General features: G+C 44.9%; 3 protein-coding genes across 4 annotated transcripts; 2 read left to right on the forward strand and 1 right to left on the reverse strand.

Annotated features, from left to right (window-relative positions):
• Positions 1 to 19,971: 19,971 nt before the first annotated feature.
• Positions 19,972 to 69,359, forward strand: ATXN2L (ataxin 2 like). Its single transcript, XM_082261062.1, has 24 exons — positions 19,972 to 20,370; positions 37,300 to 37,333; positions 38,391 to 38,447; positions 42,262 to 42,333; positions 43,608 to 43,758; positions 43,857 to 43,981; positions 44,244 to 44,335; positions 44,447 to 44,647; positions 45,094 to 45,272; positions 46,336 to 46,437; positions 46,547 to 46,711; positions 49,870 to 49,956; positions 50,050 to 50,114; positions 50,386 to 50,645; positions 50,858 to 50,924; positions 53,391 to 53,525; positions 56,411 to 56,480; positions 56,591 to 56,766; positions 57,029 to 57,158; positions 57,756 to 57,865; positions 63,874 to 63,975; positions 64,056 to 64,265; positions 64,369 to 64,564; positions 68,681 to 69,359. Exons 1-24 carry the CDS (start codon positions 20,237 to 20,239, stop codon positions 68,728 to 68,730), a joined length of 2,970 nt encoding a protein of 989 aa, XP_082117188.1. The 5' UTR covers positions 19,972 to 20,236; the 3' UTR covers positions 68,731 to 69,359.
• A 13,639-nt stretch (positions 69,360 to 82,998) lies between these two features.
• On the forward strand, positions 82,999 to 106,733 carry TUFM (Tu translation elongation factor, mitochondrial). 2 transcript variants are annotated; one of them, XM_082260178.1, is made up of 11 exons: positions 82,999 to 83,090; positions 85,715 to 85,752; positions 88,211 to 88,370; positions 91,056 to 91,222; positions 91,764 to 91,868; positions 94,848 to 95,012; positions 96,399 to 96,531; positions 100,672 to 100,776; positions 101,153 to 101,304; positions 101,405 to 101,524; positions 106,225 to 106,733. In XM_082260178.1, the coding sequence occupies exons 1-11, from the start codon at positions 83,051 to 83,053 to the stop codon at positions 106,390 to 106,392; spliced, it is 1,353 nt and encodes a 450-aa protein (XP_082116304.1). In that variant the 5' UTR covers positions 82,999 to 83,050; the 3' UTR covers positions 106,393 to 106,733. The 2 variants fall into 2 exon arrangements, with proteins under 2 accessions (XP_082116304.1, XP_082116303.1); XM_082260177.1 differs by having other exon boundaries at positions 88,208 to 88,370; positions 106,225 to 106,732.
• A 4,867-nt stretch (positions 106,734 to 111,600) lies between these two features.
• Positions 111,601 to 141,320, reverse strand: LOC309557788 (cyclin-dependent kinase-like 4). Its single transcript, XM_082260552.1, has 10 exons — positions 141,113 to 141,320; positions 131,884 to 132,075; positions 130,328 to 130,449; positions 128,321 to 128,393; positions 126,874 to 126,964; positions 123,664 to 123,864; positions 121,466 to 121,554; positions 118,131 to 118,187; positions 115,507 to 115,629; positions 111,601 to 112,383 (listed from the first exon to the last, which is right to left on the reverse strand). Exons 2-10 carry the CDS (start codon positions 132,049 to 132,051, stop codon positions 112,282 to 112,284), a joined length of 1,026 nt encoding a protein of 341 aa, XP_082116678.1. The 5' UTR covers positions 132,052 to 132,075; positions 141,113 to 141,320; the 3' UTR covers positions 111,601 to 112,281.
• Between the last annotated feature and the right edge of the window lie 2,859 nt (positions 141,321 to 144,179).

The raw sequence follows: 144,179 nt of genomic DNA on the forward strand, positions 1-144,179 counted from the left end.
TTTTGCACAGTATAGGATTGGATTCACCTCCACCACAACTAAGTACTGATGCAGAAGGCTTCCTCTATTACAACGACAAAGTCTACATACCCCCTACTATGCGCACCAAGATCTTGGAGTTATCACATGATGTGCCCATGGCAGGACATATGGGTATGACAAAAACCCTTAATTTGCTTACCAGGCAGTTTTGGTGGCCTGATATGAAGACGTCTGTACAAAAATTTGTTTCTTCATGTAACATCTGTGCAAGGTCCAAAATTGACACTACAAAATCATCTGGTCTACTCTGCAGTCTACCAATACCCCAGGTTCCATGGGAAGTTGTGTCCTTAGACTTTATAGTAGAACTACCACCATCTAAAGGATTTAATACCATTCTAGTGTCAGTGGACCACCTGACAAAGATGGCACATTTCATCGCTATCCGTAGACTACCTTCATCTAAACAAACAGCGGAACTACTGATGAAACATGTGTTCAAGTTACATGGAATTCCAAAGACTCTCTCATCCGACCGTGGTTCACAGTTCATCTCCAAATTTTGGCAAGCTCTTTGTCAAATATTACGGATTGAGCGAAAGCTCACTTCACCCTACCACCCTCAGACCAACGGACAGACTGAAAGAGTCAACCAGTGTATAGAACAATATCTGCGTTGCTACACATCATACCTACAGGATGATTGGGTGGACCTTCTCCCTCTGGCGGAATTTGCTTATAACAACGCAACCCACAGTACTACTAAGCAAAGTCCGTTCTACTTGAACTATGGGTTTCATCCCACACTTCTTCCACCACGCATCCTACCATCAAGTAACCCAGTAGCCTTGGACTATCTTACCCAAATAAAAGACTCTCTGGGTTTACTTAATACCACTATCTCACATGCTCATAGTCAACAAAAAAGATACTACGATCTTCGTAGAAGACCTTCTCCTCAGTATGCTATTGGGGACCTCGTTTGGCTATCGACAAAAAATTTAAGGTTAAAGATCCCTAACAAAAAGCTTGGACCTTTATTTCTGGGACCCTTCCCAATTAAGAAACTTATTGGAAAAGCTGCAGTACAGCTCACCTTACCGGCAGATCTCAAGATCCATCCCATCTTCCATGTGTCGCTACTGAAACCCCATGTTCCTAACCAAGGAATAAGGCCTACCATCTTGCCTCCACCTCCGAAACAAGTTGAAGGCGGAGAAGAATATGAGATTAAGGAGATTTTGGATTCTCGTATCCACAGAGGAAGACTCCAGTATCTCATAAGATGGAAGAACTATGGACCCCAAGACGACACCTGGTTGGATACCTCTGATGTTCACGCACCTAGGCTTATATGAAGGTTTCACTCTAAATACCCGGAGAAACCAGTGCTATAGGCCTTCCGGAGCCGGCCTTAAGGGGGGGGTACTGTAAGATTCTGGTACCTCTGGTACCCTTAATTTCCATTTCCTTTCAATATGCGTCCCACCTTTCTAATTAGGTGGTACGCATACACCTTTAAGACGGATGAAGTCATCGCCGAGCGCCGCTCTGAGCGGCTATTTCAACCGCCGGCGTTCTCTCTCACGTTGTTCATTCAATGTGCCTGTGCTTATGTGCCTGTGTGTCTACATGCTTACAAGCTTGTCTCGCTGCCGGAACCTCCAGCTATTTGCTTTTACCTGGAACAGACCGGAACCTCGCTACTGATCCCTGTATCTCGCTACCGGATCACTCCCTCACTACTGGACCCCTCTACTACTAACCTTACTAGTGATAAGTACCCCACAGGGGAATCCTCCATAACCTAACTTACACTACCTACCTCTGCACATTAAGGACTGTTACTATCTATGCATACTAATTCTATCATCTGCACTGTTACATAGATTGCTAGCTCTTGAGTCTACTACCATCTATCCTTGCACCGGGTTAGCCTATCCTGTATTTGTCATCTGCTGTCCTTACCACCTGTTACCATACTCGATTACTAACCTATCTGCATTCTACCTAAATACCATCTAATACTCTCCTGAACATTTCTATCAAGTGCTTACCATCTCTGTCACTGTTCACACCTGTCCCTTCAGCACATCACCTTCATACTATCATATACATCCTATCACTCCAGGAACATCTTATTGAGTGTGTGTATATCTGTATGCTGAAGCTGACGGGCCCACAGTGATGAGTCTGGAGAGTTGGATCTGGTTATTCAACACATCTCTACATGACTACTGAGTGGAGATTCTGCAGCTGCAAATCCAGCCTACTACAAAAACGCAGGAGCGTTACAATGAAATGACACGAGAAATAGCAGCTAGAACACTGGACTTATAGAAATCCCAATCAAATGTACATCAAATAGTGCAGCGCCAAGAACATCTAATATTAAATCATGTATTCAAAAGCAATGGTGCAGTGTGGTTAGCAACTAGACCAAACAGAAGTATACATAAAAACATGAGTCCATTAAATCTAAAACAAACGGATCCAACATGCAGGGATGGTAGAAAGTCCAAATCAGGGAAGAGATCCCAAGATACGGTGATCAGAAATGGAAAACACCCGTGCAGATGAATAAGGTGGCTGCTTACCACAAATAATGGGCCTCCAAATTAATGGACAGGCCACTCAAGCATGAGGTAATAACCCTTTTGAGATGGACTCTCTCCTCCACTTCAGTAAAGCTGGATCACCTCCATATATTCCTATATCTCCCAGGATATCTCGCTCAGTCACAAATAGATGGATGACTCCAGTGTAAGTGGCGGTATGCAGGGAATAAAGGAAATCATAGCGTAATCCAGTAGTGGCAAATTCATCAAGTTTATTCAAAGTTCTACTTACATATTTGTAGAAACAAGCATGCAGACAGTTTAAAATTTGCGGCGTCCCGCAATGGTAAAAACGAGCCGGCGTCTGGGGGGCGTGACAAGCGTGATGTCCGGAACCTCCCGACCGGTTTCGCCAGAATGACGTCGTCAGGGGCGTGGTCCCTGACCCCTGACAGGTCTTTTGCAGACTCCATCAGGTTTTCTTCCAGAATGGTCCTGTATTTGGCTCCATCCATCTTCCCATCAATTTTAACCATCTTCCCTGTCCCTGCTGAAGAAAAGCAGAGCAAAACCATGATGCTGCCACCACCATGTTTGACAGTGGGGATGGTGTGTTCAGGGTGATGAGCTGTGTTGCTTTTACCCCAAACATAACGTTTTGCATTGTTGCCAAAAAGTCAGATTTTGGTTTCATCTGACCAGAGCACCTTCTTCCACATGTTTGGTGTGTCTCCCAGGTGGCTTGTGGCGAACTTTATACGACACTTTTTATGGATATCTTTAAGAAATGGCTTTCTTCTTGCCACTCTTCCATAAAGGCCAGATTTGTGCAGTATACGACTGATTGTTGTCCTATGGACAGAGTCTCCCACCTCAGCTGTAGATCTCTGCAGTTCATCCAGAGTGATCATTGGCCTCTTGGCTGCATCTCTGAGTCTTCTCCTTGTATGAGCTGAAAGTTTAGAGGGACGGCCAGGTCTTCGTAGATTTGCAGTGGTCTGATACTCCTTCCATTTCAATATTATCGCTTGCACAGTGCTCCTTGGGATGTTTAAAGCTTGGGAAATCTTTTTGTATCCAAATCCAGCTTTAAACTTCTCCACAACAGTATCTCGGACCTGCCTGGTGTGTTCCTTGTTCTTCATGATGCTCTCTGCGCTTTAAACGGACCTCTGAGACTATCACAGTGCAGGTGCATTTATACGGAAACTTGATTACACAAAGGTGGATCCTATTTATCATCATTAGTCATTTAGGTCAACATTGGATGATTCAGAGATCCTCACTGAACTTCTGGAGAGAGTTTGCTGCACTGAAAGTAAAGGGGCTGAATAATTTTGCACGCCCAATTTTTCAGTTTTTTATTTGTTAACAAAGTTTGAAATATCCAATACATTTTGTTCCACTTCATGATTGTGTCCCACTTGTTGTTGATTCTTCACAAAAAATTACAGTTTTATATCTTTATGTTTGAAGCCTGAAATGTGGCAAAAGGTTGCAAAGTTCAAGGGGGCCGAATACTTTCGCAAGGCACTGTATGTAATGGTCTGACTGTATATAGATGCCAATATTTGTATGACTTCTATGCCCACAAATGCAAACCCCACCCCCCCAAAAAAAGGGAGGATTGCCTCTGTACTGTGACTGTATTATATTGTATTGTTACATTAAGGGTTTTAAACAATAAAACATTTTCCTGATTTAAAAAAAAAAAGTGAAATGAAAAGAAAATCCCATATTTTGGGTTGTCCCCAGAAAGGTAATAGAGGAGAAATCTTCCAATGGGGACAATAGTTCTGGTGACCTGGGGGGCCACAAGAGATTCCCTTAATTTGCAGATATTTCCTCTCACTTCATTTTTGGCAATTCAACAGGAAGTGAAGGGAAATCTTCCCAATGGGACACAGATTGCAAAAAAGGGGGTTCTAACCCTCCATTTGAAGCCTGAAATGTGGCAAAAGGTTGCAAAGTTCAAGGGGGCTGAATACTTTCGCAAGGCACTGTGTATATATATATATATATATATATATATATATATATATATATATATATATATATATGAAATTATACTATTGTAGTTCAACCCAACCAATAATCCACAAGAAGCATTTCACTTTAAATGATATTGGTAAACAGGACAAATAGAGAGGCCGAATCTCCACAATGGGGACAGACAGTAATAAAATCCTAATATGTGTTCTAAAAGCCAGTTCACACCACATGCAGTCCACTGCATTTATTAAAATTTTTTTTTTTTTTTTTGCATCAAAAACGCATGGATAGTAAGTTATACGGTTTTCAATGGCATAGTTCACACCAGTTGGTCAGTTCCAGTGCTTTCCAGTTTCAGATAAAAAGTAGAACATGCTGCATTTTTTCTGAACTGGACTGTACTGGAATGCAGTAAAATGCATCAAAAAAGCACCGAAACATTCATGTCTTTATTTAAAGTTAAGAAAAAACAGGGGGGGGGGGGGATGCACTTGAATGCATCAAATTAAGTGTCAAAAACACGCATGCAGAAAAGCATCTGGACTGTGTTTCTATGTTTTGAGCTTGCCCTTATACCTCTAGTTATACTTTAACCTCCTGCCGTCCGCGCTACAGCCTATATACGGCTGCAGCGCGGACTCAAATTTTCGGGAGGCCGTTTTTAAACGGCCTCCCATTGACACGCCCCCCGCGCGCTCCCGCGAGCGCGCATCGGGGGGAATCTGTGTCGGCCATGTCCCTTGGACACAGCTGATCACAGATCGTGGTGAATGGCCAATCACAGCGGCCATTCACCACGTGATCAAGCCGTCCAATGAGAGATGATCTCATATGTAAACATATGAGATCATCTCTCATCGCCGGCGCTCCTTCCTCACACAGAGCCTGCGTGTGAGGAAGGAGGGAGAGCTGCACAGCGCCGGGGACACAGAAAAAAGTAATCAGGGCACCGATCACCAGTGCCCTGATTACCAGAGGTACACCAAACACACCTTCAATGCCCACAGTGCCCACCATCAGTGCCCCCCATCAGTGCACACAATTAGTGCCCATAGTGCTGCCAGTCAGTGCCCATCAGTGCCTGCTCATCTAGGCACTGATGAGCACTGACTGGCAGCACTATGGGCACTGAGTGTGGGCACTGATGGTGCTGCTCATCAGTGCCGCCCATCAGTGCTCATCAGTGCCACCCGCCAGTGCCCATCAGTGCCACCCGCCAGTGCCCATCAGTGCTGCCCGCCAGTGCCCATCAGTGCCGCCCGCCAGTGCCCATCAGTGCCGCCCGCCAGTGCCCATCAGTGCTGCCCATCAGTGCCACCTCTCAGTGCCCAGCAGTGCCACCTCTCAGTGCCCAGCAGTGCCGCCTATCAGTGCTCATCAGTGCCGCCTATCAGTGCTCATCAGTGCGGCATATTAGTACCTCCTCATCAGTGCCACCTCATCAGTGCCCATAAGTGCCACCTCAGCAGTGCCCATCAGTGCAGCCTATCAGTGCCCATCAGTGCCGCCTCATCAGCGCACATCAGTGAAGGAGAAAAATTTATTTATTTTCAAAATTTACTCGCAAAAAATAAGAAAAACTTTTTTTTTTTCAAAATTTTCTGTCTTTTTTCTTTTTTTTTTATAAAAAATAAAAAACCCAGAGATGATTAAATACCACCAAAAGAAAGCTCTATTTGTGTGAAAAAAATGATAAAAATTTCATATGGGTACAGTGTAGCATGACCGCGCAATTGTCATTCAAAGCGTGCGAGCACTGAAAGCTAAAAATTGGTCTGGATGGGAAGGGTGTTTAAGTGCACAGAAGGCAAGTGGTTAAAGGAGTTGTAAAGTCTGAATGGACACAGGGAGCTTCAGCTCCGACTCCGGTGCCCCCATAGCAAGCTGCTTGCTGCGGGGTCTCTCGACAGGAGGGAGGGGCCAGGAGCAGTGAAGAGGGACCCTGAGAAGAGAAGGAGCCAGGCTGCTCTGTGCAAAACCAACTGCACAGAGGAGGGAAGTAGAACATGTTTGTTATTAAAAAAAAAAAAACACAAGAGGCTTTGTAATCACTTTACGTAAATACAAAGTATCTTTCTAAAAGTCAAATACTAAAAGAAAAATTGTATCAAAGACGACAAACATACAGTATATAAATACCCTTCTTCCACCAATAAAAAAGACAACATTGTAGAAGAAGGGTATTTATATTTGTGTGTGATTTTTGATACAATTTTTTTCAATATTTTTTATTTAGTTAATGTAAGTTAGTTGTTTTTAACCACTTTACCCCCAGCCCTATTTCGGACACTTTTTGTTCACAAGTTAAAACCAGTATTTTTTCCTAGAAAACTACTTAGAACCCCCAAACATTATATATATATATATATATATATATATATATATATATTTTTTTTAGCAAAGACTCTGGAGAATAAAATGTCGGTCATTGCAAATTTTTTTGTCACCCGGTATTTGCGCAGCGGTCTTTAAAACGCCATTTTTTTGGAAAAAAATTGAAAAATCACATTTCACTGCATTTAAAAAATACTAAACAGTAAAGTTAGCCCATTTTTTTTGTATATTGTGAAAGATGATGTCACGCCGAGTAAATAGATACCAAACATGTTACGGTTTAAAATTGCGCCCCCCCCCCCCCCGTGGGATGGCGACAAACTACGGTCAATAGAGATCTCAATCTGCGACGCTTTAAATTTATTTAACGGTTACCAGTTTAGAGTTAGAGTGTAGCTCTTTTTTTAAATTATTGCCCACGCTCTGGCGATCGTGGCGATACCTCACATGTGTGGTTTGAACAGCGATTTCATTTGCGGCTCGACTTGCGTATACGTTTTTTGCGAGAGCTAACGGTGACGGGGGCGGCTAAATTTTTTTTTTTCCTATTTATTTTTTCTTTTTTTTTAACTTTATTACAGGTTTTTAAAAAAAAAAAAAAATCTGATCACTTTTATTGCTGTCACAAGCAATGTAAACATCCCTTGTGACACCAATATGTAGTGACAGGTACACTTTATGGAGGGATCGAGGGTCTAAAAGACCCTAGACCCCTCCACTACACTTCCCTGTATGCAAAATGCCAAAAACGGCATTTTTGCATACAGCCGTTTTTCAAATTTGCCGCCTTTTGCAGCAGAGTAACCCGGATGTGACGTCATGGACGCCGCCTCCGGGTTACGTCATCGGAGACCCGATCTATGCCGTTTCCGACATTCATCGGGACTCCATCCAGCCGGCGGACGCCGGTGGGACGGGAGCCCCGAGCAAAGCCGCGGAAGGCGGCGGGAGGGGGGGGACGTCCCCTCCCGCCCCCCCGGGTAACGATCGAGCGGCTCCCGAGCCGCATCGATCGTTACCGACGGAAAGCCGACCGTCGGCTTCAAACAACGGTACCGGGATGATGCCTCTAGCTAGAGGCATCATCCCGGTATAACCACTCAAAGTCAGCCGACGTAGATCTACGTGGCTGGTCGTTAAGTGGTTAAAATGCCACGTGTGTCCTGTAAAAGCAGCTTCCTTTTTTCTTTTGTATTTTGGCCTTTTGCACATTGCAACTTGAAAAAGCTCAGCTTTTTTTTAATAATTTTTTGGAGACAGATAGAGCTTTCTTTTGGTGGTATCTAATCACCACTGGGTTTTTATTTTTTGCTAAACAAACAAAAAAAAATCGAAACATTTTGAAAAAAAACATTTTTTTTCTAAGTTTCTGTTCTAAAATGTTGTAAATATTTTTCTCCTTCACTGATGTGCACTGTTGAGGCTGCACTGACGGATGGCACTGATAGGCTGCACTGACGGATGGTACTGATAGGCTGCACTGATGAGGAGGCACTAAGATGCAGCACTGATAGGTGGCACTGATATGCAGCACTGATAAGCGGCACTCATAGGTGGCAATGACAGGGGGCATTGATAGGCTGCACTGATGGGCACTGATAGGCAGCACTTGTAGGCACTTATTGGCGACACTGATATGCAGCACTAATGGGAGGCACTGATGGGCACTGACAGGCATCACTGATGAGCACTGAAAGGCATCACTGATGGGCACTGACAGGCATTACTGATGGGCATGGACACGCATCACTGACAGGCAGCACTGATGGGGCTGCACTGATATTCAGGGCACTGATTATCAGTACAGATGTCCCCACTTAGGAATGCCACTTATCGGCTCTCCTCTCCTCACGCGCTGTCAGCGTAAGAAGAAGAATGGCCATAACTGGCATTTCCTTTTTACACTGTGATTGGACACAGATGATCACATGGTAAGGTGCCTATGGCTTTTTTTTTTTTTTTCTGCATCAAAAACGCATGAATAGTAGGTTATGTGGGTTTCAATGGCATAGTTCACACCAGTTGGTCAGTTCCAGTACATACCAGTTTCAGAAAAAAAAAGTAGAATATGCTGCATTTTTTCTGAACGGGACTGTACTGGAACGCAGCAAAATGCATAAAAAAGGCACTGGAGTGCACCTAAACGCACTGGAACATACATGACTTAATTAAAAAGTTAAGAAAAAAGAGGGGGGGGGGGATGCACTGGAATACATCAAAAATGCGTCAAGAACATGCATACAGACAGACAGGCATCACTGATGGGCACTGAAGGGCATCACTGATGGACACGGAAGGGCATCACTGATGGGCATTACTGATGGGCATCACTGATGAGCACTGAAGGGCATCACTGATGGGCACTGAAGGGCATCACTGATGGGCACTGAAGGGCATTACTGATAAGGGCATCACTGATGAGCACCGAAGGGCATCACTGATGGGCACTGAAGGGCATTACTGATAAGGGCATCACTGATGAGCACCGAAGGGCATCACTGATGGGCACTGAAGGGCATTACTGATAAGCACTGAAGGGCATCACTGATGGGCACTAAAGGGCATTACTGATGGGAACTGACAGGCATTACTGATGAGCGTGGACACGCATCACTGATGGGCAGCACTGATGGGGCTATGGCTTTTTACAATGGCTCTCTGAGGGCCACAGCGAACCACCAATCGCCGCGCTGCGTGCTCCCACACCGCCCGGCCATCAATCTGCTATAGGCCAGGTGGGTAGGGGTTAAACCATTTTACCTTTTTATTAGCAATAAAAACTGGCAAGGGTTCTAATTCTTCTCCACTGGATATTACATGAGATAAAACGCTGCATGGTTTCCTGAGATAAATGCTGCATATTTCGATGAAATACCACATGCAGTATATTAGAAGAGTTTTTTGAGGAATGCCAATTTTTTTTTTTTTTTTTGGAAAAACAGTGAGAGGAATTTTACTGCATTTTTTAAGTAGATCCCGCTTCGTGAATAGAGCCCGATATCATCAAATAAAAGTTGTTTTTGTCCTAAAAAATAACCATATACACCCCCCGGCCCCTTTATTAGGTACACCTTGCTAGTACCGGCTTGGACCCCCTTTTGCCTTCAGAACTGCCTTCATTCTTGGTGGCATAGATAGAACAAGGTGTTGGAAACATTGGATTTTGGTCCATAGTGACATGATAGCATCACACAGTTGCTGCAGATTTGCCTGCTGCACATCCATGATGCGAATCTCCTGTTCCACCACATCCCAATAGTGTTCTACTGGATTGAGATCTGGTTAGTGTGGAGGCCATTGGAGTACAGTGACCTCATTGTCATCCCCCCCACCATTACACCACCAGCCTGAACCGGTGATACAAGGCAGGATGGATCCATGCTTTCATGTTGTTTACTCCAAATTCTGACCCTACCATCTGAATGTCGCAGCTGAAATCGAGACTCATCAGACCAGGCAAAGTTTTTCCTTTCTATTGTCCAATTTTGTCGAGCCTGTGCAAATTATAGCCTCAGTTTCCTGTTCTTAGCTGACAGGAGTGGCACCTGGTGAGGTCTTCTGCTGCTGTAGTCGATCTGCTTCAAGGTTACGTGCTGTGAATTTAGAGATGCTATTCTGCATACCTTGGTTGTAACCAGTGGTTATTTGAGTTACTGTTGCTTTTCTGTCATCTGAAACCAGTCTGCCCATTCTCCTCTGACCTCAAGGCATTTTTCGTCCACACAACTGCCGCTAACTGGATATTTTCTCTTTTTTGGACCATTCTCTGTAAACCCGAGAGATGGTTGTGAGTGAAAATCCCAGTAGATCAGCAGTTTTTAAAACACTCATACCAGCCTGTCTGGCACCAACAACCATGCCACGTTCAAAGTCACCTAAAGCAGAGCTCCACCCAAAAGGGGAAGTTCCACTTTAAGCACTCCCCCCCCCCCCAAATATGCCACATTTGGCATGTCATTTTTTGGGGGTTGGACACAGGTACCTAGTTTTGACAAGTACCTGCTCCCATTTCCACGGAAGTTCTCCTCTCCCCCCTTGCAATCTTCCGGGACATGTCACAGGTCCTAGAAGATTGCCCAACCAATAGGGAGACGCTGCGCGGTTTGCACATGCCCAATGCGCACCCGGCAGTGAAGCCTCAAGCTGTCACTGCCGGGTGCCCACACCTGCAATGCCGGCACCACAGAGAGCAGAGGGAGAGAAGTGAGGCTTCAGGAAGCCACATCGCTGGATCCTGGGACACAGGGGCTGACCGGCAAGCTTCGGCCCAGGGGGCAAGTACAGACCAGAAGCCCATGGTGCAGCGAATCAGCCCCCCTCCCATTCTCCCTCTTCCCAGGACAGGGGCCGGCCGGAGGGGGAGAGTCTCCAGTAGGGTATGGAACCGGCCTCTGCTCCGACACAGCTTACACCATCCATGCTGGGGGGGGGGGTCTGCGCTCTGTCCTTGTCTTCATCCCGCACTCAGTAGGTCAGCGGCAGAGACTTTTTACTTATTTTCACCAGGAATCCTTTAGGCATGTCTGTGGCAGAAGCGGTGCAGCCTTTTACGGGGAATCAGAGTGGCCCGGGGGCATATGCCCCCCTGCCCCCTGGCCCAGTCCTCCCCTGCTGGGACAGGTGAGTGCATGTTTATTTAAAGTCAGCAGGTACATTTTTTGTAGCTGCTGACTTTTAACCACGTAAGGACCAAGCCTATTTCTGACACATGCTGTTTACAAATTAAAATCAGTATTTTTTTGCTAGAAAATTATTTAGAAGCCCCAAACGATAGATAGATAGATAGATAGATAGATAGATAGATAGATAGATAGATAGATAGACAGACAGACAGACAGACAGACAGACAGACAGACAGACAGACAGACAGACAGACAGACAGACAGACAGACAGACAGATAGATAGATAGATAGATAGATAGATAGATAGATAGATAGATAGATAGATAGATAGATAGATAGATAGATAGAAAGGTAGATAGATAGAAAGGTAGATAGATAGAAAGGTAGATAGATAGATAGATAGATAGATAGATAGATAGATAGATAGATAGATAGATAGATAGATAGATAGACAGACAGACAGACAGACAGACAGACAGACAGACAGACAGACAGATGATAGATCGATAGATAGATAGATAGATAGATAGATAGATAGATAGATAGATAGATAGATAGATAGATAGATAGATAGATAGATAGATAGATAGATAGATAGATAGAAAGGTAGATAGATAGATAGATAGATAGATAGATAGATAGATAGATAGATAGATAGATAGATATTTTTTTTTCTTTTTTAGCAAAAAACTCTGAAGAATAAAATGGCGGTCGTTGCAATATTTTATGTAACGCAGTATTTGCCCAGTGGTCTTTGAAACACAATTATTTTGGGAAAAATACACTTCACTGAATTTAAAAAAAAAACTAAACATTAAAGTTAGCCCAATTATTTTATATTGTGAAAGATGATGTCATGCTGAATAAATAGATACCTAACATGTTACGGTTTAAAATTGAGCACACTTGTGGAATGGCGACAAACTACTGTACTTACAGATCTCCATAGGCGACGCTTTAAATTTTTTTAACAGTTACCAGTGTAGAGTTACAGAGGACGTCTTTTGCTAGAATTATTGCTCTTGCGATTGCGGCGATACCTGACCTCATGTGTGATTTGAACACCGTTTACATTTGGAGGTGCGACTTACATGTGCATTTACTTTGGTGCACGCTTTAAATTTATTTTTAACCTATTTATTTTATTTGTTTCACTGTTGCTTTGTAAAAAGAAAAAAAAAATTTACTGATGTCACAAGGAATGTAAACGTCCCTTGTGACAGTAATAGGCAGTGACAGGTACTCTTTATGGAGGGATCGGGGGTCTTTTCCATCCTTTGCACTTAAAAAGTATTCAAAAAGCCCAAATCTGCATTTTTGAATACCGTCACTTTTTTTTTAAATCGGTGCTGTTGGCAACTGTTGCATGAGATGTCAATGCATTCTTTTGGCCAGAATATTCATTTATTCTGGCCATTGGTATTTATTAACACACATAAACGCGTCTGGCGTTAACGTTTATGCACGTTTGCTCCCCTATTGAATGTGCAAGTATTATTATTTTTTTTTTCTGCCTCCAAACACCTAAAGTATGTGGGCATGGACATATCTAAGGGTTGATTTACTAAAGGCAAATAGGCGGCGCACTTTGTAAGTGCAGTTGCTCCAGAGCTTAGTAAATGAGGTAAAGCATCACTTTGCAAAGAACACCCAATCACATGCAAGGAATATAAAAAAACAGCAGTTTTGCTTGCACATGATTGGATGATGGCAGTCAGCAGAGATCCCCCCCCCCCCCCATGTACTAAGTTCTGGAGTAACTGCACTTGCAGAGTGCACAGTCTATTTGCCTTTAGTAAATCCACCTTATAGGCTAACATGAAGGGGTGTTTAGAGGCAGAAAAAAAAAAAATAGTCAAACGCCTGTAAACCAAGCATTGTCTTAAAGCGGAGTTCTGCCCCCCTCCAAAAATTAAAAGCCAGAAGCTACACATACCACATACTGTAGCTGCTGACTTTTAATATTAGGACACTTACCTGTCCTGGAGTCCAGCGATGTCGGCACCGCAGTCGATGCCGCCGCCATTGCTGGTAAGGGAACCCGGCAGGAAAAGCCTCGCAGCTTCATGGGCGGGTCCCTGCTGCGCATACGCGAAGCGCGCTGCGCATTAGGATTGGCTTGGCGGCGGGGGAGGAGGAGGGGGGCAAACTTCCGAGGGACGGCACCGCGGCGCCGTATCCTGGAAGTAGGGATGGGGTACCTGTCAAAAACAGGTACCTGTTCCCCCCTCCCCCCTGAAAGGTGCCAAATGTGGCACCGGAGGGGGGGGGGGAAGCAAATTAGCGGAAGTTCCACTTTTGGGTGGAACTCCGCTTTAGACTTGCCATACACTAGTAGAATATCCTTTAAAGTTTTATTATAAAAGAACATTCATCTGATTTTCTAATCATTAGTGGGTCAAATCAGTGTTCATTTTTCACAGCAGTGATGAGAAAATTCAAAGAAACAGGATGGAATATTTTTTTGAACAAGTAAATTTCTAACATTGATTGTGGTTTCCGTTCAGGAAATGACATTGTTTCCAAAATTGAATGTTTAATAGCAAAGGAAACTTTGAAGTACTTTCAATTGACATTCGTCCAATCACTGAGCAGTTTACTATAAACGTTTCTTCAAGAATCTACTGTGTGTCACCAGCTTTAGGTTCACACCTTTGTGTCAGCATTTCCGTGAGATTTTAGTGCGCTGACATTGAAGTCTCTGGCCAGCTTCTGTATCATGTCTGCAGTCTCTGACCATCTCTTGTATCATGTCTGCAGTCTCTGACCATCTCCTGTATCATGTCTGCAGTCTCTGACCATCTCCTGTATCATGTCTGCAGTCTCTGACCATCTCCTGTATCATGTCTGCAGTCTCTGACCATCTCCTGTATCATGTCTGCAGTCTCTGACCATCTCTTGTATCATGTCTGCAGTCTCTGACCATCTCCTGTATCATGTCTGCAGTCTCTGACCATCTCCTGTATCATGTCTGCAGTCTCTGACCATCTCCTGTATCATGTCTGCAGTCTCTGACCATCTCTTGTATCATGTCTGCAGTCTCTGACCATCTCCTGTATCATGTCTGCAGTCTCTGACCATCTCCTGTATCATGTCTGCAGTCTCTGACCATCTCTGGTATCATGTCGCAGTCTCTGACCATCTGATGTATCATGTCTGCAGTCTCTGACCATCTCCTGTATCATGTCTGCAGTCTCTGACCATCTCTTGTATCATGTCTGCAGTCTCTGACCATCTCCTGTATCATGTCTGCAGTCTCTGACCATCTCCTGTATCATGTCTGCAGTCTCTGACCATCTCTTGTATCATGTCGCAGTCTCTGACCATCTCCTGTATCATGTCTGCAGTCTCTGACCATCTCCTGTATCATGTCTGCAGTTTATGACCGTGTCTTGTATCTTTTTTGCAGTCTCAGACAGTCTTTTGTATCATGTCTGCAGTCTCTGACCATCTCTTGTTTCATGTCTGCAGTCTCTGACCTTCTCTTGTATCATGTCTGCAGTCTCTGACCTTCTCTTGTATCATGTCTGCAGTTTCTGACTGTCTCTTGTATCATGTCTGCAGTCTCTGACCATCTACTGTATCATGTCTGCAGTCTCTGACCATCTCCTGTATCATGCCTGTAGTATTTGAGTATATCCTGTTGTGTGCCTTCTATCTCCGACACTAAACTTTCACTGCAATTTAATTGTGCTGCCCTTTAATGATGTCGAGGGACGCACTAGGGGACCCCCCCCCATATCCAGAAAGCTGTCCACTACAAATCTAAATGAATGACAGAGTGCTCTGGGAGGCATACAGGCTGTTTATACTTTCCAATGACTTCTCCTGCACGCCAGTATGAGCAAGAATGAGACCTAATGTGAAAAATATATATATATTTTTTTTCAAAATTGTCGTTCTTTTTTTGTTTATAGCGCAAAAAATAAAAATCGCACAGGTGATCAAATACCACCAAAAAGAAAGCTCTATTTGTGAGAAAAAAAAGACATAAATTTCATTTGGGTACAGCGCCACACGACCGCGCAATTGCCCGTTAAAGTAATGCAGTGCCGAATCGCAAAATAGGGCCTGGTCAGGAAGGGGGCAAATCCTTTCCGGTCTTAAAGTGGTTAATGGGGCGCAACTTGTCATGTGACTTTGAACTCTTAAGTCACATGACAAGTCCCGGCAGTGTGTACCAGGGTTAACGCAGATCTTACCACAATATGCAATGCCTGAAAAGCTGTGAGTGGGCCCCAGGGGCCTGAAACACCCTTTCCTGCTGCAGCGTGTTATGACAAGGTGCGTGTTACCTGAACATGCTTGCATTAACATGCTGCGGTATCATTTCTATTTGAATGTATCCCAATGCACAGAGTCTCCTTCACACTTGTGTGATGTAACGCAGGACGACACGTGCCAAAAGAAATTCCATGTAATTGTACAAGGTCTGTGGGCTGCGCTGTCGGGCGTCAGAGAAGTTAGTACAGGCGCTTTTTTGGTGCCACAAAACATGTCGGCGATGATAGTGCACAAAAAGCGCAGACACGGAGGTGTGAACCTAGCCTAAGGCAACAGAACGCCAATGCACAAGCATTGCTGCTCACCACAGAAGTGCGGCAACTTATTTCCATGCGTTGTGGGTGCATCACCACAAAGATTTTTTTAAAAGCCCGTGGTGTGTGAACACGCTCGAACTAACACCAGGTGCATAGAAAAGTGCACATACGCAAACGTGGAAAAGGACGGACCCTGACCTTGATCCACCGGGGCGTAAGACTCCTGACAGGGACTAGGGTACTCACTATGGCCTGCCCAGCCGAAACCAGGCAGACCCCATTCTCTTGTAGGACTGCCAAAACAGCCCACCCCAAGTACTAGGTGGGGCTCCCCCGAAGGGAGACCCCATGAGAGAGGGCAAACTAAGCCAGAAGGCCATATCCACCCCCTCCCAAGACTTTCAAGATGGGCCCAAGGTTCCACATCCTACTCATCGTGAAAAAAAGTGAGAAAGAAAGAGGTGACAAACCACAAATAAAAAAACACTCAAACACAAAGTGGGGGAAAGGGAAGTGGAGAAGTGCTGGAGTGTCGTGTGTCAAGTGCAAGACCCTGACAGGTCCTTCGGTCAGGAATAAAAAATTCCTCTGGTCCTGGCCAAAAGGCCCGTCCCTAGAGCCAGGTGCGAAAAAAGTGTGTGTGGTGCAGTGACCAAAGTGCCAAAAACTCAAGGTGAGCTCCCCCACCAGTGAGAATTATGGCACCCCTTGGCTGCCACCCCAGGGGCACATACACTATGGGCTTCTTTAGGTCCCGGCCTTCGGCCAGACCAGTGCAGCCTATCCCTACCAGGAGGCATCAGAACTTAGAAAGCTTAGGGAGAGCCTGCCTTCAACTGGGGACGAACTCAATCCAGGAGGAAAAGCCCTCCCACCACCATCACCATTCCTTACCAATTACAACCAGGAGCAGTACTAGCCGGCCCAGGACATACCGGCTTTCTCGATCCCTTCAAACTGATAGGGGCAGATCCCATTCAAATCAGGAGGCAATGGACCCTTCCAGCTTTCTCTGACAGGACTTACTCCCAGCCCCAAGCAACGCCCAGGTGCTCCGGCTCCTTCAGTCCCTGCCGATACTAGCCTTCCAGATCCATACCAACTGATAAGAACAGATACTACACTTGATCTTAGCCAAAAGGCCGAGAAGCATCGCCACAAAGGACTTATTCACACAAGCACTGTTTCACGTACAATGTAAATGGGTCTTTTTACCCCCAGTTACGCCCCGGCGCTCCGATTCCTTCAGTCCCTGCCGATACTAACCTTCCAGGTCCATACCAACTGATAAGAACAGATACTACACTTGATCTTAGCCAAAAGGCCGAGAAGCATCACCACAAAGGCCTTATTCACACAAGCACTGCGACACGTACAATGTAAATGGGTCTTTTTTTTGGAGGTAGGACATGAGTCCAGACCGCCTATGTTACACTATGGAGACACAGCGGCTCGTCCTGGTTTGAAAAATGTGCAGGGGTGGGTGAGTGGCCCCAATCGCAAACGGTCTGTGTCTGCTGACCCCCACCCCTGCACTCCTGTCACAATAGGACATGTGATGAAACCATCACACCACGTTGTCTACAGAAGGCTCATGGCTGCTCATTCTGCTACAATATGAGGTGTCACAACATCGCAACCGCTATAGCTGGATAGTGAACTGGTGTCACCATAGCAACCGCTATGACTGGAGAGTGAACTGGGGCCACCCATAGCAATCGCTATGGCTGGAAAGCAGGGGCACGACTACAGGGGTTGCAATTGCAACCGGGCCCCATGCTTCAGGGGGCCCTGTACACCTGGATAGGAGGGGCAGCATGTAGAAAAATCGCTGTCAAAGGAAAATGGAGGAGATTGGTTCCTCTGTATGCTGCCCCCGCCACTCCTATCCAGTTCACATGTGTTCTGCTATCTCTGGGCCCCTGTGTGCTCCCCTGGTCCCCCCCCCCCCACTGTGCTACCAGCTTCCTCCATCCCCTCTCCTGCCAGCTGCTGCAGGGGATGTGTCACAATAGAGAACCAGGAAGGGGTCAGTAAATATGTAATTTACCAGCTCCTTCCTTTTCTGAATGGACAGAGTCATAGTCAGTGACATTGTATAAAAAGTAAAATAAAATGATAAAAAATAATACAATTAAAATACCAAAAAATAAAAACTACTGACACCAGTGGGGGAACTTCCAGGATTACAAAGGTCACACTTGCGACTGGGCCCTGGCATTCCACCACCGTTGGGAGGCCCCAAGATGGCAGGAAGGGGGCGCACTGCAGAACTTGTGAAAGGGTCCAACTGCGGGACCGTAATAAAGAGCCTCGCAACGAGAGTAAAAGGCCCCGGGATCAGTGGGAAGAGCCCCAGGCTTGAAGGAAAGGGCCCCGGCCAGGGGTCCCTCATGGTTTCTTGCAACGGGGCCCTGAAGACTCTAGTTACGCCTCTGCTGGAAAGTGAACTGGGGTCACCCAAAGCAACCATTAAGACTGGAAAGTGAACTGGGGTCATCCATAGCAACCGTATGACTGGCAAGTGAACTGGCGTCATCTATAGCAAGTGTATAACTGGCAAGTGAACTGGGGTGACCCGTAGCAACCGCTATGGCTGGAAAGTCAACTGGTGTCACCATATAAATGCTATGGCTGGAAGGTGAACTGGGGGCACCGTAGCAATCGTATGACTGGAAAGCGAACTGGTGTCACCTATAGCAACTGTATGACTGGAAAATAAACTGGGGTCACCCATAGCAAATGCTATGACTGGAAAGTGAACTAGTGTCACCATAGCAACCGCTATGACTGGAAAGTGAACTGGGATTACCAGTAGCAGCCGCTATGGCTGGAAAATAATCTGGGGTCACCCATAGCAACCGTATGACTGGCAAGTGAACTGGGGTTACCCGTAGCAGCCGCTATGGCTGGAAAGTGAACTGGTGTTACCATGGCAAATGCTATGGCTGGAAGGTGAACTGGGGTCGCTGGTATCATTCGTATGACTGGAAAGTGAACTGGCGTCACCTATAGCAACCGTATGACTGGAAAATAAACTGGGGTCACCCATAGCAAATGCTATGACTGGAAAGTGAACTAGTGTCACCATAGCAACCGCTATGACTGGAAAGTGAACCAGGGTCACCCATAGAAACCGTATGACTGGCAAGTGAACTGGGGTTACCCGTAGCAGCCTCTATGGCTGGAAAGTGAACTGGTGTTACCATAGCAAATGCTATGGCTGGAAGGTGAACTGAGGTCACTGGTAGCAATCGTATGACTGGAAAGTGAACTGGCGTCACATATAGCAACCGTATGACTGGAAAGTAATCTGGGGTCACCCATAGCAAATGCTATGACTGGAAAGTGAATTAGTGTCACCGTAGCAACCGATATGATTAGAAACTGAACTGGGGGTCACCCATAGCAACCGCTATGACTGGAAAGTGAACTGAGGTCACCCATATCACTGGAAAGTGGACAGTTTTCCTATGACAATGTTTATTACTTTCCATATCGCAGCTAGACTCATTCCTACATGACGTAAAAGAGGCTGTGGTGATGCAATGAGAATAAACATGGCGTCTCCAAAGGAGAGAAATGCCCGTATGAGCCCTCAGACAGGGTCCAGGGACGGTATACAGAGGGGGTAGGAGGCAGTAACGTGCCCCCAGTCACGTAAAAGGGTCATTTTTTTAAACTTAGGCCACGGGCAACGTGACGTCACGAAGGGAGAGGAAGCAGCCGCCATTTTTGTGCCCGCCCCTTCCCTATCGTGCACGAGCCCGGATCCCTCCCGCCTACTCGCCCCCCCCCCTTTTTCTATCAGAACAGCCAGGTAGGCAAGCCTTAGCTCCGCCTTCCAGGCGCAATTGGTCGGCCTTATATGCGACCCTCCCTCCCGGCGCTTTCGTATTGGTTCGCTCACTCAGGCCAGACCCTTCCCCGCCAGCTTGCCGCGCGCGCCGAAGGTGCACTAATCGCAAAGCGAAGGGTCAGCAGCCACTCGCGAGCTTCTTCCTGGCGACGGATTGGTTGGTGGACGTCCCGCCTCCCCCCGGCGGGTTCTGCTATTGGACGGCTGGGTAGTTCCGTGCCCCGAGCGGCTCTCTGCCTGTCCACGCGCAGTGTGGCGGCGGTCGAGGTGAGGCGCGCCGCTGTCGGATTCATTCTCTATATCGCCGCAGTCGTTATCACCGGAGCTTCTCTGTCCTCCTTCGGAAGATGATCAAGCAGCCGCCGCCGGCCACAGCGAACCGCAAACCCGCCTCGTCGGCCATGGCTGTCTCCTCCCCCGGGAGCCCCAACGGAAACCCCCTTCCCCCGGCGCGGAGCCAGGAGCGGGCAGGCACCGGCAGGTAAGATTGCATGAGGAGCGGCGGGATCGGAGGGCGGGCGTTGTACGGTAACCTGTTTACCGGCAACGGGGGGGGGGAGGGAGACAATCTTCCCGCTGAGTGACGGGCCGAGCGGCCAATAGAGCGGGCGATGCGGAGGGAGGGGGCGTGTCCTGACAGGTCACATGGCCCTAGTACTGCTCGCGCTACCCTCCTCCCATCTTGGCTGCACCGTTACCGGCTCTGCGCATGCTCCGTGCACCGGCCATAGGCCGCGACCAATCAGCCTCAGGCCTACCCAGCAATCTGTACCCGGGGCACCATTGTCAGCGCAAGGCCTACCCACTGTGCCCTGTGTGTCAATATCTGCCCTGACCACTGAGCAATGGAGGTGTGTGTGTGTGTTCACTGAGCAATGCAGGCCTGTGTGTGCCCTGACCACTGAGCAATGCAGGCCTGTGTGTGCGCCCTGACCACTGAGCAATGCAGGCCTGTGTGTGTGTGTGTGTCCTGACCACTGAGCAATGGAGGCCTGTGTGTGTGCCCTGACCACTGAGCAATGGAGGCCTGTGTGTGTGCCCTGACCACTGAGCAATGCAGGCCTGTGTGTGCGCCCTGACCACTGAGCAATGCAGGCCTGTGTGTGTGTGTGTGTCCTGACCACTGAGCAATGGAGGCCTGTGTGTGTGCCCTGACCACTGAGCAATGGAGGCCTGTGTGTGTGCACTGAGCAATGGAGGCCTGTGTGTGTGTGTGCGTGCCCTGACCACTGAGCAATGCAGGCCTGTGTGTGTGTCCTGAGCAATGGAGGCCTGTGTGTGTGTCCTGATCACTGAGCAATGCAATGCAGGCCTATGTGTGTGTGTGTGCCCTGACCACTGAGCAATGCAGGCCTGTGTGTGTGTGCCCTGACCACTGAGCAATGCAGGCCTGTGTGTGTGTGCCCTGACCACTGAGCAATGCAATGCAGGCCTATGTGTGTGTGTGCCCTGACCACTGAGCAATGCAGGCCTGTGTGTGTGTGCCCTGACCACTGAGCAATGCAGGCCTGTGTGTGTGTGCCCTGACCACTGAGCAATGCAATGGAGGTCTGTGTGTGTGTGTCCTGACCACTGAGCAATGGAGGCCTGTGTGTGTGTGTGTGTGTGTGTGTGTGTGTGTGCGCGCGCCCTGACCACTGAGCAATGCGGGCCTGTGTGTGTGTGTCCTGACCACTGAGCAATGGAGGCCTGTGTGTGTGTGTGTGTCCTGACCACTGAGCAATGGAGGCCTGTGTGTGTCCTGAGCAATGGAGGCCTGTGTGTGTGTGTCCTGACCACTGAGCAATGGAGGCCTGTGTGTGTGTGTGTGCGTGCCCTGACCACTGAGCAATGCAGGCCTGTGTGTGTGTCCTGAGCAATGGAGGCCTGTGTGTGTGCCCTGACCACTGAGCAATGTAGGCCTGTGTGTGTGCCCTGACCACTGAGCAATGGAGGCCTGTGTGTGTGCACTGAGCAATGGAGGCCTGTGTGTGTGTGTGCGTGCCCTGACCACTGAGCAATGCAGGCCTGTGTGTGTGTCCTGAGCAATGGAGGCCTGTGTGTGTGTGTCCTGATCACTGAGCAATGCAGGCGTGTGTGTGTGTGTGTGCCCTGACCACTGAGCAATGCAATGCAGGCCTGTGTGTGTGTGCCCTGACCACTGAGCAATGCAGGCCTGTGTGTGTGTGCCCTGACCACTGAGCAATGCAGGCCTGTGTGTGTGTGCCCTGACCACTGAGCAATGCAATGCAGGCCTATGTGTGTGTGTGCCCTGACCACTGAGCAATGCAGGCCTGTGTGGTGTGTGTGCCCTGACCACTGAGCAATGCAGGCCTGTGTGTGTGTGCCCTGACCACTGAGCAATGGAGGCCTGTGTGTGTGTGTGTGTGTGTGTCCTGACCACTGAGCAATGCAGGCGTGTGTGTCCTGACCACTGAGCAATGCAGGCGTGTGTGTCCTGACCACTGAGCAATGGAGGCCTGTGTGTGTGTCCTGACCACTGAGCAATGCAGGCCTGTGTGTGTGTGTCCTGATCACTGAGCAATGCAGGCCTGTGTGTGTGGCCTGACCACTGAGCAATGCAGGCCTGTGTGTGTGTGCCCTGACCACTGAGCAATGCAATGGAGGTCTGTGTGTGTGTGTCCTGACCACTGAGCAATGGAGGCCTGTGTGTGTGTGTGTGTGTGTGTGTGTGCGCGCCCTGACCACTGAGCAATGCGGGCCTGTGTGTGTGTGTCCTGACCACTGAGCAATGGAGGCCTGTGTGTGTGTGTGTGTCCTGACCACTGAGCAATGCGGGCCTGTGTGTGTGTGCCCTGACCACTGAGCAATGCAGGCCTGTGTGTGTGTGCCCTGACCACTGAGCAATGCGGGCCAGCGTATATTCTGTGATGCCCAGCATGCATCTGTACTGACCTCTGAGCAATACAAGGTCATATTTGTGCTCTGAACACTCAGCCACACAGGATAATATCTATGCTGAGTGGGATGTTCAGTGATCAGTATATTACCCTGCATTGTACTGCACACATATATGACCCTTTAATGATCAGTACAGATATAGTATGGTCCTCAGATGCCAAACTGACATCTTTCTTAGTATATATGACCACTGAGCAAGGCAGGGCGGTGTGTTTACTGACCACTGAGCAAGACAGATTAATATCTATGTTGAGCAGAGGCAAAAAAATCTCTATTCTGACCTTTTGAGCAATGCCAGGTCATATCTTTCTGATTACTCAGCAATACATTGTAATATCTTTACTGATCAATATTCTCTGGGTACTTGTCACTGAGCAATAATGAACAATACAGGGTGACACCTGTACTGACCACTGGGCAGTGTAGGGTGTTGATGACCACTTGGGGCGTATATACTAGGGACCGACCGATTATCGGCAACACCAATCTATGGGGGGGGGGGGGCAAATACGCACTTTCCCCGATATATCGGAATCTGCCTCTGAGGTTACCGATATTGCCAATAAAAGTAGCGGTATAATATAAAGTATAAATGTGCCCATTCATAGACCCCCATGCAATAAAGATGGAAAGGATGGCACTAGATGCCTAACTACTGCACAATATAGTGCAATATGGATACGAATTGCTGAGTCTATAATAGTCATTCTCAGTCAATATTCTTAGATTTGTGGGTGACTGATGCACTTCATGGGTAAATAAGTCTTGGGACACCTATGTTTTGCCAGTCTGGGGCCATCTGGGACTGGCCCCCATATATATTTGTCTATCTGGGGGGGGGGGTGGTCGAAGGTAGTTATCGATTATTGGCTAAGCCAATATATCGAGGGCCGATCTACACTTTCCCCGATATATCCGAATCAGTCCCGGAGGTTACCGATATTTCGGGAAAGTGCTTTTACCGGAGTGATGCCTGCGGCTAGAGTTATCAAACCGGTACCGGCGTCCATAGCCGACGGTCGGCTGTCTTGTAATGAGAACCTATGCGGCGAGAAGCCGCTCAGCTGTCATTACAAGGGGAGGGGATGCGCCCCCTTTTGCTGCCTTCTGCGGCTCGTCCGGGTCTTCTGTCCCACTGGGAGACCCGGGTATCCTACCTGCACGGCCCCCGAAGAGAAGACCCGATCAAAGCCCCCATACGGGTCTCCATGTAACCAAGTCATGACATCACTTCCAGGTACTGTCTGGCGCCAAACTAAAAAAAAATCGTTCAAAATAGCCAAACTTGGCGTTTTGAATACTTTTAAGTGCAGAGGAGGGGTTTTGGGGTCTTTTAGACCCCCCAGATCCCTCCAACGGTACCTGTGGAAAAAAAAATGTAAATGTCCGAAAATATAGGCCGATATACGATGGCCAAAATATCGGTATCAGCAGTAAAATAACGATATCGGTCGATCACTAATATATACTTGTTGGGGGGAAGGGGGGGTCTTATTGGAAGCAGTGTCAGGCTACTGGTTCCCACACCTAATCAGGACCACTTATGACACTTTTCCACTGCAAGTACAGGCTCAGCACTGCTTGGCCCAGCTTGGCTCAGTTTGCTTTTCCACTGCGTGGGACGAGTCAGCGCTGCGTGGGACGAGTCAGCGCTGCGTGGGACGAGTCAGCGCTGTATAGGCTCTATTCGGCTCGGTTTGCTTTTCCACTAAAGTAGTAAGTGGGTGGGATTACGATTCTCTGACCATCAGTGGCTAGTAGTGACAATCAATGCTGCATGCAAAGGATTGTGGGATATGGTATAGGTACCCCAACCGAGGTGGTACTGTTTAAGCAAGCCGTACCATGTAGTGGAAAAGCGCCTTTACATATGTGGCTTTTCCATTGCATGGTACGGAATCGGTTTGGCTTGCTTTGGCGCTCTTCCATTCCACTGCATGGTACCGCCTGGTACGTGTTAGAACGGTTCGGTACGGCGTGGCTTTTCCACTATATGGTACGGCTTGCTTAAACAGTACCACCGTGGTTGGGGTTCCAAGCGGGCCGTACCGATACCATATCCCACAATCGTTTGCATGCAGCCTTGATTGCTTGTCACTACTAGTCAGAGAATCGTTGTAATCCCACCCACTTACTACTTTAGTGGAAAAGCAAACTGACTTGAGTAGAACCTATACAGTGCCGAAAGTTGCCGACTCGTACCACGAGTGGAAGAGCAAACCAAGCAGTGCCGAGTGGAGCCGAGCCAGGACTCGCAGTGGAAAAGTGCCAATAGATTCTCATGCAGTCCACGGGGTGTCCAGTGTGATCATGAGCGGTTTTTTATTTTTTTTTGTTGGAGGGATGCATTTATATATTGCCCAAAGTGATAGTGTCATGTCTGTTTACTGATCTGAGCAACACGTCTGTATCCTGACTACTTAGTGAGCAATACAGCCTATTAGTGCCCCAGTGACAGCACAGATCAGGTTGTAGTCAGCACCCCTCCTCCACACTGTATGTGAACCAGGAGCAGCACCTATCATACGTTCCCAGAGTTTAATCTGGATATTAGAGGAGATGGCCAACTCACTCCAGGGGCCAGAGTTCCTTCATCAGAGTACAGGAGACAGAGCGGGGGAGGGGTGCATGTGGAATAGTCATATAACATACATTATAATCAAGTAAATATATGGTAAAATATGTCAATATGAGATGTTTAAAAAAAATTAGCTATTATAAAAGAGTTTTTTTTTTTTTTTTTTTTTGGTGGTCATCTTACTGCACCCACCCCCCGATTCAGTATTACTATTACACATACAAAGGTCTCCCACCCTACCCCCACTCTCCTATTTTCAGGTCTCCTCTTTATTTACTCAGTCTGGCTCTCTATTGATATCCACTCAGGGTGGGTGAGGTGTGAACCGAGTTGCAGACCTGTTTACCGCCCTCCATTCATTCATCAGAAATTGGGTTTTGTTTACGTCTTGCAGGTGTGTGGCGTGCCCTGCTGGACTTGTAAATGGACTTCACATAGAAATGTTAATGCTGCATTTGATTTGATTATCACCATTGTGTTCTCTTGGAATCCTGACCATTCCTGGAGTCGCTTTCCTTTTTCATGGCCATTGACATTTAGATTATTCACCGGTGACTTAATTGACAACAGCCCTGATGGCAAGACCTCAGAAGAGGGGGTGGGGTGGAACAACTGCAAACTTTGCATGACTTGAAGGGTATTGGAATGGAATGTATAGCATTCACACACAGCTTTGTGAATGACGCATCTGTGGGCAAAGCCCTGTATAGCTGTGCTGATTTTAGGTGACAACTAGTATGGGGAACTTCTCCCTGTACTGCTGTTAGAGGTTGGGGAGATCTGCAGCATTGGGAACATATGACATGTTCCACTCAAACAAACGGGTGTTGCGTCACTCAAACAAACGGGTGTTGCGTCACTCAAACAAACGGGTGTTGCGTGTTCCCAAAGGTGAACTTATCCTTTAAAGTTGTACTCTAGGTAGAAATAAAAATGACTTACAGATTTACGTACTCCTACACTTACCACGGCATGTTCTATGCCTGTGGGGTCCTTCTAGAAGCTGGAAATGACTGTATATACTGCTATTCCAGTGATCTGCACTTGCGTCCTGGCCCTGTTCCAAGCTGCTATCTTGGTGCATTTTCACACAGGGGGTCACTCTTGGCATTGGTGGCCTTAAAGGGAACACTGCATTTTCTCAGTGAATGCAATGCCTTCTGTGACTGGGTAAGCCAGGGTGCTGATATTCTGGTCTTAAGACTGCAGATGCTTTGCTTTCATTGAGAAAAATGACATTCTGTGAATGACACTAAGCCATCCCCTGTGATTACTGGGTCTGCAACTGGTTGGATCCTTTTCAGGGATGCCAAGTGCGCACTGAATCGGACAATGCCACACCCATGGCTAGGGATGCACCGAATGTTCGGCAACCGAATACTATTCGGCCGAAAATAGAAAAAATTGCACTTTCGGTGTTCGGCCGAATAAGTAAAAAGGCCGAATAAATTTGTGCCGAACAATGTCAGCGGCGGTCACTAAATGGCGGCCCGTGCGATGCTTCCGCCCGGACCGTGAGCCCGCTACCTAGGAGTCCTTCAGTCCCCTTCCTCATTGCGGCTCCCTGCTCACACGCCGCCGGTGTCCTGTCCGGCCGCGAGTAGGGGGTGTGACTTCATGCGCGTGTCCCGCCCCCTGCTCCTGACTGCGGCTCCTTCACACTCGATCCAGCGAGCGTGACACTATGTGCACGCCCCGCCCCCTGTTCGCGGCTTTTGGCTCCAACCTGGCTGCAGTTCAGGTATGTGGAGCACATTTGGGGGAGAATACGGTAGCTGCACAAGCATTAGTGTGCAGACTGGCATATTTTGCCATATGTTGCCACTTGCCATGCTCATTAGAGTGCCCCTTAAAAAAAAAAAAAAGAAGAAAAATGTGCCCAACAGAGTGCTCCCTTGACATAAAATGTGGCCATCAGCGTGCCCCTTATTTTATGCTAAGGGACATGCTGATGAGCATATTTTATTTTAAGGGGCACGCTAATGGGCATATTTTATGTTAAGAGCAACGCTGATTTAAATGTTTTGTTTTGCCCATCAGAGTGCCCCTTAACATAAAATGTGCCCATCAGCGTGCCCCCCTAAAAATTGGCAAAATAAATGGAAAAAATGTGAAACACCGCGTTCGGTATTCGGCCTTCGGCCAAGCATTTCATTATTCGGCTTCGGGCAAGAAATTTATTTCTGTGCATCCCTACCCATGGCTTTTTTCAATTCTTCAGGGGGGGGGGGGGGCACAAGAAGTGTCCTGGCGGCTCTGGAGGCAGCCAGAATTCCAAGGTGGGCAGAACGGTTCTTTCCAGCCCTCTCCACATACACATTCCTGGGGTGAAAAACTGGCCAGTGGATTACGTTAGCCGGCAGGCCTGGACCAAGGGGAGTGGTCCCTCTATCCAGAGATGTTTAAAGAGGTTGTAAACCCCCAAAAAATTTTTTTTTCGTTTTGCAACCTGAATGAGAAACGCATAATGAGCTAGTATGCACCGTGGAGTAGCTCATTATGAAATATTTACCTTAGAACGAGCCCCCGCCGTGCCGCCCGCTTGCCTGTATGACGGGCGACATGTCCAGTCGCCCGTCTTCTGGGATCGCGGCATCCGGCCATCTGATTGGCCGTAGCCGCGGTGACGTCACTCCCGCGTGGGAGCCGACGGTCACGGCACAGGGCTCTGAAGGAGCGGCACCAGCGGCCGTTCCTTCAGAGCGCATGCGCCAGTGACGTCACTGGCTGCATGTAAGGTAAATATCTCCTAAACGGTGCATGGTTAGGAGATATTTACAGTACCTATAGGTAAGACTTATCATATGCTCACCTATAGGAAAAAGTTGCAGAGGAGGGTTTACTTCCTCTTAAATCAGTTGTCTCTGGTGGGGCATCCCCGAGGTGGATATGTTGGTGTCTCTGCTCAACAGAAAGGTGCAGAGGTTTGTGGCTTTGTGGGGTCCATATCGTCTGATTTATGCCTTCCCTCAAGCTTCTGCCAAGACTTCTATGCAGGATCGGGGCAGAAGGGATGCCGGTTATCTTGGTGGCTCTGGACTGGGCTTGGTGCGCTGATCTGGTGCGGCTGGTTGCTGACGTTCCTTCGAAGCTTCCTCTCAGGGAGGATCTGCTGTTCTACAGACCAATCTTACATCCATCCTTTACAGTTGCTGGCTTTGATGGCTTGGCTGTTGGAACGACGGGTGCTGATGGATAGAGATTTATTTGAGTCAGTGATTATAGTAATCTACTTCTAGGAATATCTTCCATTGTACATGGAAGATGTACATTGCGTGGTTTGAGTTTCTCGAGGTTCATCCTCGCTCCGTCTGTGGACATATCTAGCCTGTGATGGCCTTCATCAGTCTATAATGCATAACATTTCTTAAGTGTCATACCTTACACTACAACCTTGGTGTGTTCTGCATTGACATATCAGTCCATTACTTAAGGCTATGAATCATGCAAATGGTTTTTCTAAATCATGGAATGGTTCTTCCTGCATTGATTTGTAAAGGATGAGCATGGCTCTACACACAGCTGGCTCCTCTATTCACACAGATCGTTTAATAGGTTGACTATAAATCCCATCTGCCACGGCTGCAGAGGGACTTGCAGATAGCTGGCACAGCCCCGTGTGGTGACATCACTGCGCTCCTAGTCCATGGTGTACTTAATGTTTGTACCCTGGGCTGGGGGACGAGTGTACTGGATCCATGAATTGCACCTGCAATAGATTACAGGCGGTTCCCGGGTTACAAACATCCGACTTACAAATTACTCCTACTTCCAAATGGTGACTGACCAGGAAGAGGAGAAATCTCCCCCTAGGAAGGGAAATTCTCTCCTGGAAGAGTTCTCAAGGGAAAAAGTTCCACTGAAGCTTTATCCCCAATCCTGGTTTCCACAACAAACCAAAATTTTCAAAATCTAGTTGTCATAGGGACAATGTGAGGTGAAATCTTCAGAACAGGGGTACAGACAGCAAAATAAATGCTACAGAGGTGTTAACACTTCCCTGTGCTATCCAAAAAACTTATTTTGGATGGAGCTAAAAATTAAAAAATATATACCAAAGAACAAACTTAGTCCCTATCTTGTTTGTAACCCGGGGACCGCCTCTAAATGCATCTGCAATATCATGGAAGATTGAATGAAAAAAATATTGGGTGCACTTTTTTTTATGAATGTGGGTGAATTTATTCAGGCTTTAGCAAAAAGTGGACTGTCTTGACACTTAGCCCCCGTTCACACTAAGGCTACCTGTGAGGCGACCTGGTCGCCGTAGGTCGCCTCCCATAGGGAAGCTGCGGACCCGTTCTAATAGGAGCGACACAAGTCGCTCCGACTTAGAAAAAGGGTCCAGAGCTTCTTTGGGGCGACCAGGAGGCGACCGCCATAGACTTCAATGTTATGAAGTCCGTGGCGGCCGCTCCAAGGTCGCGGTGCGAAGTAGCGTCGCTTGCATGTGAACGGGGGCTTAAAGTTCTGTCTGAAAGACACCACAACGTTGATGTTGTGTAACAAGCCTTTTCTGTTTTTATAGGCTACATACTTCAGTTATGGTTGTTTTCTCTAAACACTATTGGCAGTAAACGGTTTCACTTTCTCATGACGCCTCATAGTTTCCTAGTTGGGTGCCTCCATCTTGCCTGTCTTAAGTGCACTTCTTGTCCCCAATGTATCACTTGCTCTCTGGTCATTTGTAATTGGTCTGTTGGGAGATGGAGAATTTGGACACGAAGTTGATTTACCAAGTGTACCTTTTTATATATTGAAGATTGCTTTCTAGTTTGTGTTAATGTCTCGCTTTACTGGCACATTAAAGCGGTAGTATCCCGCTTTTTGACACTTTTACCTACAGGTAAGCCTATAATAAGGCTTACCTGTAGGTACAAATAATATCTCCTAAACCGGCACGGTTTAGGAGATATTTACAGTGCACGCAGCCGCTCACGCGAGTGGCGCATGCGCTCTGAAGGTCCGGGGGGACCTTCAATTAAGTTGCCGGGAGCTTGCCGGAAAAATCACTCCCGCGCGCATGCGTGGGAGTGACGTCATCGCGGCTCCGGCCAATCATCGCGCCAGAGCCGTCTCTTCCGGCCAATCAGCACGCCGGAGCCGCCGAACCCAGAAGAGACGACAAGGGATCATGGCAGCGCCCGCAGCGATGTCCGGGGGTCCGTGTCGGGGCTTCGTTTTAAGGTAAGTTACACATAATGGGCTAGTATGCGATGCATACTAGCTCATTATGCCTTTGTCTTGCAGGTTTTTTTTTATAGGGTTTACAACCGCTTTAAATGGTTGGATTTGGCCAAGCTGCTCAATTTTCTACATGAAGATGTGCATCTGCGTGTACTGTATACCTTGTATGTAGCCGCCGCTATATCCGGTATACATTTCTGTTCCAGGTGTGAGACAAGACCTTCATATCCCACACCTGGAACAAAATAGTCGTGCTGAGAGATTCTCAGCCCTTCATAGGCAGCTTTGTATTCTGTTAGTGAACACAAAGCTTTGTCTTGCCAAGACTGATTGTGATCTCATCTCACCTTAGTGAATCAGAGGTAGCTTTATGTTGATGGAATACAAAGCTACCTTTGACTGAGCACTGCTTGGCCCACTATTTTCTGGGAGTGAGATGGGAAAGTGTTGTCAAACCCGCAACACATTACTATATATAGCTGAGGCTCCATCATACTGCATACCCAGCAGGTGCACGTCTTTGTGTAGGAAATAGTTCTTTTGGGCCATGTCAAACCTCTTTTTTTTTTTTTTTTTTTTTTTTTTTTCCCTTGACCTTCAGAGGTAGAGGTGAGGGGTCATCTGAGGTCTAACAGCTGCTGGGCTGTCCATTGCCAGACATAATGCGAACACGTACTGTCTCCTGAGGGGTGGTGTGGGGGGGTCCTGTCTCCTGAGGGGTGCTGTGGGGGGGTCCTGTCTCCTGAGGGGTGCTGTGGGGGGTCCTGTCTCCTGAGGGGTGCTGTGGGGGGTCCTGTCTCCTGAGGGGGGCTGTGGGGGGGTCCTGTCACTGGGCTTTTGCTTGCCATAGCACTGCTTCTCTTCCATTCATATCTATGGGAGCGCAGCTTAGGAGTTTACATCACACCGATGCCCGAAGCCTGTCAACCCTGGAAATAACAATGTTACAGAAGTGCTTTTAGTTAAATTTTAACTAAAGGGCCTTGTTTTTTATTTTTGGTAGTTTGAAGAGGGATTAGTGTAGGGTTTTTTTTTTGTCTTATCTTTGCCCCCGTTAAGGAGATTCATCCTCTGTTTGTCCTATTTGCTATTACCAAATGTAAAATGAAATGCCAATGGGACACTACTAGTTCTGGTGACTAGCAGCAATTGCCTCACTTTGAAGGGATCTCTTGTTGGTATGGGACAGGTAGTGAAGGGAAATTTTTCCAATGGGACAAGGATGACAAACATAAAAATCCATGACAGGTTATAACCTTCCCTTTACGCCAGGGATTCTCAAACTACGGCCCTCCAACTGTGGAACTACACATCCCATGAGGCATTGTAAAACTCTGACATTCACAGCCATGACTACATGATGGGAATTGTAGTTCCTGAACAACTAGAGGGCCATAGTTTGAAGACCCTTGCTTTGTGCTATACAAAATGGGGGGGGGGGGGTTGACTTTATCCTATAGTTATTTCAGAATATATATGGAGATCGGGATCATTTCTTAACGAACGCCTGTGTTTATAATCTACTACCAGCCACTTTATTAGCAATAAAAACTGGCAAGGGTTCTAATTCTTTTCCACCGGATATTGCATGAGATAAAACACTGCATGGCTTCATGAGATAAATACCGCATTATTGTAGAAGGATTTTTTTGCCAATGGCAATTTTTTTTTTTTTCTTGAAACCATGAGTTTGAGCCGGTTCACACTACTCCGACTCTGACAAGTAGCGCTCCATGCTATGCAATGGAACCGTTCTAATCAGAGCGACTTGCATTGACTTGTATTATGAGAAGTCGTTTGCAAGCCACGATGAAGTCGTGCTGCACAGGCGACTTCAAAGTCGCCCAAAGTTGGGCTGAATGAGTTGTAGTGTGAACCGGCTCTTACTGCAAGCGGTAGACACTGCTTTAAGACTCCCAATATCACCAAATGAAAGTTGTTTGTTCTTAACCACTTGCAGACTGCCCTTCGCAGTTTTACTGTGGCAGGCTGGCTCAGCTGCGCCAACCATTGTAGTACTCCGTTGGTCCTGCGTGTGGTGTTGGGGGGCAAGCGCGCACCGCCTGCAGTGCAGTCCCACTAGGCAGCGGGGATACCAATGCACGGGGCTGACAGCACTGATTGCTGCCAGCCATCTGAGATCGCTCCCTGTTGAGAGGAGGGTCAGCTGTTGTAAACACAGCTGACTGTCCTTCTCTCAGAAATGATCAGAGCTCCTGTGATCCTATATAGCAGGGGTCTTCAAACAATGGCCCTCCAGTTGTTCAGGAACTACAATTCCCATCATGCCTAGTCATGTCTGTGATGTCAGTTTTACAATGCCTCATGGGATGTGTAGTTCTGCAACAGCTGGAGGGCCGTAGTTTGAGGATCCCTGCTATATAGGAACACGGGTCTCTGTGGTAATTTCACAAGCCCAACCCCCACAGTTAGTAATAACTCCCCCACAGAAGTGTCCAAAAGGTCAGTTAGGGGTCCGATCTGTCCGTCACAGTTATGCTAAAAAAATCAGATTGCCGCCATTACTAGTAAAAAAAAAAAAAAATGACAAATCTTTCCCCTAGTTTGTAGACGGGATAACCAATCAAAATGCGCTTATTGCGTGTTATTTTTTGGGGGGGGGCGAAGGAATGTGTAGAAAAATACAAATTGGCCTTAGAGCCAGTTCACATTAGCGCGACTTGTCAGCCTGACAAGTCGCGGTCCATTGACCGCTACAGGACCGGTTCTAATAGGAGCGACACAAGTCGTTCCGACTTAGAAAAAGGGTCCTGTACTATTTTGGGGCGACTTGCATAGACTTCCATTATGTGAAGTCCCTGCAAGTCGCTCTGAAGTCGTGGTGCATGGTAATGCACAAGTCGCCCCCGAAGTAGTAAGGAGTCGTGTCGCCTCAGTGTGAACCGACTCTAAAAGGATGAGAATTTTTTTTCACTGTTTATAGCGCACAAAATCAGAGGAGATCAAATAACAAAGTTCTATTTGTAAGAAAAAAGGACATTAATTGTATATAGGTACATTGTTGCACGACTGCGCAATTAAAGTAACGACGTGCTGCATCGCAATAAATGGCCTGGTCATTAAGGGGGTAATACTTTCCAGTCCAGAAGTGGTTAAGGCACACTTGGAGTGTGGATAATAGGAAAGGAATGCATGAGATACCTGATCTTAGTCTGTGAAGACATGCCCAGCATTCTAATGTGTGAACTTTCTATAAGACTTGAAAGATGACTAAAATGTAGCATCACCCACTTGTCCTTGTGATCGCCGTCTACATCATCTGCACCGTTTTCTAGCTGATTGTAGAGCAAAGCGCCTACTACTCCCAGGTCACTTCTGCAGAACTCCTCTTTCCTGGTGTGATTCATCCGTCTGTGATCTTCCGCTCTTATATTTTTAATTTTTTTTACTTGATGGCCGTTTGGAGACGGTTATCTGACTCATTTCTATGCTTAGACATCCTTTGGTTAGTGGTGGGGGATGTTCCAGTTCTACTGTGCCTGGTTTTAATCAGCTACAGTTAATTGTAGCACAAGTCTGATCTACTTTTTTTGGCCAAAAAATATCTGGATGGATGAAGTAGAAACCATCATTTTTATAGATTCTCGAAACTGCATTCTGTGGGCTGAATGCAGCCCTTTGCTTGTCTTTTTATTAGGCCTGTGGTGGGGGGCGCAATTCCTTTTGCGGAAGCCTGTGGTGGGGGGCGCAATTCCTCTTGCGGAAGCCTGTGGTGGGGGCGCAATTCCTCTTGCGGAAGCCTGTGGTGGGGGGCGCAATTCCTCTTGCGGAAGCCTGTGGTGGGGGGCGCAATTCCTTTTGCGGAAGCCTGTGGTGGGGGGGCGCAATTCCTTTTGCGGAAGCCTGTGGTGGGGGGGCGCAATTCCTTTTGCGGAAGCCTGTGGTGGGGGGCGCAATTCCTTTTGCGGTAGCCTGTGGTGGGGGGCGCAATTCCTCCCACAGGCTACCAGGCCTGAGATCACTGATGCTTTCTACTCCCAGTGGCCATAGTCTGGGTGCTGTGAAGGACCGTAAAATGGCCCTTTGTTTAGAAAGTTTGGAGACCCCGTTCTAGAAGATCAGGCTTTTCTTAGCGTAAAGTTGCATTGGTGCCAAGATTTGAATTAAGAGACCAGAGGTGCATTGTTGATCATGAGGGACATCAGATGGCACAAAACGAATGGCTTCTTTGCTTCTGGGTGATGCATGCAGTGCACATTATAATGGCCCAATAACACCATACTGTGCATTACCATGATACCCCAATCTAAATCATCCCTAATCTAAGAACATTTGGGGAAGATAACTGATAGAACTGAAACCGGATCCCCGGGTTCCTGAACTGTAACTTCCTCCTTGTCTCTGGTCATATTGCAGTTTCCTTCTGACAAACCTCAGGAGCCATGTTGTCTACGTTTAAAAATAGATGGCAGGAATACCCCAGACATTTGTTAGCCGATAATTATCTTCCTTCCAGAGTTCTGCTGTCAGATTTGGCTGTTGAGTATTCTATATGTCATTGCTGGGTAGATGGCTAGAGCTTAGAGCTGAAGGTTTGGTTTCTACATGCGTTGCCCAGTGAAAAGGAATCAACGGTCTTTGCAGTGTTTTTAATGCACGTGTAATAGATCAGTTATGATAAACTGTGATTCTATGTCATTTTATTTCTGCAATGATGATCCAATTCTTTCATCACATGTGCAATCTCTATTTGTATTACTTTTCAGTGGTGTGCAATGGTTGTGCTTTACTGCTGCTATTCACAATGTGGGTCTGTGTAGGCAGACTCCATGAAAACAATGCACCCACTGAGTGGCAGACATGTTGTTGAAAATGTTAGCTAGAGATCACCCGTTTACATCCATGATTCCTTAGAGATGCATTGATGTCGTCCATCGCCCCACCAGTTGACCGATGAAAAGAGGACAAACAGTCCCCATGTGTGTAGGGTAGGGATCGACCAATTATCGGCAATGCCGATGTATTGGAATTAGCTCCCCCACAAGCTTGTACCAGCCAGCCCTTAACCACACAGTTTGCCTGCCACCCACCCACCAAAGGGTGCCAGCCACCCACATTAACATGTTCAGTAACAAATTTGTTGAAAATAAGTTTTGCAAAATAGAACACAAATGTTCAAAATATCGGCTGATGATGATATGCAATGGCAAAAATATCGGCAACGAAAAACCGATATCGGTCGATCACTAGTGTGGAGGGCTTTAGTGAACAGGCTCACCATAGGGCAAAGTGTCACTGGCAGGATCACTAGGCGAAAGTAAGGTGTAAAAACTAATTGCAGCCACAAAGGACTGAAATAAGTCATTTTAGATTTTAACCACTTTCCCCCTGGGATGACGTCGTAGACTTGAAAGGGGTGATATCTGATGCCTGCTATCCACCCCGCCCTCCCGTGGTTCTCTTGGCCTGCCCGTGCCATCGGGGAGCTGGAGAATAAAGGTGGCGGTTTGCTATACAGCTGTCTGTGGACCAGATGGTCCCCAGTCATCTCTAACACTTGGAGGCCTAAAACTGTCATGACATCACTTTTGGTCATGCCCTTTTCTTATTACATTGAATGTTTACATTCCTTGTAATAGGAAGAAGTGACCACAAAAATTAAAGGGAGTGTAAAAATACAAAATCTTTTTAAAGAGCCTTGTGCTCGCATGCTGAAGTGAATGTATCCATTGGTCGTGCCCACAAATGTAAAGCAGACATGGGATGTATCGCTGCCATTTTTAGAGCGAGAGCATGATCTCTATCATTGGACCTCCTCTGTAATTCTTAAACTGGTAACCTGTAAAAAAAAAACTTTGTAGCCCATGCAGATTTAGAAGTACTGACGTTTTGGTGCCATTCCATAAGTTAAAGCGTGACGTGTTGGGTGTCTCTTTACTCGGTGTAACATTCCTTCATATGATACAAAAGTTGCTGCGCAAATACCATCATTTAAAAATTTGCAATGACTGCCTTTTATTTCCTAGGGTCTCTGCTAAAAAATAGATTGGGGGTTTTCCGAGTAATTTTCTAGCAAAAATGCACCTTTTTTTTTTTCCCTTTTTTTTTTTTTCCTTCCTTTTTTCTCCCTTTTCCTTCCCTTTTTTTTTTTCTCCCTTTTCCTTCCCTTTTTTTTTTTTCTCCCTTTTCCTTCCCTTTTTTTTTTCTCCTTCCCTTTTTTTTTTTTTCCTTCCCTTATCCTTCCCTTTTTTTTTTTTCCTTCCCTTTTTTTTTTTTTCCTTTTTTTTTCATGTAGCGGAGAAGGGTCAGATTTGGCTTGGTGGCTTAGAACTGCACTATGAGCGCAGTAATGGGCTATTACTGAATCAGATGATGGCCTAGATTTCAGTCTAGATTTTTTAAGTTGGTGTTTTTCCCAAAGCTAGGATTTGTTGGTATGCTATATTCCAAAAAACCGGGCACACTGACCAAATGTTACCAGTGTAACATTTATTTTTTAGTTTCTGTTCTAAAATGTAAGTAGTAGTCTACTTACAAACGCATGGTCACATAAGGATGCAGACAAAACAACCTCCGGATCCCCAGTATGTAGCCGGTGGTACGAGAAGCTCTTGTAGTGCCCAAAGGCTTGCGTGTTTGGAGGACTAAGGTTTTTTTGGCTCGGTATGGTAAATTGGCGGCTTTCACTTGTATGTGAGCTCTTTGTAGGTGTGCCTATGCTGTGCTATGCTTTTCCCCATGGCATCTGACTGTATTATTCATACAATGTTCTTTCTTTTACAGGGGCAGGAGCATTGTGAAAGGACTTCAGCCACCGGTAAGTCAAAGTGAATGTGACGGCCTGAGTTCTGACCACTTTTTATAACCAAATCTTCATCCATAAAGTGTTATAAATATGCAGGCTTACAAAAGATGCATATGTGCCCCATTATTTAGTGTAAAGAACTAAACCTTCCCATTGTATTGCTGTCACATGATGTGCAGACAGTAATAAATATTGGATCTTTCTTTTGGGTTAGCAGTGCGCTGGAGAGTCAGACCCATGACCAATAGATGTAGCGGGCTGACATTTTTTTGTCCTGCACACTGCACCAACCAACGGCGCCAGCGCTCCCTGAGCTCTCGTGCATTTTTGCAGTTTAGATCTATGCAAATGAAAGGTCCACTTTCCTTCCAGCCTCCCCACTGCCCAAGCATGTATGTTGTAAAAAATCCATTTAAAATAAAATTTCTCAAGAAACATTTAGCAGTCAGCACAGAGTTGCACCACTGTGAAATTCAGTTTAAGGAATGTAGTGTCATATCACAAGAAATGCCCTGGTCATGAAAGGGGGGGGGGGGTTATTCTTCTGTAGGTTAGAGGTTGTAAACTCAGTGTTTTTTTTTTTTTTTAACATGCTGAAAGAGAAACGCATAATAAGCTAGTATGCATCGCATACTAGCTCATTATGAAATACCTTAGAACGTGCCGTCCGCTCACCTCTATGACGGGCGACATGTTCAGTCGCCCGTCTTCCGGGATCGTGGCATCCGGCCATCTGATTGGCCGGAGCCGCGGTGACGTCACTCCCGTGCGCGGGAGCCGATAGTCACGGCACGGGGCTCTAATGAAACGGTACCAGCGGCCGTTCCTTCAGAGCGCATGCGCCAGTGATTTCACTGGCTGCATGTAAGGTAAATATCTGCTAAACGGTGCATGTTTAGGAGATACTTGCAGTACCTATAGGTGATCCTATGATGAGGCTTACCTATAGGTACAAGTGTCAGGAGGGTTTACTTCCTCTTTAAGTGAATAATTTTCTATGATTGTGTTAATGGTGTCAGTGTAGCGTTGAACCTCATAAGTGACCTCCTTTTTCCCCTTGTCATTTTAGGTATTTGAAGGCGTGTATAACAATTCACGAATGCTGCATTTTTTAACTGCTGTAGTGGTGAGTATTCAGGTTTTCTTACAGCTGACCTCCGCGACCCTTCTGCAACTCTAATTTGTAATAGTTTGATTACACCTAATGCTTCTTGATGTCAAATCTTCCTCACTACCGAGAAACCTTTTCAAGTTAACCAGTTTTCCTTGTATGGGAAAACACCAATTTGTAGTAATAGGAAATCCTGCATGGTAGGAATCCAAAAGAAGGAAGCTTCACTTGAGTAGGTCATAAATGATTGGTTGTTTCCATCTATAGAACGTGGTTTTTTTTTTTTATATATATATATATATATATATACACACGAGGAAGGGATTTTCTTGGTACAGTACCTGGACAGATAATCGGACCTAATAAGTAAAGATTGATATCTGTGTGTGTGTATTATTTATTAATTTTTATCTTATTACATACAAGATAAACATTTAAAGAAAAGAATATTCATCAAATACATCAAAAATAAATATAAAATAAGGGACTTTAAAAAAACCAACATGTCATGTGCAACCCGGAGGGCAGTTATTCCTCTGGATTCCTCTGGATTCCTCCAGGTATGGACAGATAGATGACACTTAATTCCCGACATGATTTGCAGGTAACCGCTTTCTCAGGGGAATAGGGAAAAGGACTAAAGGCTCTTTCACACGGGCGGTCCGATCAGATCTGCCTGTCAGTTATTTAGGTGGATCGGATCCTCCATGCAGCTCTATGGGGCAGCGGAGACCTCTCCGCTGCCATCCGTATCCTATCCGTGAAATCCGGACGTATGGAAACCCTATTTTTCCATCCGTTCAGGGATCGGATGAGAGCGGACAGGCGGTCCGCTCTCATCCGATCCCCCCCATAGCGAGCAGTGGGAGCTGTGACACCTCCCTCACCGCACTGCAAGCTGAGACGGAGCTGTCATCTGCCGGCTCATCGGGGATCGGCGGGTCGATCCTCGCTGAGCAGCACGGATCCACCTACGGAGGCGGACCGTGTGAAAGAGCCCTTAGTGTAAAAAAAAAAAAGATATATATTTTTTGCAATATCAAATAAGTAGTGTGTGTGTATATAATGTATATGAATACATTTCCATTAACGAAGCTGAAACCACAACAATATGTCCCTAAAGGACCAAAACATAACCTAAATTTAGACGGTAGTGAACAGCAGTGTTACCTTGCACACTAAGGAGCGCTCACCCAGCCAGTAGAGACAGACAAGAAGGCAACTGTACTATAGAAGGGTGAACTTGTCACTTTAGTTATTTTGGACGTTGGAGGAGGAATAGTGGGGGTGGGGAAACTGATTTGTGAAGGTGAAGCTTAAGGGCCATACACACGAAGATTTTCTGAAGACTTTTTCCTTTAGATTTACCAAAACCAGATAATATGAGGTCAAACCTGAACACTTTCAATTTGTATGCAATCAGGCAGGCCCTTGCACTACATAGAAAAGGTAAATCTGAAGGAAATCTAACCACAAAAGTTGGATAGTGTGTATCCAGCTTTATTCTATTAAGTAGTTGGTAGCCAATGTGTTTTACCGTTTATAAAATCCCACTTTTAGGGCAATGAGGGGATATCCCTTTTAGGGCAATGAGATGATGGAGCAGCTGCGGGAGTATAGAAATTGTCAAATTTTCAAGAGGATGGTTTTGCACAAAGCAACTGCGATCCTTCTTTTTGGGTCCCCCCCCCCCCCCCCTGCTGGTGTTCCTGGCTAAGATCCAAACACATCGCATTGCAATGGGTCCACGTGTGTCCTTTCCTAAGGCACATACTGCTTGGCCCCTTTCCCTTACTGGCTGTGCTTGACCGCAGCGGTAGCCTTTGACTCTTGCTGCTGTGTCTGAGCCAGTGAGGGAGAAAGCAGAGAGTGCCTCTGCTCTCATGCACAGCACTGTATTGACATTAGGCTCAGGTAAGTATGCAGGGGGGAGGGGGGTGTAGCGGCATGCAGAAGATGATTTTTACATTGGTGTATAAAATGCATCATGGTAAAAGCAACTTAATAGCTCCTCTGTGCCTTTTGTAAAACTGGTATTAATATACCAGCCCTAACTTTTTTCCATCTGCCATCTCCCTGCCCAATGAGTGCTTAGGTTTGGATATTAAACTTCCTGTCCTGGAGACGCAGCAGGTAGCCAAATGCCTTACTTGTCACCAGAATAAGTGTCCCCTTCCAAGGCTGCATGCATAGAAGATTGCTCACACACCAGACAGAAAATGCAACCTTCAAAACACTTGAACACTCTTCTCTGCTTCCTGCACATTAACAGGCCTTTCTCTCCCCACTCCTTTTTTTTGTGTAGCCAGTGTGTGATGCACCCCCATCCTTGGTAATAGTCATGCTGGGGCTAGGGGAGCGCTGCATTACTGAGGCTGGTGGTAAGTCAGATAATTCCTTGTAGGAGCCCTCCCATATTGACTTAAAAGAAGCGGCCTCCCAGTGAGATTTTGGGGTAACTCCTAACACCTCCCTCCACTAGGAAAGCCAGACCTTGCTTGACATTGAGCTTTGGCACTTACTCCTGGAAGTGCCCCCCCCCCCCTTTGTTACCTCTGACATCACAAGTAGTACAGCCAGTGACACCAACCTAAAGGAAGCTTGAAACCACATGACCTCATTCTGCTGGTGAGGGGTTAGAACGAGTATTCTTTTTGTTTTTATATATTGCTGTCTATGTGATGGGTTTTAATCCCTCACCACTCAATAAGAGCACTGGTAAGATAGAGGTATGGCAGTTAGTCTTAAAGTCTTGGCCTATGAAATGAAGGGAATGTGGCCAGGAACCCCTAAGCACCTCTGTTTAAAAGGCATCTTGTCTGATCTTCCATGGGACCTAAAATTTTTGTCACTTTAAGTAAAGGTGCTTGTGACCTTTTGAAACATTTATAAGTTTTGGAATTCCACCTATCCCCTAGACCAGTGTTTCTCAACTCCGGTCCTCAGGGCACACGAACAGGCCAGGTTTGCAAGAAAACTGAAATACATCACAGGTGATATCATTTGCTGCTCAGTGATTGCAGTACTCTAGTCTGCATATAAATACTTAAAATAATACTTAAAATCTGGCCTGTTAGTGTGCCCTGAGGACCGAAGTTGAGAAACACTGCCCTAGACGGCAGCACCTGAAGCTCATCAAACATGGCTTCTTCTCTACACCACACATGAGAAATACTTCTTTGTAGCTTGTCAAGCTGGCTAGACCATAGGATAGGATAGGCACATGACTGAACCTATACAGCTATAGCGTATGTAACTGAAATTAAGCATTATGACTGACAGTTCAATCCTGATAGTGGCCACACGCAGTATGTTTTGGATTTATTTTTTAATCTGATGTGCGATTTCTAACCAGTTAAGTTTGCAAAAAATCAACCTTAAATTTTCCTCTAGCTTGATTTAAATTGGATCTGATCGAATTGTCCAGGGCTGAAAATTATCAATCATTTTGCATCAATCAGTAGCACTGATTTGTTCGTCAATCGATTTGTATGTCACACAATCATGTTTTGAGATTACATGGTGGAAACAGATGTGAGTGGTGACTTTTGTATCGTAACTATCTATATCTGCTTCTCCATGTTTGGCCTATTGGTCAAAATGGGTTGTCTACTATAGATCATTTATTCCAATGGAAAGAGATCAGTCCTAAAAGAAAATGATCATTTATCAAAGTAAGTGTGTATGGCCCCAATCAGATGCTTTATATCTGGAGTTTTTTTTTTTTTAGTAGTCTACTTACTAGATCACCTGGGCAGTTTATGGTTCAATTTACTACCAGTTTATCTGTTAATCATATGATAAAACCTTGTTTTTGCTTTTTATATAGGGCTCCACGTGTGATGTTAAGGTGAAAAATGGGACCACATACCAAGGAGTCTTCAAAACCCTGAGCTCCAAGGTAAGCCGTGCCAGATGAAGGGTGTCCATGTACTAGTTTATTTGGCTGACCTCACCGGTTTAAGGCCTCATGCACATTGTCAATTTTTGCAGCTGCTCCCAGGGGCCGGTATTCCTATTGTTTTTTTAAACTCCCCTGCATGTTAGCCGATGTGCCCATTCACACAGGTTTGGAGGCAGGAAAACCTTCGGGTAGTGCATCCAGGAGCTGCAGAGTTAAAGCAGAAAATGCTTGAGACTTGTAAAAGGCGCAGTTAGCGCTGAAAAGTTTATTCTGGCCATTAAAATTATCTATTCTAGCCAAAGAAATGAGTTGACACCTGTTATCGGGCCTAAACACTTGTAAGACATCAGACTTTTTCACAAGCGTTGGGTGTTTTTTTTTCTGCATAAAATGCTGCTGGTCTCTAGGAGAGTAAAAAAAAAAGCTGTGAGGCCTAAGTGCAGGTTCACACTTGGGCGATGTGGGAAGGCTGCGAATTCGCAGCCTGTTATCGCATCACATCCGCACAAGAGGCAGTTCACACTGCCATATGCGATACGCATGGGGTGTCAATTAAATGTTAACGACACCCCCAGTTTGATCGCATATCGCAGTGCGATCTGACAGTTCGCACAGGATCGGATCGCACAAGTGTGAACCACTGTGCAATCCGATCCTGATGCGGCTGGAAAAAAGGGTCCTTTGCGTCTTTTGTGCGGGTGCAGTGCGAATTCAGCCATACAAAGTGTATGGCTGAATGCGCACCGCACATCCGATCGCATGTAATGAAGGAGCAGTGCGCTCCGAATTGCATGCGATCAGCGCACCCGCAGTAGTGTGAACGGCACTTAAAGGCTAAGTCTAATTTTTACATAATAGGATGTAACCTGACATCTAGCCATAATTACCCCCCCCCCCCCCAACTCAAACTTAACCCCCTGCTTGATTGCCTGTTGCTTACAGCACAGTGTATAATTTGAATTTTAGGGTGGCACAGCTACATCAGGTCCTGGATCAATCCCTGAAAATTACAAGTCCTGTGTTTTGATGCTGCAGCAGAGCATGCTGAAGATTCCTCTTCAAGCTGTAGTTAAACTGTACTATCTTTAGCCCCATAAGAGCAGGGGGTCTGTACCATTTTGCAGGAACTATGCATTGCGCCTGAAACGTACTGATGCAGTGCAATGTTCTGCAGGCTCATTGCAAATGCGCATCGGTTGTGAGGTTGATGTTGCTGCAATGTACTATTTGCAAAGGTTGGACTAAGCCGTTAAGTCTTCCTTTTCCTGCAGTTTGAGCTGGCTGTTGATGCTGTGCACAAGAAGACGAGCGATCAAGCCTTGGGTCCAAAGCGTGAGGACATTGTGGACACTATGATATTCAAACACTCCGATGTTGTGCTTGTGCATTTCCATAATGTAGATTTCAATTATGCTACAAAAGGTAGGCAGTATAATGTCAATTCTTCCAGTATTTCCTTTTTCTTAAATTGGTATTTCCCTCTATAACACACTGTTGTGTGCGTGTGTTTTTGTGTGCAGATAAGTTTACAGATTCAGCCATTGCCACGAATTCTAAGGTGAACGGGGAACACAAGGATAAGGTTCTAATGCGCTGGGATGGAGGAGAGACTAACACTGATGAGTATGACCTGGAGTCAGACGTGGTGAGTGTGGAATATATGGGTGGCCATGACGAAGTTATACAAAAATCAGGTGTAAATGTTTCATTGGCGGAAGTGACTCCATGTTTTTCAAGCTTACTTGGTAATTAACAAATAAGACGATTAGTTGTCAGTCAGGGAGTGTAAATCTTTTATTGCCCCAGTGTGTCTGGGAGAGTAAATCTTTTATTGCCCCAGTGTCAAGTCTATTACTGCATCAGTTTTTAGTCCTCTTCGGTTTTTCTCACAATCCATTTCTTGGCAGTCTAATGGATGGGATGCCAACGAGATGTTTAAATTTAATGAAGACAACTATGGAGTGAAGACCACTTATGACAGCAGCCTGTCCTCTTACACGTAAGTGACCCCTATGTGTGGTGTGGGTCCCCCCCCCCTCCTAATGTAATAAAGTTGGATGTGGTGTAATAAAGTTGGATGTGGTGTGGCTATGTCCTGTTTTTGTTTCAGGGTGCCTCTAGAAAAAGATAACTCAGAGGAGTTCAGGCAGCGGGAGGCCAGGGCTACCCAGCTTGCCCGCGAGATTGAATCAAGCCCACAGTACAGAGCACGGATCGCCATAGAAAACGATGATGGCAGGACAGAGGAGGAGAAGCACAGCGGTGTTCAGCGTCCTACCACTGACCGTGACAGCCCGAGCTTTGGCTCTCGGTAAGAGAAATTTGTCCTGTGTTGAAAAGCAGAATTTAGCTTATAACATGGCTGTAGATGGAGGATGTGAAATGTAGTTATGGAAGCATAGAGATCTACAGGAACTGAAGTACACAGAATCTGGTGCAGCATAGCCAATCGGCTTCTAACTTCACCTTGTTCAATTAAGCTTTGATAATAAAACCTGGATGCTGGTTTTTATGCAGAGCTGCATGATCTTTTAAACTACAGATTTAGTTATACAATAAAAGCTCAACACTGTTGTGGATATTTGAAAAGGCAGCTAGGTTTGTCATTTTTTTTTTTTGGAAATTTTTATTTTCATTTTTTTATTTTTAACTGGGTTTATCTGTTAACTCTGGTTTTGCAGAGAATTTGACTTTTTTAAATCCATTTGACTTAAAGAAAAGGAGTAAAATGTATGTGTTTCGCTGCCTTTTTCTCAGGGATGCAAAGTACGTTCCTCTGCCTCAGCGTGTGCGGGACGGATCACGTGGAGGACTCCGAACAAACTCTTCTAGGGGTGGAAGATCAGGAATGGGCTCTTTACCTTCTCGTAGTACTCCGCAGCATTATCCCGAAACCAGTTCCAGTCCTGTGTCTGAACAAAGAGGCATCAATGGAGGTATTCGGGCCTTTATCATACTAATGCAAACATGAACCCATACACAGGAGCATCACTCTGACAGGTGCCCCCACCCCCTATTGTGCGTAATGACGTTCATCTACAGCGCACACTTGCTGTCAGAGGCAAGCACTTTCAGTCTTCAGAAAATGTCTCCTGAGTAATATGGTAGGACAGTACAATGTCAGGCTTGCTAGCTGAGCAACCACTGATCAGAACAGGACCGTGTGTCACGCACTTGGTCTGCTGAGGGATTTCATGATTTAGAAGGACATTAAGAGTCGGTTCACACTATGGCGACACGACTCTGTACTACTTCGGGGGCAACTTCTGAAGTCCCGTGCACCGCGACTTCGGCGCGACTTGCACGGACTTCATGTAATTGAAGTTTATGCAAGTCGCTCCGAGGTCGCCCCGAAGTAGTACAGGACCCTTTTTCTAAGTCGGAGCGACTTGTGTCGCTCCTATTAGAACGGGTCCTGTAGCAGTCAATGGACCGCGACTTGTCAGGCTGACAAGTCGCGGCATTGATATCAAGTCTTAAAGTCCTTTTTTTAGCTACACAAAGTTGCCATGCCATTCAAGCTACTAGCTTTTTTAATTTTTTTTTTTTTTGGGGACCGCCTGCTATGTACTGTGAACATGCAGAGCCTGTATGTCGCTGCCTGCTTCCTAGTTTAAAAAAAATAGCGCTGGATCTTTATAATTTTTATTTACTTTTTTTCCCCATAGTTTTGTAGGGGCTACACCTTTCACACAAAATGGCATGTTGACCTAAATTAAGGGGTGTGTGGTGGTTTTTTTTTTTTTTTTTTGTTTTTGTTTCCTTGTAGAAAGTAGTCGTCAAATGCCACCAAGAGAGCTCTGTTTGGGTATAGTGTCGCATGGCCGCTCAATTACCAGTTAAGAGTAGCCTAGTGCTAAATGGCCTGGTCATGAAGGGGCTAAAACCTTCTGGAGCTGAAGTGGTTAAAGGGGTCTTATTTTACCCTAACTATATTTTTTTTATAATCTTGATATAAATATCTTCTCGGTGTGCTTGTTTTTTTTTTTTTTTTTTTAGGGCCTTCAAGGATGTCTCCCAAAGCACAGCGCCCAATGAGGGGTAGTAAGACCATGTCTTCACCATCCAGCCGTCCTATAGAAGTGTCCACTTCCCCTTCAGGTTAGTTTGCTTAACAGCTGATTGAGTATATAAATCTTCATTCACATGACTTGGTGACTGAACTGTTCTTCTTCCCCCCCCCCCCCCTCTCTCTCTCTCTCTCTCTTAGCTGCCTCCCGTGTTTACACACCTCTGTCTCCTAAATCGGTCTCATCTGCTAGTTCTATGGACTCCTCTTCTCAAGCCTCTACCCCAGACTCCCGACCGGCAGCAGAAACCAATGTCGTCAAACCCAGTTCTCCAAAGGCTGCTGCTCCTGCCACGATTGGGGAAGGTGAGAAGATGTCCCATAGGCCTCTCTGACCATAGGTCTGGCTGGTACTGCACACCGTTCTGTGATTAAACTTTTTTGGCGGTAGAGATTTTTGGCAAAGCGGAATTTTTTTTTTTTTAGTCTTATGTTTTTATAACCTACAGCATACCCTACTGTTCTGTGCACAGCTGGTATATAATAGAACTGACAAATGTATAGATATTCTGATACTTAGTACAGCCTCCACAGGTCCTGAATTGCCACATTGATATAGGAGACTGTATGTAAATTAGTATGGTTGAGACTGAATTTGCTGAATTGATATTTTAACACTGACCACCAATAAGGATTTAAGGTTTATATTAGTAGAATTTTTATTGAGGTTTAATATATTGCGGCATGCAGATTTCAGTGTGCTGCCAAGCATGTAAAGAGGACCAGTCATGATACGGCCTAGTAAAATATGAAATCTTTATTTTCCAGGTTTCTCATTAGAAAATGCTTTTACTTTTGCTGTAGTTGCTTTGCCTGAGAGGCCCCTGAAATCTAACCGTTCCCTTCTTGTGCAACGAATAACTGCATCTTGTAGTCTCGTTGTTTTGTAAACCTAAAATATGCCTGGCTTTAATCCTTCCCTTTCAGCCTAAATACCTTAACAATTTAAATCCCCCCCACAAGCATGCATGCACACGATGCCTTAACATTTAAATTTGCCCTTAACCTAGCCCCTTAAATTTAATCTTTGCCTCCCCGTCCCACACACTGATCCCTGATCCTTACACTGACCACCCCCTAAACTACACCCCTTGTTTGATAAGTTCTCCTTGCTCTGGTTGCTGCCATGCTGAATCCTCACACTGCTGGCTATTTTGCTCAAGGGATGCTAAGCGATCAGCACCATGAACTAATGCGCGATCCATTATGTATAACGGAACCATTGAACAGAACCTTGGAACGATTGAATCTTTTTTTACATAGTTGGCTTAGCTGCTTGACCGATGTAAAGTTACCACAGTGCCTGCCAGCCCCAAATAGCAAAGACCTTGCATGATTTTACCTCTGACCATGAAGCTTGAGAATCACTGTCAAAGTAAACCGGCACATTTTTTGTCCACTTACTTTTTTTAAGCCCAGTCGTGACTGGTCCTCTTCATAGTGACAAGATTGGGCATTGATTTAGATTAGCCATTACTTAAGTTTGGTGTGGAATAATACGTTCACTGTCTTTTTGTAACTTTTTGCTTCCAAGAGCCCTTGTCTTAATGATCAGTTTATGAATAAATATTTTATATGCATGCTGTATTGTGGCTGGGTAAGCTAGCTGTTGGGGGATTTTATTTTTGTTTTATAGTGCTGGTGCTTTTTCAGCACTTGGTCCTATTCACGCTTGGGTTTGGATTAGCCACGATTCTACCTGCGATTCTAAGTTGTGTGGCAATCGGCACAACGCATGTTTGGGTGGCATTTTTTTTTTTAATTTTTTTTTAATGGCACCCCAAATGTGGTGCCATTTGCAGTGATTGTCGTCAGAATGTGACTTTAAAAAACGCCTGATGCTTGTTGCTCAAAGGAGCAGGATCTTGGGCGACAGCTTGCATAGGACAGCCCATTGAAGTGAATGTATGACGCGCAGAATCATGTGAAAATCGGCCACACAATCATGAAAGAAGAAGCAAACCCTCCTTTGTAACTTGTACCTATAGGTAAGCCTATGATGAGGCTTACCTATAGGGGCTGTAAATATCTCCTACTAAACATGCACCGTTTAGGAGATATTTACCTTACATGCAGCCAGTGACGTCACTGGCGCATGCGCTCTAAAGGAACGGCCGCTCGTGCCCTTCCTTCAGAGCCCTGTGCTGTGAACGTCTGCGTGGGATTGATGTCGTCACGGCTCCAGCCAATCTGGAAGAAGGGCGACCAAACATGTCACCCATGAGAGGTGAGCGGACGGCACTGCGGGGCTTCGTTCTAAGGTAAGGTAAGGTATTTTTATAATGAGCTAGCACACGATGCATACTAGCTCATTATGCGTTTTTAAAAAAAAAAAAAAAAATTGAGGTTTACAATTTCTTGAATGGGAACCCCAAGTTCCCCCACGCAGATGGCCTTGAACCATTTACATCCATTGTTTTGGTTTCATTTGATTACTTTAAAATCCAGCTTCTCCAAGGTTGTTGGTGAGGCTTTTTTTTTTTTTTTTTTCCCCTGGTGGGCAGGAGGCTAGGGTGTAAAAATAAATAAAAAAAATAGAAAAAAAAAAATTAAAGTGCCCTGTCCCCGTTAGCTCACGCGCAGAAGCGAATGCATACGGAAACCCCGCCCACATATGTAAACGGTGTTCAAACCACACATGAGGTATCGCCGCGAACGATGGAGGAGCAATAATTTTGAACCCTAGGCCTCCTCTGAAACCTGTAGAAACTTTTAAAGTGTCGCCTATGGGGATTTTTAAGTACCAAAGTTTGTCGCCATTCCGTAAGCGTGCACAATTTTGAAACATATGTTTGGGTATCTATTTATTCGGCGTAACATTATCTTTTCACATTATGGGAAAAAAAATTGGGCTAACTTTACTGGTTTCTTTAATTCAAAAAAGTAATTTTTTTTTTTTTTTCCAAAATTGCGTTTGGAAGACCGCTGTGCAAATACGGTGTGATAAAAAATATTGCAATCTCAAATTGTATTCTCTATGGTCAGCTAAAAAAAAAAAAAAAAGGGTTGGGGGGTTCTAAGTAGTTTTCTAGCAAACAACTGATTTTAGCAAAACACTACTATTTTAGCAAAACACTGTTTTAGCAAAAAACACTACTGTTTAGCTAAAATCAGTTGTTTGCTAAAACAGTGTTTTTTGCTAAAACGCCAAATGTCCAAAAAAGGCCTAGTAGGGAAGTGGTTAAATGACTCAAAGTAGCCTGAGGGACTGCATATGACCACCATGCACGGGGGTTTAACAGTGGGAGCCTCCCTATTTCCTGCACTACATATGCTCTTCTGACCGTGCCTTTCGTGTTGGATAACCTCAGAAGGAGCGTTGTCAGTTTATAGGCTCCTGCATTAACAGGGGCACCTGTCATTTTTTTATTTTTTTGCTCTAGGGCAGCTTTAATGATAGAATTTTTTGGGGGGTTTTTTTTTCTCCCCTCCAAGGTATCAATTTTTTTTTTTTGTTTGTTTAGGCAAAGAGATTCAAGTCTCTGTTGTGAAAGAGCCAAGCCGGACATTGGAGCAGACTGCACCTTCTGATGTCAAGCCTCCGCCTAAAGGTTTGTCTTTATGTTCCTAGTCTGGCAGGGAAGAAATGTTATAGCAGGATCCTTCTTTTTCCTATTAAGACAATTTAAATTTTTTATTTTCAGTAATGCAAACGGAGCAGAAGAGGAATCAGCTGGATGAACTTCGCAAGTTTGGAGCTGAGTTTCGGGTAAGCGTTTTTTTTTTTTTTTTTCCACACTTATTAGTGACAAAATCTTAAGCTTTTTGTGAAGCGTTGTACTATAATTGTCTAGAATATTACTTGTCAGTTATTACATTGGTTAATTGAGGTTGCAGCGTGTCATGCCTTTGGTAGAGCAGATGCTTAAACAATTGGTTCCCATTTTGTGTCTGTTGGAAGGGATCAATGGCTGTGTTGAACGCTGAAATTGATGGAAGTTTTTTAGTAAAATAACCCCAACGCCTTTATTCTGTTTTAGCTTCAGCCTAGCGCCTGTCCCGAACCCAATCTGGAATCTTTCCCGTCAAGACAAAAAGAGCCAATGGAAACAAAGATCATAAAACAAGAGGGGACGTCCAGTGTTGGTACAGAACCACAAGATTTGGGGCATAAGGTTCCGGAGCCGGTTGAAGAGGTCAAAGAGGATATTGTGTGTGAGATTAGTGAACCCCAGGAAGAGGCAGGCAGTCCAGCCAGCAAAGCTGAAGTAGAGGAGAAAGAGGAGCCAGTCGTTTACGAGTATGTGATGATAGATATTTGGTACTCTTAGTTGCTGCAATGTGTTTGCACTTATGATTTGAACATGTGTCATTTTGAATGTGTTTATATATAAAAATATTATTGATGTGTGCACTGACCCATTTTTATATTTTTTTGGTATATTAATATTCAGTAGCGCATCAGTTATTTTGTTTCATTTTTGAATTGTGTGCATTTTTATTTTTTCATAGCCAAGTAAAGAAATCTACCTTGAATCCCAATGCAAAGGAGTTTAATCCCAAGTCCCTTCTGGCTGTGGTGAGTATTTTAATAGAAGTGCTACTGAAATTTGGGGTAGTCTTTCTACTAATATTGGTTTCAGAGTGGATTTCCCACTAGGATCTTTAACCGCTTCTGGACCGCCCGCCGCAGTTTTACGTTAGTACTTTGACGTTAAATACCGGTGTTATGGCAGCAGATAGCTGCCATAACCCCAGTATTTTCTTACACTGCCAGCGCTCCTTTCACATAAGTGGTCCCAGGGACAGTGTAAAAATGGTTAAATAAGAAAAAAAATTTTAGTGTCCCATCCCTATGAGCTAGCGCATAGGCAAGTCGAGCCCACATATGTAAACTGCGATCAAACCACAGGTGAGATATCGCTGCCATCGCTCGAGCGAGAGCAATAATTCTAGCCCTAGACCTCTTCTGTACCTCTAAACTGGTAACCTGTAGTAATGTTTAAAGCTGCGCCTATGGAGAAAGTGCCAATATCTGTCGCCATTCAATGAGCGCAATTTTGAAGAATGACATGTTGGGTCTCTACTCAGCGTAACATTATCTTTCACGTTCTAGAAAAAATTTGGGTTTACTTTACTGTTTTTAATTCAGAAAAGTGTGTTTTTTTTCCCCAAAATAAAAAATACAGTATTGCAACGCTCTCTCCATTTTATTCTCTAAGGTCTCGGCTAAAAAAATGTTTGGGAGTTCGAAGTAATTTTCAAGCAAAATGCTGATTTTAACTTGTAAACAGCATGTCAGAAATAGGCCTGGTCCTTAAGTGGTTAACACTAGTGTAGATGCAATTTAGCTCTAAGGATTTTGGTTGGTTGATATGTGGGGGAGCGCCTGTACTTTAGTCTTGGCAGTTGCTTAATGCAAAATCCCAATAAATTTTGATTTTTTTTTTTGCACAAAAGTATTGCATCTACAAGCTATGGGATTTTTTTTTTTTTGTACTAGTAATGGCGATGATCAGCGACCTAAAGGGGCACTGCAATATTGTGGCCGAGAAATCGAACACCTAATTGACTTTTTTTTTTTTTTTTTTTTTTTTTTTTTTTTTGTGGACTAGTGACTAATACAATGATCAGTGCTAAAAATATGCACAGTCCTACTAATGACACTGGCTGGGAAGAGGTTATCAGGGACCATCGATGTGTTAACTGCATAGCTGGTGATTCAGTGTAGTGGGGGGTGAGGCTTTTTCTGGTGGAAGGCATGGCTTGATTTAACTTTACAGAAACACAGGATCTATGTCTTTGTACTAACAGAATGCCAACGGCCTTGTTTACCTAACCAGACTGGTATTCTGTCAGTGTACTGAACGATCAGTGCGTGTGCCGGCGGACATCAGGTAAAATCAGTGGGATCGATCCATCTAAAACCCGAAGTGCAGAATCACATGTATGTGTATATACGTGGTTGCGCCGCGGCTTCCCTGTAGCCGTAAATCTGCTATAGGGCGGTCGGCAAGTGGTTAAATTGTACATGCTGTACATCAGGACTGGGCAGTCTGCAATGGTTGAACTCCACTGACAAAATTATTAGTGTACTTATTGCCACTGAATAAGCATTTGCTCGCCACAAGACCTAAATTGGATGCCAATACCTGCCCAGTGGCCTAAGTAGTAAGATGGGTGAAGGGGTGGAACTTTTATGGCAAGTGAGTCTTAGTATCAGATATAAATCATAAAATATTAAGTTTATGATTTATATCTGATACTAAGACTCACTTGCCATAAAAGTCCCACCTCCCTGTGGCCCGAGGTACCAACAAATACGCACAAATTTTTACTGAGATCCTAAAACAAATCCCGTAAGATGGGTGACTGCCTTGTGTGTGAGGGGGATATAGGAGTACTTCAGTGATAATTACTTTCATGTAAATTAAACGGCCACTCTGCCAGGAACATTATCTTGGTTATAGTTACAATAGTCATACGCTGCTTACCTATGCTTTAGGGTAGTGGTTCTCAACTCTGATCCTCAGGACCCACTAACAGGCCAGATTTTAAGTATCGCCTTGGGGAGATGCAGACTAGAATACTGAAATCGCCGAGCAGTAAAATATATCACCTGTGATGTATTTCAGTTATCTTGCAAACCTGGCCTGTTAGTGAGTCCCGAGGCCCGGAGTTGAGAACCACTGCTTTGGGGGGGATGCTGCCAGATCGGTTTTCCATAGTTTCTGCTTTTCTTGTCCTGCCCTCTAGTACTGAATGGAGGAATAATGCCCCATCATTGGGGTCAGTGGTAGGAATTCTGCCCTGCTGTGGGTGTCAGTGGGAGAAATGGTGCCCAAAGGGCCAGATAAAGAGCCGCATCTGGCTCTCATGCCACAGTTTGGAGGTCACTGGTATAGCATGTAAAAGAAAAATAAAGTAGAGGTTTGGGGTGCACTTTTTATATCTTATCAACTTAAGTACGCTGACCAGCGGAATCCCTCAAAATTAAAAGGCTAAACTGTATACTTTTTTTTTTTTTTTCCCCTCCCTGTAATAGAACAAAGCAACAAGCACGCCCACGTCTCCAGGACCAAGGAACCATTCCTCCACCACCACTATCCCAATGCAGAGTGGGGTGTACAGCCCTTATCTTCCATATATTCATCAGATTCATATGAGCCCCGCTGTTCAGGTATGTTTTTTTTTCTCATTACTATGGATTATGTAAACCCATCTTGATAAACCATAAACCAGAGTTGAATTTACCAGTACTTGTTTTCACAGCTTCTAAAGCATTGGGGTAGGTTCTGCTGTATTTGTCCCCCTGAGTGTACAGTAGGTTTGGTTCAGGTGTGACTTGTGTACCAAGGAATAATTGAAGATGGCTGTTTACAAAAACTTCCTCTGACCCCCCCCCCCCCAAAAATCCCATTGATAAGAATACTGATCCTAATACTAAAAGAACACCTACGAAGCTTCCATTGGTGACTATACCTTTCAGCACCCCCCTAGCCACGCACTCTAGTTCGTATCTTCATTCTGGGGGTTCGACATGTGGCTCCACCTGTACAGTCTCTTTTGCCACCATAGGATTTAAATTTAGCGTTCGGTTCTCCAGAATCCTCTTTTTGAGAATATTCGGGAGGTTCCCTTGCCTGTTATACCAGAAGGTGGCTTTTTTGGTGGCTATTACCTCGGCCTGCCAGGGTATCTGAATTGGTGGCATTATCCTGTCGCTGTCCCTATTTAGTGGTCCATAGGGATAAAGTGGTTCTTCATCCCTGCCCAAAGTTGTCTGACTTCCAATTTGCCTTGTATACCTTGGATGTGGTTCGTGCGATTCGGGTGTATCGAGTCCTTTCAGAGGTTAGACGTGCTTTTTGTGGTTAAGGACGGACCAAGAAAAGGGCTGGCCGCTTCTTCGGCTACCATCTCCAGATGAATCAGACAGACGGTGACTGAGGCCTATTCTATTAAAGGTCGGGTTCCTCCCCTCCTTATCATGGCACCTTCCACTTGGGTGAGTGCTTCTTGGGCCTTCTGTCATCCGGCATTAATATTGCAAGTTTTCTAGGTGGCTACTTGGTCATCGGTGCATACCTTCACATAATTCTATAGGGGAGATACTTTGGCATCTGCAGATGCTTCTTTTGGATGCAAAGTTTTGCAGGCTGCTGTTTAAGAGGGGCTGTTACTTCTTAAGGGGTGTTTTTCTTTAAACTTTTTCAGACTGGGTTCCTGTGGCCCGGTTAGGGCTCTTATGTTTAGCATTCGGTTATTTCCCCACCCCTAATTTTTCTTTTGGCACTGCTCTTGGATGTCGCACCCACTAGTTAGGAATTATGGATCGCTGTGTCTGTGGAATGAAAGGGAAAATTGGATTTTTGTAATTACTGCAAGATCCATTTCTCTGAGTTCGATGAACACAGCACCCACCCATCTATGGAGTTCTGGTACTTCTAATACTGCTTGCTACTGAACAGATTACCTAGAGCAGAGAGGGTGTTGTATATCAAGCTGAGGATGGCCAATGGGCGTAGCCGGGGGTTCTGCCTAGTCCTGCTCCTGGAGGAGGCAATATAACGTTAGGAGGGGAACCCCTGGGAGAATCAAAAATGGAGAAGGATCTGGGAGTATTGGTGGATGATAGACTAGGCAACAGCATGCAATGTCAAGCGGCAGCTGCCAAAGCCAGCAGAATATTAGCATGCATAAAGAAAGGGATGTATTCCAGAGATAAGACTATAATCCTTCCACTTTATAAAACACTGGTCTGACCGCATCTGGAGTATTCTGTCCAGTTCTGGTCGCCAGTCCTCAGAAGGGATGTGTTGGAGCTGGAGAGAGTCCAGAGAAGGGCAACTAAACTAATTAGGGGATTGGAGGACCTTGATTATGAGGAGCGTCTGCAATCGCTTGATTTATTCTCCCTGGAGAAGAGACGCTTGAGGGGGGACATGATAGCAATTTTTAAATATCTCAATGGGGATCTAGGCTTAGAAGAAAAGCTGTTCAGTAGCAGGGATTGCATGAGGACTCGGGGGGCATACAATGCGATTAGAGGAGAAGCGTTTTAACCTCAGCTAACTTGGGGGTTCTTTACTGTTAGGGCTACAAAATTGTGGAATTCTCTACCACAAGAGGTGGTTTCTGCAGGTAATATGGTGGCTTTCAAAAGACTTCTAGACGTACATCTCAAGGATCAGAACATTCAGGGGTATGCGAGATGATTACAGCCACACACACCTACACAGGTTGAACTGGATGGACTATTGTCTTTATTCAACCTCACCTACTATGTAACCCAGTGGTTATGATTTATGGAGCTCTGTGTCCATCTAAGAGAAATGTATTTTACGGTAAGTACAAAAATCCAGTTTATCAGCTGGAGATTCCCTGCACTGTAAGAACAATCATAACGGCAATTCAGCTGCTTGATTATTTTTACAGGGGGTGCGAGGGCATGGTTACTTTTTTTGTAATGGGATTAAGTGATCAAAAATGTATTTAAAAAAAATAGTGTAAAAATCATACAAAATGTAAGCGTCCCCCCGCATGTTGGCACACAGAAGCGAACATATACATATGTCGCACCCACACATGTACATGGCGTTCAAACCACATGTAAGGCTGCGCACGTTAGAGCGAGAACAATTCTAGCTCAAGACCTCCTCTAACTCTAAACTGGTAACCTGTAAAAATTTTTAAAGCCTTGCCTATGGAGTTTTTAGGTACCGAAACAGCACCCTTCAGCGAGCGTGTGAAATTTTAAAGCGTAACATCTTTCACCGTATATAAAACAACAAATTGGACTGTTAAGTGTCTCCCTGCCCCCCCCCCCCCCCCCCCAAAAAAAAAATTTGAAAAATTGCTGCACAAATACTGTGACAAGTTGCATGGACTGCCATTTTATTCCATAGGGTTTCTGCTAAAAAAACATGTTTGGCGAACTAAATTTCTAGCAAAAGCTTTTTACATGTATGAGAGGAGTGCCAGAATAGACCCAGTATGGAAGTTGTTAAACATAGCAGGTAGTGTCTAATCTCTTCATATGGATATTTTTTTTTTTTCCCCCAGGCTCCTCAGATGTACCAGTACCCAGTTTCCAACTCTGTGCCAGGTCAGCAGGGCAAATACAGAGCAAAAGGTAAAACCTCAACCCCTACAGATTCTGCTTCACTTTATGTGCATAGATATGGGAACACTAGAGTGGTAATTGTATGACATTTTCTAAATGAACCATTCCCTGCCTCGTAGGCCCTACTCAACGAGCTGAGCAGCAAAATACAGCACCGCCCATCATGCAGGCCGCAGCGGCTGCTGGCCCCCCCCTGGTAGCAGCAACACCATACTCCTCCTACATCTCGTACAGCCCTCAACAGTTCCCAGGGCAGCCAACAATGATGCAGCCCATGGCTCATTATGCATCACAGGTGGGTATAGGAAGTAAGAATGGCTAAGCGGTAGAAATGTTAAACAAAAAAAAACTCATCCTTATAATAGCTTTTACCATCCTCGCCATTGTAGTGGATTTTATGTAACTTCTTTGTGGGCGACCAGTGCTATTTCTATCCACCCCAGTCCTCCATGATGGAATCTTCTCCGTCTGCCACTTGGGCTCTTGTTTTGCATGTTAAGTATTAGTTTTGCTTTGTTTCCAGTACTTTACCTTGTGACTGCTTATTTTGCTTTCAGCCTGTGTTTGCACAGATGCTTCAAGGTAACCCACGTATGCTGACATCTGGAAACCACCCCTCGGCCTTAGTCTCCTCTTCTAACCCACAATACCAACCCACAGAGCAGCCAACCCCCCAAACCCTCTATGGTAAGTCTTGTCCACTTGTGGAAGGTAACACTCCATGAACTCTTATTCCATAAAGAGAAAAGTGCTGTAGCTACCTATCAAAGTAACTTCCTTTTGGAACCTAATTCGCTTTGTCCCTTAAGCCTCGTACACGCGCAACGATTATCGGCCGACCGATCGGCCGACTTTTGTCCAGTGTTGGTTGAAATGTGTCTAGACTGCACACGAATTTTCTCGGCCAACAAAAATTAACTTCAGAAGTGATTTCATGTGCTGGTTTACTTTCCGTGTGTTTTTTCTTCTCTGAGCATGCCCAGTCTTGCTCATCAGATTTTTGTATGCCGAAATCTGTACTGACTGACAGAAAATCGGCCGTTCTGTTGACTGCCAACAAAAATTTTATAGCCTGCACACCAGATTTTTTTCGGCTGAAAAGTCGGAGTCGGTTGTCGAAAGCATCATACTAACAAGCCGACAATCGGCCGATCGGACGTAGGTTGAAAATTCACGGCCACCTATCGATGCGTGTGTACAAGGCTTAACCCTCAACTTTTAAATGAGCCTGCAGATTAACTGCCTTACCTTTTTTACGCATTAACGTTTTTGCTTATTTTACAGCTGCAGTCCAGTCCTACTCCCATCATGCAGCTCAGCTACACCCACAGCCAGCCAGCACCCCTACCCAGAGCCAGCAGCAGTCTCAGCACGCCAATCCCAGCCCTGTGCAGGTGAGTCTCATTATGGCATGTCTGAATGTGTTACTGACTCTTTCCATGTTTAGTATATATGTAGTTTCTTAATAACTTGAACATACACATTGGGATGTTATAAACCCTTATTTGCCAATGCTGAAGGTTGCCTCACTGTTATTGATGTGGTAGGGAAGAAACTAAGGGAGATTCACTAAAACTGGATCATTCAATCTGGTTCATCTAAGCATGGTAGCCAATTTTCTTCTAACGTTAGCTTGTTTAAGCTTTTGACAATAAAACCTGGAAGCTGATTGCTTTCTATGCAGAGCTGCAACAGATTTTGCACACTCCACTTTTTATAAATCTCCCCTTATGACTCCATAAACTGTCTACATCTCTGGTTTAGAATTAAGAGAAGTTAACAGAGCTGCTAATTTCTATAGAGGAAAATCTTTCCTGTGTATGTACTTTGGCCTAAAACAAGTATTTGGCTTCCTAGCTTTTAGCTGTCAAGTGAGCAATACTTTTGCATATCAGGAGTTCACACTATTTGCTGCTTGCTTGTTTAACAAAGAGCTTTGACGCTAGAGTACAATCATGATGGCCAGACAGCTAGCATTTTCAAACTGTGCTGCAGCGGCTGCTTACCCCCCCCCCCCCTCCTGCAAGGTTGTCTTTTAAGGAGATATTGGGTGCATTTACTTTGTTTTATCCCTTGTTTTGGCCCCCCCCCCCCCCCTGTTAGACTGGGACCACACACTTCAGAGGCACCTTGATGTGTTGCACAGCTTACAGATGTATGACTGTAACAGGGACATTTATGTACACACCTATTTATATCCCATCTCTCCAACAATCTGTTAAACTGCTTTGTTTTTTTCCCTGACCTTTCATAAACTTACATGATTGCTAGAATGTTGTATGCAGTTCCTTGTCTGTGCAGTTTTAGGATTGTAGCTGCGTATGAGGGTAACCCTAAAGCCTTGTATACCTTGGCTTCAGCTTGTATAAAAGTGTGTGTACAGCAAGGTTTCTGTTTTTTAACTAAGCATCTTCAAAGCTTTCAATCAATTTTGATCATCCTACCCTTTAAACCAGGGTTCTCCAAAGGGCTCTTTCACACGGCTGCTCCGTGTGAAAGCTCCGCTGCGGGACTTTTTTTTTCACTGAGCGGATGACCTTTTTGTCATCCACTCCGTGTGCCCGCATATCATCCCATCCGTTTGCGGATGATATGCGGACATAATGTAAGTCTATGGGGATTGCGGATGTCAGTGGATGACACCGCTGACATCAGATTTTCCTCCCTTTCCGTTTTTTGAACGGAGGAAAAATGGGGTTCTGTTCCGTTCCAGAGAACAGAACTGAAAGGAGGAAAATCGGATGTCAGCGGATGGTATTCCGCTGACATCCGCAATGCCATAGACTTACATTATGTCCGCAAATCATCCGCAAAAAAATAGGATGATTTGCGGACATACGGAGCGCCCGTGTGAAAGGGCCCAAACTTTTCAAACAAAAGATCCAGTTTGTTGTCCTTCAGACTTTAGGAGGGCCGGATTGTGGCTGGGGGGGGGGGGGGGGGCAGAAAATGTCCCGGGCCCTGCATCATTGAGAATAAATATGGCATCAGGGTTGGTGGTCAGTAGGAGGAAGAGTTGTGCCTCTGTTAGTAGGAGGAATAGGATCCCATCATTGGTATCAGTGGAGAAAATAATGCCCCCTTGTTGGTGTCAGTGTGAGGAATAGTGCCCTGAGGGCCGGATAAAGGCAAGCAAAGGGCCACATCTGGCTCTCGGGCTGCAGTATGGAGATCTCTGCTTTAAACATTCAACAGAGATCCTGCATTCGGCCAGATTGTACCTTCTAATTTAGTATGTTTGGTTCAGTAAATGACAGAATATGGTTAATCCTTAACAATGCAATTTGCGGTCTATTCCATATAAAAAAATTTTGTCACTACTTTCTTATGTAACAATAGTGGATAATGAAATACTGTATATACAAGGTTGCATTGGAAATTTGGAAGTAGTAGACTGAATGTTGATCAGTTTGTCATTGGAAGCCACACTGTTCTTTAGTACAGAATATCTTGATGGCAAAAAACACAAATCCGAACTCGTGTGCCAACCTAAATAAGCTACTAAAGTGCTTCAGCGTATTTAGGAAAAACGCATGCAGTAAATCTGCAATACAGCTGCCCCCCGTACAGAAAAGTACCGGCTCGTTTCCCAAAAATGCACTTTGCCTCTAAAGCTGGCCATGCACTGATCAATGATCAGCAAGGACCATCTGTATTTTTGACCCGTATATGGGCCGCCTCCTCTGAACAGAAGTTGATCTTTTGATTAGAATAAGTTGGAAAACTTACCTTCACTTGAATGCCTAGCACTTGTGTTGAAGGCTCTCAAACTGGAGCATTGGGTTGCTTTTAAATATAATTGCACCTTAATAAAAAAAAAAGCTAAGTGGGAGATTGCACCGATACATTTTTTTTCTTCTTCTAAGGCTACCGATTGCTTTCAGTCAAGAACTCACCGATACGAAGTACCAATACTTTGCATTGCGATTTGTGTAAATACATCAAAAATCGCTGCTCGCACGTGTATACAAGGATTGAAGCACCATCTAGTGGGCAGTTTAAAAAATGTTAGATCTTGGTGCATATCTGGCCACATGCATAATCTACATGGGTGTCTTGGTCTGCCTATGGTAGCAGATCAGGGCTGCTGGAGAAGTTCCAGGACCCTCTGGGTCTCGGGAGGAAGCTTGGGGTTGGATCGCCTCTCTCCAGTGGCCTTTATTTGCTACCATCGGTGGGACCGTGGCACCTATGTAGATTATTTTGCATGCAGCCAGATATGTACTCCTGAGTTATAATAATTTTTTAAATTTCACACTAGATGGCACTTTAATCCCTACACACACACACACACACACACACACACACACACACACACACACACACACACACACACACACACACACACACACACACACACACACACACACACACACACACACACACACACACACACACACACACACACACACACACACACACACACACACACACACACACACGTGCAGTGGGGAAAATTGCACCGCAAATTATTTTTTATCGGGAGCATTTGGGTGATTGCCGATTTATTACCAATTGTTATCGGTGCATTTCTACTTTAACCACTTTACCACTAGAGCATTTTGCTGTCTTACGTCTGGGACACTTTTTGCGATTCGGCGCTGTGCGACTTGAACTGACAATTGCGCGGTCGTGGGACGCCATACCCAAACGAAATTTGCGTCCTTTTTTTCCCACAAACAGAGCTTTCTTTTGGTGGTATTTGATCACCTGTGCGATTTTTTTTTTTTTTTTTTTTTTTTTTTTTTTTTTTTTTTTTTTTTTTTTTTTACCTTTTGCGCTATAAAAAAAGAGCGTAAATTTTGAAAAAATAACAATATTTTTCACATTTTTTTTATATGAAATTCCCCCCAAAAAAATGTAAAAATAAAAAATTTTTTAAATTTTTGGCAAATTTGTTTTCTGCTACCTATGTTTGGTAAAAAAATTCACAATAAGCGTATTTTGATTGGTTTGCGCAAAAGTTATTGCGTTTACTAACAAAGGGAAAGATTTCTGCCATTTTTTTTTTTTTTTTTTCGGGACTGCGACATTGCGGCGGACAGATCGGACCCTTGACTGACATTTTTGACACTTTTGGGGTACCAGTGACATTACTGCAGTAATCAGTGCTATATATATGCACTGTTACTGTAAAAATGACACTGGCAGGGAAGGGGTTAATTTTATTGGAGAGGTAGGGGTTAATGTATGCCTGGTGCTTACTGACGTGTGGGGGGGGGGGGGTGACTGTGAGCCAGGGACAGATCGGAGTGTCCAGCTATGCTGAACACTCCGATCTGTCACTCCCTGTCACTTGGGAGATCCGCCCGCTTGTGTTTACACAGGCGGGCGGATCTCCACACTAGATCCCGGACGATCGGGGCAGAGCAGCGGCGATTGCCGCTGCTCCTCCCCTGGCCCGACTCCCGCTGTGACTGAATACAGCGGGAGCGAGCCTCTGGCGCGCGAGCGCCGCCCACAAGGGGAGTGTCTAACGACGTAGGTCTACGTCGTCAGACGATAACGAGCCACTTTGCCGCAGTAGTACTACGGTACTCGGTGGCAAAGTGGTTAAAGCCTTCAATAACGCTGGCTGCAGGGTTTGAAAATGCTTTATAAAAGCTTGCTGTACACACTTTCTTTTACACTGAAGCTCCGTGTAGAAAGCCTAAAGGGGAGATTGGTTCTGTGGGCAATAAAATGTTTATACAGCAGTTATATACTGAGAATTTGTTAAAAAAAAAAAATGGTGCCCTGTTGACTCCATACATGTGCATTAAATACATAGCTCCATAGACATGGTGTAAACAAGCCCTTAATGTGCAACTAAAGGCAATAAGTGTCCCATTTACAAAGCTGGCAGGAAGCCCAATGAATGTTCCATAGGTAATGCTTTTTCAGTACAAGGGCTCGGTCACACAAGTGTGCAATAGCCGTTTAAGGCCAATGTTTGCCCACAGCTGTTCCGTGCTTCCCAGTGCAGGCAGTCCCATTCATTTAAGTTGGGACGCACACACAGCCACTGCTACCAATATGACAGCCGTGAGGGTGAGGCCCCTCCAATGCAGGCAGTGCGCAACTGTAAGCTGTCAATGCAGCACCTGCATCCAAGTTGAAATGAATGGTACTGCCGGAACACGTAAGCACAAACGCCTGTACATCCCTATGTGGGCAATCGTAGCCCCCCTCGTATAGGCTACAGCAGTGGTCCTCAACTCCGGTCCTCAGGGCCCACTAACAGGCCAGATTTTAAGTATTACCTTGGAGATGCAGACTAGAGTACTGCAATCACTGAGCAGCAAATGATATCACCTGTGATGTATTTCAGTTATCTTGCAAACCTGGCCTGTTAGTGGGCCCTGAGGGCCAGGGTTGAGGACCACTGGGCTATAGTACACCTGTTTGAACAAGGCCTAAAAATGCTTTTTACCTCCTATATAGATAAATGTAGTTCCTTATCCTGGTACACTTTTGCTGCAGAATCCCCAGTGACCATTGGAGGCGTTATGCAGAACTAGCACATTATTTTGGAGAGCTGCTGAATCTCCCATAATGCCCACAGTGACACAGATGTGGCAATCTATTGACTTATTATGCCATACTATTAAAGTGTTACTAAACCCAGGAGCCTGCATTCACTATATCTGGTTTCCTACAGTAAATGGAAATGCAAATATTTAGTAAATATAAACTGCTAAATAACTTTTCTCATCAGCAGTATTTAGCAGTCTTGTGACTTCTATCAGTGTCTGGTTAAAGCTTGTAGGAGGCGTTTTCATACTATTGACTGTCCTATGAGGCTGCAGGACCCCTGACCCTCTGTCTGGACAGTGCTGATTGGCCCTGTGCTGATCACATGCACCCTCCCAAGAAAAAAAAAAAACTCTAGCAATATACACCAAACTGAGCATGTGCAGAGTGACTCCAAAGGCTGTGTCTTATCAGGAGATGGATTGGGGACTGTGGAAGAAGGGGAGGATCAGAGAAGATAGGATCAAACAGCCTTTTTACACAATGTGCAGGATTAACCCCTTAGGTTCCACAGTGAGTATAACAAGCATGCTTTACTGCATATTCCGACTGGTTTTACTGTTGTGGGGTTTAGTAACACTTTAATGTTTGTAACCGCACCCACTGTGACAAACACATATCGCTGTAGTTCTGGCTGTAAGGGTGTGACGCACAGGGCGACATCCCAGCCATTTATGTAGAGAGAAAGCTGTATTATCACCCACTTAGTGTGTTATTTTTTTTTTTTTCTTACCTCTAGGATGTAAGATAAGTTCATAGCCTTGCTTGCAACAATTTTCATAATACTATGTTAAGCAAATGACAGCTCTTTTGGGTTTTTATAGTTCTAATATTGACCATAGTCCTACATTTATAACGACCCAGCTAATGTGTGAATTCTGCCTTGTAGAGCCTGTATAGTACAATGTATATACAGCAGTACAGCCCCAATAGTATGGAAGATAGAAGAGGAGAAATGCCTTACTTGGAGAGTGAGGAGGAGTGTGTACATGTAAATATGAACAGCATAATGAAATGATTTTATGGATTGATTACTGTACAGTACTTTAATCGGTGTCATATTCTCTCCAGCACCAAGGTGGCCAGCCTCCTCATCTAGGTAGTGGCCAGCCCCAGCAAAATCTCTATCACACGGCAACCCTAACGGCGACCCCACCCTCCCTGACACCTGGACCCAACGCCCAGTCCCCGCAGAGCAGCTACACCCAGCAGGCGGTGTATGCAATCCACGCCCATCAACAGCTTCAGCATAGCTTCACCAACATGTCTCACGTGGCACAGGTAAGTGGCTTCCTATCATAAGACTTTATCGCCTTTTTCTGCATTGGCTTTGTAAATGAAACCTTGATTCTTGATTGGTTTGTTTTCCCCCCTCTCCCCCAAGGCTCACGTACAGAGCGGATTAACTGGAGCCCCTCCTCACCCTGGAGGCCCTCATCCACAACATCCTGGAGCCCCTCATCCTACACAGGTCATGCTCCTTCACCCCTCACAGACGCATGCTGCTCCCCCACAGGGTGGCGTCCAACAGACAGGTGTGTCCACACCTTCTCCATACACCTATATATCACATCATCAAGGTGAGTTCAACTTATGGGACATATTCCTTTACATTTCACCCAGTAGTAATTTGAGAATGTCATCACCTTAACAGGGGAAATAGTTTTTTATATTTATGCAAAAATCTTTTGCCTTTCATTTCTTTTAAACTGAATTGATTGTTTTTACAAAGGGATCTTTCACAATCAGTTTAAGCCTAATACAAAATTTGTGTATTGTATAAATTAAAGTTCTGTAACAGGTAAAATACCCTATATTGAGCTGGGCAATAAATGTGCCTAAAGCTGCTTGTATGGGTGCAGGTGGGGGTGCCAAACCTATGCCTCGTACACACGCAACGATTATCGGCCGACCGATCGTCCGACTTTTGTCCAGAGTGGTGTTTTGTTGGTTGGAATGTGCCTAGATTGCACACAAATTTTCTCTGCCAACAAAAATCTACCGTATATACTCGAGTATAAGCCGACCCGAGTATAAGCCGAGGCCCCTACTTTTACCACAAAAAGATGGGAAAAATGATTGACTCAAGTATAAGCCTAGGGTGAGAATGCAGGGTGGCTGGCATGGTGCAGGAGAATGCAGGGTGGCTGGCATGGTGCAGGAGAATGCAGGGTGGCTGGCATGGTGCAGGAGAATGCAGGGTGACTGGCATACTGCAGGAGATGCAGTGCTGTGAGCATGGTACAGGTGGACCATGCCCGCAGCACTGCATCCCTTGTAGTATGCCCGCAGCCCTGCATAATGGCAGGTAGTGCAGCAGTTTCACTTGCCTGTTCCCGAGGCTCCTTAATTTTAAAAACGGTGCCGCCCGGCACTGACGCGTCATTGCGCACGCGCCGCCGCCGCTCTTATACTTTCGGCTATTCCCGGCCTCTCCCGAGCGACAGTGGCGCGTGCGAAATGACATGTATGCGCCGTCCGGCGCCATTTTTAAAGCTTAAGCACGTCGGAGCGGCCAGGGACTTTTTTTTTTTTCTCTTGACTCGAGTATAAGCCGAGGGGACGTTTTCAGCACAAAGTGCTGAAAAACTCGGCTTATACTCGAGTATATACGGTACTTCAGAAGTGATGTCATGTGATGGTTTACTTTCCGTGTGTTTTTTTTCTTCTGAGCATGCCCAGTCTTGCTCATCAGATTTTTGTCTGCCGAAATCTGTACTGACTGACGGAAAATCGGCCATTGTGTTGACGGCCAACAAAAATTTTATAGCCTGCACACCAGATTTTTTTCGGCTGAAAAGTTGGTTGTCGGAAGCATCATACTAACAAGCCGAAAATTGGCCAATAGGACGTTGGCCAAAAATTCCCGGCCAATAATCGATGCATGTGTACGAGGCTTTAGATCTGGACCCATGACCTTTTTGTCTCAACGTTTACTGTGCTTTTCCAATCATTTAATTGTTTACCACATCCCAGGAGCCCATCCTACCGATTCCCATGTGTAAACAGGGACCGTTACCTTAAGTTGGTGACGGCTCGGTCACTGTGCTAGGGGCGTGCGATGTAGTGTCCTCCCAGCACAAAACCATAAAGCCTACTGCTATGGCAAGACTTGATGTTCTTTTGTAAGGTCAATCTTTCACTCGCTTATATTTACCTTCATCCCCCACCTACTATTTTGGCACCTTCAGGAAAGAACTGCTTTGTGATGTGAGCATATGACCTAGGAAGCAGTGCCTGAGCAGTTCATGGCTGGGTTTTAACCTTGCAATGTATTTTGGGCTCCTGTTGCTATTTGGCGGGTGTAGTGAAATTGTTGGGAGTGGTGTAGTGAAGGTTGGGGTTTGGTGGCTCTTTAAAAAGTGTCACTTTGAACATTCCAGGCAGTACTCTCTTGGGTTTCTTATGCCAAGAAGGTGATGGTGCTCAAGTGGAAATCAGACACCGTCCCTAACCTGCCCTTCAGGAAGCGTTTAATCAATAAGGTTGTACCCCTATACAAAGCTACTTATTTGTCCCGGGGTTGCCCTAGGAAATTTGGGAAGGTCTGGCACTTGTGGACAGATTCGGAGTGTACAACAGATCAGGAGTCCACAGGCTGAATTAATTTCCCCCTGATAAGGTTCAGTTTATGATATGAACAAATTTATTCCTCTGCAGGGACTCACATTACATTTGTTCAGGTAGGATTCTAAATACAAGGTAATAATCTTCCGATACAATATCCTGATGGTTGAGAGGGAACAGGAATCTTCTTATAATTCATCAACCCTTGAAGTGATTTTATAAGAGAATGACAGAGCGAGGTGTATGGAAGGTGTGTTTCTTCTCTCCCCCCCCTTTTTTTTTTATTTTTTTGGTTCTATATTAGGTGTTCTGTGAATTAGCTGGGGAATGCCCAAAGGCTGTACCTATACATCTCAATTTTTCAATAAAGTTTTCAAGATTCCAGGCAGTCCAAACTTAAGCTGGGGACATCCAGTATAAAGCTGACTCTAGACTGTGTGCGATTTTTTTTTTTTTTTTTTTTTTTTTTTTCTTTTCTGCAACCACTAGTTGAAAATTGCCTGATTCCACCACCAACAGTGTTGAATCCTGCAGAGCTATGGGTTTTCTCGGTGGGGGGAGCTGTCCTTCCTGGTTTGGAGAACAGTGATTGGTAGCGGATATAGCTGCTGGCAATGATTGCCTGAAAAAACCAGCAAGTCATTCAGCCTGCCCATACGTAGTTAAATTCTCGGATGGCCCCTGCTGAACCGGCCAAGATTTGAATAGTCTATGGCCAGCCTAACTTGGCTCCAAACTGGTTTTCTGCCCCTACTCATGTAGCTGTTTTAAGGGTCCATACTTGCCGGGTGTATAATCTGCATTCAGATTCATACTATGTAATTTTACAGGGATCTGAACGCAGCAGAACTGTATTCTATGAGCTCATTCAGTTTTGGTCCATAGCCTTTAGCTAAAATCAGAAAAATCTGCAGCCGCAATTTTGATTTTGTTTTATGCAGTGCACATGTAAACGTTTGTGCAATCCTTTATACACACAACACGTAAATAGACCTGGCCATGTGTGCTGTAAATTCATGGCCAAGGGGAGGTGTAAATATATGTAGGTAGTGGTGCCGGCACTGGATTACCTAGGCCTTCAGTTATTTTGAGTAACTGTACTGTAAGCATCTCAGCTGCGTGTAGTAAGCGATGCCTAAACACTTTTTACACAGTATCTTGCTGCTAGCTAGATATTGTGCAACGGGTATCTTGCTGCTAGCTAGATATTGTGCAACGGGTATCTTGCTGCTAGCTAGATATTGTGCAACGGGCATCTTGCTGCTAGCTAGATATTGTGCAATGGTTTACACCCTTTAGTGTGAGGACCTTGTGGCCCATAGATTTTGCATGGTGTAATGCCATGGGGGGGGGGGCAAAAATTCACCTTTTTTTGAAAAAATAAAAAACTTTTTTGGCAGGTAATGTGATTTTTTTTTTTTTCTCTAGGAAGCCTGCAGAGCGTTGCACCTGTGATCAGCAGATTCTCAGTATAGAGGTTTGCCTATACCTCCAATATAGGCAGGCAGTTACATGAGAGCAGGAAAATCAATAGACTGAGTCCCCGTTCACACTAAGGCGACCTGGTCAGGTCGCCTTCCATAGGGAAGCTGCTGACCCGTTCTAATAGGAGCGACACAAGTCGCTCCGACTTAGAAAAAGGGTCCGGAGCTTCTTTGGGGCGACCCGGAGTGACCGTCATAGACTTCAATGTTATGAAGTCCGTGCCGGCCGCTCAGCGCGCCGCGACCTCGGAGGTCGCCCCGGGAAGTAGCGTCGCTTGTATGTGAACGGGGCCTGAGGGTGCCCTTGCAGTTTAATTGAGCACTACATATCCTCAGCCACAATAGCTGACAGCACTTGTAGGCAATGATACAGGAATTGAGTGCATGAGGCAAATGACACGGCTGTGTGGGCGGAGCCCCACACTGGCGTTCTTTTTTTCTTTTCTTTTTTTTTTTTTTTAAATTGTGACATTGGGCATAGGATGCTGCACCTGCTGTCCCAGGGAGAGGAAGTTGGGGTGGGAAGGGTGCTGGAACATGAGACATGTTCCAAATCTAATCCTTTCATTTCTTGTTTTTATTTAATTTTTTTTCTTGTGTGGTTTTTGATTTTTAACACTCTTTTTCTCTGTTTCTCCTTTTCAGTTCAGTCCCATCCGTCCCAGCAGCTCCCATTCCACCCACCCGGCAATTGAGCTTTTTCCAGAGCTGTGATTCCAACCTCCACACAGTCATAACCCGCAGCCAGTCCTGCCTCTGGCCTTTCCCCTGTCCGCACCGTCCAGGAAAAACTGGCTGAGGCAGAATCCGGGGACCCCCGCTTAGGCCCCGCGCAGACTTCCTGAGCCAATGGATCTGAGGGCTTCCACGGGCGCAGCATCATGGGACCTTTCACTCACGCCCTGCCAGGGTTATCCGAGACACAAGGGAGCCGTGCAGCCATGTGGAAGACTCTCTTGGGGGTGGAGCTAACAGCTGGAGGCAGGGTGTCCCCCTACCGACACCATAAAAGGAGAATGTGTGTTTTTAGGTTTTGTTTTTTTTTCGGTCTGCTCTGCAGGGGAGGAGCCAGCCCCCCCTTTTCAGAGACTGGAACAGAAACCGAGGTTTTATTTTTATTTATAAATAGATTTGGGCAGTTTTCAAGGCAGAGTCCACCTTCATCTCCCACCCCTTCTCCCTCCATAACCCTTTTCCATCTTTAACTTGAACAGAGTGATGGACTACTTTTACTTTTTATTGAATAAACTATTTAAAAAAAAAAAAAAAAACTGAAAAAAAAACTTTAAAAAAACTAAAAAAGCCAAAAACAAAAAATAAAGTTTTAAACTAAAGCAGAAATTGTGGATTAATTTTTTTTTGGAGAAAACTATAAAGGGTTGTACTTTGTCAGTATGACTTGATGATTATGTGATCAAAGCTGTCCCACATTAAGGTGATGATCTGGTGATCCAGTGCACTGAGCAGGGCTGCTGCATGGCATCATTGTTGAGAAAAGCTGGTGCTTGGCACGGTTTGCGTTACAGGACCACGGAACTTCCTGGAATATCATGTAGTGCTGCATTCCTGATTAGCGAGTTGAAACTGTACTGATTGATGTACAGTACTGTAATGCTTTCTACTTGCGTGTCCAAAGAATTGCCCCTACAGTCCTGCAATTAACACAGCTCTGCCACACAGCACAGGCAGGAAAGAAGACCTGATTATTCTCTGCTGAAGTTGAGTTACAATGGAAGGCTTTGCTTCTCCCCCAGCCTGTGACTGAATGGTGAAAGAAGAAGCAGCAGAAGACTGATTCACTTATCTGACGCTCACATGCCTATTATCAGCATGTTCCATGTTAGCACAACTGATTGGCTCTTTGTGCTGCTTTGATCTCTGAGCTTTAGATCTAGCAAGTTTCAAAAGGCAGGTGGCAGTTTAAATTTAATTATTTGCATTTTAAATGGAACCAAACTACTTGAAGACCAGGCCTTTTCTGCTACTTTAGCAAAAAATACAGATTTAAACTTGCAGATTACTTACGACCCCCCCTAAACATTTCTATATAGAATTATTTTTTTTAGCAGAGACCCTAGAAAATGGCGTTCGTTGCAATTTGTCACACTGTATTTGTGCAGCGGTTTTTCAAATCCAAATTTTTTGGTGGGGGGAGATTTTAATGAATTAAAACGTAATATACAACATATTTTTGTATAGTATGGAAGATATTACACCTAGTAAATAAGATACCAAACATTTTATGCTTTTAAAATTGGGCACAGTTGTGGAATGGTGCCAAACTATGGTACTTTAATAAAACAAACCCATAGGCCAGGGATCTTCAAACGACGGCCCTCCAGCTGTTGCGGAACTACACATCCCTTGAGGCATTGTGAAACTCTGACATTCTGACTAGGCATGATGGGAATTGTAGTTCCCGAACAACTGGAGGGCCATAGTTTGAAGACCCCTGGTATAGGCAATGTTTTAAACTTAACAGGTTAAATGTTTTGGAGTTAGAGGTCTAGAGTAAGAATTACTGCTCTTGCTCGAACATTCACGGCAATAACTCGTGTGGTGTGATCACTTTTTACATGTGCGTGACTTATGTATGCATTTGCTTTTTTTGATCACTTTAATTCCTGACTTATGTATGAATTTAGATTTTTTGTAATAGGAATAAGTGATCAAAAAAAAGCAAACATCCCTTGTAATAAAGTAGGATGTAGTGACAGGTTCTTTTTATGAAGATATTTGGGGTCAAAAAGACCCCCAAATCTCCATTACCTTTTAAATGAATAGACCAAAAAATGTGTGTAATATTTTGCTAAAGTTTATTTCCACTGTGGACTGTAAGTGATATCATGATACTCTGGTCCTCCAAGGCCATAGAGCCAATCAGACCATCTAGACCAGGGATCCTCAAACTACGGCCCTCCAGCTGTTGCAGAACTACATGTCCCATGAGGCATTGTAATACTCTGACATTCACAGACATGACTAGGCATGATGGGAATTGTAGTTGCTGAACAACTGGATGGCCATAGTTTGAAGATCCTTGATCAAGACTTTCATCACCTTTGTGACCAGCCAGCTGGACCACTGGATCATTTCTCGAACAAGCTGGTGAAAACTCGAAGCCCGAGAAACAAAGGTAAGCCTGGTGGGGTGGTTACAGTCAGTTTTCAGTAAGTTTCTATGCTGAACATTTCCTCCCTATCACATCTGAGCAGCCCATGTGACTATAGTCACAGATGGGCATATAGGCACTGGTAAATGACAGCCCACTAACCAGCTAAACACAATGGGGATGAGATATTACATGTAGGGTAATGGAGGCTTCACCTCCTTATTCTAAGACCTAGGCTGGAGGTGTGTGACACATCCTGTGATTGGCAGAAATTCCCCCATGAAAACAAAGATTTATTTTTAAAGATTTGTATGACTATTTAAATGGCTTATTCATTTTTACTGTTTTCCAAAGACTTTTTTAAGTTATTTTGCATGTGACCAGTAGCGTAGGCCTAGAAGTACTTCCTGACAATTTCTATGCAGACAGGCTGGGAAATAGTTTGGCCATGTGACAGTTGTACAGTGCCTTGAAAAGGTATTCATACCCCTTTGAAATTTTCCACATTTTGTCATGTTACAATCAAGAACATAAATGTATTTTATGTGATAGACCAACACAAAGTAGCACAATTGTGAAGTGGAAGGAAAATGATGAATGTGTTTCAAATTTTTTTTTTTTTTTAATTTATAGATATCTGAAAAATGTGGCATGCATTTGTATTCAGCCCCCTTTCTACTCCTAATTTTCTAGTGGAACCAATTGCCTTCAGAAGTCGCATAACTAGTAAATTTTTACTATACAGGATTTGTATAGCGCCAACAGTTTGTGCACTGCTTTACAACATGAGGAAAGACAATACAATACACGAGGAATCGGAGGGCTCTGCTTGTTGGAGCTTACAATCTAGAAGGGAGTGTCAAGTGAAAAAAGGTAACAGTGGGGGATGAGCTGTTGAGAAAATACAGTTGTTAGGTGTGGGTAGGATAGGCTTCTCTGAAGAGGGTTTTCGGGGATCATCTAAAAGCGAATAGAATAGGACAGATTGGGGTAAGGAGTTTTATAAGATTGGAGAGGCTCTGGAAAAGTCCTGGAGGTGAGAAGGGACCTAGAGAGCAGGAGGACTTGAGAGGAACGAAGAGAATGATTAGGTTGGTATTTTGAGACTAGGCTATTAATGTAGCTGGGGGCCAAGTTGTGTGTGGCTTTGTAAGTTAGAATTTTGAATTTATTTTGTTGGCTAAGCCGAAGCCAGTGGAGGGATTGACGGAGTAGCGGGCACTGAGCAGTTGGTAAGGTGGATTAGTCTTTCAGCAGCATTCATGATGGATTGAAAGGGGGGGAAGCCAATGTAAAGGTAAGCCAATAAGAAGGGAGCTGCAGTAGTTGAGCCAAGAGGACCAGGGAGTGAATTAAGAGCTTGCGTCATTGGTTTGAAAGGGGCGTTTTTTTTTTTTTTTTATTTAGATGTGAAGGTTTAATCGGCAAAACAGTGATTGGACGTGGGGCTTAAAGGAGAGTTCAGAGACCAGGACTGCACCTAGGACTTTAGCATGCAGGGATTGGCTGATTGTCAAAATCAAAATGCAACAACTGAGATCAGGGAAAGGGGCATGTGGTGGAGGAAAAATTAGAAGTTCGGTTTTGGATAGATTGAGGTGCGACATCCAGACTGATATATCTTCTAGTAAACTAGTGATATGTGAGGAGACGGGAGTGAGCTGAGGAGTAGAGAAATAGATTTGGGTGTCTGCGTAGAGCTGGTGTTAGAAGCCATGGCAGGCTATCAGCTGACTCAGGAGATATAGATTGAAAATAGGAGAGGTCCAAGAACAGAACCTTGGGGACACAACAGAGAAAGGAAGAGGAGTGGAGGAAGTAGAGTTGTAAGTAACGCTAAAGGTGTGGTTGGATAAGTAGAAAGAACTAGCGCATATTAGTCACGGAGACTAAAGGCTTGGCATTTTTTTTTGTGGGGGTGGTCGGCCATATCAAAGGCAGCTGAAACATTCAGGAGTACAGAATAGTGTCCATTGGTTTTGGGTGTTTTAACCACTTGCCGACCGCCGCAAGTACATTAACTGCGGCAGTCAGCCCAGTGCAGGCAAAGTGACGTAGTACTACATCGTTCATTCCTGCCAGTCTGGTGTGCGCTCCCACCGCTGCAGATGGTTTGATTGGGTTCAGAACTGATCAGCCATCAGGTCCATGCCAATGATTTTTGGCCTGGACCTGTCGATCGGTCCTGCCCAATCAGATTCCATGCTGAGCCTTTGTAATGTAAACACGGGCTCAGAAAAGATGTGCTCTCCCCTCCCATAATCCTTTTTGGATTCATCGAGAGGAGAGAGTACTGCACCAAGCACACATACACACATTAGATAGGCACACTTAACCCCTGATCTCCCCCCCCCCCCCCAGTTAACCCCTACACCCCCGTCCCAACACACTGTATACAGTATATAGCATTTTCCTATATACCCGTATAAGTGTGATTTGTGACCAGGTGTAGCGCTTGTGGCCCTCCCTTTTACACTTAAAATAACCGCCATCCCCCCAATAAAGCTTTAACCCCCTGATCCCCCCCCCTACACCCCCTGTCACAACACACTTTATACAGTTTATAGCATTTTCTATATACCCGTAGAAGTGTGACTTGTGACCAGGTTTAGCGCTTGCGGTCGTTCCTTTTATACTTAGGATACCTGCCACCCCTCCCAATAAAGATTTAACCCCCTGATTCCCCCCATCACATCCAGTTAACCCCTTCCCCCCGTCGCATTACACACTAATACAGAAATAACAGTATATTAACGTTTGTATTTGTGCGATTGTGACTTGAGTTAGCGCTAGCGACTGTCCCAAGTAGGTTTAGGGTCCCCGCCACCCCCCCAATAAAGATTTAACCCCCTGATCCCCCCTACACCCCCTGTCACAACACACTATACAGTATATAGTATTTTCTATATCTGGTAAAAGTGTGACTTGTGACCAGGTTTAGCGCTTGCGGTCATTCCTTTTATACTTAGGATACCCGCCACTCCCTCCCAATAAAGATTTAACTCCCTTATCCCCCCCCCCCGATCACATCAGTTAACCCCTCCCCCCCGTCACATTGCACACTAATACACATGTAATATACTGTTGTACTGTATATTGTATTAGTGCGATTGTGACTTGAGTTAGCGCTAGCGAGTTAGTTTCTGTCCCAAGGAGGTTTGGGGTTCCTGCCACCCCCCCCATAAAGATTTAACCCCCAGTTAACCCCTTCATTGCCCTGTCAGTGTCACTTTTATAGTGTACAGTTTTTTTTCTGATCACTATTAGTGACACAGGTGACATTAGCTAGTGTTGGCGTCAGTCTAAAATAGCGCAGATCCCCGGCGCATAGTTAGAAATAACCCCTTGATTACCACGCATGCACGCACATACACTTCTATTACTAGTATAGTGTTTGAACAGATCACTATCTGATCAGAACTATACTAGCGTCCCCAAAACGCGGTGTTTGCACGATCAGCACCAATTCCTGCCAGCACCTGCGTTTAACCCCTCCGTCTAGCCCACCCCACCCAGGCAAGTGTAGTAATCAATAGAGTACTGTCACTTACAAAAAAACACAACACACAAAACCGCTGTGTTGGAGTCAGGCCTGATCCCTGCTAGCATTAGTTTTTTTTTTTTGGTAGCGGTTGAAATAGTCCTTGATAACCAGGTGCTTTTATTACCTGTGAGTCACACTACTGTACTGGTAAATTGTGTTAGTAAAATGTTCAAAACGTTGGTACAGTAGTGCAGAGGCTTACAGTATACTGACTGTGTCAGAGGAGAGCGATGGGGAAGCCTCACTGGCAGAATCGGGGTCAGTATATAAACCTGATGACAGCAGCGGCTCCCTGACAGATAGCTCTGACAGATGGGTCCCTGTTAGATCCAGGTGTACCCGACCCCATTCTGGAGTTGAGATGCAGGAATCGCAGGGTGTTCGTATGGAGCAAAGTGTCTGTACTAGTGCCGCTCATCCTGGTGGCCTGGCAAGCGCCAGCGGCCTAGTACACCCTGGGCCTAGTACAACCAGCACTGCAGTATCACATGGTGACGTGGCGAGTCCCCTAAGTGCAGTTGAAGCTGGTGCGGTGGCTAGCACAAGTAGTGGCCCGCAGCCACCGCGTATTCGAAAACAGGCCCATAGTGCCTTCCCTGATGTGCTGGCATATCCTAATTGGCAACCCACTGATACTACAGCGCCAGTACTCCCCCCCCCAATATTCATCCACGTGGAGACAGCTGGTTTTAAGGCCCGTACACACGTGCAGATTGTCGGCCGATTTTCGGCTTGTTAGTATGATGCTTCAGACAGCGCACTTTCGGCCGAACAAAATCTGTCGTGCAGGCATTAAAATTTTTGTATGCCGACACCAGAACGGCCGATTGTTCGCCAGTCAGTACAGATTTCGGCCGACAGACAGCAGATTTGCAAGACTGAGCATGCTCAGAAAAGAAAAAAAGACAAGGAAAGTTAACCATCACGTGACATCACTTCTGCAGTCGGCTGTTGTTGGCCGACAAAATTCGTATGCAGTCTTTTGCACTTTTCAACAGACAAGACAGCCCGTGGACAAAAGACGGCCGATCGGTACGTGTGTACGGGGCTTTACGCTTCTGAATGTTTTTTGAGCTGTTCTTCACGGAAGATCTTTGCAGATCTATTGTGGATCAATCAAATTTATATGCTCAACAATTCATTGCCGCCAACCCAAATTCGGCCCTTGCCAAACCATTCGGCTGGAAACCTATAACGGTTACCGATTTTAAAATCTTTCTGGGCATTTCCCTCAACATGGGCATAACCAAACAGAGTGAAGTGCGGCTATATTGGTCCACTAGCCCACTTCACCATATGCGCATGTACTCTGCCTCCATGTCCAGGGTGAAATACAAGCGAATTCTGCGATTTATGCATTTAAGCAACAATAAAATCTGTCGTCCTCGGGGAGACCCTGAATACGATCGGCTCCACAAAATTTGGTCCCTCATAGACCACTTCAATCAGCGGTTTGCAGCCTTGTTTACGCCCGAACAAGTTGTCTGGGTTGACGAGACCCTGATTAATGCCTCGTACACACGTGCAGATCGTCGGCCGAACGATCGGCCGTCTCTTGTCCCCGGGCTGTCGTGTCTGTTGAAAAGTGCAAAAGACTGCACACGAATTTTGTCCGCGGACTGCAGAAGTGATGTCATGTGATGGTTAACTTTCCCTGTGTTTTTTTTTTTTTCTGAGCATGTCCAGTCTTGCAAATCTGCTGTCTGTCGGCCGCATTCTGTATTGACTTGCGAACAATCGGCCGCTCTGGTGTCGGCATACAAAAATTTTAATGCTTGCACGACAGAATCTTTTCGGCCGCAAGTGTGCTGTCGGCTGTTGGAAGCATCATACTAACAAACATACAATCGGTCGTCGGCCGAAGCTTTTCGGCCGACAATCTGCACGTGTGTACGGGGCATTAGTTTACTTGGCCGCCTTGCTTTGAAACAATACCTCCCCAGCAAGCGTGCCAGATACGGAGTCAAGCTGTGTGGCAGGGCCACAGGTTATACAGTTAGTTTCCGGGTCTATGAGGGAAAAGATAGCACTGTGGAGCCCCCCAACTGCCCAGACTACATAGGGAGCAGTGGCAAGATAGTTTGGGACTTGGTGTCACCCTTATCCGGAAAGGGGTACCATTTGTACGTGGACAACTTTTACACAAGCGTGCCACAATTTAGTCATCTTTCTGAATTACAAATTGGCGACCTAATCGCCGGGGCTTCCCCAAACTGTAAATTCCCGTCTTAGTCGGGGGGAGAGACCTGCTTGAAAACGGACAAATTGCTTGCGGTGAAGTGGAGGGATACACGGGATGTTTATGTTCTGTCCTCCCTTCACGCAGACATGACGATCCAAATCCCTATGGCAACTGGCGTTATGGAGAAACATCTCTGTGTCCACGAATATAACCTTAACTTCGGAGAACTTCGGAGGGGTGGACCTTAACGACCAGCTTTTGGCGTCGTATTTAGTTGCCTGTAAAGTCAGATGCTGGTACAAAAAAGTGTCTTGTTTATTTATTCCAATTGGCTATGCTGAATGCCTTTGTCCTATACAGGGCATCAGGACGAACTGGATCCTTCTGGGAATTCCAGGAAGCGATCATCGAAGCCTACCTGTACCCAGGAGGCATGCCTGCCCAACTTCCCCTTCCAGATGCAGTGAGCCAGCTGCATGAGAGGCATTTTCCACATGTCCTCCCGAGTACCCCTACCCAAACTTACCCACAAAGAAGATGTCGTGTCTGTAGCAGGCGCGGATGTAGGAGTGACACCTGTTATTATTGTCCCAAATGTCCTGACCAACCTGGTCTCTGCATCGGGGAATGTTTAGAGCGCTACCATACACTAGTAGAGTATTAGTGTAGGGTACAGCATGACATAGTGTAGGGCACACAAACACAGGGTCTCGAAAGATGTTCGATGGATATTGACATTTTGAGAGACCCAAGCTGGAAAATCGCAGTTCACAGAAAAAAAAGTGTTACAATAAAAAAAAAAAATCCAAAAACAGTTGTCGTGTCAGTCATTTTTTATGTTCTTCTACTCTTCCTACTGTACTTTGTCTGTTTTTCATTCTTTTGTTATCCTGTTTCTCTTGCAGGTACTCGTCGGCTGCCACATTGATTTTATATATTCTGACACAAACAGCGTTTGTGCTCAGCATACAGGTCCTTTTCAAAAAATTAGCATATTGTGATAAAGTTCATTATTTTCTGTAATGTACTGATAAACATTAGACTTTGGGCTCTTTCACACCGGCTTTCCGTGTGAAAGCTCCGCTGCGGTCCTTTTTTTTTTTTTTTCGCGGAGAGGATGACATTTCTGTCATCCGCTCCGTAGGTCCGCATATCATCCCATCCGTTTGCGGATGATATGCGGACCTAATGTAAGTCTATGGGGATTGCGGATGACACCGCTGACATCCGATTTTCCTTCCTTTCTGTTTTTTGAACGGAGGAAAAATAGGGTTCTGTTCCGTTCGAAAAAACGGAACAGAACTGAAAGGAAGGAAATTGGATGTCAGCGGATGGTATTCCGCTGACATCCGCAATGCCACAGACTTACATTATGTCCGCAAATCATCCACAAAAAAATAGGATGATTTGTGGACATACGGAGCGCCCGTGTGACAGAGCCCTTTCATATATTTTAGATTCATTACACACAACTGAAGTAGTGCAAGCCTTTTATTGTTTTAATATTGATGATTTTGGCATACAGCTCATGAAAACCCAAAATTTCTATCAAAAAAATTAGCATATCATGAAAAGGTTCTCTAAACGAGCTATTAACCTAATCATCTGAATCAACTAATTAACTCTAAACACCTGCAAAAGATTCCTGAGGCTTCCTTCAAAACCCCATCCTGGGTACTCAAACCGATCCCTGACTGCTGTCCCAGAAGGCCATCATTGACACCCTCAAGCAAGAGGGTACATACACAGACCCTAAATTTCTGAACTAATAGCCTTCCCCAGTGCTGTATCAAGGCACCTCAGTGGGAAGTCTGTGGGAAGGAAAAAGTGTGGCAGAAAACGCTGCACAACGAGAAGAGGTGACCGGACCCTGAGGAAGATTGTGGAGAAGGAACGATTCCAGACCTTGTGTTGGCATTAGATCACTCCCAGTGAAGTATAGACTTGATAGACTGCCTCAGGTGCACCACAAGTCTCAGCGGGCCCGGAGATTACTCTGAACAAAGAAACAACTGCAGCGTTCGGTTGCTCAAAGTCATCTGACTATCGTTTCTCGGCCTTTTGGCTAAGATCAAGTGTAGTATCTGTTCTTATCAGTTGGTATGGAACCTGATGGTTAGTATCGGTGGGGGCCAAAATGAACCGGGGCGCTCCGGAACAACCGGGGGACTGGGAAGTAAGCCACATCAGAGAAAGCCGGATGGTTCCATTGCCTTTTGATTTGAATGGGTCCGCCCCTACCAGTTTGAAGGGAGCAAGAAAGCTGGGAAAAGACGGTTAGTATTGCTCCTGGATGTAATTGGTGAGGAATTGGGCCAGCGGTGGGAGGGCCTTTCCTCCTGGGTTGAATCTGGCCTTGCAAAAGGCTTGTCCCCAGTTGAAGGCAGGCTCTCTCTAAGCTGTCCATGTTCTAAACCTCCTGGTAGGTAAGGGCTACACTCGGTCTGGCCATTGGGCCAGGGTAGAAAAAGCCCGTAGTGTATGTGCCCCTGGGGTGGCAGCCCAGGGGTGCCTTAATTCTCACTGGTGAGGGGCAGCTCGCCTTGAGTTTTTCGGCACCATGGTCACTGCACCTACGCACACTTTTTTAAGCACCTGCCTCTTGGGCAAGGCCTTTTGGCTTCGACCAGAGGAATTTTTATTCCGGCCGGAAGGCCTGCCCTTGTATTTTCACAAGGGCACTAATTCACCTCTCCACTTCCCCTCCCCCACCTTTTTGTTTGTGTGTGCTTTTTCTTTGTAGTTTGTCACTTTCTATCACCTTTTTTTTCACTTGCACGACTTGTAGGGTGTGGGTCCTCGGGCCCTGCCTTGAGTCTTGGGAGGGGGTGGATATGGCCTTTTGGCTTAGTCCGCCCTTCCTCATGGGGTCTCCCTTCGGGGGAGCCCCACTTAGTACTCGGTGGGGGCTGTTTCGGCAGTCCCCCTGAAGAACGGGGTCAGTCTGGTTTCGGCCAGACAGACCATGAGTACCTTAAATCCCTGTCAGGAGTCTTGCGCCCCGGGGGATCGAGGTTCGGGTCCTACCTCTTCGGAGGGAAGACCATTTGTGTTCGCACACCCTGTGCACTTTTTGTGTTCCTCACAATTGTGTGTGTGCACTTTTTTATGCACCGGGTGAAGTCTTTTGAGTGTGTTTCACACGCTACGGGCTTTAAAAAAAAAAAAAAAAAAGTCATCTGACGCTTTATTCATTCCATACAGTTTATATGATAAAATATCCTCAACAGGAGAACAATGCATACACAGTTAAACCTCCCCTTGGTCATCTGAAATGTTCCCACAAAAATACATTGTTTCATTATGACTTTATGTAGAGAGACAAAAACCAACTGTGTCTGGGAACTGTACAGCTATTGCTTGGGAAGAACAAGATAAGGGGAATAATAAAGAATACTGAGACCGAACTATATTTTGTTCTCAGCAAAATATAAATCTCATGCATGCTCAATGTTCACAAAATGTCTTCTAAAACTAAGATGGTTGAAGTCTTGCTCAAATAAACTAATAAAGAAGAACTCTTGCTAAAATCCTTCTTTCACCTTGGGGGACCTGCGGAAGCAGTGGACTGAGTCTGGAGTAGAAACATCTAGAGCCACCGTGTACAGGCGTGTGCAGGAAATGGGCTACAGGTGCCGCCTTCCCCAGGTCAAGCCACTTTTGAACCAGAAACAGCGGCAGAAGCGCCTGACCTGGGCTACAGAGAAGCAGCACTGGACTGTTGCTCAGTGGTCCAAAGTACTTTTTTCGGATGAAAGCAAATTTTGCATGTCATTCGGAAATCAAGGTGCCAGAGTCTGGAGGAAGACTGGGGAGAGGGAAATGCAAAAATGCCTGAAGTCCAGTGTCAAGTACCCACAGTCAGTGATGGTCTGGGGTGCCATGTCAGCTGCTGGTGTTGGTCCACTTTGTTTTATCAAGGGCAGGGTCAATGCCGCTAGCTATCAGGAGATTTTGGAGCACTTCATGCTTCCATCGGCGGAGAAGGAGGAGCCAAAATGACAAAAATCTTTCCCTTAGTTAGTAAACACAATAACTTTTGTGCAAATCAATCAAAATACGCTTATTGTGATTTTTTTTTTTTTTTAACAAACATATGTAGCATAAAACAAATTGGCCAAAAATTTAAAAAAATTTAGATTTTTTACATTTTTTGGGGGGGGGGGGGGGGGAATTTCATATAAAGAAAATGTGAAAAATATTATTTTTGCAAAATTGTCGCTCTTTTTTTGTTTATAGCGCATGATCAAAAAATCGCACAGGTGATCAAATACCACCAAAAGAAAGCTCTGTTTGTGGGAAAAAAAGGACATCAAATTCGTTTAGGTACAGCGTCGCACGACAGCTCAATTGTCCGTTAACCACCCTTACCGCTGAGTACCGTAGTACTACTGCGGCAAAGTGGCTCTTGTAGGTCTGACGACGTAAACCTACGTCGCCAGACTCCTCCCCCTGTAGGCGGCGCTCGCGTTTCGCCGGAGGCGCGCTCCCGCTGTTTTCATTCACAGCGGGAGTCGGGCCAGGGGAGGAGCAGTGGCGATCGCCGCCGCTCTGCCCCGATCGTCGGGGAATCCAGTGTGGAGATCCGCCCACCTGTGTAAACAGAGCGGGCGGATCTCCTAAGTGACAGGGAGTGACAGATCGGACTGTTCAGCATAGCTGAACATGCGATCTGTCCCTGTGTCACTCAGTCACCTCCCCCCCCACACGTTAGTAAGCACCAGGCATACATTAACCCCTCCCTCTCCAATAAAATTAACCCCTTCCCTGCCAGTGTCATTTTTACAGTAACAGTGCATATATATATATAGCACTGATTACTGTAGTAATGTCACTGGTAACCCCAAAAGTGTCAAAAATGTCAGTCAGGGGTCCGATCTGTCCGCCACAATGTCACAGTCCCGCAAAAAATATCGCAGATCGCCGCCATTACTCGTTAAAAAAAAAAACACCAAAAATGACATAAATCTTTCCCTTAGTTAGTAAACGCAATAACTTTTGCGCAAACCAATCAAAATACGCTTATTGCGATTTTTTTTTACCAAACATAGGTAGCAGAAAACAAATTGGCCAAAAATTAAAAAAAAATTAGATTTTTACATCTTTTTTGGGGGGAATTTCATATAAAAAATTTTTTAAAAATATTGTTATTTTTTCAAAACAAACGCTCTTTTTTTGTTTCTAGCGCAAAAAGTAAAAATCGCACAGGTGATCAAATACCACCAAAAGAAAGCTCTGTTTGTGGGAAAAAGAGGACGTAAATTTCGTTTGGGTACGGCGTCGCACGACCGCGCAATTGTCAGTTAAAGTTGCACAGTGCCGAATCGCAAAAAGTGGCCTGGACGTAAGACAGCAAAATCCTCCGGTGGTAAAGTGGTTAAAGTCACGCAGTGCCGAATCGCAAAATACCCCCTGGTCAGGAAGGGGGTAAAATCTTCCGGGGCTTAAGTGGTTAATAAAGTTGCAAAGATTTCAATCTTCTTTAATGTTGTCATTATGGGGTTTTTTGTTTGTAGAATTTTGGGGAAAATAATGAATTTCATCCATTTTGGCATATGGCTGTAAAATAACAAAATGAGGAAAAAGTGAAGCGCTGTGAATACTTTTCGATGCACTTTATTATTTTTTTTTATTATAAATAATATTTGTCTGCATCGGCTGAGCTGGGGGATGGGCCCCCAGACACGTCACCGCGCCGCGCTGGGCAGAAAATCTCTCCAATGTGTGAGAGTCAGAAATAGAGAACCAGCAGATACAGAAAGCTGAGTGCTGGGAACCTTCTGAAAATGCTGGTTTCCTGGCTGTCACACTGTTTCCCCCCTGACTTCACCATTTCCAGTAATTGGAACAAGTGTCATGGAAGTGTGAGAAAACTGTCACTCAGAACAGAAGCCTGAGGATCAGCATGGCGGCCACACTCCCAGTATGTTCACCGCTGTCACCTAGCGCTGAATGTGTGAAAGGACAGGAGGGGTCATTGTGGGAAATTGTCAGCAGGATCCCCCACACACACACCCCTGCATAGTTCTATCAGTGGGCGGAGCCACATGAAGACGGCAGGTCATTTAGCTCCGCCTCTCGTGACACGTCCATCGCGGCCGCCATCTTGGTAGTGGCAGCCCGGAGAGGTCGCTATGTACTTCCTGTTCCGGGTTGTCACTTCCGTACTCCAGCAAGATGGCGGGACGCGTGGTTCTGTCTGCATGCCGTGCTGCCGGTGAGGGGAGGCGGGAGAGGGGCTCGGGGAAGGTGGTCCCTGGGGGGTCCCAGACTAAGAGTTAGGATGGGGGAGGGGGTGTCACCTTTGGGGGGCTCCCTGTATACAGTGAAGGTCATTTATGGGGAAGGTCACTTCAAGAACCTCATAGGGAGAGACTGTCACCCCCCACTGACCCTGTGACCTAGGCTTGTCTATTCATCTCTATATAACCCGAACACACAGGAATTATAGAGGGTCTGCGACTGACTGAGGAGATCATCATTACCTCACTGCGACCTCTGCATCAAATCAGCCCCACAATCTGTGTACTTCATATGTGTTCTGTAAGGATGAGGGGGCACCCCTACCCTCCCCCCACCTGTCACTGTCATATGTCTACCCGGAACACAACATACTGTGTACCCCTCCCCCATCCTGTGTACCCCCCTATACCTTCCTCCACCCTCCATACTGTGTACCCCCCTATACCTTCCTCCACCCTCCATACTGTGTACCCCCCTATACCTTCCTCCACCCTCCATACTGTGTACCCCCCTATACCTTCCTCCACCCTCCATACTGTGTACCCCCCTATACCTTCCTCCCATCCTGTGTACCCCCCTATACCTTCCTCCACCCTCCATACTGTGTACCCCCCCCCATACCGTCCTCCACCCTCCATACTGTGTACCCCCCTATACTTTCCTCCCGTCCTGTGTACCCCCCTATCCCGTCCTGTGTACCCCCCCCTTACCTTCCTCCCGTCCTGTGTACCCCCCCCCTTACCTTCCTCCCGTCCTGTGTACCCCCCCTATACCTTCCTCCCGTCCTGTGTACCCCCCCTATACCTTCCTCCCGTCCTGTGTACCCCCCCTTACCTTCCTCCCGTCCTGTGTACCCCCCTATACCATCCTGTGTACCCCCCTTACCTTCCTCCCATCCTGTGTACCCCCCCTTACCTTCCTCCCGTCCTGTGTACCCCCCCTTACCTTCCTCCCGTCCTGTGTACCCCCCCTATACCTTCCTCCCGTCCTGTGTACCCCCCCTATACCTTCCTGTGTACCCCCCCTTACCTTCCTCCCGTCCTGTGTACCCCCCTATACCATCCTGTGTACCCCCCTTACCTTCCTCCCATCCTGTGTACCCCCCCTTACCTTCCTCCCGTCCTGTGTACCCCCCCTATACCTTCCTCCCGCCCTGTGTACCCCCCCTATACCTTCCTCCCGTCCTGTGTACCCCCCCTATACCTTCCTCCCGTCCTGTGTACCCCCCCTATACCTTCCTGTGTACCCCCCCTTACCTTCCTCCCGTCCTGTGTACCCCCCTATACCATCCTGTGTACCCCCCTTACCTTCCTCCCATCCTGTGTACCCCCCCTTACCTTCCTCCCGTCCTGTGTACCCCCCCTATACCTTCCTCCCGCTCTGTGTACCCCCCCTATACCTTCCTCCCGCTCTGTGTACCCCCCCTATACCTTCCTCCCGTCCTGTGTACCCCCCCTATACCTTCCTCCCGTCCTGTGTACCCCCCCTATACCTTCCTGTGTACCCCCCCTTACCTTCCTCCCATCCTGTGTACCCCCCCCCCTTACCTTCCTCCCATCCTGTGTACCCCCCCCCCTTACCTTCCTCCCGTCCTGTGTACCCCCCCCCCCCCTTACCTTCCTCCCGTCCTGTGTACCCCCCCTATACCTTCCTCCAGTCCTGTGTACCCCCCCTATACCTTCCTCCACCCTCCATACTGTGTACCCCCCTATACCGTCCTGTGTACCCCCCTTTACCTTCCTCCCGTCCTGTGCACCCCCCCTATTCTTTCCTCCATACTGTGTACCCCCTATTCTTTCCTCCACTCTCCATACTGTGTACCCCCCTATACCTTCCTCTATAATGTGTACCCCCCTACACCTTCCTCCACCCTCCATACTGTGTACCTCCCTATACTTTCATCGGTCCTGTGTACCCACCTATACTTTCCTCCGTTATGTGTACCCCCTATACTTTCCTCTGTCCTCCATACTGTGTACCCCCCTATACTTTCCTCTGTCCTGTGTACCCCCATACCCTCCTCCATCCTGTTTGCCCCCTATGTCCTCCTCCATCCTGTGTACCCCCCCCCATATCCTCCCTGCCCTCACCCCTGTAGCAGCCCCTTGTAAATTTTCTCACCATCATTTGTCTTGTACCCCCCTGTACTCTCCCTATTCTTCACCCTATACCCCCCCCCCTCCTCTGCCCTTTTTCCCCCTAAACCCTCCCCTTTCTCAGTCCTTTACCCCCCTATAGCCTGCCCCCTCCTCAGTTCTGTATCCCTCCCCGCCCTCACCCCTGTAGCAGCCCCTTGTAAATGATGAAGTTGAATACTTCCATTCTTCCACTCCTGCAGAGTTACCAGCACTGCTGCCATCGGACACTTCTATGGTGCTGGGTAGCGGTTCTACTGCTGTAAGCTGTGATTTCACCCACTGACTGATACATCAGGACAGAGCAGTGACACATCAGGCAGCGGGAGAAATCAGAGCAGGAGAACCGCTACCCAGCACCATGGAAGTGTCCGATGGTAGCAGTGCAGGAAGAAGAAGAATGGGAAGGTTTTCGGGTCACAGACATCCCAGGACTGATCAATCTGTTCTTTTTGTATTGCAGTGCTCACCAGGATCCCGGCTCACAGCCTGCGCATTGCTGTAAGTATTTCATAGATCCTCATATATCTGAAAGATGAAAGCAATACAGAAATATGTCACCAGGACCGTGTAACGGTTTTCTTGGATTGGAGTGTCTGACTTAAAGCGGAGTTCCACCCTAAAAATTAAGTTTGCATCGTCCGCTAGCTTAAAAACACCTGAAAAAGATTTGGATAATTACAATTTTTTTTTTGTTTCACTTACCTTGTTTTTAAAGAAAATATACTTACCTTCCTTCCACTTCCTCCCTCTGCGGACGCGGCCCGCGCCGTCACTTCCTCCTTGCATTGACTCCTGGGAGATGAGCGTAATCAATCCCAGGAGTCAATGCGCCTGCACTGGTGTCACTCGTCACTTCTGGTACAGGCACGTCATTCCCTGCTGAACAGCTTCTGGGCATGCGCAGAACCAGCTGCGGATGACGCGCCTGCCCCGGAAGTGACGAGCAGAGCCGGTGCAGGGCATTCTGGGACTCAGAGGAAACCGAAGAGGAACGCTCCGGCTTCAGCTGCCCACACATGAGATGGCAGCTCTGGACAAGATATTTTCAAGGTAAGTATTTCTTATTACAGGTAAGTGAAACAGGGGACAGTTCAGAGGCTATTGTTGCTTAAATGCACTAGCCCTGACTGTCCCGGGGGGATTTTTAGCTTAACATTTTTTTTTGCCCGGAACTCCGCTTTAAGGATTATCTTGTCTGCTGGCGGGGGAGGGGACACCAGTGTTTTCATTTATTCACTTGCCTGCCGGGGCAGTTTTTACTTGAAAATACTGTAACCCCCACAAAAGGTATATACACTGCTTAAAAAAATTAAGAGCACTTTGAAAACACATCAGATCTCAATGGGAAAAAATCTCATGCTGGATATCTATACTGTGTGTGTGTATATGTGTATGTATATATATATAATATATAATCGTTTGATGGAAATGAAAATTATCAACCTACAGAGGGCTGAATTCAGACGCCTCGAAAATAAAAGTGAAAAAAATATTGCAGCAGGCTAGTCCATTTTGCTGAAATTTCATTGCAGCAACTCAAAATGGTACTCAGTAGATTTTTATGGCCCCCACATGCTTGTATGCATGCCTGACAAGGGCATGCTCCTAATGAAACTACAGACGGTGTCCTGGGGTATGTCCTCACAGATCTGGACCAGGGCATCACTGAGCTCCTGAACAGACTGAGGTGCAACCTGGTGGCGTCAGATGGACCGAAACATAATGTCTCAGGGGTGTTCTATTGGATTTAGGTCAGGCGAGCATGGGGGCCATTCAATGGTATCAATTCATTCATCCTCCAGGAACTGGCTGCATACTCTCACCACATGAGGCCGGGCATTGTTGTGCACCAGGAGGAACCCAGGACCCACTGTACCCGCGTAGGGTCTGACAATGGGTCCAATAATTCATCCCGCTACCTAATGGCAGTCAGGGTGCCATTGTTTGGCCTGCAGAGGTCTGTGCATCCCTCCCATGGATATGTCTCCCCAGACCATCACTGACCCACCACCATACTGTTCATGCTGAAAGAGGTTACAGACAGCATAACGTTCTCCACAACTTTTACAGGCCCTTTCATGTCTGTCACATGTGCTCAGGGTGAACCTGCTCTCATCTGTGAAAAGCACAGGGTGCCAGTGGTGGACCTGCCAATTCCGGTGTTCAAGGACAATTGCTAGTTGAGCGCCACAGTGCTGGGCAGTGAGCACAGGGCCGACTAGAGGACGTTGGGCCCTCAGGCCACCCTCATGAAGTCTGTTTCTGATTGTTTGGTCAGACATTCACACCAGAGCCCTGCTGGAGGTCATTTTGTAGGGCTCTGGCAGAGCTCATCCTTTTCCTCCTTGCACAAAGGAGCAGATAGCGGTCCTGCTGATGGGTTAAGGACCTTCTACGGCCCTGTCCATCTCTCCTAGAGTAACTGCCTGTCTCCTGGAATCTCCTCCATGCTCTTCTGACTGTGCTGGGAGACACAGCAAACCTTCTGGCAATGGCACGTATTGATGTGCCATCCTGGAGGAGTTGGACTGTCTGTGCAACCTCTATAGGGTCCAGGTATCTCCTCATGCTACCAGTAGTGACACTGATCCTAGTCAAATGCAAAACTAGTGAAAAACAGTCAGAAAAAATGAGTAGGGAAAAAATCAGAGCCCCCTAGTGATCTGGAGGCTATAGAGCCATGTTTATCAGAAAGCCATTTGCCAATTATTAGCTAATACCAGCTGTGAGCTTGCTTTCATCACTTTGTCTACCTTGACCATGTTTATAAATGTAACTTATTAGACGAGTAGATAAAATTTACCTTAAGTTTTCTTTAAATCTGACCTCCCCTTCAGTCTTGAACAATTGTATGGGGGGGGGGGGGGTGTTGATTTGTATCCTTAAGCTCCCTGTGAAATCCTTTTTATACATTTCAAGCATAGTGAGTGTCATTTCTCTTCCCCACCCTTAGCAGACATGGCCGAGCCCCGCTGCCCGCTTCTGCCCACTGCTGTACCGGAATTACGCCACAGAGGCCAAAAAGACCTACACACGGGAGAAACCACACGTCAATATTGGCACCATCGGACACGTAGACCACGGCAAGACCACACTCACTGCAGCTATTACCAAAAGTAAGTGCCGACAATCTGGCTGATTTGAGCCAACTCTGGGTTTTGTGTATGAAAGATTCTGTCCGCTTCCCTGAGCAACCATTGTCCTTCAGTGAAGGTTGTGTTGAACACGTGTGTATGTGTGTGTGTGTGTATATATAAGCTTGAAACTGTCATCTATCGCTACCTAGAGGCTGAAAAGTGGTACTACAACTTATAAAAATGATGCATTTATAGTAAATGTGAACACACAGTACATAAAGGAAGTTGAAAGGCAATATTACTTATGTTCCATTCTTACATTTATTTAAAAAATGAACATTCACTACCTTTTTTGTTTTGTGTTTGTGGTTGCATGGCCTTCCATACGTTCCTTATCCTTTATAGCACTGTGGGCGGCACAGTGGTGTAGTGGTTAGCACTTTCCCCTAGCAGCAAGAGGGTCGCTGGTTCAAATCCCAACCATGACACTACCTGCCTGGAGTTTGCATGTTCTCCCTGTGCCTGCGTGGGTTTCCTCCGGGTACTCCGGTTTTCCTCCCACACTCCAAAGACATGCTGGTAGATTAATTGGATCCTGTATAAAAAAAAATGGCCCTACTGTGTATGTATGTGAGTTAGGGACCTTAGATTGTAAGCTCCTTGAGGGCAGGTACTGATGTGAATGTACAATGTATACGTAAAGCGCTGTGTAAAGCGCTTAATAAGTACCTGAAGAAATAAATAAAAAATAAATAGCGGGGGCATGCCATGTTAATAAGCAGGTGGGGTGTTTAGTGACCGTTTTACTAAAGCTGTCTCTACACTATACAATCTGATTGTACAATCTATTTACAGTCCGTTTTAGCTTTACCTAGACTATGTAATACGCGGACAAACCTAAACAATCCATACCATAAGTATTGAATTGGGTAAGTCTTTGTACTACATAGTTTAGGGTAGGGCTAAGGCTCATCATGCACGTTACAATCTGACCAATCTCTGTACAATCAAGCTGAGATCTTCCAGAACTATGTAATATGAGGACCTTATAAGATACCAAATCTATCTTTATCCAGTTATTTTATGGGAGATTCAGGTTGTATAGTTTAAGGTCACCATACATGTTACAACCTGGCCGTACAATCAACTTTAGATTTACCATGACTATGTATTATGAAGACTGTGTAATATAAAGACTTAAAGTGGTGGTAAAGGCACAAGGTTTTTTACCTTCATGCATTCGATGCATAAGGGTAAAAACCTTCTCTGTGCAGCAGCCCCCCCCCCCCCTCTCTAATATTTACCTGAGTCTGTCTGATCAATCTCCAGTGATGTGCATGGGAGCCTTGGCTCTGCTGGATGTCTCCCTCCTCATTGGCTAAAACAGTAGCAGATGTAATTGGCTGCTGTCAATCACAGCCAGTGAGCCAATGCGGAGAGGAATGGGGGGGGGGGGGCCACGGCTCTGTATGTGAATGGACACGCAGAGCAGCGGCTCAGGAGCGCACCTGCTTGGGTGCCCCCATTGCAAGCTGCTTGCTCAGGGACCAAGAGTGCCCTTATGGGACCCAAGAAGAGGAGGATCAGGGCTGCTCTGTGCAAAACACAGAGCAGGTAAGTATGACATGTATTTATTTATTTTAAATTATTGCCTTTATTATCACTTTAAAGAGGTGCTTCAGTCAAACTGGTATTTATTAAAAGTCAGCAGCTACAAAAACGAATCAACAGTCACTCATCTGTCCCAGGATCCAGAGCTGTACTCACGAGCCCTTTGTTCTGCCAGTCTTTGGTCGGCAGCATCTCTACTGTGGTCACCCGACTGTGGACATTTTGAATGATCCCACCGTCTTCTGGGACTTATGGCATGTCCCAGAAGACTGCAGAAATGAAGGGGGACAGAAGAACTTCCACTCGGATCGCTTAGGCCACGGATGGTGAACCTTGGCACCCCAGATGTTTTGTTTTCAAACTACATTCCCCATGATGCTCTTCTACACTGCAGTGTGCAAAAGCATCATGGAAAATGTGGTACCAAAACATCTGGGGTGCCAATGTTAGCCATCACTGACCTAGGCGGCTGGAGCTGAAGTGGGAGCGAATACCTATCAAAACTAGGAATGCCAGCTAACACCCACCCCACAAAAAAAGTTCCATTATTCAAAGAGGAGGGGGGGAAGGAGGCCACTTTAACCTAATATATCCAATCGATTTGTATTAGACCACTGCGTAGTTGTTGGTATCTCTAAAGGAGGTTGTACAGTCAGATTGTAATGTGCATTGTAATATTTTATGCTAATCTGTTGGTCATCCTGAGCTATTGACCTGAAACAGCCATGCTGACCTGGAGTTCTAAATTGAAATGTCCTTGCTTGTGCAGGATCAGTGACTCGTAAAGCACTGAAGTCAGTGTGACAGCCAGGCACCTTGACCGTAGTCCCTACCTCCATATAGTTGTCATCACAGGTTCCCTTTAGTAAGACTGTACAAAGTGCACTTGCCGTGGTTATGGAGCTGTAACTCCCAGAGGGCTGTGGTTTCATTGTGGTTAGACTGAGATAAATGCTGATTGGTTGCAGTGGGCTACTGAAATTGAGAGATGCAGCATAAAATTGCCTTGCATACATAAATATTTCTATTTTTTTAAAAATACAGTTTAATGTGTGCATGCAGCATTTCTTTATCTAGTTACTGTGTTCTGCTGACCTTCTTGTCCAATTTCAGTCCTGGCCGAGGCAGGCGGGGCGAACTTTAAGAAATATGAAGAAATTGACAACGCGCCCGAAGAGAAGGCTCGTGGCATCACCATTAACGCTTCACATGTGGAGTACACCACAGCCAACCGCCACTACGGGCACACGGACTGTCCAGGGCACGCTGACTATGTCAAGGTGGGTTTCTTGTGTCTGTCTCACTTTATAGCGGAGCTCCATGCTACTTCAGAAAAAATTAAATCAGCAGTTACATATATTTTAGCTGCTGACTTTTTAAAATAAGAGCACTTTCCTGTCCCGGGATCCCGCGATGCCGGCGCCCCTAAGCTTATTCTTCAATCGACTTCAGGCGCCGGCATCTGTAGTAAGGGAAACGGGAGGAGAAGCCTTGTGGCTTTACAACCCGTTTCCTACTGTGCGAGTCGCACTGCGCTTTCTGAATAATCCCTCGGTCTTCTGGGACCTGCGTGTGTCCAAGGAGGAGGAGGGGCTGGAAATGTCGTGGATCAGCGATCTTACCCAGAAGTGGGAAGCGGGTACCTGTCAACCAGGTACCTGCCCCCCCCCCCCCCCCAAAAAAAAATATCCCAAATATGGTGGTGGAGGGGGGTGAGGGTGTAACAAGTGGAGAGTCCCCTTTTGGGTGGAGCTGTGCTTTAAGTTTTGACATTAGTATCTTCTGTGGTTAATACACTAAAGATTGGCCTTCTTTGTGCAGAATATGATTACCGGGACATCCCAGATGGACGGCTGTATCCTGGTGGTGGCGGCCACGGACGGACAGATGCCACAGACGCGGGAACACTTGTTGCTGGCTAAACAGGTAAGACCAGTTGTCTATCATTTACATGGTTTCACCAACAGGTGGCTCTGTAACTCAATTATGGCTAACCTTGGAACAGAGGAGTGTGGAGCACTTTCATAATAACACGGGGATGTCATAGGGAAGAGCGATTCTGGGGTAACACAGGGTTCTCAGGGAGGAGCACTTCCATGTTAACACTGGAATCTCAGAGTGAGGAGTGCAACCATAGTAACATGGGGATCTCCAAGGGAGGAATGCTTCTATAGTAACACCAGGATGTCGGAGAGAGGAGTGCTTCCATAGTAACATGCAATCTCAGGGAGAGGAAAGCTAATATGGTAACACCAGGATCTCCGAGGGAGGAGTGATATCATGGTAACAGGATCTCAGAGTAGAGGAGTGCTGCTATAGGTATACCAGGATCTCGGAGGAAGGAGCTTTACCATGGTGGCAGTTTCCTGGCTGTCAGGCTTAATCTCTTGCCTTGTACTCTGAGTAATTGACCTGGAACAAGCATGCAGATCAGGAGTTTTAGGTTAACGGGCTGCCTGCTCATTCCAGGTCTACGAAGAGACAGAATACCAGAATAGTAGCACTCATACCCTCAGCACAGGGGAGTTTTACCTGGAAGTCAACAATATTATTTTCTTTCTTTATTTCAGGTACTTGCGCTATACAATTTACACAGCGCTTTACATATACATTGTACATTCACATCAGTCCCTGCCCTCAAGGAGCTTACAATCTAAGGTCCCTCACTCACATACACAGTAGGGCCAATTTTTTTTATACAGGATCCAATTAACCTACCAGCATATCTATTTCTATGTGATTTGGGTTGCAGAGCACCGCTGTGCATTTTGGCAAGGAACACTTAATTCACAAATTAGTGTTTGCATTTGAATTTTAAAGTATTCTTTACATGTCCATAGTGATATTTCAAGCTTTGGAAGATTTGTAGAGGCATTCAAGTAGCATCAAGTGATTTTCTTCAAATGCTGTTTTGAGTTTTTTTTTTTTTTAATGTTTTACAGTGCTAAAACAGGAAGCTTTGCAAAAGTGACCTAATAACACTGTTAAACACCTTAGGGTAGGGATACGCTGATACAGAGTATTTTCACGAGTAATCACACTGCAAAGGATTGCATGCAATTTGAACAGGCGTGTGCGATTCTTGTCCAAATCGCATGTGGTTTCCCTGCACTGCTCATGTGTGAACCCAGACTGAAATCACTGACAATCCTGGGTTCACACCAGAGTGGTGGGGAAAACGCATGTGATTTGGACAGGATTTGAGCCCATTCATCTTGTATGGATGCAAACCGTACTGCAAAGTATCAGTACTCTGTATCGGCAAATACTTGACCAAAAGTATCGGTACTCGCCAAAAAAAAAAAAAAGGGTATTGGTGAATCCCTATCCTTCAAACATTTACAGTGTATTTGCTAAGCATTTTAATAGAAGTGAATGGAGGCGTTTGCAAGGCGTCAGCACTCACCCAAATCTGCAGGGAGTTTTTTTGCCACGCTGCAGTGTGTACATCTCCATCCAAACAGCTGTGAGTTGTGTTGACAGGTGTTTGGGAAAGCTGGAAAAAATGTAACACAATGAATTGTGTAAAGCCTCAGAGATACTAATTTTCCATTTGGGCTCCTGATTACCCTGCACGTTAAATCCCAAAGCTGCCGGTATCTTTATATACCAAACGACCCAAATCTCAGCACATGGAAATACAGACCTATGTGTTCCAGTGAGCGCTTTCTGTAGTACTTGGAGAGGGAGGTTGCACAGAGCGATAGCGAGACTTCTAGCCTGTCCAGAGTAAAAATTAAACCCAGTAATATAAAAAATGTTCATCGGCCCGCCCCACATTGTCCACAGCTTATAAATATTCTTCTTATATTAAAATACTGCAGCTATATACCTTGTTAGCTGATCTGTATACTGTGGTCACGTGATACTCTGCAGGGTCTGCCCGAGTCCAGAGTGTTCATTTAGGAGGAGATTACACTGCCTCTTGAAATCCTGTATAGCCTATGTCAAGCTTTTATGGGAGGCGGATCATCCATTAATTTAAGATGCGACATCCCACCCACTGTATTCTTTTTAGTTATTGGGCCTGGTGGAAGAGGGAGGGACTGGGCTGTCATTTAGGATCTGTATACACGCCCAAATGTGTGATGTTAATACCATGTGACCTGAATAGCTCAGCTAAAACCAGGAAGCTTTCTATCCAGCAATAGAGACCAAACTGAGCATGTGCAGCGGAACTGCGCTTACTGTGTCTTATCTGGACTTGTTCAGAGTGAATCTGTAGAAGGTTTCGTAATTATGTATCGGCTGTGGCAGCCGCAGGGCTCTAATGAGGAAATCTGCTGGGCCTGCATCCCTTTAGACGTGTTCCAATTGGGAGTATCTCACCAATAATTACATTTTTGTTGCAGGGGATGCCAGAAATCTGACTTGTATCTTAGGCAGACTTCTGGTAAAATTGGTGAGCCAATCACACAAGCAGGAAATGTTTCTGGGGGTGTGGTCAGTATACATTCTGTTTACAGAAAAGCTCCAGGCGGCCATATTGCATTGCTTTTTCAGAAAATTACAGCAGCTGTAGATTGAAAAGGAAAGGTCATTTTTAATAACATTCAATTACAATAGGATTTGTGTCACAATTGTATACGCTATATTGTTTTTTCTTTTTTTTTGCTATTTTTTTTATCACCACCAAAGTGGAGTTACCCTTTAAGTTACACAATGAGCATGCTATTCTGCATCTATAGACAGATTTTACTGTTGTGGGTTTAGTAACACTTTAACGCTCCCATCTTTTGCTTCAATAGAAGCCAACCCCTTTTCAGAAAAACTATAAGGCAGAAGGGTATGTTGAGCCTCTCTGCCGGGTTGCATATCAGGATATCAGTATCGTATATCAGTCATATCTGTAGTCCTTTGTATCCGTAATGCGGACTTTTGAGCAATCTCTCCTTTTCTCCGTAGATCGGGGTACAGCACATTGTGGTTTACATTAACAAAGCAGATGCCGTTGATGACAAGGAGATGCTGGATCTGGTGGAGCTGGAGATCCGAGAGCTGCTGACGGAATTCGGATACGATGGCGAGAACACACCTGTGATCATCGGCTCTGCCTTGTGCGCTCTGGAGGTAGGTTTTGTGCCAACCATTGGTTAGGCTTACAGAGGAAATCTGAATATTTAGTTCCTAAGTACAGCTAGCGTGGGAAATATGGAGACTGCCACCAATGATCTTCTGAAAATACTTGCTGTCTGGCTGTTATGCAGATAAGGTACATAGCAGAAAAAGTTGGGAGTCCCTCTCCTGCATACTTGTTCTGGGCTAGTGACTGAAAGAATTGAAGACAGAGGCTCAGCGCGATCGCCAGACCACTATTTTTTTTTTTCTGAATGTTCTGTCAGCACTCGCACACTGTGTTTCTCCTGTGATGAGTTTCCTTCAAATGATTCAAACTCTTCAGGTTTACTCATGAAAGGGAGCACAAGGGGAGCGCACCATCAGTTAAATAAAAGCTTTATTAAATTAATAATTAAAAGAAATATGCACTCACATGACCCCCAGCTGGGGTGTGTGCCTCTCACAGCTGGTCACAGATGTATGGCTGTAGTCTTGGCCAGAGACATTCTGGTAAATGCCAGTACAATCCTTCCTCTGCACTGTAATCAGCCAGCAGGCTTGCAAGACAGAGCACTCCAGTTCCTGGCCTCTGCCAATCGCTGATGTCATGAGAGATTTATATTTGCCCACCTTTCTTTGTCTTTTTCTGACATTGAGCTAGAATGCCAGGGGTCAGAGGTCCTTTATGTCTGACAGTTGCGGCCTTGTTACACTGGCTTTGTCTTGAGTGAAGACGGTTGCCATTGGTGGCACTTTGGAAAGTGTGTGCAGAACCAAAAGTTTTTTTCTTTTTTTTTTCTTTGGATAGAGATGTTAAGCCAGGGATCTCCAAACTACGACTCTCAGGCTTTGCGGAATTACACGTCCCATGAGGCATTGTAAAATTCTGACATTCACAGACATGACTAGGCATGATGGGAATTGTAGTTCTTGAACAACTGGAGGGCCATAGTTTGGAGACCCCTGTGTTAGGTCATCGTGTTTAATTTTTTTGCTCTCAGCTGCTAGCACATGGATGCAACAGGATATTAGAAGAAAACAGCTGTTCCCATTGGAGGATTTCCTCTTGCCTATTACTTTAGGCACAATTCCAGCACTTAAGACTTCCCCCTGTCTTTCTCGCCTGGTAACAATAGTCACAGGTTAAGACTGAGAAATGGATCTCCCCAATGGGAACAAAGATGGCAATAAAAACGTTAGAGGGTTTAGGCTTTTCCTACCCCAGCGTGATCTAGTAGAGGGGGTGGGCCCAAGCACAGACAGATCTTAATACTTTCTAGAATGATAGCTGAATTGGGACAGGTTTCTAGGAGCATCACAACCACCTTTTTTTTTTTTTTTTTTTTTTTTTTTTCCTTTTGATTTTTATTAAAGATCTGGTTTGTGTTTACTTCACAGAACAAGAATTCTGAGCTTGGGCTGAACTCCATTATGAAGCTCCTGGATGCGGTGGACAGTTACATTCCTATCCCTGTACGACAGTTGGAAAAACCCTTCCTGCTGCCAGTGGAGTCTGTCTATTCCATTCCAGGTAGGCTGCCTCTTCTCCACCAGGAGCTGTTCTGCGAATGGAGATTCAGGTTCGCTCTATTAGAACCACATCAGTAACCTTGAACATAACCTAATTTCTTCTCGGCACTTTGATAGAAGTTAATTTATTTATCTTTGACACATTCTGCAGGGATATACAGAGAACACTGACCAGATTACATCAGCACCAAAGAAGCTTGCACTCTAATGTCCCCACAACAGTCACTCTCTAAAAATATACCTTTTATATACCTCTGACATATTCTACAGGGCTGTACAGAAAACATTGAGCAGCTCACATCAGCACCAAAAACTACCAAAAGATAGCAGCGCGGGATCATGCTAAAATGACATCCAGCATATATAGTAAACAAAACCACCACAGAGCGGTCGGTGTGTGTCAGCAGTGTATAACCTCTAGCCGGCAAGGAAAAGCGGTCAGAGAAGCCCCCAATGCCCAGTATCCGAACACAGTGTTGGCCACACGCATAGCGCTCCACACTTCCCCCGTCCAACCTGACCCTATTTAAATTCATCAATTTTCCTAAAGGGCAGGCTTTTGACAAAGTAGGATTGAACCTCTTAAACGCGTTGCCTCCCCCAACACCACCCCCTCATCTCACTAGAATGTAGGGAGTTCCACGAGGCAGAGTGTAGTATGCAGGACACCGGGCTTTGACGGCTTTTCTGACAGCTATCGGAGTCAGATCTTTTCCTTGCAGACTAGAGGTTACTCACTGCTGACACACACTGACAGCTCTGCATTGGTTTAATTTACTGTCTATGCTGGATTTCAAGATTTTAGCATGATCCTACACTGCAATCTTTTTGTTTGTGCTTCTCGGATCTCCACAGATCTACCTGGCAAGCTGCAGGACCTTTGTTATGTGGAATTGGACCCTGTCCATAACACTTTTGGCACCATTTGATTGAACACTTGAGGTAGCTGGACCTTGTAGTACGCTCTACTGTTTTTTTTTTTTTTTTGTACATCAGCACCAAAAGGAGCTTACGCTCTAATGTCCCCACCACAGTCATACACTGGTAATGTATATTTATATAGCTCTGACATTTTCTGCAGTGCTGTACAGAGAACATTGAGCCACTCGGTGGTTGTAAAAGCACACAGGTTTTTTTACCGTCCTGCATGAAGTTAACAAATCTTTGGTGCGTGCAGCTGCCCCCTCCCCTAATTTTTACCTGAGCCCCCTCTCGATCCAGCGATGTCCACGAGAGCCTGGTCTCTCCAGGGACTCGCACTCCTGATCGGCTTTTGGCAACAGCGGTATCAATTGGCACCCACTGCTATCTATCACAGCCAGTGAGATAGTTAGGAGACGGAGGGGGTGGGGCCGAGCCAAAGCTCCATGTGGAAGCGCGCCTGCTTGAGTGCCCATAAAGCAAGCTGCTCGCTGTGGGGGCACCTGACCGGAGGGAATAGCCAGGGGAGGGGAAATGGGACCCGAAAGAGGAGAATCCTGGCTGCTCTGTGCAAAACAATTACACAGAGCAGGGAAGTAGAACATGTTATAAAAAAAAAAAAAAAATTGACTTTATTATTGCTTTAACGTCTGCACTAAAGGAGCATACAGTTTAATGGCAGGTACATTTGGAAATTTTGTGTAATGGCTGCTGGTTTCCAGAACGTTGTAATGAAGCTTAAAGCAATTTGATGCTTTGCCCCATTCTCACTTTTTCTCTCGGCCATTCAGCTGCCAGGATAAAAGGTACTTCCATGTACGAAGGGGCATGTAACTGTTCCCTTCCCCAAATGTAATGGCACTTGTGTTTGTCCCAGGAATGTTACACAAGAGCAGGGATAGTTCTCGGCCCTGTGTAATCTGCCTAGAGCTTTACCCTGGACTTGCTGTTCTCACTCCCAGTGGTTGAATCCATCAGTGGGGGAACGAAGGATAGGCAAGTGGGTTGGGGAGGGGGGCATTACAATAAACATACATAGGGGAAAAACACAGAACTCTTTGAGGTGGACCCTGGTCCTAAATGGAACCACTACTTGATTGTTGCTAGCTTCTGAATCCCGTGCCATTGAGAGAACACTTTGCATTTTTTCAATGAATGCAAAGCCTTCTGATTAGACGAGGTGGAAATTGTGATATTGCCACCCGCCTCCACCTCATTCAGTTAGGGAATGCTTTGCATTATTTGAGAAAGGGAGTCTCGTGTGTTCACTATTCATCAACACAGGCCCTCAGCACAGGACTCAGAAGCTAGCGGCATTCAGTGTAATAGCAATAGAAAGGGGGGGGGGGGGAGAGAGGCATGAGGCGACCAATGGTGTGGCACACTTTAATGGGAAGATAAATAAAATGAATAAAAGGTTTCACTCACAGGGTGACAAGTGGTGCCCTGACAGGCTCTGGAAATTATCCTGCACAGGATCTGAAACAGTCCTCCCCACAGCAGTGGCTCTCATGGGAGAGTGTAGGACGGTTACTCCACCCGGAGGTTTGACAGGAGTCAAGATAGCTTGTGCTCTCAGCATCCTACACTCTCCCATCAGAGCCGCCGCTGCGGCGAGGATTGTTTCTCAGATTCTGTGTGGGATTCTTTGCAGTGCCCGTCAGGGCACCACTTGTCACCTGGTGAGTGGAACCTTTTATGGATTTTATATATCTTCCCATTAAACTGTGCTACACCATTATGATAATGATGCGCCAATCTCAATAAATAGAAAACACAAAAGCAGCTAGAACAAATCCTGATTAACGGATACAATAGAAAAGAACAATGGGTGCAGCGCTTGTATATAATGAGCAGTTCATATATAGTCCACAAACAGGGATGGAATAGGGGAACAGTAATAGTTACATTTCAATCAAGATGTCAATCCAGGGGCCACCACCAGCAATCACCCAGGTGTTCAAGCCTCTTACCAGATTTGACCGACCCCCATTACAGAGGTCAGCCTAGCACATATAATAAACCTCCTGGGGAATCTACACCAGTCACCACAGCAATCCTTGTCCTATAGCTGGATATCCACCAGTACCAGACCTCATATCCGAGAGAAAAGGACACACTCCTCGTAGTGCAGTATAACAGGCAGGTTTATTAAAACATAAAATGGGCCACTTACGCAGAGTATAGCAAGTGTTTGCTCATCTGATAGTCAGCAATGGCAATCAGCAGCAGCTCTGGTAACCAAAAAGATGGCCGCCGTGTCCTCTGATGTACTGAGTGTCATGCCAGCCAAGCTCCGCCTACATGTTTCGTCATAACCAGACGTCATCAGGGGGCATACACCATTGGTCACCTGGTGACTCTTTCTCCCCCTCCCTTATTTTTTAAAGTGCGGGGGTCCCAAACCCAGAGTGCAGGCAGCCTCGCCTCCATAGATCACTCGTTTTTCATCCCCAATGAATTGAACTTTTATTCAGACTGAGCAGCTAAGAGACGCGTATGATATAATATATAAATAATTTCACAGATTTTTATAGGTGTGTGTGTATGTATGTATGTGTATATATATATATATATATATATATATATATATATATATATATATATATATATATATATACACACACACATATACACATATACACACATATACATACAACTTTCTTTTGGACGCTCCACAATCCAGGGCAGCACTGAGAATTTTTATTTGTCTTTAGTGTAATAGTAATGACTATTTCAGTGATTTCCTCCTTCCACATGGATTGGCCAGGTATGGAACATGCATACCGTCATTGATCCAAGCTGGACCAATGTAACTGGTTATATATATCCTTAACTGGAATTTGGCTTTATTGTGATGTGAAGAGAAGCGTTGCCCCATGCACAGCCTTGGACTGGGGTCCAGAGGGCTCCATAAGAACACAGGCACCTGTTTTTAGGGTAACACGAGTTGTTTGTGCTGCATTTAGGACCAGTTCTTACCTTAGGCAATTTTTAGGCCAGGTCATGTAAAATGAGACATGGAATGGTTTTAACAGATGATTTAGCAAAAAACACTTATGAGGTCATGACAGGTGCGCATTGAACACAGTTGTTTTAATTTCATGTAGTTTGCTCAGTAAGTGGCTGACTTGGTAAGACTAGTCAATAAAAAAAATACTGCTTGTTGTAATGCTCACACCTTTCTTAACTGATTAGTCCATTTGTGTTTGGATTGCAGGTCGAGGCACTGTGGTGACCGGAACTCTGGAACGGGGTACAATTAAGAAGGGAGATGAGTGTGAATTTGTCGGCCGCAGCAAACACATCAAATCGGTGGTAACAGGTGATCCTTTTAGTTTATCATTGATAACGGTGAAGCATACAGCGGGTATAGGAAGAAATCAACCCCCATTGTGCTGTTTACAACAGCTGACCGTTCTTCTCTCTCAGCGGGGAATGATCGCGGGTGTCAGGCGGCAATCGTAGCTGCCTGACACACGCATCGGCTTCCCCGCTGACGAGCTTTGCCCATGAGCAGTAAATCTGTGGTAGGCGGTTGTTAAGTGGTTAAAATTAAAAATTATTAAAAACCTCAGATTTTTACTTTTACTCTGAATTCTTCATCAACAGTTCCCTGTTGTGTTTTGTTTTTTTTGGTTGGGCATAGCTTATGACGTGACCAATGTCGCTCCTTGGAAATTATAAAATATTTTTTGCAGGTATTGAGATGTTCCACAAGAACCTGGACCGAGCAGAGGCTGGGGACAACCTTGGGGCTCTGGTCAGAGGGCTAAAAAGAGATGATGTGAGACGAGGAATGGTCATGTGCAAGCCCGGTTCAATAAAACCTCACCAAAAGGTCCAGGCCCAGGTACACTCCATAATATATATGCCCCTCCTTGTATTTTCAGTGTCTGAATGCCTGCATTGTGCCGCCCTCTGGTTCTTCATTGGTAACATCTGTGTTTTAGGTTTACATCCTCAGCAAAGAGGAAGGAGGACGTCACAAGCCTTTTGTCAGTAATTTCTTACCTGTCATGTTCTCGCTGACCTGGGACATGTCCGTCAGAATCACTCTACCCCAAGGAAAGGTTTGTGATAATCTTACCGTTTAGATAGTGCTGGAGGCACCACTGTTCTGCTACCACTAGGGCAGGGGTGCTCAACCTGTAGTCCTTGGAGCCCTCTGATGTGGCCCTCAAACCGACGAAGTGCACTTCTAGTCTATCCAGCTGGTTTGGTGCACATTTAGAAAGTAAACCACACCTGCAAGATATTATAGAAGTCTATAACAAAGTGCAGCTAACCCACAGGAAAGCCACAAGTGCACTGCCCTGCACCTGTGTTGCAGGTAAGCAGCCTTATACAAGGCTCAGGAAAGTAAGAGCTTGTTTACATTTGCGGTTTAGGGGGTTGGTAAAACTCCATAGTCAAGACTTGTTTTTACCACGCTCCCCAACCACTGGTGTTGTGTCAGCCATCACAATGGTGACCCTGCTCCATGCTCTGGGGGACCCCGTGTGGCCTTCCTGTCACATTCTGCTTTACATTTGGACTGGAGAAGCGGCATTTTACAGGAATCCTCTCAATTTTCCTCCTGCAACCGCTGAAAGCCTGTTTTTTCTCTCCCGTTGGTATTCAGTGGTTGCAGGAGGAAATGTTCATTATGCTACTCAAAATAAAAAATATATAAATTCTGAACCATTTCATCGTGGCACATAACTGGTTACCAAATCACTTAAGTGGCCCTCACTATTCAAATGGTTGAGCACCCCTTCACTAGGATATGCACAGCCCAGTTCAGGGACCATAGACTTGGAGACACATGAAACTGCTGGAGATTGCAGCTATTATGGCCCCCTTACAAATTGGTGATTCCAAATTTGTGCTCCCTAGAGCTTGGAATCCTTTTGTGTCTTGTTCTCTAATTTGTACTTTGGCTGATCTCCAGAAACTAGATTTCCAGGATGATTTGGTAATTTACATGTTTTGAAGTCAGTGTTTGTTTTTGCGTAAGTCCATCATTAAAGTTGAAGTTCAACTTTAGGAACGTTACACCTTTACACACGTTACACTACTAAGCAAAACCGGTGCAATGCTTGGCAGGCTCGTGTGAATAAAAAATAAAGGCACAACTTTTTTTTCTTGCAGAAACGTGCATTTAATTTATTTTTATTTTTTCCTCTTTTGTTTATTGATGGACACCGCTCCTGAGAATGTGTCGGTCACCAGGGCTTCCTCCGTTTTTGCCATGGGCGAGGAGCAGTATTAGTTTGTGGCTTTGACTTTTGGTCTCGCCTCCTCTCCTTGGGTCTTCACAAAAGTGTTGGACCCCGGTGCTGGCATTGTTTGAGTCCGTGGGGGATCGCGGTACTGGGGTACCTGGGCAATCTCCTGCAAGCGGAGTCTCTGACTGCTCTGATGGACATCTGTAGATTACTCTGCAAACTCTGTGGGAGTTCGTTGGATTCTGAACCTTCAGAAGTCTGCTTTGGTTCGGTCCTCAAAAACTGGACTATCTGGGTCTGACTCTGGACTCGGCCTCAGCCACAGAGTTTCTTCCTCTGGAAAAACTCCAGACATTGCAGGAGACAATTCAGCTTCTCTTGTTCAGCAGACGGTCATCCCTCAGGGCTTGCATGCGGGTGCTGGGCCTGATGGTGTCCACCTTTTGAGGCGGTCTGTTTGCACAGTTCCACGCAAGATCTCTGCAAAAGAGATTCTGGTGAAATGGGACAAGGATCCACGGTCTCTAGAGGTGGCTTTGTTCTCCGGCGCTTCGACAGGGAAAATCCTTCTCCCCCTGTACTGGACGGTTGTCGCCACGGATGCCAGCCAGTCCGGGTGGGGAGATATCCTCAGCACAGGTGTGCTCAGGGGATCTGGACTCCCAGAGTCCAGACTGCCGATTAATGTACTGGAGCTCAAATGATTAGACTTGTCTGGCTCATTGGACAATTCGTCTTCAGGGGTGTCCGGTACGAATTCATTTGAACAAGGCCGTGGCCTATGTCAATCACCAAGGGGGTACAAGACGTGTCCTGTCTGCTCGGTAAGTAGCCGGCATTCTAAAGTGGGCTGCTGATTTGTTCCAGTCCTCTCAAACTCCTGCCACGACTCCTGTGCAGGATCGAGGCATAAAGGATTCCGGTCATTCTAGTGGCTCCAGACTGGCCTCGCCAGTCTTGGTACGCTGATCTGGTACGGCTGGTCACCGATGCTCCTTGGATACTGCCTCTCAGGGAGTATCTGCTGTCACAATGACCGATCTTCCATCCTGCTTTACAGTCGCTGGCTGTGACGGCTTGGCTGTTATACGCCAGGTGCTGAAGGATAGAGGTTTGTCTGAGTCCGTGATTCCTACGCTGCTGAAAGCTAGGAAATCTACTTCTAGGAAGATCTACTGTTGTAGGTGGAAGACATACATTGTGTGGTGTGAGTCTCTTGAGGGTCATCCTTGCTCTTTCTCGGTAGATTGGATCTTAACCTTCCTTCAACGGGGGGGGGGGGGGGGGGGGTTTGGAACAGCAATTGGCCTGGAGTACCATGAAGGGCCAGGTATTATTGGCCTTGGCTTTTTTTTTTTTTTTCAACGACTTTTGGCCACACACAACTCCTTGGTGTGTACCTTTCTTCAGGGTGTCCGACATTTAGTTCCTTCAGTGCGGACTCCGTTGCTGCCTTGCGATCTCAATTTGGTGCTTTCAGCTCTACAGAAGCCTCCCTTTGAAAATATTTGGGAGCTTTTCCTGCTTTCGCTGTCCCAGAAGGTGGCCTGTTTTGGTGGCTTTCACCGCTGCGCGCAGGGTGTCTGAACTGGCTGCGTTATCCTGTTGTTCACCTTATGGTGATTCACAAGGATAAGGTGGTGCTTTGCCCCTGTCCGTCGTTCCTTCCTAAGGTGGTCTATGACTTTCATTTGACTGAAGACATTGTGTTGCCTTCCTTGTGTCCCAGGCCTAAACATCCGAAGGAAATTGCCTTGCCTGCCTTAGATGTGGTCGGGGCAATTAGGGTGTACCTGGCAGCTACCGAGTCTTTTAGGAAGTCCGACTCTATTGTGCTCATGGATGGACCTCACAAAGGGTTGTCTGCTTCCCCTGCAACCATTTTCAGCTGGATCAGACAGGCGGTGGTTCAGACCTATTCCATCAAGGGTCAGGTTCCTCCTTTTCCCTGTCAAGGTGCACTCTACCAGGGTGCCTAGTGCCTCCTGGGCTTTGCGTCATCAGGCATCAGTGAAGCAGATTTGCAAGGCAGCCACTTGGTTGTTGGTGCACACTTTTACAAAGTTTTTATGAAGTGGATGTGTTGGCTGCTTCTTTTGGCTGCAAGGTTTTGCAGGCTGCTGTTTAGATCGGTGTTTCTCAACTCCGGTACTCAGGGCACACTAACAGTCCAGGTTTGCAAGATAACTGAAATACATCACAGGTGATATCTTTTGCTGCTCAGTGATTGCAGTATTCTAGTCTGCTTCTCTCCGAGGAAATACTTAAAATCTGGCCTGTTAGTGGGCCCTGAGGACCGGAGTTGAGAAACACTGGTTTAGAGGACCTGATCCTCTTTGAGGGTATATTGTTTTCCAGGTGAGCTGCAGTTGTTTATGGTAGAACTCTGTTACCTGATTGGCTATAGTTAGCCTTGGGAATTTTTTTCTGTTTTTCCCACCCCTCATGTTTAACACTGCTTTGGGACATCCCAATGGTTAAGAAGAATCAGGAGTTGTGTCCGTCAATCAACGAAAGAGAAAATGGGATTTTTGACTTACCGTAAAATCCATTTCTCTGATGTTCATTGAGGGACACAGCACCCACCCTCTGTGAAGTTGGCTTTCTTCTGACACTGCTTGTAACAAAACTTAGTGCCTATAGCTGACAATGGGTGTACACCCCCCTGGGACTGCCCATAGGCATAGTACAGCTTTTTCCTGCCTAGTGTCCTACTCCTGTAACGGGCAGTATAAGCCAATGGTTAAGAAGAATCAGGAGCTGTGCCCGTCACTGTAAAATCCTTTTCTCTGATATTCATTAAGTCAAAAATCCCATTTTTAGATTTACCGTAAAATCCATTTCTCTGATGTTCCATGCCTTCTCTTCTGACACAACCGCAATCTGCCTGTGTACAGAAGGATCGGTGGATATCGAGCCTGCGGTACACGCTGATTGGCTCCTACTGTGCATAATCACATCGGGAGCAAAGCGCTGGTGGCGTGCATTCGCGCCCATATATAATATAATATAATATTTTATATATATATATATATATATATATATATATATATATATATATATATAAAATGTATGTGGGATCCTGCACACAGCGGCTGCCCTGTAGCCGTAAAACTGCTATAGGGCAGTCATAAAGTGGTTAAGCTTTGACAAAAAGAAACCTGGAAGCTGATGGTTTTCTATGCAAAGCTGCACCAGATTTTGCACTTTCCACATTTAGTAAATCAGTCCCAGTTTTTTCACAACTTCTCATTCAATCTAAAACTACATTTAAAAAATAAGATAACTTGAAAGGCCCTTGCAGTTTCACGGGCATTTACATGGCACACTAATGCACTAAAGAAATGCACCTGCTTTGGAAAAGTGGTGCATTGGCAGCCTATTCTATTGAATAGACAGTCTTAATGCAACACATGTTAGTGTGGTAGACCACATTAGATGTGAATAGGCCCTAAAGATTTAATCCTGAGTTGTGTGTACAATGAAGGCTGCACCGCCTCCCCTCCTCAGCTCCTCCCATTGATTTTCAGGTTTTGGAGTAAAGACTCTCTCCTCTCTTGCAGGAAATGGTTATGCCAGGTGAAGACACTGGTCTAATAATGACCCTCCGGCAGCCTATGGTCCTGGAAAAAGGTCAGCGTTTTACCTTGAGAGATGGAAACAAGACTATCGGCACCGGAATTGTAACGGACATCCTGGAGATGAAAAAAGAAGACGAAGAGGGGTGGTAGTAACCCCCTCCCCCACACATGAACTTATCCCAGAAGGAGCTAGGGGGCAAGAGGTTACGAATTCATGAAAGACAAACATCTGCAAGTTGTAGCCATTATTTCTCCTCTGTCGTCCTGATCTCACCTGCGTCCTGTGTAATATTCTCCCTATCCTCAATAAAGCAAGTGCTGCCCCCTGCTGGTTGTTAAGGAGTTACGGGATCACTCTTCTGATCTGATTTGAGTCTCTTACAAACAGGGCTTTATCCCTTGACAGTTTGTCATTAAGAAATTTGTCATGTAGACATATCCGGATTAAGGCTGGGGTCACAGGAGAGTATTTATGCCAGTGCAGATTTATTGCCTAAATACGGCGTCATGAAAAGTTCTGACTGAGCATATAAATGATGCATCAGTTCACTGCAGAATTGCTTTGTTCATGTCACATGTACAGTGTTTTTGGGGATTTATATCCTGTGTGACCCCCCCCCCCCCCCCCCCAGCCGCATTCATTATGTCATAGATCATGTTCTGTTAGTGGCGACCCCAGCGCAGGGAGAGTGAAGTCACTGCTGTGTTGGCTTTCAGGTGAAAGGAAAAAAAAAGTCCTATATAGGTGATCCATGGTCTGTTTATCTTTTTTTTTTTTTTTATTTTATAATAAACTGTTATTTGAACTGTAATGATTACAGTAAGTTTGCAGTCATTAAGCTGGTAATTATATTAAACAAGGATTGATCAGACTCATAAGTTGTAAAAAAAAAAAAAAGCAATGCGACCATTGCAGAGAAGATAAGGGCTCCGGTGGGTAGCTGTGGTTGGTTTTGCCTCACTGGTGAAAAGATTCTTCCTGATCTCACAAGGCTAATCTGGTAAATAGTGCATCAGAACATACTCATGCTAACTTTAGTAATTATTTCTCTCTGTATCTAAATTAGTGTTTCTCAACTCCGGTCCTCAGGGCACACTAACAGGCCAGGTTTGCAAGAAAACTGAAATACATCCCAGGTGATATAATTTGCTGCTCAGTGATTGCAGTATTCTAGTCTGCTTCTCCCCAAGGTAATAATTAAAATCTGGCCTGTTAATGTGCCCTGAGGAGCGGAGTTGAGAAACACTGATCTAGAGCAGTGGTCCTGAACTCTGGTCCTTGGGGCCCACTAACAGGCCAGATTTTAAATATTACCTTGGGGAGATGCAAACTAGAATACTGCAATCACCGAGCAGCAAATGAGATCACCTGTGATGTAATTTAGTTATCTTGCAAATCTGGCCTGTTAGTGGGCCCCGAGGACCGGAGTTGAGGACCACTGATCTAGAGGATAGGTGAGTATTCCACTCAGAAGTCGAATAGCTTTAATACTTCTGAGAACACCCTTCACCTAGGAGGGCTGAATACAGATCCTAAAGGGGGAGTTGGCTGTAATTCTAAAGAGAACTGTAAAGGCTAAGTTCACTTTTATTGGAAAAAAAATAAATGCACAAATTTGTGCAATTTAATATTGCTTCCTGCAGGAGCTTGGAAAGTATTGCAGCCGTGATTGGGGATGCAATGTCTGGCTTCTGCAGACAAGCCCTGCAGCTTTCAGTCTGTACCTGCATACGGGCTGTCAGCTTGAACGCTGCAGGGCCTGTGAATGAACTACAAGGGTGTTCATCAGCACCCTAGCAGGTCAGTGAGAACTACAAAACTTCAGATGCAGCTGATGACAGTGGTTTTAGTTTGATTATAATAATACAAAAAAAAAAAAAAAACTCTGTGCTAATAAATGAAAAGAAATCAATACTGTGCCACTCACAGGTGTAAATACCCTACGTGAACAAATTCTTACTGCTGCCACCATAAACATAAATGCATACAAAAAAGGGAAAATGACAGTGTATCTCTACAAGTAGTGCTGTGAAAAAAACAATTATTATCATTATAACATAAAGGAAAGTCCATATGATGTGAAACACCCAGTGCTGTTCTTTGTGTAATAATGTGCCAAAACTCTTTAACTCATAAAATTGGTGAAGTCTTCCTTATTTCAAATTTCAACTTCCAAACACTGTCTCATTTGCAAAAAAAAGTGATCCCACTCACCAGCTACTTATGCCTTCCATTCTAATGGTCCGCAAACTCGCTATGATTAAACAACACCAAGATGGATGTCAGGATTCTCGCTCCATGCAATATAATGTATTGCAGAAAATAAAAAAGGAAAACTCCAATGGCATAAAAAAGTAAAAAAAACATTCAATTTTATTAAAAATAATATAAAAGAGCTGCTCACATTATATAAAAAAAGGTACAGGCGTTTGTACATATGCATCACATAGATATTTCTATGGTCTCCTATTTCACCACCGCAGGACGCTGCCTGAAGCACATCCCGGTGTCGCCTCTTGGTGGTGCACATCCCGGTGTCGCCTCTTGGTGGTGCACATCCGGGTGTCTCCTCTTGGTGGTGCACATCCGGGTGTCTCCTCTTGGTGGTGCACATCCTGGTGTCTCCTCTTGGTGGTGCACATCCTGGTGTCTCCTCTTGGTGGTGCACATCCCGGTGTCTCCTCTTGGTGGTGCACATCTCGGTGTCTCCTCTTGGTGGTGCACATCCGGGTGTCTCCTCTTGGTGGTGCACATCCGGGTGTCTCCTCTTGGTGGTGCACATCCCGGTGTCTCCTCTTGGTGGTGCACATCCCGGTGTCTCCTCTTGGTGGTGCACATCCGGGTGTCTCCTCTTGGTGGTGCACATCCGGGTGTCTCCTCTTGGTGGTGCACATCCCGGTGTCTCCTCTTGGTGGTGCACATCCCGGTGTCTCCTCTTTGTGGTGTTTACGAGTTTGCTGACCATGAGAATGGAAGGCATGGTGAGTTCACATCCATGGGGAGTGGAATCACTTTTTTTTTGCACGTGAGAGTGTTTGGAAGTTGAAATTTGTAATAAGGAAGACTTCACCGATTTTACGAGCTAAAAAGTTTTAGCACATTATTAACAAAAAACAGCACTGGGTGGTTCACAACATATGGACTTTGTTATAAATGATAATTGTATTTTCACAGCACTACTTGTAGTGTCGAGAGATGATACGCTGTCATTTTCCCTTTCTTTTAGTTAATTCACAGGAAATTTAGAATAATTGATATGGCTTTGTGGGCGGAGCCCCGCACACCCACACTGCTTATGAATTGTGACAGCCAGTGCAGGGAGAAGATTTTCAACACTCACCTCCCCCTCCTCCTGCTGTCACACCGAGGTGGATCACCCTAAATATGGGTGGAACATATAACATCTTCCATAAGGTGGACTTATCTTTACACTTTGTGCCTACAGTACGCAAAAATGCGGCCTCTTGGCGAGTAGGCCTTAACACCGAAAGGCCCCACATTTGCATACCAGATTGTAAACACAGCTGTGCTGAGTCTGTGCGCCCTTTATCCTTTTGGTGATTTTGGCTGTGACTTCAATAGACATCTGTCTGTGAAGCCACAAAGATATCTTTCAAGTTGCACCCCTGAACTGCGGCTTTGGAATTGTGTGATTTCAGATGAAGTAGTGCGATTTTACTTGTATTAGAAAGTCTCCTGTTCTCTTTGTATTGCTTCTTTGTGTGAAATCCCTGGCGTTTCCTCTTCTTTCCTATAAAAACGGACGATACTAAGCAGGAGAGCACAGAGTGGCCAGTTCTCTAGTTGTGCTGGGAACTCAGGCTGCTCCCCTTGGTCCCCATAATTAGACTTGACATCCCCCCCACTCCCCCAGCCATTCACTGGGAAGCTCAATTTGCTTCTTCTTTACCACCCCAGCTCTTATGCAGCTAAGAACAGAGGGAATATGAAAAAAGTGAATAAAAAGGTATTTACAATTTTTTTTCTTTATCTCCATACAAAAATGTTTTGCATTTTATTTCTATTTTAAACTGAATGGGTTCAGTTGATCCTTTACAATCACTTTAACAAGCTTATTACAGCATTACTACAGAAGTAGGGAAGCTAACGTCGGACTGGATTTCAGCTTTAGAAAATACCCAGCCTGTAAAGACAAGGCTTTGCTTTGAATTGCTTGTCCTGCCACCACTTTCCAATTGGTGGTTGGAGATGGAAATGATTAACACTTTACAAGATGGTCTTTTTTTCCAGCAGCAGAATCACTTGGAAGTGGGAACCCCCTTATATTGGCTTCACTAGGTGTGCACATTCCGTAACTCCTGCTCGCTAGTAGGATCCCAGAGAGATGAGAAACTTTGGTGGTTTGAAGTAAACCTGCCATGGTAAAAGTATGGAGGCTGCCACTATGAATCTTCTTCTGAAAATCCTAAACTGCCCATAGACGGTTCAAATCCTGCTGAACCAGCTGAGATTCAAACCATGTATGGGCAGCCTGAATGTACCCAAGTTGATCAATTGAACACAATTGCTTTGTCTGTGGCCAGCCTGAAGGCCCGTACACACGATAAGAAAATCTGTTGGGAAAATTTGTCCGACGACCGATCTGACGATTTTCGGATTGTTAGTATGGTGCTTTCGACAGCCGACTCTGAGGCCGAGATGTGCAGGCTATATAATTTTTGCCGTCCGTCAAAACAATGTCCGATTTTTGTCTCCTTAGTACAGATTTTGACGGAAAAAAAATCTTAAGAGCAAGACTAGGCATGCTTAGAGATGAAAGAACACATACAAAACAATCCAGCACATGACATCACTTCTGAAGTAGAATTCTGTCCTACGGGAAAATTCGTATGAAAATAACATCTTCACTTTCCATATCAGACTAGCATGCCACAAAAAACGGACGACAGATCGTTCGATAATCTGATCGTGTGTACGGGGCTTTAGTTGTCTACATTTTTTTGCTGATCTGGAACAAATATGCAGGTCAAAAATGTTAGAAGTTCTAATCTGGGTACTTCTTTCAAGCCACTGCCTCAAAGTATAAAAGCCAAATGATCATTGTCAATTTTGATTGGATTTTCCAGGTGTGGACAATTGGTATGCAGACTTTGTCAGCTGACAACATCTGGATCTGGGGGAGTGGTCCCCATACCTGGAGGTGTTCCAGGATCTGTGTCATAGGTGAGGTATGCCAGATGTGGGCCTCCAGGTTAAACAATAAATTGAAAGAACAATTGAGGTTTACCAGTTGATTGAATTAGTGGTTGGTAGATTAGTACTTTTGAACTTGTTGGCTTTCAAAGGCCAGTTAAAATATCCTGAGAACTGCAAAGGGGCCAGCATGACAACCAGAAATCTAACCATGTTAGAGAAAGACATTACTAACAGCAGCCTCCATGTTTCATGACAGGCCCCAGCTTTCACCAAATCATGAAATCTCTGGGTAGATTCACCTTTACTCCCGGGTATGAGAGAGCTGGTCTTCGTATCCAGTGCATTTTTGCCCTATTCTTCTATGTATATTGCATGTGGAACTACAAGGCATATACAAGACCTTACAATAATAAACACTGTACATTGTTAGGACAGGAGAGGTAGTGTCTTGGTTTAAATGAGATCCAGTAAATTGGGATGATATAAGTGGTGGGTCCTCCTCTTGAGTGGCCCATAGAGAACATTGGATGGATGTAAATAAACCTAACACAAACTTATTTCAATAGTGAAAAGATGAATTGCCCCATGGATTATTGACATGTGTCTCTAATAATGTTGTACCCTGAGGTCAGAGGGTACTATTGCAGGGCATAACTTGAACCAGCCCCTTTAACAAAACCCTAGTGAAGAGTCACAGATAACAGAGGTCATCAGATCCCACAGGCTAACGAGTCTTGTAGCAGTCACTGTTCTGTTTTTACATATTTTGTTGTGTAAAGTCTCCTGGGTTTTTTTGCACTAAAAAGGCCTTTAGAGTAACAGTGGCAGACTTCCCCTCCAGGAATCACTCTAATGTCTTTGAAGAGAAGTCCTTGGAGCTTCTAAATGTTGGGGAAATGGTCGAACTTCTGTGGACGGGGTTTGTTTTTCCCCTCTGGGGCTGGAGAGACTCCATTTCCGGGAATATGAGGCAAGAGTTGAGTCTGTAGAGAGAAATCACACACATGACTGTGTCATTAGGATGTCCTGCGGTGGGCCAGGGTCTACATTTTATTTATAAAGGCCCAGAGTAATGCATATAACCTGACCTTTACAACTATCGTCTACTGCAGACTTTCTCAACCAGGGTTCTGTGGAGCTCTAGGGTTTCTCTAGATCAGTGGTTCTCAACTCCGGTCCTCAGGACCCACTAACAGGCCAGATTTTAAGTATCACCTTGGGGAGATGCAGACTAGAATACTGCAATCACTGAGCAGCAAAATATATCACCTGGGATGTATTTCAGTTTTCTTACAACCGAGGCCCGGAGTTGAGAACCACTGCTCTAGATGGTGATAGGGCAGCCTTGAGTAATAAGCAATTCTGCCTCTCAGATTTGTAATCACCAACACCAGTGATCTTTTTAGCTATCTGTAAAGGGGGACATTCTTCCTTCTTTCCACTGACTATCAACGTAAGAAGCATTCTTCCCACTGGCCACCAATGTAAGGGGCAATCTTCTCACTGACTACCAACGTAAAAGGTGTTCTCCCCAGTGACTACCAATGTAAGGAGAATTTTTCTCACTTGCCACCAATGTAAGGAACATTCTTCCCACTGACCCCAATATAAGAAGCATTCTTCTCATTACCCACCAATGTATTATTATTATTATTATACAGGATTTATATAGCGCCGACAGTTTGCGCAGTTCTTTACAATATAAGGGAAGACAATACAGTTACAATACAATTCAATACAGGAGGATTTAGAGGGCCCTGCTCCTTAGAGCTTACAATCTAGGAGCATTCTTCCCACTGACTACTAATTTAAAGGGCGTTATTTTCACTGACCGTCAATGTAAGGAGAATTCTTCCCACTGATCACCAATGTAAGGAGCATTCTTCCCACTGACCGCCAATGTAAGGAACATTCTTCCCACTGACCACCAATGTAAGGGGCATTCTTCCCACTGATCACTAATGTAAGGAACATTCTTCCCACTGGCCACCAATGTAAGGAACATTCTTCCCACTGGTCACCAATGTAAGGAACATTCTTCCCACTGACCACCAATGTAAGGAGCATTCTTCCCACTGACCACCAATGTAAGGAGCATTCTTCTCATTGACCACCAATCTAAGGGACATTCTTCCCACTGACCACCAATGTAAGGGAAATTCTTTCCACTGTCCACCAATGTAAGGGAAATTCTTTCCACTGACCATCAATGTAAGGAAAATTCTTTCCACTGACCACCAATGTAAGGAAAATTCTTTCCACTGACCACCAATGTAAGGGGCATTCTTCTCACTGACCACCAATGTAAGGGGCATTCTTCCCACTGATCACTAATGTAAGGAACATTCTTCCCACTGGCCACCAATGTAAGGAGCATTCTTCCCACTGACCGCCAATGTAAGGAACATTCTTCCCACTGACCACCAATGTAAGGGGCATTCTTCCCACTGACCACCAATGTAAGGGGCATTCTTCCCACTGATTACTAATGTAAAGGGCGTTATTTTCACTGACTGTCAATGTAAGAGGCATTCTTCCCACTGATCACCAATGTAAGGAGCATTCTTCCCACTGACCGCCAATGTAAGGAACATTCTTCCCACTGACCGCCAATGTAAGGAACATTCTTCCCACTGACCACCAATGTAAGGGGCATTCTTCCCACTAGCCACCAATGTAAGGGGCATTCTTCCCACTGATCACTAATGTAAGGAACATTCTTTCCACTGGCCACCAATGTAAGGAACATTCTTCCCACTGGTCACCAATGTAAGGAACATTCTTCCCACTGACCACCAATGTAAGGGGCATTCTTCCCACTGATCACTAATGTAAGGAACATTCTTGCCACTGGTCACCAATGTAAGGAACATTCTTCCCACTGACCACCAATGTAAGGAGCATTCTTCCCACTGATCACCAATGTAAGGAGCATTCTTCCCACTGATCACCAATGTAAGGGGCATTCTTCCCACTGACAACCAATGTAAGGGAAATTCTTTCCACTGACCATCAATGTAAGGGACATTCTTCCCACTGTCCACCAATGTAAGGGAAATTCTTTCCACTGACCATCAATGTAAGGGAAATTCTTTCCACCGACCACCAATGTAAGGGGCATTCTTCTCACTGACCACCAATCTAAGGGACATTCTTCCCACTGACCAACTATGTAAGGGAAATTCTTTCCACTGACCACCAAAGTAAGGAGCATTCTTCCCACTGACCAACAATGTAAGGGAAATTCTTTCCACTGACCACTCACTGATCACCACACTAATGTACTGTGAGCTGTGGATGTAGTAATTACTGGCAAGGTTTCTCTTAGATCTGAAACTTATTTCAAAGGTTCCTCTGTGTTAAAAAAAATGACTGCATTTTAGTGTTCTGAGAACCAATATCCTAACAGGAGGAGAGAAGTGACCTCATTGGTGTGCTGCTACCCTTTCATTGTCCAGTCACAGGTAAGGAGTGGAGAGTTGACCTACAGTAACTTGTTGGGTAAATGCAAGTAGAAAAATATCAGGTCACTGGCCATGCTATCTCACAGGGCTGTGTAAATTTGAGGCCCCAGATGGACAAAATGACAGTTTATATAAGACAAGCTCCATATGTGCATTTTACCTGTGTAATCTGTTTGCTTGGAGTTCGACTTTAAATATCTAACCTGTAGAAACTGCTGTTCAGGGCCTAATGGGCCATACACACTATAAGATTTTCTGAAGACTTTTTCCTTTAGACTTAACAAAACCATATAATATGAGGTCAAACCTCAACACTTTCAATTTGTATGCAATCTGGCAGGCCCTTGCACTACATAGAAAAGGTAAATCTGAAGGAAATCTAACCACGAAAGTTGGATAGTGTGTATCCAGCTTTAGTCCTATGATCCCTGATCATGGATTAGCCAACTGATTCTACCTAAGCTCTAATCCACAGCAAAGGATCTGACTGTTGTTGCCCTGTCCAGAGCCTGACCTTACAGCTTCTAAATGTGAGGGATTCTCTCCTTAGAGACTTGCCAAGCGGCCTACAAAGTGAAAAAGCCAATGTCTGACTGACTGACTTTACAATTTGCATTTACAAATTATACAGTGGGGCTTCACCTGTTGCCTCCTCCGCCCCTTCCTATTCCTCTTTTCTGGCTCCTCGCGGGCAGGGTTTAGGTAAGCACTCTCCAGGAGCTGCTCACAGGTCAGTCTGTCATCGGGATCCATCCGCAGGCAGCCCTAAAGGAGAGAGGGTACATATATGAGCAAACTTGTGCAGTACAAAGGCAACAAAAGCATTGTGCACAGCCTCCTCCAAATATTACATGATGGTGGATGCATGTTTTATACATTACTAGCTGCGCAGGTATAATAACATTATAATGAATTAGAGCCAATAGAATTCCCAATGAGATATCTATAGTATGGACAGCATTGAGTTGTATAGGACAGGGATCCAGAGATCAATATAGAGTATATACTGTATATGTAAAAAGAGAGGCAGACACATGACTTGAAAAGGAGCCAGAATTTGCAAAATAGGCTTCTTTACAGCCAGCCAACCTTTGACAAGGCCTTGACTCTTTTTTTTTGGGTACATATATAATATTACTTGCGTGGTTCATTCAGGGATTTATTCAAGTTATGGTATTCAGGGTTCAACTCTATATTATATACATAGAGAAAAAAAAAGGGAAGGGAAAGGGCGCATAAAGGGGGACTTTCTATCAAGGTGCCGTCATTGGACCAATATACTTGAAACTTTATATAAAATGTATAATTTTATTGAAAATAAATTTATTTCAATAAAATGATTTCAATAAAATTATACATTTTATATAAATTCTCAAGTATATTGGTCCAATGACGGCACCCTGATAGAAAGTCCCCCTTTATGCGCCCTTTCCCTTCCCTTTTTTTTCCTCTATTTATGTATTTGGGACGTGGTGCTCCCTCCTCTACGTATATCTTTTTGAGCCTGTCTCTTTTTTCTATATTATATACAGTATATATAATTTTATTTTTAAGTCAAGGAGTTAAAGTCAGAAGGCTTTTTATCTTAATGCATTCTACGCATTAAGATAAAAAACATTCTGTGTGCAGCAGCCCACCTTCGGCCCCTCTAATACTTATCCAAGGTCCCTCTCTGTTCAGCGATGTCAACGATTGTCTCAGCCATCTGAGATTCTCCCTCCTGATTGGCTGAGACACACAGCAGCGGTGCCATTGGCTCCGCTGGCAATACAAGTTAGCTAGCCAATCAGGAGAGAGGGGACAGGGCCGGATCATGGTTCTGTGTCTAAATGACCACAGGGAGCTTGGCTCGGGTGCCCCCACAGCAAGCTGCTTGCTGTGGGGGCACTCAACAGGAGGGAGGGGCCAGGAGCACCGAAGAGGGACCCGAAAGGAGAGGAGGATTGGGGCTGCTCTGTGCAAATCTACCGCAACAGAGCAGGTAAGTATAACATGTTTGTTATTTTTATAGGAAAAAAAACGTGAGACTTTACAATCGCTTTAACAAAAAATTTCAGTTGAAAAGTAAAGAAAACATTTTTCAGCGTTTTTTGAAGTTTAAGTGATGTTTGGCTGAAAGTGCCACACATACCTTGCAATGTATCCAGAAGCCACAAACCTTACAGAGCCCTATTATGCAAACCTCAACTTTTACTACTGAATATGAATATCGTTTTAGGTCCATCCCCTTCATCTGCTGCACCTCACCACTGGTCCTTAACTATGAGATTGTAAGCTCCATGAGCAGGGCTCTCCTATTCCTTCTGTATTTAACTGTATTGTAATTGTACTGTCTCCCTTTATACTGTAAAGCGCTGTGAAAACTGTTGGCGCTATATAAATCGTGTATAATAATACGATAAGCAGTATTAATAAACCAATGTTGGGCTAAATAAACAAGGCAAGGCTGCTGAAGTCATGATTTGCATGATAGAGCACCCTGTGGTTCCTGAGATGTTGTACGGGGTACATGGCAGGGGCGTACATACCGGGGTCACAGAAACGCCATTGTGACCTGGCCCTATGTCACAGGGCGCCTGTGCGGCACCCCTGTACTCCTGCAGGAGGGAAATGGGGGATATCGATTCCTCCACATGCTGCTCCAAAAATCTCCCTATCCCTGTCCTGCTGCCCCGGGCCCCTGTGTGCTTCCCTGGCCCCCCCTCCCTGGCTGCTGTGGGGGATCTGTCAGGATGGAAAGCGGGGAAGGAGTCAGTAAATGTGTCATTTACCAGCCCCTTCCTTGTCTTAACGAATAGAGCTAGTGATCCAGGGTCCCACGATGGGAGTAAAGGGCCCTGGGATCAGTGGCAAGGGCCCCGGTCGGGGGCCAGGGGGGCCCTTCATAGTTTCTTGCACCAGGGCCCTGAAGGTTCTAGTTACGCCTCTGGCACATGGAAGTACATTCAGGAATCTCAAGGCTCTCCCTATGCAGAGTCCAGGTAGCACTCTGAAGGTAGAAACAGGAATCTTACCTGCTATACACTGTCAGGGTGTGTCTGTGTTTTAAAAGTCTGTACAGATTTGCGTTCATTTTTATAGTCAGTAAAGATATTGCACTAGGTCATCTGCCTAGCATTCTCAATATCCAGTATGTATTATTGTACGGTATATTATAATAAAAAGCCAGAGTTTTTGTATGAGGCCCATTGCTACAGAATGGTCTGACTTCTGTGTCCATGCAGAGTTTCCCAGAATCTTCTTGGAATGATTGGACTCCATCCTACCTTCATGAAGGCCATGGCTGCATGTTGGATATGAGGAAACTTCTCCTCCAAGGTCTCCTGTGGAAGGAAATCATGAAATTTAAAATGAGACAACAGAAGAAAAGAAAGAAATCCCAGTGGCTTTTGCTTTATTCCCAATTGCAACTTTATGCAAAGATCAGCAATATAGACATGAGTAAAATGTAAAAAAGCATCAGTGGGGAGGAGGACACAGTAAAATACAGTGCCTTGCGAAAGTATTCGGCCCCCTTGAACTTTGCGACCTTTTGCCACATTTCAGGCTTCAAACATAAAGATATAAAACTGTAATATTTTGTGAAGAATCAACAACAAGTGGGACACAATCATGAAGTGGAACAACATTTATTGGATATTTCAAACTTTTTTAACAAATAAAAAACTGAAAAATTGGGCGTGCAAAATTATTCAGCCCCTTTACTTTTAGTGCAGCAAACTCTATCCAGAAGTTCAGTGAGGATCTCTGAATGATCCAATGTTGACCTAAATGACTAATGATGATAAATAGAATCCACCTGTGTGTAATCAAGTCTCCGTATAAATGCACCTGCACTGTGATAGTCTCAGAGGTCCGTTTAAAGCACAGAGAGCATCATGAAGAACAAGGAACACACCAGGCAGGTCCGAGATACTGTTGTGGAGAAGTTTAAAGCCGGATTTGGATACAAAAAGATTTCCCAAGCTTTAAACATCCCAAGGAGCACTGTGCAAGCGATAATATTGAAATGCAAGGAGTATCAGACCACTGCAAATCTACGAAGACCTGGCCGTCCCTCTAAACTTTCAGCTCATACAAGGAGAAGACTGATCAGAGATGCAGCCAAGAGGCCCATGATCACTCTGAATGAACTGCAGAGATCTACAGCTGAGGTGGGAGACTCTGTCCATAGGACAACAATCAGTCGTATACTGCACAAATCTGGCCTTTATGGAAGAGTGACAAGAAGAAAGCCATTTCTTAAAGATATTCATAAAAAGTGTTGTTTAAAGTTTGCCACAAGCCACCTGGGAGACACACCAAACATGTGGAAGAAGGTGCTCTGGTCAGATGAAACCAAAATCTATCTTTTTGGCAACAATGCAAAAAGTTATGTTTGGCGTAAAAGCAACACAGCTCATCACCCTGAACACACCATCCCCACTGTCAAACATGGTGGTGGCAGCATCATGGTTTGGGCCTACTTTTCTTCAGCAGGGACAGGGAAGATGGTTAAAATTGATGGGAAGATGGATGGAGCCAAATACAGGACCATTCTGGAAGAAAACCTGATGGAGTCTGCAAAAGACCTGAGACTGGGACGGAGATTTGTCTTCCAACAAGACAATGATCCAAAACATAAAGCAAAATCTACAATGGAATGGTTCACAAATAAACATATCCAGGTGTTAGAATGGCCAAGAACGTCCAGACCTGAATCCAATCGAGAATCTGTGGAAAGAACTGAAAACTGCTGTTCACAAACGCTCTCCATCCAACCTCACTGAGCTCCAGCTGTTTTGCAAGGAGGAATGGGCAAAAATTTCAGTCTCTCGATGTGCAAAACTGATAGAGACATACCCCAAGCGACTTACAGCTGTAATCGCAGCAAAAGGTGGCACTACAAAGTATTAACTTAAGGGGGCTGAATAATTTTTCAAGCCCAATTTTTCAGTTTTTTATTTGTTAAAAAAGTTTGAAATATCCAATAAATTTTGTTCCACTTCATGATTGTGTCCCACTTGTTGATTCATCACAAAAAATTACAGTTTTATATCTTTATGTTAGAAGCCTGAAATGTGTCAAAAGGTCAAAAAGTTCAAGGGGGCCGAATACTTTCGCAAAGCACTGTATAATGAGTGGGTAGGTGTGTAGTCATAAATTAGAAAATTAAGAATGCATAGGAAATATTTTACACAGAGAAAATGTGAACAAGGCGTTTAATGTAAACCTAGTAAACATTTTACATTTTTAAATCTTATGCTGAAGATCAGGGAGCAAAATGTCCCTACTTATACATTTGTGAAACCTTTTCTGTGCTCTGCTCTAATAGTTGTTGAGATTTTGTTACTAAGAGCATGACTTTTCAATCACTCGACCACAAACATTCATCATCCCCTGTCCAATGCCACCCTTTTAACCACTTAAGCCCCGGAGGATTTTCCTGCTAAAAGACCAGGGGGTATTTTGCGATTCGGCACTGCGCAACTTTAACGGACAATTGCGCGGTCGTGCGACGCTGTACCTAAACGAATTTGACGTCCTTTTTTTCCCACAGACAGAGCTTTCTTTTGGGGGTATTTGATCACCTGTGCGATTTTTTGATCACGCGCTATAAACAAAAAAAGAGCGACAATTTTGCAAAAATAGCAATATTTTTCACATTTTTTTATATGAAATTCCCCCAAAAAAATTGTAAAAAACAAAATTTTTTAACATTTTTGGCCAATTTGTTTTATGCTACATATGTTTGGTAAAAAAAATCGCAAAAAGCGTATTTTGATTGGTTTGCGCAAAAGTTATCGCGTTTACTAACAAAGGGAAAGATTTTTGTCATTTTTGTTGTTTTTTTTTTAACGCGTAATGGCGGCGATCTGCGATTTTTTTTGCGGTACTGCGACATTGCGGCGGACAGATCGGACCCTTGACTGACATTTTTGACACTTTTGGGGTTACCAGTGACATTTCTACAGTAATCAGTGCTATACATATGCACTGTTACTGTAAAAATACACTGGCAGTGAAGGGGTTAACTTTATTTGGGAGGGAGGGGCTGTGTGTGTCCCTAGGGGCGTGATTCTTACTGTGATTGGCTGTGGCTCTAGCTGTAAGGACACTGATAAACGGATCTACATACTAGATCCGTGTAATCAGTGTCTTTACAGCGAGGAGAATGACAGGTGGCTTGTTTACACAAGCTGCCTGACATTCTCCCTCTTCCCCCGACGATCGCCGAGTGACCGGCGGACATCGGGTCCGCTGGTCACACGCGCGGGGGGGTGCGTGACCGCGTGGGAGCGGGAGCGCGCCTCCACGGGTGCGCGCTCGCTCCCCAGACCCTCCCAGGCTAGTGACGTTAATTAACGTCACTCTGCCTGGTAGGGGCTGACCGCCGCAGTAAATCTACTTGCGGCGGTCGGCAAGCAGTTAATATAATTTCACTGGACAGAGTATAAACAGACAGAAATGGATTTGTTCCAGGGTTGTTGGTCAACCCAAAAGTCAAGAAAGTCAAAGCCTTAGTATCAAAGTGAAACTAGGATCAGAGGAGCACCCAGAGGAGGTTAATAAAGGTGATGCTTAGTTTCCCTTTGAGGTAACCACAGCCCTGGTTACATACCACATCATCTGGATCAGGCTCCGGAATGCTGGCACCATGGAAGTACTCATTACTGTGGAAGATGTACTGGTGTCTGGGGATCAGCTTTCCTGTGGGGTAAATCCCAAAAAATACATCAACAATTTCAACTAAGAAACCCATCAAGGCTTTTTGACCTGCACCAAGAACTCTTTGCATGTATTAAAGTTGAAGTATAATATATGCATATAATACTTTCCCATTGTTCCCTCTTCCAACATACAATTAAAAATGTTCAACCACATCATTGTGTTTTCAAGAAATACCTCTTTTGAGGTACAGTAACTTCATCATTGGGTCTTTCTGTTGATCCTTGCTCTGTAGTAAGATGGAGATTTGTGGGAGAGGCCGGCAGGCTCCTCCACAGCACCCTGCTCCAGATCTTCTTTCAAGAGCCCTTCCAAGTAGTAGGCTGGCTCTTGGAAGAGTTTTGTGTAATGCTGGCTGCCTTGATGGGTGGTCTCCAGTCGCTGTACTGCCGTTCCCGAGCATTATATGAAAATAACACATCCCTATCATTCATGCATGCTCTTTCCTGCTGGGCACTGGGTACTGTTGACCTTAGCTGTGCAATCTGCTGGTATTGGGCTTATGTCCTTTTATATAGCATTCAGGAACATCAGTACAGTGACTGATGCAGCCTTAAAGTAGAAGGAGGGCCAAAAAAATCACATATCCCTCTATACCATACAAGCTTTATCCATTTGTTCATGGCAGCTGAATAGAGCATTGGAGGAGTAAAAACAAGGTTGTTCAGCTGTGGGAGGCAGTAGTTGAGTTATGGTTGCTATCTATCCCCATTTTGATGGGTTTGTCTGTCCCTGACAAACACACAGTCCTGGTGATGTCCCCAGCAGTGTAGTCCTCATCCTCAGCTTTCTTGCACTGCTTTATAGCCATGATAGGGATGGCACCAGTAATATTTGTGGGTGCCCGCCCAATATGGAGCTGCTGGAGACAGTCGCACATGCACGGCAATCGTCAGTTGTCTCTCAGGCTGGCTTTCTTAGGCACTGTCGATTTTGTGGGTGTGGCTACAGAATGGGGTGTAAATTAAGTGAACCTACTACCTTGCATTGGCAAAGCATAGTTTCCCTTTAAAGAGGGCATGTAATAGATATTTTAGAAAAATTTCTGCGCTAATCTAAGTACTCAAAACAGAAAAAGCTGCATACACAAGACCCACCAACAAAGATCCAAAAAATATAAATAGCAAAAAGTGTAATGCTAATCATAAATATAAACAACATAAGTGAAAAAAACAAACGAAAGTTACATGACATAAATAGTGCAAATACCTTAAATATTTGTGAAAACCAGGAAAAGTCCCAAAACAAGTGATGATAAGGGTTCAAAACCATAAATAAAAAACGCAGTTTCGTCATCAGAGGACGTCGTCTGGGCGTCCTTTGATGACAAAACACGTCGGCGGCACCAGACGCTACGTACACACGCTCCCATCTATGCCGGCTGTTACTATTGCGCTGCTTGGAACACGCGGGACGCCGCGATTGGACTGACTGCAGCTTCTATGTTGTGCCTGTATTTCGCCTGTTTTTGTGAGTAATTTTCCAAATAAATATTTCGTGTGCACTTTACAGTATTACGCTATGTCCTTTTTATCCTATATCTCCATGTATATGTGACCATTGCTGAACATAACTGCTGAGATCAGGGCTTCCTACCTCTACTACCTGGCTTTCCTGTTTGGGCTGGAGCATTCCACATTGATTCTAAGGCTTGGTGAGGTCATTTCATTAGTTTGAATGACCACAGTATTTTGGTAAGCTGCTATCCATCAGCTGCACTTTATGGTGTCCCTCTACCTTCACTTCCCTGGTGGTGTTGGATTGGAAGAGATTATTTGGACTATTCACCATTTTTATTTATGGACTTACAGTATACTGTGTGCTCCAATTGTGGTGCTAGCAGGTTAATCTTTTGAAGAGCTAGGTGTGACAGGCACATATGTCAGCACAGATCAAACTAGTACAGAATGCATGTGATGGTTATAAAGATGATACAAGCTTTGACATTAATTTTAGAGACTTACCAAAAAATAGAAATTGGTAAAATGTTTGTATTACAATAGAACAAGCAGAAGTCAAAATCTCAGACTACAGCATGAAGCAAAAGGATGGCCAAAGTTATTCACAATGCAGCAGGTCTCCCACTCTTACCAAGCGTTCTAATGATGAGGTAGAGTTGGTCCACATCAGATTTTCCTGGCCACAAAGGTTGTCCAGACAGCAGCTCAGCAAAGACACAACCTATGGCCCAAACATCGACCGCTGCCCCGTATTGCGTGTCCCCAACCAGCAGTTCTGGAGCACGATACCATCGTGTAGCCACATAATCTGTGTAATCATCTCCAGGCCGAGCTTTAGAGGAAAGATAAGCAAGACGAGTATATAAGGCGCAGGGAGACAGTATGGAGTATTCCAGAATAACCAGACACTGGATTTTATTAGCCTACCCGCTATAAGAAGTTGATATGACAGGGCGGTTTTTATGAAGGATCTTTGACTAATGAGATATTAAATATAGAAGTGAAATGGCATGAATGAAAATGCTGATTAATCCAGTTTTTTACAATGCTTCACCGATAAAGATCCAGCAATGTCTCTGTACACAGGGATCAGCAAGGTGTCCGCACACGGACACTCTCCACATAGGGGTTCACAACATGCAAAGGCTCTGATTACAGTTCACATGTGGATTTAACGCTTTTCGGGAATCCTTCTTCTAATGAAGAAGGATTCCCGAGATGCATCGAGTCCACATGTGAACTGTAAGCAGAGTCTTTGCATGTTGTGAACCCCTATGTGGAGAGTCATTTTTATTGTTGTGTAATAGATTTTTAATGGTACATAATAAAGTTGTTATTATAGTACTCAGTTTCTCTTCTATATGTCCACACATAGTCTATGACTACATATTCTGCTCTTAGTTGTACAGTAAGGCTTCTGATGATGTCAGAGTGATGAAATTACTCTTATTGCCTCACTTCCGCTCTCGTAGTATCTGGTCTATGGAACGCAGATGAGTATTGAGGAATTTATACAAAGCGATGTATATTCATTTACTTTGTAAGTGTATTTTTAACTGCTTTTAACTTTTAAATAAAAATGGATATTACACTATTAGAGACTGTGTTGGGTCTTTCCTCTATTCTCTTATATGCATGCACCTGGAGAACAACCATACACAGAGGAATCCTAAAGGAGCAAACATCTTGTCCCCATAGTGGATGGGCATTCATCCAAAAGTGCTTATGACCTGCTGATGAAAAGTCATTTTGTTCTGGTGAGTGAGGTGAAAAGAGGGGGTGAACGGTGTGGAACACGTTTAAAAGTTAAAAGACAACACTGAGCACTTTATTATGTGTCGCATGAGTTGAAGATTTAAAGACAAATAGATACTAAGCACTTCTTCATTGAGTACTATGAGGATTCGCTATAAGGATATATGAATTTGGGACTTTTATACATTTCTATTGTTTATATATATATATATCTTTTGTTATTTGCACTTAATATGTGATTGAGTTTGAAAACAAATTTATTTCTGATCAATTATGCATATATATTGATATAAGGCTTGTACGCAATAGTATTCAGAAACTCTAGGTTTTTTCACCATTTATGCATAGTAGCACTTTTTTGGGTAGAGTAGGGTTTATGCTATTTTTTGTAACCCTAAGCACCACACAATAAATCTACAAAATTGGCACTCATGCCTCATCTCACATTCCACAACAATATAAATTCCAGCCATGATTGGAGCGTGATTGCCTTAAAACCTGTCCTTCCCATTGTTTGGCCTGCTTCTTGGCTTAAATGCCTAGGAGTGCAGATTACCAGCCGGATATAGTATTACACCCCCCTGAAATAAATCCATTGGTGGAGGCATGGACCTCGGGGGTCTTCCTTTAACATGCTTTCTTTCTTACTTAAAGGTAAAAAAAACATTACAGATGATACACACTCCTGCTGTTCTTAAAGTGCAATCTGCACATCCCACATTACATTGGATGCCTAAGGTGTGGCAAACAGTTAAAACTCTTTTAGAAATGGTTTGATACACCAGATATAATCCAGTTTGGTCCAATGATACATATATGGAACTTTTTCGGCTGGAAGGCTTTTTGAGGTGGAAGAAAGCAGGAATCACAGCTCTATCGCAGCTTTATTTTAAAGGAACCTTAAAATCTTTTCAACAATTGCGTTCGGAGTTTAGCTTGGAACAGCATTGGTTCTATCAATATTTACAATTAAGTCATGCACTTCTTGCACAGGGCTTGGTTCCATCCACCTCCTTTGCCTCAACACCTTTGCTTGATATACTGTACTTGTCCAGGCTTAGACTTCTAAGGGGCTTATCTCGTCGGCATACACACAGTTGTCAAAATTTCTTAAGTTTCCTTTTCCATGTAAGCGCAGATGGGAGGAGGATTTGGGTCCCCTCTCTGATGAGCTTTGGGATGAGGTGCTGCAGAATAGTCAGATTATTTCACTTTCTTCATCCCACAGAGTAACACAGCTCTTTATTTTGCATAGAGTGTATTGTACACCAGAATTTTTGAAAGATAGGCTGCAAGGAGAACTCACACTGTGTTACATGTGGCCATCCACATGGTAATCTTATACATTACTGTGTAGATGTCCAAAGCTTAGGCGTTACTGGCAGGGGGTTACCCCAAAATTCATATTTCCCTAACCCTTGACCCCATTTTATGTATCCTGGGATATGTTGATTCCAATACATTGGACTCAGAGTTTATTTTTGCAGTTTTAAGATCTCTTTTTATTGCACGAAAAGTAAATGCTTCATGATGGGTATCCTCTATTCCGCCAACAGTAGATGAGTGGAAATACAAAGTGAATAAATATATTTTATTTGAGAAACAGACGTACCTCTCTGGCAATGCTCTACATAAGATTGCTGCAATATGGTCTAGTTAGGTAGAGGCAATGGGCCTGTCTATTACTCTTTGTTGAGAACGTTACTCTTATTGTTACTTGTGGGATATTTAATAGTTTGCCAAGTATGTTAGAGGGGTACAGGTGCTATAATAATATTTTTATTTAACGGTAACTTGTGGACTTAGTGCTGTATTTTTGTCTTTTTTTCCCTTTTTTTTTTTTTTTGTTGCTATTTGTTAAAAGTTTTATTTTTTTTTATAGTTTTAGTTATTTTATTCTGTGTGACAGTGTGTCTCTATGTTATTCTGTACTTGTAAAGAATAAATCTCTAAATAAAATTTGTCAAAACAAAAATAAAAGCAGGTAGCACAATAAGGAAGCATTGAAACGACAAACGGAGGCTAAAGAGAGGACAGCATAATTTGTCAGTGCAGCTTTCTGTATCCCAAGAGATAAAATACTTACTTAAGATTCTTGCAAAGCCAAAATCGCAGAGTTTTATGACTCCTTGCTTGGTCAGCAGTATGTTCTCCGGTTTGACGTCTCGGTGGATGCACTGCCAGAAAGCAGATAATACTTAAAGCCAAGTGGCTTAGTGGTTAGCGTTCTGCCTTGCAGCACTAATGGTCTCTTCAGAAAATGTATAATTGTTTGGGGTTTAAAGTAATTTTCTAGCAAAAATGCAGAATGTAACATGTATGCAAACAATTAAAACATTATCCTGGTAAAGTGGTTACGTAGGCCATGTGGGTCTAAGAAGACTTATAATCATCACCGGAACAGAGTTATGCCTCGTACACAAGCGTCGATAATTGGCCGTGAATTTTCGGCCAACGTCCGATCGGCCGATTTTCGGCTTGTTAGTATGATGCTTCCGACAACCGACTCCGACTTTTCAGCCAAAAAAAATCTGGTGTGCATGCTATAAAATCTTTGTTGGCCGTCAACACAACGGCCGATTTTCGGTCAGTCAGTACAGATTTCGGCAGACAAAAATCTGATGAGCAACACTGGGCATGCTCAGTGAAGAAAAAACACACGGAAAGTAAACCAACACATGACATCACTTCTGAAGTAGATTTTTGTTGGCCAAGAAAATTTGTGTGCAGTCTAGGCACATTCCAACCAACAAAACACCACTCTGGACAAAAGTCGGACGATCGGTCGGCCGATAATTGTTGCGTGTGTACGAGGCATTGGACTCTAACCTCTAGTTTAGTGCGGCTATGCAACCAGAAGAATGTTCTGTGTGATATTTCCGGATGAGACCGGTGTGAATGTTAAGTAATTTACCTCGTTTGTCCTTTTGTCCTAACAAGTTAAAATAAAGCATTGAAAACTGTGTTCAAATCTGGACCTGCTTTTATTCATAAATGCAAGGGTATGTAGTTGATACACCCTCGAGATAAGGTATTCCTGGGAGGAAGTTTCCCATACAAGCTAAGTCCTTCTGGGTGGTGGCACCAAAAAAGAACTACAGGACACTAGATTAGTGGTAGTCAACTTACAGGGTAAAGGGGCCTAAAATGCAGCCCCTAATGTCTCCAGGTATTTAGAGATTAGGGACATGTTACATGAAACTACTAGAGAAAACTGCTATCAAAGACACCATTTACAATCAATTCTTCCACGTATGACTTTTGGGGCTCAAGAGCTGCACTTTAAACACCAAAGGGCCACATGTGGTTGGCACCAGAGCACTAGATGGTAAAGCTCCCACTTAGCAGAATCTCAAGATCCCCTGTTGCCCTGTGCTGCTACAGCGTGAGGGTGTATTGGCTGCAAGGTAGGGGGTCAGCTCATATAACCTTCCTCCTGAAACTCTGTTACACGTGTTTAAACTTTTATGAGATTCAGGTTTTGTGCCTCAGATAGATCCACTTAAATGATTACAACCTGGTATTCTACTTACACTGTGCTTATGGCAGAAGTTGACAGCTTGCAGGATCTGATGTACAATGTTCTTTGTTGTTGTGTCAGGGACCCTGTAAAGGGAAGATATATGTAGGGTTGTTAGACTTTGATAACCGAGTTCCTATAGTGTTCCTATTCTGTCCATGTACTAACCAGAGTAGTGCAAGTTATGAGGAAATACATGATAATGATAATACAGTCTATATTATAGTGCACAGTATACAGTAATGCCAACATATTACCAGACTTGTATAAAGTACTCGAAATTTCTACTTGAGTAAAAGTACAAGTGCTCGATCAAAAAGTGACTTGAGTAGAAGTGGAAGTGCTCGCAGAAAAAGTTACTTAAGTAGAAGTACTAAAGTATTCAACATTTTTTTTACTTAAGTATTGCAAGTAGTTTTTTCAAAAAATTTGCTACTTAAGTACTAAAAGTAAAAAGTACCAGTAGTTTTGAAAAAAAAAATTCTACTCAAGTACTGAAAGTAAAAGTACAAGTACTGTGTTATGTAGTTATTAAAGAAAGAAGTCAAAAGTTTGAACATCATATTGTTTTTTATTTCAAATGATTTATTCAAATGATTAACCTGTGTTTGTTAGTAGTTTCTTGATGCACTTTAAGCGCTGTAGCACCATTTATTTGTTTGTTTCATATTTTCTTTTTATTGGAAAGATTTGGTATAGCAGCTTTTATTATACACAGCCTTTATTTTCGTATGCGCTGATTTACAAATGACATTATACACATTTTTTTGAGCTTTATGCAACCTGCCATCTACTGTTCTGGCAGTGGTAATTTTTTTAAAAGTAACGAGTAACTATGCAGCACAAAAAAAAAATACTTGAGTAGAAGTATCGAAATCATCGAAAAAATGTAGTGAAGTAAAAGTAGAAGTAGGAGAAAAAAATTCTACTCTAGGAAAGTACAGATACCGCATTTCGGTACTTAAGTACAGTACTTAAGTAGTTCTACTTCGTTACTATACATCTCTGCATATTACACACAGCTTTATAGGGTGTATAAAACCATTTACATTGGTTCTCTGTCTTCCATAGGGGCACAAAATCTATTGTATCTTCCACACTCTACAGTTTTTTTTTTTTTTAATCAGGAAAAAGTTTTTAAACAAGCTTTTAACGGTACAAAAACAACGCACGTGTCTGTCATTCCCAGTGTCATCCTGAGGAAACAATTATTGTAGTGTTACCTTTTCACAGCTCAGGCTCAACTCAGACTCCTGAACTCTGTGTGTTACTTAATCCTGACCCTGAACTTTGGATTTTACCTAATCCTGACCCCTATACTCTGTGTGTTGCTTATTCCTAACCCCAGAACTCTCTGCATTACTCACCCCTGACCCCAGAACTCTGACCCCGGAACTCTCTGCATTACTCACCCCTGACCCCAGAACTCTGACTCCAGAACTCTGCATTACTTACCCCGAAACTCTCTGTATTACTTACTCATGACCCCGAAACTCTCTGTATTACTTACTCCTGACCCCAGAACTCTCTGTATTACTTACTCCTGACCCCAGAACTCTCTGTATTACTTACTCCTGACCCCGAAAATCTCTGTATTACTTACTCTTGACCACGGAACTCTCTGTATTACTTACTCCTGACCCCAGAAATCTCTGCATTACTAATTTCTGACAAGTGCACTCTGTGTATTACTTTATCCTGAATACTGCACTCTAAATATCACGTTCTCTTGACCGATAGCAGCAAAGGTTCAGGCTCTAATAAACCATACCCTTTTACGCCCCACCCACTGTTACCACAATTTGGCTACACCCACAAATTGCCCCGGTCTACTATACATCATTCCCATTGTAAACCAATTATTTCAGGGCATGTTAAAAAAAATGCGGGCATGATTTTGTGGATGTGGCTAGAAATGAGGGTGTCATTTTTTTTGCCATGGTCAGTATGGTGTCTCCAGATTTAATTTTGAAAATTTAGTAACCTTACACAAAGCATGGCTACCTTCACATGGACTTACCCATTTGGGTGTTTCTCCAACTCGTTAAGAACAGTTTGGTCACAATATTCAAAGACTAGGTGGAGTTTCCTCTTCCTGCGGAAAACCTCCAGCAGATTCACCAGATTGCTGTGTTTTAGTTGCTGAAATGAACAAAACATTAGGTTAAAGGGAAACTCCACTCAAAACACAGAGTGGAGAAGGGACAAAATTTCTGCCTGTAGTCTGTTTCCAATTTGAGAGCTTGCCTCCTCGCTTCCTGCTCCCCTCTGCACATGCCCCAGGTCATTTACTGAGTGCCCTGGATGTCCTTCACAATATTTGTTGCCATAATTTTTAGAGAAACATATTTCAGTCTTGGTCATCCACTCTTACTTCCACCAGTAACTGCATTTTCCCCTCAAAATTTGTGCGTTGGACTACACTTAAGCTTTGGAGATGAGGAAAAAGGAAATAGTTGCGTAGTCCAGCAGCGAATAACTAAAGCAAGGTTAACCACTTGCCGACCGCCGCCCGACTATATACGGCGGCGGTCAGCCCCTCCCAGGCAAAGTGATGTACCGGTACGTCACTAGCCTGGGAGCGAATAGCGGGCGAGCGCGCGCCGCCGGGGGTGCGCTCCCGTCCCCGCACGTACCCGATGTCCGCCGGTCACTCGGCGATCGTCGGGCAGAGAGGGAGAAAGGCAGGCGCCTGTCATTCTCCCCTGTGTAAAAGCACTGATCACTCGGTCCTGCTATGTAGGACCGTTGATCTGTGCTATTACACCACTAGCCACATCCAATGACAGTAAGAAACACGCCCCTAGGGACACACTTAACCCCTCCCTCTCCAATAAAGTTAACCCCTTCCCTCCCAGTGTAATTTTTACAGTAACAGTGCATATGTATAGCACTGATTACTGTAGAAATGTCACTGGTACCCCCAAAAGTGTCAAAAATGTCAGTCAAGGGTCCGATCTGTCCGCCGCAATGTCGCAGTACCGCAAAAAAAATCGCAGATCGCCGCCATTACGCGTTAAAAAAAAAACAACAAAAATGACAAAAATCTTTCCCTTAGTTTGTAAACGCAATAACTTTTGCGCAAACCAATCAAAATACGCTTATTGTGATTTTTTTTACCAAACATATGTAGCAGAAAACAAATTGGCCAAAAATTTAAAAAAAATTTGATTTTTACATTTTTTTGGGGGGGAATTTCAAATAAAAAAATGTGAAAAATATTGTTATTTTTGCAAAATTGTCGCTCTTTTTTTGTTTATAGCGCATGATCAAATATCGCACAGGTGATCAAATACCACCAAAAGAAAGCTCTGTTAAAGTCACGCAGTGCCGAACCGCAAAATACCCCCTGGTCAGGAAGGGGGTAAAATCTTCCGGGGCTTAAGTGGTTAACAACAGTGTTAAAACTTGAAGGTAAGAAAATACAATGGTGACCAATGAGGTTTGGTTTCATTTTCTAATCTGCACTAAAAAAAAAAACATAAACCGAAAGCTAGAAATAAATTTGTTAATGTTGACCTTTTCTTTCCCCATTTTCCCTGCCAAAAGTACATATGGATCAGGGAAGGTCCTCACCTTTAACATACGTATTTCACGCAAAGCTATCTTCTTAATAACTGGGTCATCCTCAGACTCCACAAACTTTTTGATGGCCACCACTTGTCCGGTCTCCTTGTTTCGACATTTGAACACCACTCCGTAGGATCCTTCACCGATCTTGGCCAGCTTCTCATACTTCTCCATGGTGGGAATGGTGAGTCAGGTCAACTGTAAAAAAACCCACCATGAGCTAGGTCAGCAGGGTTCATATATTAACACTTATGGGATGCCACATGTTTAGCGGCTAGATTCCATCTGTTAAGGGTAGAGCCCTGCTTTGTCTGTAGCACTTTGGTACCTCCTGCGTGACCCTCAGGCCCCACCAGGCTGAAGATAGTGTTTTACTTGCTTAAAGCGGTTGTAAACCTCAGACAGTAAATATGAACAAAGCATATCCCTCTATGTGTCTTAGAACTAAATGTCATTTCTGTCTGCTGCTTCCTTCCTCTGCTATCAACATGAGTCACTTCTTACAAGTTTTCCTGACACCAAGAGGAAAATGGTGACAGGGGAGGGATCTCCATCAGATTAACAGCCTCAGCTCTGTTCCTGTGTGCTGTGTGAAGGGGGGGGGACCCTTCCCTCCAATCAACTCTCACAGCTCCCCTCACTGAGCTCTGCAGAGTGTAACTTCAGCTGCCCCCCCCCCTTTTTTTATTGGACAGCTCAGACAAGCTTTATAAATTCTGAACTTTGAACAGATGTAGAGAAGACTGCAGATAGACAGATACAACTTATGTAGGAGGCTTTGTTTTTATCTCTGTGTATCACCTAAAGCCAGTCACTTCACTGGTTATATGGAAGGGTTTACAACCACTTTAACTCAGAAAAGTCTCTTCTATTGCTCTCAGCCTTTTCCAAAATTTTATGATCCAACTTCTTGTTAGAGGGTGGCTATGTTCGTTCTCCATGGTCCCAATGTATGTAGGAACATAGCCATCCTCTCTTGAGATGGACTAGGGTAGGGGGTCTCCAAACTTTCTATGTAAAGGGACAATTTACTGTCCTTAAGGCTTTAGGGAGACTGGGCTGTGGCGGGAGTAGTAAATCCCCCCGGCATCAGTGCCCCATTATTGGTCCTAATGGGAGGAGAAGTGCCCCATTGTTGATATCAATTAGAAGAACAGTGCCCCCATTGATGGTGTTAGTAGGGGGAATGACAACATCAATTAGTGACACTAATACAGTGATCAGTGCTAAAAATATGCACTGTCACTGTAATAAGACACTGGCTGGGAAGGGGGTAAACATCTAGGAAAATGAAAGGGTTAAATGTGTGGCTTACCTGTGTTTTTGTGTGTACCATGTGCTACTCTCACTAAGACTCCATTCACATTGATCCGACTTGTCAGGCGACTTGTCAGCCTGACAAGTCGCGGTCCTCACGCTTCCATTGTGTAGTACAGGAGCCATTCTAATAGGAGCGACACAAGTCGCTCCGACTTAGAAAAAGTTTCCTGTACTACTTCGGGGCGACCTGAAGGCGACTTGCATAGACATTCATGTTATGAAGTCCGTGCAAGTCGTGCCGAAGTTGCGCTGCACGCGACTTCACAGGCCGCCCCCCTAAGTCGAAGCGACCTAATGTGACCTGCTTTGCAAAAAAACAAAATCCAGCACATCCCCGCTGACAGGATGGAGCTCCGTCCAATGTGTCTCCTCGCTGATCAGCAGATGCCGGCGGCCATCCATTGGCCAGCACCTCCTGATTGGCTTCACATGTGACTAATCACAGGAGAAGCAGCACGCCCCCCTACCCGGAGGTGCAGAATCACGCAGATACAATATGTACCTGATTCTGCACAGTGCGGCCAGCGACTGGTTAATATTCACGTTTTTATGTATCCAAACACTATATTCCTCATTTGGATTTCATTTTCACTTTAACCACTTGCCGACCGCTGGCTGCAATTTTACTGCTGCAGGCTGGCTCGACTGCGCGAAACGATGTAGAGGTACGTCGGTCGCAGGAGAGGTGCTGGGGGGGGCGAGCGTGCGCCGCGCTCTCGCCCTCACTAGGCAGCGGGGATGCCAAGCCACCGGACTGGAGGCCGCGATTGCCGCCGCGCACCCTCGATTGCTACCCACTGAGAAAGAAGGACGGTCAGCTGTTGTAAACACAGCCGACTGTTCTCTCTGAAATGATCACAGAGTGCCTGTGATCCTTCTATATAGGAAAACAGGTCTCTATGATCATTTCACAAGTCCCTCCCCCCACAGTTAGAAAACACTCCCCTTGACTCACAATTAACCCTTTGATCACCCCTAGGTTAACCCCTTCCCTGCCAGGGTCATTTCATTATTACAGTAATAGCGCATATTTTTAGCACTGATTACTGTAGTAATGTCACTGGCCCCCCCAAAAGTGTCAAAAATGTCAGTTGGGGGTCCAATCTGTCCGCCGCGGTGTCGCAGTCCTGCTTAAAATCGCTGATCGCCGCCATTACTAGTAAAATAAATAAATAAATACATAAATAAATAAAAATGACATAAGGCTACGTTCACATGTGGGCGCAGCGGATCACAGACAGAATCACTGCGATTCTGCCCGCGATCCGGAAATCATTGCAAATCGCGGGACGCCTGTGCGATGCCCGTGATTTACAATGGCACCCCAAACGCTGTGGGGTGCCATTACAGATTGCACCCCCAACTGACATTTTTTACACTTTTGGGGGGGGACCAGTGACATTACTACAGTAATAACTGCTAAAAATATGCACTGTTACTGTAATAATGAAATTACACTGGCAGGGAAGGGGTTAACCGAGGGGTGATCAAAGGGTTGATTGTGAGCCAAGGGGAGTGTTTTCTAACTGTGGGGGAGGAACTTGTGAAATTTGGGGTGCCATTGCAAATCACGGACATCGCAAAGGCATCCTGCGATTTGCAATGATTTCCGGATTGCGGGCAGAATCGCGGTGATTCTGCCCGTGATCCACTGCGCCCACATGTGAACGTGTCACCTTAGAGCCGGTTCACACTGCCGCGACCATAAGTCGCCCCATGTTGGAGCGACTTTTTACCGCGATTTTACCGAGACTTTACCGTGACTTCAGCGCGACTTGTGAATTATTTTGCGCGACTTATATGACAGACGACTTTGTATTTGGCCAATCAGAATATGATGTGTGGTGACCTAATTCCCCTTTTCTGTTTTTTTTTTTACTAATTTCTTCATTGCCCACCAGTGCCACGTATCAGTGTTCACCAGTGCCACTGCCCACCAGTGCCACGTATCAGTGTCCACCAGTGCCACATATCAGTGCCACAAATCAGTGTCCACCAGTGCCACGTATCAGTGCCATGTATCAATGCTACAAATCAGTGTCCACCAGTGCCACATATCAGTGCCACGTATCAGTGTCCACCAGTGCCACGTATCAGTGCCATGTATCAGTGCCACGAATCAGTGTCCACCAGTGCCACATATCAGTGTCCACCAGTGCCACGTATCAGTGCCATGAATCAGTGTCCACCAGTGCCACATATCAGTGCCACGAATCAGTGTCCACCAGTGCCACGTATCAGTGCCACGTATCAGTGCCACATATCAGTGCCACGTATCAGTGCCACGAATCAGTGTCCACCAGTGCCACATATCAGTGCCACGAATCAGTGTCCACCAGTGCCACGAATCAGTGTCCACCAGTGCCACGTATCAGTGTCCATCAGTGCCACGTATCAGTGCCACGTATCAGTGCCACGAATCAGTGTCCACCAGTGCCATGTATCAGTGCCACGAATCAGTGTCCACCAGTGCCACTCACACAGACCAAGCAGAGATAATGGAATATATATACCATTACATATATATATATAATAACAAGTCGCTTCAATTAAGATAAGGAGGCGACTCCCATTGAAGTATATGGGACAGTCGGATCACAAGTCGCCTCAAAGTAGTACAGGACCGTTTTCTGAAGTCGGAGCGACTTCAGTAGTGCCAATTAAGACGGCACTGATTGAATTACATTGCTTTTGTTATGTCACAAGTCGCGCTAGTGTGAATGGGCTCTCAATCTTTCCCCTAGTTTGTAGACGCGATAACTTTTGTGCAAATCACTCAAAATACACTTTTTCAAAATTACGATTTTTTTTTTTACCAAAAATATGTCGCAGAATACAAATTGGCCTAATAGGATGAAAAAAATGTCATTTAAAATTTATTTATTTATTTATTTTTTTGGGGAGGGGAATGTTATATAGCAGAATGTGAATATATATATATATATATATATATATATATATATTTTTTTTTTTTTTTCAGAATTGTCGCTCTTTTTTTGTTTACAGCACAAAAAATAAAAATCGCTCAGGTGATCAAATACCACCAAAAGAAAGCTCTGTTTGTGGGGAAAAAAAGGAGATCAATTTAATTTCAGTACAGTTTTGGGTTAAACTAACGCACAAGAGGGCCTGGTCATTAAGGGGCAAATCCTTCTGGTCCAGAAGTGGTTAATGAGTAAAAAAAAAAAAAAAATGACATGGTTTTATGGTAATAAATCTAAAACAATAAATTTTGCAAGCAAAAGTCACTGTGAAAATAACAACTTACCAGTGTGAGAAGCATTAAAATACACATAATAAAAAAGATAAACATCCTGTATAAATATATAATAAATAAATGGCATCAGCCAGTCCTGTTGTAACAGTCGCTGAATCATCTCCTGTACCAACCAATGTCTATTTACCTGTGATGGATAAACTCCAGGTCAATATTTGCCAAGGCGTAGAGCAGACCGCAAGCAGCACAACTCCTCTCAGGATAAGAGAAATGTTACATTGTACTTTCCCGGGAGAAAGGAGATCACAAAGGATCTTGAAAGATTGCAAAACAAACTTATTTGGCCTTGTTCACCCCTGGAGATTTGGGAATGCAGGCAGAATCGCTGCCATACCAAATCGCCAGATGTGATCGGGGGGCCTTAGGGTCAGATGCCCAGAGTCATATAGTAAAGATGTTCCTTTAACCACTTGCCGACCGCCCGCCGCAGATATACTGTGGCAGGCTGGCTCGGGTACGGCGGTCCGCAGGGCCGCTGGAGGCTTGCACCCACCACCATTAGGCAGCAGGGAAGGCGATCCACAGGGCCAGCGGCTGCGATTGCCACCAGGCACCCACGATTGCTCTCCGTGGAGAGAGAACGACGTCTGCTGTTGTAAACACAGCAGACCGTTGTTCTCTCTGGAATGAACACAGCACTCCTGTGTTCCTTCTATTTAGGATCACCGGTCTCTGTGTTGATTCTACAAGTCCCTCCCCCATACAGTTAGAAAACACCCCCTAAGCTGGTGATGGCAAACCTTGGCTCCCCAGATGTTTTGGAACTACATTTCACATGATGCTCAACTGCACTGCAGAGTATAGGAGCATCATGGGAAATGTAATCCCAAAACATCTGGGGTGCAAAGGTTCCCCATCTCTGCCCTAGGCTCACGCTCAGGGCTGCTGTTAGAAATCAAGGGGCCCCATACAGACTACCTGGCAGCCCCCCCCCCCCCCAAGAAAATCTTAAAGATATATTTAGCTAAAGTTACAACAAAATCTCTATTAGCAGACACAAATATAACATAACTCACATAATTCCTGCTAAATCTAAAAAAAAAAAAAAAAACTATGTTAAATAAAAATGAAGCTGAGATAAGAAAAATATACAGGCTGGGCAGTTTGAGCTCAATGATCAGAGAGAGAGAGAAACAAAGTTACAAATAAACTCCTGAACAGAGATAACATTAGAGCCTGTGCTGGGAGGGGGGCCCACACAGGGAGGGGATTAGTGAGGGACCACTGTCTCTTTCCCAGCAGATAAAAGCTGATAGCAGAGAGAGGGACAGATCAGATTCAGGTGCTGGAGGAAGATTTCTGTAATTGTTATCCATCACTAATCCCCCTCCCTGTGTGGGCCCCCTGTGTGCTCGGGGCCCCCTACAAGAGGGCTGGTGGTCCCCCCCTATCAGCGGCCCTGCTCACGCTTAACCCCGCGTTAACCCCTTCCCTGCCAGTTTCATTATTACAGTAGCAGTGCATATTTTTAGCACTGATTACTGTAGTAAGGTCACTGTTGCCTCCAAAAGTGTCAAAAATGTCAGTTAGGGGTCCGATCTGTCCGCCGCAATGTCGCAGTCCCGCTAGAAAATCGCAGATCGCCGCCATTACTAGTAAAAAAAAAAAAATGACTTTCCCGTAGTTTGTAGATAACTTTTGCGCAAACCAATCAAAATACGCTTATTGGTATTTTTTTTTTCAGAATACAAACTGGCCTAAAAGGATGAAAAAATTAAATTTTGACATTTTTATTTTTTGGGAAATGTTATATAGCAGAATGTGAAAAAATATTGTTTTTTTTTTTTTCAGAATTGTCGCTTTTTTTGTTTATAACGCAAAAAATAAAAGGTGAAAGCGCAGGTGATCAAATACCACCAAAAGAAAGCTCTATTTGTGGGAAAAAAGGACATCAAATTTATTTGGGTACAGCGTCGCACGACCGCGCAATTGTCAGTTAAAGTAACGCAGTGCCGAATTGCAAAAAATAGACTGGTCATTAAGCGGGTAAAACCTCTCCGATCCAGAAGTGGTTAACAGAAATCAGTCATGTGAATGCCCAACAGGGTGGAAAATTCCAAGTCATTTTAGTGCCGGTTCACATATGTGCGGCTGCGGCGATCGCATGTAATATCGGAGCGCACTGCTCCTTCATTACATGCGATCGGCTGTGCGGTGCGAATTCAGCCATACACTTTGTATGGCTAAATTCGCACCGCACCCGTAGTAAAGTCGCACATGACCCTTTTTTTCAGCCGCATCAGGATCGGATCGCACAGTGGTTCACACTTGTGCGATCCGATCCTGTGCGAACTGTAAGATCGCATTGCGATATGCGATCAAACTGGGGGTGTCGTTAAGATTACATTGACACCCCCAGCGTATCGCATATGGCAGTGTGAACTGCCAAGGGTGCGTTTGCGATGCGGGAACAGGCTGCGAATTCGCAGCCTTCCCGCATCGCATAAGTGTGAACCGAGCCTTACCGTTTTACCGCTCTGACGTTATTTGCTGTGACGGCTGATATCAGGACTGTCAGGGCTCATTTAGAGGTGAAACTTTAGGGCTCCTTTATATGTGAGGTTGGTGGGGGGGGGGCATAAAACCTTTAACTTCTTTAGCTGCAGAGGGAGCAGCCTGGGGGTGCACAAATGCCACGGCAAGAATAATTTCCCCTGTTGGTAAATGGGGCCGCTCTGCAGGCGCAGGTTTGTGGCGTGCAAATACAAGAATTCAAGGGGTTAAAGCAGACAGGCCTCCTCACTGCTTGTCAAATGCTCTCTGAAGAGCGATCAAAGCACGGATTGCTTTTCAGACAGCAACACAAGTGTGAATGAGCCCTTAGATATGATGAACACCTATTAATGTTCCTGTTGTGTTAGGATGCATTTTTGATGCGTTTATGTCATGCTAAATAAAGCTTTCCAGGTGCCTCAACACAAGTGTAAGATAGCACCAACGCTCATTAACGTCCCTATTGCGTTAAGATGCGTTTTTGATGCGTTTGCATTGTGTTATATAACGATTTCCAGACACCTCCTCTGTGTTTATTTTTAATTATATGGAATCTTTTACTATCATCCCAGGTAGATGCGTTTTCTAAACGCATCTCAAATGTGCTGTGTGCACCATAGGGAGTCAGTGAGGCATTTGTGGAGCGTTTGCAGCACGCTTTGGGTTTGTTTACACTTGTGGTGCTCTCTGAAGAGTGATTTGTGTTTGGATCACAGTTCAAAGCGCATGAGACGGGGGGGGGAGGGGGCGTTGCATCCCCTCCTCATTGCCTATTTTAACCCCTGTAAATGCCGGACTACCACGCCATAACTGTCTGCATTGTGTGCGGTTGTAGAGCGGCCCAAGTCGCTTGAATGGATCATGTTCTGCAGGTGGCAATGCCCACCAAATGCAAAAAGGGGGAATAATTCCTGCCACAGCATGTCTTCACCCCTGGCCACTGTCTTTCCAGGTGGAGCTGTTGAGGGGTGGTAAAGACACAGCTCAACCATGGGCTTTTAGTGCCGGTTCACATATATGCGATGTGGGAACCCTGCGAATCCACTGCGGGTTCCCGTATCGCATTCAACTCGCAGGCAGTTCACACTGCCATATGCGAATCGCTGGGGATGTCAATACAAAGTTACCGAAACCCCCAGATCAGTTTGCATATCGCAGTGCGAACTGTCAGTTCGGACATAATTCGGATCGCATAGGTGCGGATATGATTCTGGTGCGGACCCAAAAAAGGGACCTGTGCGATTTGTGTCCGAATTCGATACGAATTCAGCCAAACAATCTGTATGGCTGGATTCGCATCGCACAGACATCGCATGTGATTTGCAGAGCAGTGCGCTCCGAATCACATGCATTGTCTGTCATCGCACATATGTGAACCAGGACTTAACCCCCAACCCCCCCCCCCTCTACACGCAATCGTAAACAAACCTTTACATTGGCATATTGTGGCGCAAGCCATGCAATGTAAACAACACTGTCTGCTGCAATGCACACTGACGCATTGCACTGACAGGCGTTTGCGAGGCTTCAAAAACGTGATCCGCGGTGAATCACCTTTCAGAGCCATATGTTGCCTCCTTACTGCCTGTTTTAACCCCTAAAAGCCCGCACCACAGCCATGTGCATTTCACACAGCTGCAGGACGGTTGTGGCACAGCCCCGTTCACTTTAATAGTGTTGTGTTCAGTGGCGGTACCGATGTGCCTTTTAATTTTTGCAGCAACATGTGTACAGCCCTGAGCGGCTGCATTCCCTTGTTCAGGCGGGAGGTCAGGGGAGGCGGTAAAACTGCGCCTCAACTGCCCCATTACACCACCCTCTGGCCACTTATGTACACGAGCAATGACAAATAGGAATATGTTTAATAAATAAACAATAATAATAAAACCCGAATACACATAATATAATAATCAATATAAATTGAAGCAATGGGCGCAATTCACAAAGTTTAACATGCTTAGTTTTGGTCATGTGACTGCAATTTTTAAATCTCATTGGACTCAGCTGAAAATGTTGCTTTTCTTAAATAAATATCTTTCTGGTGGGGTGTTAGCGTTGTGCATCGGGCCTCATGTCTACAAACAACACCAAGCCCATGTGACATTATTAGCACATTAGAATAATAAATACGATGGAATACGTCACCGGCACAGGCTGCAGCGATCTCAGATGAAGTGTATATCCTCCAGACGGCGATGAATTTCCAGTGTCACCTGTCGCAGCCTGTGACTATTAATCCTCCACCTGCTAGTCTTGGTGTAATGGGAGTCGATGGGTTGCCGGGGGCAACCGTGAACAGGCTTCCCTGAGCAGTACTAGGCCGAGCAGGCCTCCTCCTCCTCCTCCCTCCCTTTCTTCATGGCTGTGTGTTTACAAAGTCAGCCAAGGAGTTTCTATGGTGACACTAGCAGTGGCTCGGGGGCCTTCCCTCCTCTTAGAATATTCAGTGCATGACCGACGCTAATTGCTGACAAGGAAATTCACTCTCAGGACTTGTCACCCTATTGTGTAAATGTGAAATGTTAGATGGCATTAGAGTTGTCACCTCAGTGATGGGAACACTAATATAGTTTGTATAGTAAACAGTGCTGGTGGTCATTAGGGGCCCATTTACTCCAGCAACTGCGTGTTTTTGCATGCGTGTCGATATGCATTTGGCATATGTTGACATGCGTTTATAAAGCATTTTTCCTAACACCACACCTGCTTTGAACAAGCCCTAAGGCCGAGTTCACAAACAGTATCTCACAAAAGTGAGTACACCCCTCACATTTTTGTAAATATTTTATTATATCTTTTCATGTGACAACACTGAAGAAATTACACTTTGCTACAATGTAAAGTACAGAGTGTACAGCTTGTATACAGTAAACCCCCCTCCATTGCGGGGGTTACGTTCCGGACCCAGCCGCGAAAAGTGAAATTCCGCGAAATAGAAAAACCCTATTAAAATGCATTGTAGGCATGTTTTTTTTACTGTCACTGTACGTGTAGAAGCATTTTAAGGTCTTTAAACACACTTTTAAAACAATAGAAACTTATTTAAACACATAAAAGATACTGAGAGACATAGCAAGAGCTATGGAAAACACAAAAATATTTCATTTTTAATGATTTATATAGTAAAATAACATTACAAAAAAAACCGTGAATTACCGGGACCGCAAAAACTGAACCGCGATGGAGCGGGGGATTACTGTAACAGTGTAAATTTGCTGTCCCCTTAAAATAACTCAACACACAGTCATTAATGCCTAAACCGCTGGCAACAAAAGTGAGTACACCCTAAGTTAAAATGTCCAAATTGGGCCCAATCAACCATTTTCCCTCCCCTGTGTCATGTGACTTGTTAGTGTTACAAGGTCTCAGGTGTGAATGGGGAGCAGGTGTGTTAAATTTGGTGTTATCGCTCTCACTCTCTCATACTGGTCACTGGAAAAATTATTTTTTTTCAGATCCTCAGAGAGTTCTTTGCCATGAGGTGCCATGTTGAACTTCCAGTGACCAAAGGTTACCAAAATTAGAACAACATAAATATCAAAGGTGTACCGCGCTATGGATAAATATAATGTGCTATACCTACATGCAGCTGTTCAAAAAATGTGGTGGTGACCAAATTTCTAAAAATACAGTGCCAAATACCAGCGCAAAGAGGTATGCAATAATAAATAATATATAATAAATAAATAATAAATACCACTCATAAATTAATAATATTAAAGTGCAACGTGCAATTCATGTGCAAATAATATCCTGTGGTATCCCCACTGCGGGGTTATAAATATTGGGATCAGTGGAAAATTGGTGCCAGTCCAATATAAGCAAAGATAAACAGTGGTAGTCCAATAAATAAATAAAAACCAAGAAAAGTCCAAAGGAGTCCCAAAAAGTGCTTAAAGTGGAGTTCCACCCTAAATTTATACTTGCCTCCATCTTCCCGCTCCGGGTCACCTGAAAAACAAATGGATAATCGCAATTTTTTTTTTTTTTTTACTTACCTCGTATAGAAGAAAATATACTTACCTTACTTCCTTCTTCCTCCCCTCGGCGGCCACGGCGATTCGTCACTTCCTGGCTTTGCAACGATTCCTGGGAGCTGAACGTCATCGCTCCCAGGAATCAATGCGCCTGCACCGGCCCCGCTCATCAGTTCCGGTGCGCGCGCGTCATTCCCTTCTAAACAGCTCCTGGGCATGCCCAGAAGCTGTGGAGGGATGAGGCGCGCGCACCGGAAGTGACGGCGGGGACGGTGCAGTGCATCGTGGGACCGAAGAAGACGGAAGAGGACGCAGAAGAGGATCGCGCTGGCTTCAAGCTGCCCACACCTGAGATGGCAGCGCTGGAGAATACTTTTTTCAAGGTAAGTATTTCTCCTAAAAGGTAAGTGCAACCCGGGACAGATCAGAGGCTATCCATTGTGGAATGTACTAGCCCTGACTGTCCCGGGGACATTTTTATTAAAAAAAACGTTCACTGGGTGGAACTCCGCTACATTTTTTTTATAGTTCATAAAAACTGTTCCAGGACCTGCAGATGTTTGATAAAGTACCGTTTTCTACAAACCCATTTAAACTCCTGGAACAGTTTTAATGAACTATAAAAAAAATGTACCCCTTCGAGGACATCATTTTTCGGAAATAGCAGCAGATGACCCCTTTGGTAGTAGGAAGATTATCTGTGGTACCTGTACTGAGAGATACCGAGAGCCACAGACACCTTATCCCTAAGGATATCTATATCAAGTTCCTTACCGGTGTTCCGTGAGAATTACCTACCCGTGAGAAAAACCTACCCTCGTCAGTTCCGGTTCACCCTCAGTGTGTGTAACGCGGCGACTATATTAAAACAGCTGGGCTAAAATATGAGTAATCTCCGCTCCTGACCCTGTGACTTCCCTCATCTCGGCAAGTAAATATAAAAGCGGCGGCGGGTGTATGAAAACATAATTCACGGACCCACCAGCCGCTTTTATATTTACTAGCCAAGATGAGGGAAGTCACAGGGTCAGGAGCGGAGATTACTCGTATTGTAGCCCAGCTGTTTTAATGTACCCGCCGCGTGGGTAGGTTTTTCTCACGGACACCCTCATCAATTCATGCTAGTGCGCATGCGCACTACACAGCTCCTCATCTGTTCCTAGAGGTATCCGGGTCTGTGAGCATGCGCACTGCTGCGCTGCTCAGCTGTTCCTGGCCGGAAATGACGAGGGTAG

This window comes from Pelophylax lessonae (genome assembly GCF_965119305.1).
Source record: "Pelophylax lessonae genome assembly, chromosome: 6".
In the NCBI taxonomy this organism is placed as follows: domain Eukaryota; kingdom Metazoa; phylum Chordata; class Amphibia; order Anura; family Ranidae; genus Pelophylax; species Pelophylax lessonae.

Bases quoted from the DNA above. Each gene is read 5' to 3' on its own strand.
- ATXN2L (XM_082261062.1), top strand. From the start codon at position 20,237: ATGATCAAGCAGCCGCCGCCGGCCACAGCGAACCGCAAACCCGCCTCG. The intron at 50,115-50,385 runs GTAAGCGTTTTT...ATTCTGTTTTAG, and splicing joins AGTTTGGAGCTGAGTTTCGG to CTTCAGCCTAGCGCCTGTCC. The intron at 57,866-63,873 runs GTGAGTCTCATT...TCTGCCTTGTAG, and splicing joins CCAATCCCAGCCCTGTGCAG to AGCCTGTATAGTACAATGTA.
- TUFM (XM_082260177.1), top strand. From the start codon at position 83,051: ATGGCGGGACGCGTGGTTCTGTCTGCATGCCGTGCTGCCG. The intron at 83,091-85,714 runs GTGAGGGGAGGC...TTTGTATTGCAG, and splicing joins GTCTGCATGCCGTGCTGCCG to TGCTCACCAGGATCCCGGCT. The intron at 101,525-106,224 runs GTTTGTGATAAT...CCTCTCTTGCAG, and splicing joins TCACTCTACCCCAAGGAAAG to GAAATGGTTATGCCAGGTGA.
- LOC309557788 (XM_082260552.1), bottom strand. From the start codon at position 132,051: ATGGAGAAGTATGAGAAGCTGGCCAAGATCGGTGAAGGATCCTACGGA. The intron at 126,965-128,320 runs GTAAGTAGAATA...GCTTTCTGGCAG, and splicing joins ACTTCTGCCATAAGCACAGT to TGCATCCACCGAGACGTCAA. The intron at 118,188-121,465 runs GTATGTAACCAG...TTCCTTCCACAG, and splicing joins AGCCTGATCCAGATGATGTG to GAGACCTTGGAGGAGAAGTT.